The 116,909-nt window shown below is 41.5% G+C and overlaps 3 protein-coding genes and 1 long non-coding RNA gene across 6 annotated transcripts; 1 reads left to right on the plus strand and 3 right to left on the minus strand.

Annotated features, from left to right (window-relative positions):
• Positions 1–2,141: 2,141 nt before the first annotated feature.
• DYNLT1 (dynein light chain Tctex-type 1) lies at positions 2,142–7,627 on the minus strand. The gene is made up of 5 exons (XM_065834539.2): positions 7,482–7,627; positions 4,455–4,496; positions 3,150–3,273; positions 2,860–2,937; positions 2,142–2,565 (listed from the first exon to the last, which is right to left on the minus strand). The coding sequence occupies exons 1-5, from the start codon at positions 7,506–7,508 to the stop codon at positions 2,495–2,497; spliced, it is 342 nt and encodes a 113-aa protein (XP_065690611.1). The 5' UTR covers positions 7,509–7,627; the 3' UTR covers positions 2,142–2,494.
• A 2,622-nt stretch (positions 7,628–10,249) lies between these two features.
• On the plus strand, positions 10,250–43,758 carry SYTL3 (synaptotagmin like 3). The gene is made up of 16 exons (XM_065833683.2): positions 10,250–10,406; positions 13,720–14,268; positions 15,705–15,920; positions 18,503–18,567; positions 21,247–21,298; positions 22,632–22,698; positions 23,666–23,738; positions 27,070–27,194; positions 30,633–30,776; positions 33,481–33,659; positions 35,866–35,968; positions 38,073–38,243; positions 38,463–38,562; positions 39,711–39,819; positions 40,718–40,923; positions 42,200–43,758. Exons 2-16 carry the CDS (start codon positions 14,159–14,161, stop codon positions 42,325–42,327), a joined length of 1,848 nt encoding a protein of 615 aa, XP_065689755.2. The 5' UTR covers positions 10,250–10,406; positions 13,720–14,158; the 3' UTR covers positions 42,328–43,758.
• EZR (ezrin) lies at positions 43,087–81,156 on the minus strand. Of its 2 annotated transcripts, none has more exons than XM_065833681.2 (14): positions 81,051–81,156; positions 80,728–80,815; positions 62,333–62,416; positions 57,711–57,806; positions 56,621–56,895; positions 55,717–55,800; positions 54,934–55,080; positions 51,672–51,768; positions 48,373–48,536; positions 47,329–47,459; positions 46,474–46,634; positions 46,074–46,166; positions 44,882–45,133; positions 43,087–44,543 (listed from the first exon to the last, which is right to left on the minus strand). In XM_065833681.2, exons 2-14 carry the CDS (start codon positions 80,737–80,739, stop codon positions 44,379–44,381), a joined length of 1,761 nt encoding a protein of 586 aa, XP_065689753.1. In that variant the 5' UTR covers positions 80,740–80,815; positions 81,051–81,156; the 3' UTR covers positions 43,087–44,378. The 2 variants fall into 2 exon arrangements, with proteins under 2 accessions (XP_065689753.1, XP_065689752.1); XM_065833680.2 differs by having other exon boundaries at positions 80,961–81,094.
• A 10,081-nt stretch (positions 81,157–91,237) lies between these two features.
• On the minus strand, positions 91,238–97,894 carry LOC139827576 (uncharacterized). 2 transcript variants are annotated; one of them, XR_011738365.1, is made up of 3 exons: positions 97,689–97,894; positions 96,448–96,597; positions 91,238–93,663 (listed from the first exon to the last, which is right to left on the minus strand). It is a non-coding gene; the product is annotated as an uncharacterized lncRNA (long non-coding RNA). The 2 variants fall into 2 exon arrangements; XR_011738364.1 differs by having other exon boundaries at positions 97,526–97,894.
• Between the last annotated feature and the right edge of the window lie 19,015 nt (positions 97,895–116,909).

Here is a 116,909-nt window from a genome sequence, read left to right on the forward strand (position 1 = left end):
TACCTTCCTGAATACTCCAGCCCATGGCTTGTGCTAATTTTTTTTTTACAGCCAACTAATTACCTAGAAAAAGGCCTCTGAAACCTTGTCACCCTAATGCTTTATTTGGCACTGAGCTGGCCAGCAGTATTTGAAAAAGGTGATTAAAACTAAGGTGTTTGAAGAGAAGAATTAAAATGTAAAACTCAAAACTGCACAACATCAACACTGTAATATGCAATGGTTAATAACATTTTACAGAAAAGCCCTACGTTAATTCACAGGAGGGGAGACCAACACCCAGAAAAACAACACCCCCAAAACCCCACAACTCCTAAACCCCTTTCTGTAACCCTGAAACTGTTACATCAGAAGCACTGGTTATTACTCAACATGTAAAACAATCCATGAACCTATACCCACCTTTCTGCAGCACAACTTCTGTTTTAATGCAACAGGGTCTTTTCCTCCCTTACAGCTTTCACACTGACAAGCAGCTCAAACATTTCTTTCTCCAGTTCAGCACATGCATGAACCAACAGACAGCAAAAACCCCCAAGGGATGTGCTAGCCTTAATATGAACAAAGGACAAGCAATGTTCAAATAGCTTGAGCAAGAAGCTTAGTGTTTCTAAAAGTAAATACTCAAAGTGCAGGAAACTTTCTCTTCTACACAAATAATTAGCTAAGTAGGTACTACACTACCAGCAGCATTCTGGCATGCTGATGTAAAGAAGATAAAGCATCCAGTCATCCAAATTAAAAATTTCCTTAGCAATTCAGAGATCAAAGATTTATTCTCATGATGACAAGTTTCTCTCTCACCCTGATGACTATTTCAGGCACTTCAGGCACTTTATTGAGCCTGTCTTGTTTTAATATTTTCTTTTTACAGGTGTTGCATCGTTTCTGACACTGAACACTCAGCATTCTGTTTCTGTCAAACCCAGGCTAAAACTCTCTCTGCTACAGAAATCAGTCTCGGGTATATAATCCACAGTATATACATGCAGTATAGCCCTGCAGCACTCACCAAGACATTTGCTAGAATAAAGAAGTGGCTTGTAGTGAAGATGTTTTTATAGACACGTTTTGAAACTGGTATGCTGGCAGAAATACATAAGCCTTACAGCTAAATTAAAAGTCTCAAATGTACCAAGCCCAACCCTGCTGATAAAGACAACTTTTTTGCCCTACCGACAGCAGAAATGGATAGGAAGGAAGAGGGTTGAAGCCTGGCTTAACACAGGGTTTTCTTCAGTCTGAATAAGCCGAGTTATCACAGAGAACACACCTATGTGCGCTATGAAAAATAAATCCTCTACTGTTATGTTCCAGTATTACATCTTCGCAGTTCACAGAAACATACTGTTGTATCAGCAGTCATCTCCTCCTAGACAGCTTTAGTTGAGAGCCAGATTCTGAAAATATTTGACAAGGCTTCATAAATCTAAGCAAATGCAGGTCACTCTGACTTTAGCCCATACTTGCTTTGTAACTCATCCATTCAAACTTCACTAGCAGTGAGCTACTGCTTACAGAAGCAGCACAGCAGTTCAGAGAGGCAGTCAAAGTCACAGCATGCTCCTATTTCTTTAATTAGGTGACAAATAAAATCTTATCCAAGCCTGTGCTGAAAACTTGTTTTGCTTGCTATTCCTCTGAAACTTGACTCGAGAAGGCAGAGACTTACTGACATGTTATTTAGTCATGTCGCCTTGAGGCAATTTTTTCCCCCCTTCCAGAAAAGATCATGTTTCACTATCACAACTCATCACACTCACCATCAGCAAAATCAATGTAGAAGTCAGCAGCTAACATGTAATTGGTCACAGTAGTGAATGATGACCCATGTATATCTTGCCCAGAGCTTATAGAATGTGAAAAACTTCTCATCTGTCTTTGTTCAATGACAACTGCTATTTTTGTTATCATTCCATGCCCTAAATACCACACAGATTAAACAGGTCCCAAAAATGCAGACACATTACTTTCTGATAAACATCATATCACTTTCTTGCAATTTTGAGGTGACTTTGGCAAAATTACAGAAGTGCTTTGTATTCTGGTATCTACCTCAGCTACTTCAGAGAGAATAAAAGAACTGGAATTTTTTTTTTTTAATAACAAAACAGTTAAGTTTAAATAAGTCACACCAATGGTTATGAATTTCAATAATTTAATGCTAACCCAAAGTACAAAGTGTGAAAGTCAGTGTCTCATTTATATTGGTCTTAAAAAAGAAATCCAGAGAAAGTGTTTACACTGCAGCAGATTTCAGTATTAGCACCTTGAAGTGAAGGTCTTGAAGTGTTAAGACAGTATGACAACACTGGTATGACGCTAAAAGTACAAACATAAACCATGTAACAGCATGTTTTCACCTTTCTAGGTTTGAAAAAAGTTACTTTAAAAGTACATTAAAAACAGAAGTTGTTCAGTGTATTCACAGTCTGAGCAGAGACGGAATCAAGTGCTGGAGTAGAAAAGAGAAAGGTGAATGATTCCAAGGCAATTATATTGCAAGTCCAAAGGCACTGACAATACAGTACATAGTCTTATTCTCCCATCTCACAGTGCAGGTTCCTACAAATACAAAAAAGGGTTTCAGAGACAGAAGAAACTTAGTCATTAAATGCATGCCCCTATATGCATGTTTGTAATTGTTCACATTAAGAATCTTAAGAATAAAGCTTTCACAACAGCTAAGCACTCCATGTATAGCAAAGTTAGCATCGCAACCAAGTGGCAAAAATACCAAACTGTATGCTATTACTCCAAAACAATAGCATTTGGAAAAAAAGAAAAGTACGCTGCCTAGTCTTAAGGGGACTAGCATTAGAGTTGCAAGCTAAAAAATCCAACAGTTGTGCTCCTTACCATCACTGGAGTTGTCCCAGAAGCAAGAGCTTGCTGTATGTAGCCCAGCACCATTCTTCTGCATAATCACACAGGTCACTGTTAGTAGAGAAGCTTTTATTAATTTATCACTAGCATTTAACATATAGCTACATTTTTGCTTAGCATAGTACATACATACACACATATGCATATAAACATGTTTATGAGTAGTTTACAGACATGGTTCTTGCTAAGATCTTCCCCCACCCACTATCCATCACTGTACTTGCCTGTGCCAGCTTTAACAAAATAGAGAAAGTTGAGCTCACCAATATACTTGAAAGGCTTCCCCAGCTTTGTGAGTTGGTTTAGCGTTTGTTCCACCACACTGGTTGTCCACTGGTTCACTTTGCTGTGCTGGTAGGCGTTGCCACCTATTGCACTTTCTATGGCCTATTTGGCAACAAACACGTAAAATAAGTTGCACTGTTGTCAATCTACCAGGCACTCATTAACCTACTCCAACATGGAACACTGAATATGAGACCCCATACCCACAGAAAAAATCCTACATACTGCCTGGCCATACTGATTGTTTGAAGTGTTTTCAATTATTAAAAAAATTGCAGGTTAGAAATTGAACCATGGAGAAATTATAATACATTCTATCCTCTTTTCATTTCGTGATATTTTGATTATTTGCAATTCCTATTCCAATGTCCTGAAGCCAGAGTTATGAAAAAGGTCTTGCATTTAAACAATCTTGAAGAGACTGAAAAAATGTGCACAACAACAGCTCACTCACACACATTCTTCTATGGAAATAAACTTCTGATTTTTCAGCAGAATAATTTTTAGGAAACAAAACCCCAAATAAAAATCAAAAGACCCAGGTAGTTGCTGGTTACTAATAGAGCAGACGCCTTCAGCCAAATAATCCATTTTACTTACAAGAATAGTTTCCGCTTTGAAAAACAAACAAAAGTACAGTAAAGCTGCATGGTTTTCATTGATCTATTTTTTCCTCAGAGAAATTATTTTAAAAAATAATCACAAAATTATTTCAGATTCAGAAGAGACAGGAGCATGTATTAAAGCATGTGTATTCAGTTTACAAAATCTGACCAAAACAGTTGTTTTGCAACAAGAGAAAGACTGTACTAGTCTGCTCTACAAGAGGAATCCTGGACACAAAAACCAAATCCTTATGGGAATTTTCTAAACAGGACATTAATGTTTCTTAGCAACAAGAACAGTTCGATCATTTCAAACAAACATGAACTCATCTTGGAAGAAAAGCATCTTAAAAGAACACAGTAACATGCATATGCAGACGGCCTATAAAAACCCCTGTATGTTACTGAAACATAAAATCTCTCTCTAATTCTAACAGGGATACAATGCAACCAAGAGGAACATACGAAATTATTTTAATTATCTTTTGGATTTGTAATACATATCACAACTAAAGCTAGGTATCATTTCCATTTAAAATATGTAATTGGTTACACTTTGACAGCATCCTATCTAGAAATCTATAACCTATCAGCTATTGGATTTGCCTGAATGCCTTTTAGCACACAGCATACAACATACTATACTTTCACACCAACAAAACTAAAATATTAGTTTACCTCTTTAATGATGGCACTGACTTCATCAACAACAAAGGTAGTCTAGAAAAAAAAGTAGAATTTTAAATAATCAGTGGACACATTCTTACGTTTACAGAGTTCAGTTTTTGTTAACAACGTGCACTAGGAGCTTAATTTATGCCTTCCAGAGTCCTTACCGTCAGAAGATACTGAATCTTCCTTTGCTTGCTCATACATACTCTGGCTCCCTGAACCCAGTCAAGTTAACATTCTTAGCAATGTAATGAAAACTAACAGATGAACTAATATTAGCTGGCCCTTTGAGCCAAAGTTTTAAAATTTTAACTTCAGAGTATTTTAAAGTAGTATGTATAGCAGTTCTGTACATATATATTCTCATTTTACAATAAGCATTAATGTCTGCGATTCACGGTGGGGTTGCAGAGAGAACCTCAGTGTGCAGGCACAGCTTACAGTTAATCAGAAATGACATCTCCAGGGCACTGATGCGGGCAAAACACCAATTCACAGCTCAAGAAAAAGCTGTTAGGCCAATTTCAGCCAGGGATAAGAAGGAAACTGTCCCTTGGAAACCCAAAGGCAGTTTTAGTTCTGTCTAGCTCACTGAACTCCTCACCACCTTCAGCCTTCTCTTGGGGCCTGGGGAGAAGAGAGTAAGCATGTGGAATGGGGACAGATAAAGCCCCAATATTTTACTAATCTTAAAACTACTACCCAGTTTTTGTATGGTTAGTTGGCTTCCCTGTTTCAGGCCCTCAGCTATTGCTACCTCCATATAAGGTGATACAACCAGCCGCCCAAAGAGGGGGGTCCTGCTGGGCAACAGCCGGGTTGACACCACACTCATACTGCTGGTACTGCACAGCCTCACCACACAAATCAGAGGGGACAAATCGGGCACAAGATGTGCAAATAACAGCAAACGTGTTAATTTCAGAAGACTGAATAATGACTTCAAAATTAACCTCATCAAGCCTATGTTGACTGAGTTGTCACTGGGAGGTCTCTCAGCTTCTCCAGCTGGCAAAGACAGATACCAGGACAATTCGGGTGTACAAGCAGGACATGGTTACACCTGCTCAGGAGAATCTCAACACCGTGTTCATAAACCTTTGGTCAGAAGTTGAATGGTCTGTCAGGTTCAATGACACACAACATTCAGAGACACATGAGCAGCTGAGTGTTCTCCCCAGTGAAAAAAACAGCACGCCACAGGAGACACACAGGCAATGCATTTTCTGTAACTGCTCAGATGCACTTACTTCCTCACACACTTCACCATTTTTTAAAAACTTCTATGTGCTGTAGCAAACTGGCTTTTATTTTCAGCTTTGATTTAATTTTTCATTTTTTTACTTTAATTTTAATATACCTAATTTCACAGTACTGAATATTACAAGTGCCTATGTCTAACATGTGCCACTGTATTTAACCAAATAAGAACTGTAATAATCAAAATATTCTTTCCCATAGAACATAAGAATACACGTGAGACATCCTAGCAGACATGATACTGTCAGGCAAGCTGATAAACCATATAGAGATTTTGCTTTACAAAGTCTAGCAGTCTGCTCAGAAACACCTTTTAGTGAGTACAAACACAGTTCACCAAAGTAAACTGAATTAAATCCAGCAAAATTCTCAAATGTATTTATATAATTAATTTGTACTGAAACAAGCAGGGAAGAGCCATAGACAGATTTGAGAATTTGGTTCTATAGTTGCTGTTACTTCCACCTTTTCCCTGTTTTGGGATGAGAGTGTGTATGTGCTTAGATGCACGACAAAACAGAACATAAAGTCCCCACATCCAGCTTTGTGTGCTGTAACTGAGTTGCCAAATAACACAAGAGTGCTCCACCCTTTAATAAGATAATATAAACACTTTTTGTATTATAAAATAAAGAGGGAAAAAATTAGAAGTTTTGTGATTTGTCTGAACTGTTCCTTGGACCCAAGGAAGGCAAGTGCAATGTTTCCACTACCTTGTTTAAAAGGGGACTTCCCAGGAAACAAATGCAAATTGCAAAGCAGCGTTTTTGAGTAATTCTGAAGACATTTTTGAAAACATACTTGAACACCATTCTTAAAGCTGTTAATTATAATTATTTTAAAAATATCTGTAACTGTATAACACATGCCAGGCCCAGCAATCAGGACAAGGCTTTTAGAATAGTACAAGCCTGACACACCTTTGCCTCTCACGGTGCTTTGCTATTGTCTGACCAAGTCACAGTGCAGCTGCTTAAGAACAAACCAGCAAATTGTCGCAGCTCTGAAAAACTGTCCCTCTGCAAGAGCAACATTCACTGGGTAGTCATTTAGTATGATAAAGAAAAAGACCTTCAATTTATCCAACTTTGTGTCTTTCGTTAAGGGATATAATGTCTCATCAGTGCACGTGTACCATGCAGACTATCTGCTTGAACTCTTCTTTCTACACAAAAACAGCTTATTCGCGTCTTTCACTGATCTAAGCCATAGTAGTAAACCGTCTATCACAGCACACTGCTTCATCCTGTCGCTAAAGCCAGAAACCATGATACCCCTCGAGCAATTTCTCTCTGTGATGTGCAGCAGCAGCTTTCGGGAGAGAAGCAGGCGTGGGGGTCAACGCCCAGAGCACACCCGACACGCAGACACGGGGCTGGCCCAATGACCCGGCCGGCACCCACATCAGTTCGCACGGCCAGAGGGACAGCGAGCTCCCGGGATGGGCTCCGGCCCGCCGGGCGGGCAGCAGCCCTGGGCAGCCGGGCGGCAGGAACAAAGGCTGGGCCCGTCTGCAGCCGTTGCTCAGGACGCGCGGCTCAGAGACGCCGCCAGCGCCCGGCGTCACCCCGAGCGAGGGTGGCAGGGGGTCGGCGCGATGGGGACCGGGAAGGCTCCCAAAACCCCAAGGCTCCCAAAACCCCCGGGCCCTTCCGGGGGAGATCGAGGGGTAGGGTCCGGGGCGGACAGGTATCGCCTAAGACCCTCCCGCAGCCTCCCGAAAGGAGAAGCCCCGAAGTTGTGTCCCTCCCTGCTCCCACCCCGGTGCGTTACCTCCTCCGCCGACTGGAAATCGTCCATGTTCCCGCTGGAGCCCCTCACGCCTCAACCGTCACCCCGGCGCCGCCCCCCACTCACCACGCGCCGACCGCCGCTCGCAGTGCGCCTGCGCTCCCGGCCCCCCGCCCGCCTCAGCCTGCGGCGCTCGGGGCGCGTGCGCAGTGCTGCCCGCAGGGTCCGGCCGCCGGGGCCGCGCGGTTCTCCACGCCTCGCGTGGGCTTCGTACAGCTAACAGTGCGCCTGCGCGCTCCTGAGCCGCCCCCCCGCCCCACGCACCCCCTCCCCTGGCCGCCCGCCGCTTTCCTAACGCCTGCGCAATGCGCTCGCCGCGCGCGTAGCAACGGGGAGTGCGGCGGTTGCTGCTGGGGTAGCTCGGCCCGCCCGGCGGCCGCCAAGATGGCGGGGTTGCCATAGTGACAGCGCGGCGGGGAGATGCCGCTCACGCCCCGGGGCCCGGAGTAGACAGAGAGGAAGCTACTTGTTATGGTTGTGTTTTTCACACAGATAGCTTGCCGCTTGTGGGCGGTGGGCGTGCCCGCAGAGAGGTGGATCCCAGAGGTCCTGCACTGGGAAGGAGCATCTGTATCTTGTTTCTGGAAACAGAGATTGAAAACAAGGCCTGAGTATGTCATGTATGCCCAGGAACTGAAGAATACATTAAAAGTCATGAACTATATGTGTATTGTTGCAGTTCTAAGCAGACCCTATTATTTTTAGCAGCCAGAATCAGAATCCAGACAATGAAATTAAAGGGCATGCTTTTCACACTTTATGGGTTTTTTGTGTGCAGCATTTGCACATTGCCCAGGCTGCTGATGATACCAACCTCTGAGAGACCATGTAAACAACAGAAGATGCTGTTCAAGTCCAGAGTGGCCTGGATGAACTGCAGAAATAGTCCAAGCCAAGAAGAAAATAATATATGGGGGCAAGCGCAAAGGCCTGCACTGAAGCAGGAACAACCAGCTCTGTAAATGCAGGCAGGGCAGGACCAGCTCACTCAGTAGTTGTTCCATAGACAAGAGAGTAGGGAGGTGTGTTAAGTACAATTTACCTCGATTTGTCATATGGTACTGTTAAAAATGAGTGTAAATGGACAAATAGCTTGCAGGATGTGGGGAACAGCATTCCCATTGCACTCTCTGCAATAAGGCCTCACAAGGAGCAAATACTGGTCCAGTTTTAGCTGCTGTATTTCAAGAAGTTTGAGGGAGTTGCAGCCTCAGGGCCTGGGTGCATGGACAGGCCTCAGCTGCCCTGGTCAGCCTCAGCATTGACCTCCACCCCTGTGCCCTCTGCTCCAGGCCTGCCTCTGGGCTGGACCTCAGCCCTACATTTTGGCCTTGTTCCCAGTCCCGCGTCAGGCCCTGCCTCTTGTTTCTCCTGAAGAAGACAACCATGACCCGTCACCTCACTTTCGGACTGTGGGCACTCTGCAGGCAGCACTTGTCCTGCCATCCCACTGGGATGTGGCAGCACTGCAGCTGGGTGCTGAGCTCGCCCTCAGCCCCACTTGGAGCCCTGTTCTCACTGGGACAAAACAGTGGGGACTGTGGGAAGGCTGAACAAGTGGTTCTTGTTTAGGCAAAAGAATAAAAGGTTATACCTTGGTTATATTCTTAGCATGTATAGAATACTACAGCAGTTTTCCAGGTACAAGGGTGAGAGGGAAAGTTACAATGAGTTAAAAGTGTGGCAATTAAGGCTTTGGTTAAGTACTAGGGGAAAGCTGGTGGTGGGGCTAAAGTTCCTCAGCCTGGATTTGTGGTAGTACTAATCCATCCTCAGGTTCTTTCTGGTCTTTCATTTAAAGTTTTGCCTAAAATGAAGGCCTAAATCATCCAAATATTATCTGATTAGCATTGTTCTATGCCCCACTAACAGTTGCTTTCTCTTCAGTGATGTGGTTGAAGGTGATTAAACTTGACATACGCAGGTGGAAATGTTTGAACCTATTTAACTTAATGAGGTTATAAAATTGCAGGCTCTTCAATTTTGCCATGTTAATATAATTGTAGTGCTTTGTTTAATTTTAATTAAAAGTAATAATTCTTGAAACACCCAAAACATTAATAAGGGCTTCTGCGTTGTAAATGCAGTTTATCTGGTAGAATCAGGAACAAGAAAGGAGACTGACCTGCAAAACCAGCCTCTCTTCTTTACCAGACTTTGAAAAAATTTGGAAGTAATTTTGGACTTCATTACTTACACTTGGTTCTGTAATAGACTAAATTGGGATATCCAATCCAAATGATGTTTTAACTTTTAATTGTTATCTGAGATCAGATTTCCAGTTGCGAGGTAAAATAATTTTATTCTTTTCACAGATGCATAAAAAAATGAATTATTTTGTACTTTGATCTATAGTAATTGCTTTGTCATTCAGACCTGAATATAAAACTATTTTGTTTCCAAGAAAGAACAGTTTACAATACAAACAGAGTTTTCTGTGTGAGTCCTGAGGGCGTTGAGGTTAGTAGTATTTTCACATCTATAGTATCAGAAAAAGAAATGATGTAGAACTCAAAGCCATTTCTCTTCCTGTGCATGGCTTGAAGACAGCATATTTTGATGGTATCTGTCAGCTTTTATAGTCTCTTGTGCTGAGTCTCTTATTGATGTTAGAAAAATGAGTAACTTCTCTTTGATTGCTTGTTGCTCTTGCTGGTAACAAAATCAGGGACTTGGCAAAAAGTGTTGTAACACTAGAGCTCTTCTTTGAGTGTGTTTGCTTTTGGCTGTTTTGGTGATGCTCCTCTGTATATACGTCAGTTTCATTTCGGTGCCCAAAGGAAGGAAAAGGGGAGGAGAACAGCCACCAGTTTTCTTTAAGAAAAGATAAATAAATAATAAGAGTGCTGCTCATCTCTTAAAAGCAGTTTATTTCCATACATATTTTCTTCAATGGCTGCTGAGAAGGTAAGGATGTTGTTTTAATCTATTCTACATGATATTGCACAGGAAGAGGCATTTTTTAAATGGTGGATGGTGTTTTTTAAACTGCAAGGATTTCGTGGAAAGACCACAACTGGAACTTAAGTGTTTGTGTTGGGTTTTGGGTGTTTTTTGTTTGTCTGTTTTAACTTTAGTTGCTCGGATGTTATTAAAATCACAAGACCTAACTTTGGTAAAATATTATCAAAGAACTTATAAGTAGTTTGCATGTGTGTGTGCAAGGATGTGGAAAATCAACTGTTGCAGCCAGGTAGTATAAAATAACACTTCCAGTTTTCTTAACTAAGAATAAATTTATGTGATTTGCCTCTGCAGAATAGAAAATAGCCACAAATTACAGTAGTTTTTGTGATGATTTTTACTTTGCACCTTCTTAATTGGGGTCCTAGCTACTGATGTATTACATCCATCTCCTGTGGTAATGGATGAAGTAATCCAGTGATCTCAAGTCAATGAAGGCTGTGACTTTAGAAGATTAGTTTATTTATACTTATTTAATTGTCATTATTTTGCTAATGCTTAAGGATTTGAAAGGAGACCAATAATACATTACATGCAAAATTGCTTTGAGAAAAAGCTTGATAAGTTAGGCATTTCTAAGTTCAAAAACTTAAAAAATAAGCTCTCTTTTGCAAACAATTTTGTCTTAGGTAGGACATAACTACATACCATTTTAGTCTGACATAAAAGAAAAAAGTGCGGTCTTCTGTGATTGCACTGCATGCATGCGAGTCTCCCTCTCCTAAGGCGTGTCCATGTTGGTCATCTCGTCTTCTTTATGATGGCTTTGAAACTTCAGATGATATTTTTCAAAAAGCTACTGATCTACCTGCTAGGTGCCTGACACTGGGTTATTTTAGATACATAGTTTAAAATAATGCTTGAACAAAATATTTTATGTGGCCTTTGTGCTGAAACGGGAGAAGTGTTATGGTATTTACTAAAGAGCTTGCTGTTGCTTTTGGTTTTGCATAGAACAAGCTTGGCTTTGAGGTTTGCTGACTGTAAAACAGCTAGCTGGCTTGATTCAGTGAGTAAACATGAAAGGAGGGCATCTGTGAAGGTTTTTGAGATTGTTTTTTCCTTTCAAGGAGGATCATTACTGAAAACACTACTTCTTCATTACTGCCAAAAATCTAACCTAATGCAGATAGCTTATGTGCTGGGAAAGCTCTTCTTTTGCAACAGTAGGGAGCTTTTCAGTCCAATTTGAACACATCTGCAAAATGATTACAAGCTCAAGTCTATTGTGGGGCACAAGGATTATCTCCCATTTTGGAGGATACAGTATTTTATTTCTTTTTAAAGCTACCTCATCATTAAGCTAGATTTTGAGCTGTCTTTGAATGTGCAAGAAAAAAAAAGACAAAACATTCTGAGCTTAAACTGAAGATTGGGAAAAAACCTCTGACCTGGAGATATCAAATAGCAACTACTGCTGTGCTTGCTTAACTTCAGATGTTGTTCTTAGTAACTGTTTTACAGTGGCATGTTCTTAATGGCTCTGTAAGACGCTCGCGTATTTTCCTTAAGATCACTCGAGTGGTTTTATTGGATCCATTTAATAATACCTATCATGAATTTGCTAGCCCTTACTGATGCTTCAGTGGGATTTTCTGATGATGTTGTAGTTATACTAACCTTTGAAAATCCTAGGAGTTTACAGAGAACATAAATTTTGCTGTAATGGGTGTTTTGGTATCCTGTATATTGCAGAGGTCACCGTATTTGTACTGACTGCTCTTTCAGATTGTATTGACTTAAGTGAAGTCGAAGACTCTGAACATGCTCAGCAGTTCTGGGAGGTATTATTGAGGTAGAAGATGAAAGCAGGTGAAGTATGCAGGGGCCTTTGAAAATGACACATTGTGTTAAAAAGTTGCTCAAGCTTTTTAGGTTTCAACTGAGTAATTTCCTGTGAAATTGCAGTTGGTAAGGAAATAAAATATGATTATGCCTATATCTGTCTCTTTTGTTTCCACAGGAAACCAAACTTCTTTTTTTTTTTTTCTCTTTGTTAACAGTGCTCTGTGAAATGCTTTGTCCTTTTGGTGTCTGTTGAAGGGTTTCATGAAAGATATAAAAGCATGGAATGCATATCATTTCCTGCTTTCTCTGTGTGAAATTAAGTAACTTAATTGAGGCAAGCTGTATATAAAGTAATTTCCTGCACTTACAAAAATACATTGTCTCTACATATCTGAAGTGCTGTTGTTGTGGTGGGTGCTTTTTTGTTTGTTTGGGGTTTTTGTTTATTTCAATTTAAACTTAAAACTCAAGATGTTTTAAAATAATGATCCAGCAATGTAGATAGTTGGTGAGCTTCTCAGCTCAGGTCCATCAGTGGAGCATCAGTAACTGCCCTGGGAAATCTTTACGCTTCTGTCCTAGTGTTTAGATGTTCTGCCTAGACCCTGACTATATGGATTTAGTTCAGATTAAGTTTGAAACACTTAACCAGTTTTTATATACACATCTTTGGTATTTGGTGTACCATTAGTGGAACTGTCTTACCATTCTTGCAATACACACTGGACAGTAGTATGTGTAATATGGTGTGTAAACTGAATTAGACTAAATACTAATATTCTTTCTCTGCTTCACTGTGAAGTATATTACAATTATTTTCTATTTTATTGTGAGTTTTACAAAAGTGAAGGTCACAGAATATATTCAAAATACAGTTGTGAGTCTGTTTTAATTAATTATATATGATTTGTACATTAACATCATTATTTTGGGGCAAAAATTGTTAGTGCACTGAGCTGGAAATAGTATGTATCTTAACTCTTTAGTGTTTGTGTGTATTAACAAAGATAATAGCATTATTGGATATTAAACTGTTTATCTCGACTCAACAGACACAGGCAGTTGATAGAAGTGACTCTTAGAGGGTGTCTTGCCCTCTTTTCTCTGAGGCTTGAGGAGATGTTTCGTCTTTTCAGTGAGATGAGATTAGAAAAGGGCATTTCTGTTTCAACTGGTATGACTTTTCCAGTCATGGGGCCTGTAAGCCTGTGTTCAAAACTGACTTTAGCTTCTTTATTGATTGTTTTATGTTAACTATACAAAGAATGTGAAGGTACATGGCCGAGTGTTAATGGGCAATATGGTGAGACTAACTGAAGAACAGAACTGTCTTGAAACCTCTCCTGTATCTAAATTAGTGTATGAAAGGTCTGACTGTAGCAAAATGTGGTCTTCACATGTTATTTTAAATGTCTCAAAGAAGTGAGGAGAAGGGATAATAACTCTTTTTTTTTTTTTTTTTTCCTAGGCCTGGAAATCCCAAATCTACAAGACCAAATAAAACAAACTGATCCCCCCAGTCCTTTTCATCATCTTTTTGAGAATTGTCCCACCATCTGGTGACAGTTAAAGCCCTATCTGAGATCTCGCTGCAAGCTCTCATCTCTTTTGAACCACTCTGAAGAAAAAGAAAAAAAAGTAGTTCTTTCATGTGAAAAAGACAAGACTGCTGTGACCTTGATAATAGTTCATAGCAGTCACACTTAAGTGATGACTTGTGTGAAGACAGACTGAGTTATTTTTCCCTTCAAGGGTATGACGGAGTGAAACATATTACCAATCAAGTAAGCGCGCAGGCACTTAGTAAATACTCAGACCACATTGTACTCTATAAACTAGTATCCATCATTCTGGGTGTAGTAGAACCATAAGACAGGAGCTTAAAAAATAAGCAAAGTTTGGAGAAAATGGCCTGTGAATTTAATCTAAACTTCCTTAAGGAATTGGAGCGAGAGGCTGTTCTACAAGTCCTGTACCGTGACCAGGTGGTGAGAAAAATAGAAGAGGAAAGAATAAGGTATCTGCTGTTCCTCTATTCCTGTATTTCTATTCTTTTTTTTGTTTGTTTTGTTTTCTTCTCAGAATTACTCTTCTTCCTCTTCATTGTGCTTCTAAATGTATTCCTTTTATCTACTTGTTGTTAGCATATGCCTTTTTTTGGTTTGGGAAAACTAAGGAGTATCCAAAGCCTCTTCAGTTTACCATACCGTTGACTAATCTACAGTAAAATGAGCAAATACTGTTCAGTGGATAATCTGCTTGAGGAATTTTATTTCTAACCTTCACAGAAAGTACAATAGGTGCCTGTGTTTGGTGGTTTTTGTTTGGTTTGGTTGTTGTTGGTTGGTTTTTTTTCCTATGAAAGCCTTATGGCATTCTCATTTTCCTGTGTATGCCTATGTAGTCCTGGTAACACAGAACATGTTCAGATCTTTGTCTGGCTTATTTAGCTTATGTTGTGCCATGACTGGAGTTAACAATTGGATACTGTGCACACTGTGCTGAATCCATCACTGTCCCTTCTCACATACAACAGGTAACAAGCACACCACATTGTCTTGGAGATCCTTACTAGTGTCAATAGGTGTCATCAGTTAGGAAAAGGATTCTATTTAATTCTTTCAGACTATGCAAGTATCTTAGTTGTGAAGGATATGGGATAATCCTCCAGCATTTATTTGCTTTATGTCAGAGCTAGGGCAAGGATTTCCTTGCAGCTTGTACCCTGCTTTATCACATTGCATTCCCATGTAAAACAGGATATTTATGTTGCTAAGTTAGAAATTTTTAGTCTCTTAAATGTAGAAACTTAAACTTTGTTTACAGCAAACATTTATGAAACTATTACCGAGCTATTAAATGATTGGGAAAAGTAAATAAAGGGTTATAAAGTCTGAATTGGTTAGAAATTCCCTAACAACTGTTGATGTTATAGCTAACAATTGAAAACATAGATCTTGATTACTGGTATATGTAATGGAAGCAAAGTTCACGAAAGGGAGAGGTTTCAATATTTTGGTCTGTGGCTTTTATTTAACTTCCAGATGAGGCATTTGTTATGATTATTTTTACTTGATTGAATATTTGATTCTTGGTTAAATGTGATAAAAAACACCATCAAATGAAAGGGAGCACCATTTAGTCTCGGGTTTTGTATCTGAATGCATAATCACTTGCGTGCACGATTTCGGTGCCCTGCCCTGAGTGTGCATGACTGACGTGAACAGAACCCCATTTATACTGGACTGTTACTCTGTCTGGATGTACAGTTGTGGTTGTATATACAGCCATAGTGCAAAAAAGCTGTGTGTAGAAACCTTCAGACAGTGCCCAGTTGAGATTAGACTTGAGGGATTAGTAATGATGTTGCACAACCAGAGTATTAGCTTGTGACTTACCTGGGGGTTTTGGTCTAATTACTTTTTGTTTGTTTGTTTTAACTGGGATGATTAGGAAACTGAAACTGCAGCTGCAGCAGCTTCGGTGGAAAGGGGCAAGAAATGCAAGCCATGAATACCGGGAGAAATCTTGTGCCCGCTGTCAGAAATCGCTTGGATTGTTGATAAACAGAGGTGCAGTATGCAATGGGTGCAGCCACCGAGTGTGCTCCGAATGCCGCATCTGCCTGAATCCCTGCCTTTGGAAATGCACCGTTTGTTATGCTCATGGGTAAGGAATTTTGATGGCTTGGATAAGTGCCAGTTTACACTGGTTATCCAGTGGATGCACTCTGGTTTTGTGTGTATCTGTTGCTTTAAACAATTAATGAAACAAAACCTCTGGCAGCTTGAAAAAGTTGGATGAAGTCCTGGTAGCAATGAGATTGGTGGGAATTTTGCATTATGCCTCGTGTAGTCAGGATTTCCCTTCCTGTATTTAGTAAAATGGATTCTCAAGGTAGTCCAGAGGTAGTGTGAAAAAGATGATAATGGCAAAGCATAGGAACAAGCGTTAGTTTCTGAACTTTAAATATAACTCTTTCCCCTGGCTCAATACTGAACCAGTGCATCATAACAAGTTACTGAAAGTAGTGTGTTTTGGTTTAGTATAGCCAGTCTTGACAATTTCCTAATCATTTTTTTGCCTCATCCTATGGGAACCTAGAATGATGAGTAAATTGAAGTAATATTTTATATAAATTTAAGAAGTAAAAAGTATTAATAACATTATCAGAAATAGTTTAAATGTGACCAGAAATCCAAATTTGTTTACATTGACTTAGTTGGTTTTTCTTTTGCTGTGTCACCTTGGTTTTGTTTTCCAGGAAACGGTCGTTACTGTATTGGTCCAATTTTTATATCGAAAAACTCCAGCACAGTCCCTCCTGTTCATCAGAATCTTGCTAAACCAAATGGTTTAGCTCTTTTTCCACCTTTGATGAAAAATAATATGTACACAAAGAAAGGTAGTTTTGAAAGTGAATCAGCAGCTGTGTAGGGTGATATATATCCCTGTATAAAGGGTGAGGATTTGGATGAAATTTTAATTTCTGCCAACACAAGACCAGTGCACCACTTCACTCTCTCTTAAGATGCCAAAATGAGATTTAAATAAGCCTGAGAAAGGCAAAGTAAGGTATTGGTCTTAAGGTAAATGAATTTCTACTATTAGTTTGAAGTAATTTTCTATATTTTGAAAGACACTATAAACTAACACTAAAAAGGTGTTCTCCAAATCCTCAGTTTATTTCACGATTTATACATAAAATAGGCAGGTTAGCTCCATCTATATGTGATACAAGCCAGTTACTAAATTTTGATGCATATATTTCACTATCTGTGCTTCACGCTACAAGCACTAAATGGAAAGGTTAAGAAATTATCTTTCCATATCCTCCTCTAGGTACCTCCCCCTTTTCCTCTTCTCTTAAATTGGTTTCCAGTTATTTGGTGGACAGAGTGGAAAACCCCTATAGAGTAGTTAGTTTTTAAGCTGCCTTGTATAGTGCGGCACACCCTTAATTATTTCATAAGCTTGTCCAGATATTTAGTGGTAAAACCATGAAGGTATTCTTTAAATGAATTAAAATACAATTTTATTCTTTCTTGAGGAAATTACTTTTTTTTTTTTTTCCTTGCTAATAGAAAGGAATTCTTCAGCTGTCATTAAAATTCTCTTTATGGCAAAGAGACAGCACATTTGATCTTGTTTAGTCGCTATGCAAAGTCTATTAAAATTAGTCAGACTCCTTCTGTTGCTTTCAGTGAGCTTTTACATCAAGGCTGCAAATGTCAAGAAGGGTGGGAGTGCAGCAGTGTGGTAAATGCTATTAGTGCCTTTTGTTTACCCCCGTGATGGAAAAATAGGACAACTAAGAAATGTAAGAGTTGATTTTCATGTCCTAAGCAGTCATAATTTTGAGTCTTGTTTACCACTATAGTATTTTTTTCCTGAAAAAAACATTAGCAGCAGCAGCACTACTGAGATTCTCTCCTAGACACTAGGGTCATGTTTGTAAGGAATATGCTTAAATGCCTCAGTGGAAGAGCTGAGGTAGGTGAATGTTTGTTGTTTACAAAATAGTAAATTTTAAAAGCTTTGTGGACTGGCAGAATGTGTATCTTTCACCTGGAAGAGGCATGTCTTATGTGAATTGAGTTGATATAGTGTGCTTTTTAAAGGACTCCTGTCTTCTAGGAGTCTAGAAAGAAAGGTATTGCTATGAAGGAGGTTAGTGTGTTTTACCTGATGAGGATATTTGTTTATTAGCTTTGTTCTCACACATTTGGTCATCATAGCTTAGCTTAATACTCCTGATGCCTGTGTATAATGTTGCCATCATTGATGTTAATCTCTGCAAAATAGAGATGGGCTATGAAGCCATCACAGCATCAGGGTTGTGGAGCTCAGTGCTTCCTGGTGGCCACCCCAAGTTCTGTGTGGGAACATGTCCTCTCACTGACTTGCCCTGCTTCTCAGACAGGGCTGCAGCTGCAAGCAGCGGTGTCAGCAAAAGTGCCTGGGGCTGTTACATGAGTTGAGTAGAAAGACTGGAGTTAGGCCCAGGACTCCCAGCTTTGGAGCAGTATGTCTTGCTTTCCATGGCCGTCCTACATAGCAAAAGGGAAAAAAATAAATAATGGAAGGGAACGATCCTTTGCAGCAAAATCAGCCAATAGAGTGAGCAGTCATGAAAGTTTAGTTTTATGGTAGGTTTAAGAAGGATTGTTGGATTGTTAAATGGTTATCAAACAATTGAAGAAACACACTTTGGAAAATGTTGATTCAACTGTCTTCTGCTTGTTTTTCAGAGATGTGAAAGTAAAGACCGGTGAATGGTTCTTTGAGGAGCGGGCAAAGAAATACCCAGGGGAAGGTAATTGCTGAAACACCATAAACTGCTGTGTAATGTGTAGTGTTCATCTAGGTGAAACACAGAATGTAGTCTGCCGCTATATTTAATGTTTCTTCCACTTGCTGAAATATTTGTCAGAAATTATCATACAGTGCATCTGTCTATACACTAAATAAAACGTGAACATGAACTAGCAGAATGTACTTAAAAGTATAATTTATTTTGAATTAATAATAAGAAAATTGCTGGCCATATCAATTTAAATTAATGGATGTGTAAAGCTTCTAAGAAATACAATGATGTGAAATAAATACAGACATGTTAAAATATATGTGAAGGAAGGAAATGATCTTGCATCCATTGCTTGTCCAAGTTAAAACTTCAATTGTTTTCACTGAGAAAGTTCTAAAGCTTAAGGAAATAACAGAATGGAATGAAAGAAAAAAAACAAAAACCAAAAACCAAAACCAAAGCCAAAGCCAAAAAACCCACAACATCTATAGCTATAAACAAACAGAGAGCTAAATGCCTACTGTTTCTTTACTTTCAGCCAGCTGCGCCATTGCCTTGCGTTTGGTCTTTTCAGTGCAATTAAATATACAAAACCTTAAAAGAAATTATAGAGGATGTGGATTGATTGCCCTATGGGGAATGTGTTTTACCAGCCAAGGGGCTGTTAGTCTTCAGTTTCACCTACAATGACTAATGAGATGGAGAGGATTTCCTTTCTCTTTCCTTCATGCCCCACTTCAGACCAGCAATTGTCTCACTTCATGCCTGACTGTAGCTAGATGTTAGTTTTAGTTTCACTTCCAGTATCTGCATCCTCTCCAGATTTAAGAATATCTGATAAAAAGGAAGGCACTGGACCTTAAATATCCCTTGGGAAACTTGAACAGGAAGTAGTTTATAAATGGAAGAACATAGGCAAATTTTGGGTAGTGAGTATTCATGAAATATAGCAGGTAGAATATTAAGAAACTGAGCTACAGTTCCTGCTAAAACAATTAATTTAGAATTCAAAAGATTTCACTGAATTCCATTCTAGCTAATAGAATTTCTAATTTTAAAGTATTTGTTGACAGATCTTTTAAAGCACAATCGTATTCTATAACCATTGTTAGTAATTTTCCCTCATATTCTTTCCAGTTAGTCTAAAGCTGGTATATTTAACAATCTCTCACAGTTACTGGAAAATGTTATGTTGTTCTCAGACACTGAATCTGATATTGCAAGGTATTGAATGTCCCTCTTCCCGGTAAAATAGATGTTCTCACCTTGCATTATCAAAGCTTTGCAGGCACATGAAGCATTTTGCTTAGTTAGTCTATTGTTAATATGGTTGAATGCACAAAGATCAAAGGATGTACAGAAGATAAGCCTGTAGGGAGAAATATATTTTGTTTAGTTCCTTTTGATTAGACCAACTAATTTAATTAAAGGGGTTTAAAAATGGCAAAATTTGAAAAACAGCCACCATTGTAGTTATGTATTCTTCAAGTCTGGAGAGACAGTGCCCTCTTTTGGTGTGAATATGTAACACAAGTGAAGTATTCACTAACTGAAAAAAATACATGTTACAGTGGAATTTTCTCATGTTGCAGAGTAAAAAAAAGTTACCTCAGTATGCTTCTTATTAATTTTGTTTAACTTTTACCTAAAGAATAAAAATCATATTTTCGTGGAAGTGATAGATTGCCTTTCCTGGCTAAAAAAATAATAAATAAATCTAAGAAGTAATTTAATACTGAAAAAAATCAAGATACCAAATATTACTTTTAGGAACAGAGCTTCAAGTCTGGAGTTCTGATTGAAATTTGTAACATCAGTAAGTTGATTATTGTTTCTACCACCACAGGGGTCTGCTACTTATATGTAAGTAATACATTATAATTAATGACATCTTCAGCAAAGCATGGATTACATGCAACTTTATGTATTAGCAATGATTAGTGATTAAAACCACCTCAGACATTTTCAGTTGGCCATTTGTTACATGCATTTAGTCTTCTTTCTGTTTGAAATCACTCAGGAACACACTACATACTTTTATGAGTTTTCATTGTTTGTGCCTGATGGAGAGCTTGCCTCTCGGTGTTCTTTACACCACGTGGCTGCTCACCTGAGGAACGTGACATGGTTGCTATTTCCCCAGAGGGATGGCCTTAGCAAAGGGGTTTGCTCATGTTTGTGAGCTTAGTCATGTGTTTTCATGATTGTTCAGGTCTCTAGTAGAAAAAGTGAAAAGAATTTTTCATAAGATGCAAGAGATGACCATGTGCCTGCTCATGTACACATTTTCAAGCTTTCTATAGTGTTTGAGTTCTATGGCTAAAGTGTGCTTCAGTGCTGTAGGCCCCTGCACCACGTGCCCCCTGGACCTCAGGAGGCTGAGGGCACTTAGCAACTTGTAGGAATGGGCCTGTTAGCAGCTGTACATGATTGTCCTCAGCATTTGTGAAGAGCTGGTGTCAACTGTGAGAGGGGAAGGTGGAGACACGATAGAGTTTGATACAGAAGAGACTCGTGTGTTGCTTGGCATGTACACTGGTATGTCAGGTGGAAGATGATTTCACTCCTGGCTTGTGTGTGCATCAGCTTTTGTAAATACAGGCCAGTTCCTGAAAAGGCACTGAGGCCTTAGTATCTGCTGTTGTTGCTAAATGACCTTTGGGTGTTTGTTTTGTTTCTCCTTCACAGGCAGATATGAAACAGTTGGTGCAAAGCTCTTGAAATCTTATCAGGAACTGAGGTAAGAGTCATAAAAGAACAAATCATCCTAGGACACTGAGAATTTGTATAGGTGATATATTCTATGTTATAAACCAGCCAGTAGTTTGTATTTTTTTTATTATGAAAAACAAATTCAATACTTTTGGAGTAGAGATGATAAAAACATAGAAAAAATACTATGTTTATCTCTCAGCAATCCATAGAAAGGGTCTCAAGTCCAAAAGAGAGTGCTGTTTAGAGTAATGGTTTCATATTTACGTGAAATGAAGGGGCGTGCAGTATTTTGGTTATATCTGCTTATATTTTTGGCATAACCACTTACACCATTATCTTTCAAATATACACACTACTTTTAAACGATCAGAGATGAGAATTATTTACTAGGTACAATAGCAATAGCATCATTATTTGCTCAAGGGGAGATATTGCTGGTTTGATAGCTTTAGGCTAAACAGTAGACAAGAAGCTCTGAATTTGGTAAGGCATATCTGCTGACCAAAACTCAAAACAAGTAAAAAATGTAGTTTACTCTGAATAAATACTTTGACTTGAGACCTAAGCATGACCATACCTAAGTTTTTACTAGTGATATATAATGTAATAACAGTATACTTAAATTATATTGTATAAAAGAAACTCTTTTACTTTTTTTTTGAAGTAAAATAATATACAAAGACATGGTCTCAATTTTATTATAATTATCTGTCAAGGCACAGCTGCATAAGACAGAAACTTACATTCAGCTAGATATGATCCTAACCAGTGCTGCATAAAGCCTTGCTTTTATCTAGGTGTGGTTAAAGTAGGAGAGAATTAAAAAGGAAGTTCGCTGGCTGCCTTTAGGGTCTGTGGTTGTGCCCTGATAACAGATTCAGTCAGAAAACTTTTTTTTTTTTTTTTTTTTAAACCAGGGCTCTTAACAACAGGTAAATGGCTGGAATGCTGTAAAAGGGCTCTAACAGCTCTGGGCCCAGGCAAGAAAGGATCTTTTTAGTATTGTAAATTACAGATGACTGTTTTCTGAAAACATCTCTGAAACAGGGACGGGGTGCGTTACACAGGAATTGTGTTTTAACACAGTCTTGGAAGGCTGTTCTAAAATAGGTCTTCATGATTGTCTTAAATGAATAATTCTGCCTCGAGCAGCCCAAGATTGAGAAGATAGAAAGGTAGTCCTAACTCTTACAGACAGTGAGCCTGTGCTGCAACTCTTAAAGACATGGGATCTCAACCCAGATTTTTAGATTGCAGGAAAGACAGGTAATAAAGGTACTGTGTACAAACATGGTTTATTTAGCCATCTCTTAGCATAATATATTAATTGTTACACTGTTTGTCTCTTAAATGTCTAGTAAAATTTCTGTTGTGCCTCCAACTCCGCCTCCTTTCACAGAATCTGCAGCAGGAAGCAACGTGATGGTAAATATACATATCTGCAAAATATGCAAATGCACGCACTTCTTAGACTGTCATTGATATGAAAAGGCCAGCCACAGAAATGCAGTGGACAGCAACTGCTGTAGCATTGTGTTAGAGTATAAATGCTGCCTTATGTTCAGTTGACTTTTTTTTTTTTTAATACTACATTAGGAGTAGGAGAGAAAAGTCAGAGTCTATAATGAGGGATGTTTTCAGTTAGTTTTTAGTTTGAGGCAAGTGATTAACCCTCTCTACTTGGCATTAGAACACTGCACCAGTTTTTTTGGTCCATCACTACAAGAAGGCTGGATTGAGATCTCCTGAGGTCCCCTCCAGAAGGATCCTGTGATCCTATGATATTCAATAGGCATTTATAAAGTGATTATTCCATGTGTTACTTTCATTACTGAGTGGAAAACAGTGAATTTGATGGTTGCCTTTGCAGTACAATTTCTAGTGGACAGAATAGTAGGACATGGCTCAGAACTCACTGAAATCACACTAACTTACTATTTCAGTTCATTTTGACCTGGGTCCTGAGGCCACGATTTTGAAGCCCATTGCAATTCTGTAAACATTCTAATATGGGCTTACCTGGAGTTTGATGAAAACTCTCTGACTGAGAGGCACAGGAGCGTCTGTACTGGTTAGGACTTTTCTACTTGAAGTGTTAAATACATCATAACAAATCAGTGATGTAATTAGTTGTATTTATGAAATTGCTATGTGATCTTCCTACAAGGCGTTCCACTTGTATATCAAAAGTATGGAACTGAAAAGATCATTTTCCATCTTCATACATTGGTGTGACAGTTTTCAAGCACATCAACATATTTGTCTACAGAGGTGAGCAAAGGGCTGCAGCCTTACCGTCTGGTTATTATGTGATCTGTAGATATGTGATCATGGCAACTTTAAAACAGCAAATATTTTGTGTTTTCTTACTCTTGACATCCCCCATTTGCAGGAACTCAGACAGTCGAAAAGTTTTAATAAATCTGTGGAAAACTTGTTTTTGTCTCTCACAACGCATATAAAAAGTAAGTAGCTTTCGCCACTTTGTCATTCTAGAGTAACGTAGTAAAACGTTTCAATTTTTTTGGCCAAAGTACCTGCCAAAAATAGTTATAAACAAAGGGTATTGACTAGTGTCTGAAGTGACTAATGCCAAGACTGAGCCAACCTGAAAAATAATACAATAAGTCTTATTCTCCTTCAGTATTCTGCTAGTTGTTTAACAAGCTGATGCTATCAACTCAGAATGCCTTTCATGTAAAGATGTGAAAAGACCGTATAATGTTATTTTTAAGTTTACTGGGTATTCAGATGCAGTATATTTCACTCATGTTAGTACAGTGTAATAACCACTTTCTACTGTAGTGATCTTTGTGTTATCTATCTGACTGAAACCCAGCTGACCATGTCGAAGTATTTATTATGTAATGGAAGTAGAGTTTTCATTCACTGGCAGTTTTCAAGAGAACTTCCCTCCTTCTTCGGAGTCTGTCTAGTTGTGGGGGTTTTTTTCAGTGCTTATTCTAAGAGCCAGCCAGTCCTAACAACTCTTCTTTCATTCGGATACTCCTGTACATTTGTGCTGCCTGCTGTTCTTTAGGGTGCAGACTGTGTATGTACCTCTAAGGTTAACTACGCTGAGGACAGACAGCCTGTGTGAAGAACAAATTAAAGGCATCAGTGACCAGAGGGAAACAACCTCTGAGCCTTATGAAGATTACAGGGGCTTTCACATTTTCATGTCTTTGAACAAACTTAGTGTTTTCTTACTAGCTGCATCTTAGACATCTGCAAATGTGACATTAGACGCAAATAGACTTGGCTCTAGTGCTTTTCTGCCTTTCCCTGTACATCTTGTCTTAGCTCTAATTTGGTCTTTCCTCTGACTTCTTCCACTCACCCTAAAGGCCTGTTCTCCTTTAAGTACACAAATTTATTGTTGTGCCCATTATTAAAGCTATGCAGGGACACAATGGCTGTCTGTCCTCAATGGGAGTGTAATGGATGGTGTAGGATATTTGTTACTGGAAGCAGAGAGCTGAGGTAGCACAGAACTGGATGCAAGGTGATTTAGTTAGTTTGAAGCCTGGTCATATCCCACAATTACTGGTAAAGACTCTCAGGACTAAAGCAAGCTAATTTAGTAGTTCACAGCTATCAAAAGGAAGGTCCTTCTCCCCCCATGTCTGTCTTCTCTCTGCTTCTGGCCTTATGGTGCCATTGTTGAACTTGAACTAGCACCAGTATTTCTGGACCCTTCCGGAAACTGATTTTACTAATTAAAAGGGCAGAACATTAACCTAGACAAAACATATAGATACTTTTCCACCAGTTTAGTGAGTTAAATAGGTGCAAGGTGGGATATATGTGTTGGAGCCTGTACAACAGAGGGTGCTGAGCCATGTGGCTGAGAGCCAGGGACTGAGGAGGGAGGAACAGTAGTTGCAGAGCGGGGATGGCAGCAAGTTGTCAGCTCAGTTCAGCTGTATGTTTAACCCAATTCAGGTGCTATCATCCTTAAAGCAGAACCTTTTAATCTGTGAGAAAATAACAGGCTGTTGCAATCACTGAAGTCAATAATTAAAAGTATAGGAAGTCTTACAGAGAGAAAGACTTGGGCCTCTGAAGAAAACAGCTCTTTCAAACAACGTGGCCTCTTAATGTAACTTGGTACTGTGCTGATAAATGCTTTTGGTCACGAGTATCTAAAGTTAGTATTCTATATCTTTTCTAGATAAAAATGTCCTGGTTTGAAGAGGTATTTAGTACAGCCAGCTCTTGTGTGTTGCAGTAAATAAACCTGGAAAACCTCATTGTGCTTCTGATTCTATCACTGGAGCCAGTGTGTGTGTGCATCTGACAGCAGCAGCAACAAAGGATTAGCACGTGTAGCACAATGCTGCTGTTGTGCAGCCTGCTCTGTATGCTGTTACCTCCTGTTGCAGTGTGGCTTGGCAGGAACAGGAGATTATAATCCAGTGGTTGCCATTTGGTGAATGTAAAATGAGTTGCTGGTTGTAGTTTTATTTGCAGTGCAAAATTGCCCTTGGCACTATAGATAGTGTTGGTCTTACTGACCATTTGGGTAGAGAAGTCAAAGGAGGAATAGATATGAAAACTGAACAATCTTTTTTTTTTTTTTTTCTCACAGTAACCTGTTCTGTAACCTGTTAGTTTTAAGAGTGTGAGGCAAGCTTGTGTTTCTGCTTCTACTGCTGGTCAAGCTACTCAGATTGTATCTATCCCATTAGATCTCTCACTCCAGTCTCTTTTATGATCTCTGATTTCACTGTGTGTTTTAAAAACCTGGTTTCATTTACAGTCAGAGATGACTTAATCGAGCCTGCCTGTGAATATGTCACATGATGCCTTAATGGTGTACACAGAGTACAGTAAACATCTGAGGACTGATTGCTGCTAGGAAAAAAACTAACCCAAGATAGCTTTAAAAATCACACTTAAGAGTGTCATTGTTTTTGAATATTGTCTGCTGTCTGAGGTTCCTCCACAGAGGCTCCCACTGTGGGAAAAATATTTATTTCTTCATGTACCACTTATAAGTTATTAATTCTTCATGAGAGACTACCTGGGATTTACAACAAAGTGTGCTGCTAAGCCTGCTAGTTTTCAGCTTCAAAAATCATGGGTGAGTGCTGCCCTTCCCTTTAAGTGAAGTCTGACTGTACCCCAAGGAATAAGGAGCAAAAAGTGGTGCACTAAATGTGTAATTGTCCTATAGATTTATTTGATAATAAACTAGATGTTACTGAAGTGCTAATTCAGTAAGGTACTTAATCATGGACATAAGCTTATCCATATGAGTAGTGTCATGAAGTCAATGAGGGCCACTCGTGTTCTTAAAGTTATAGGTGGTTCAGGGCCAGAGTATGTAACATCTCTCCTTTCATCCATATTTTGGATCAATTTCTAAAAACTTTCCAATACACTCTGCTTTCTAATTTCCATTGCTGTGTTGGTTCATGTTGTTATCATGATCTTGCTTTTATTCTGAATCAAACCAAACTGCTTTTTCAAATCAAGCTATATATAGGGTCTTTAGTAGCTACTTCTGTGAGGAAACTGTATTTGATAGCATAAAACAATTCCTTGCAGCAGCTATAATGATAGGAAACAAGGAGTTTAATTTCTAGTTGGAACAGCAGGAAAGGTTTAGTTAGGCAATATATAATTATATAGACTGGAATGAACACTTGCCCTCTCATCTCTTTCCTAATCTTAGGAGATCAATACTAAAATTGCAGAATGAAAGTTTGAAAGCTACATAATTGACCTATAAATCTACAGATTGCTTGCAATGTTTGTTATAGTGACTTCGGTCTTTTATTTTCACTTCAGAAATTTCCAAGTCCCAGAATGACATGGCTGACAGATGCCTCCTAACCACAGATCATGGGCAGAATGTGGAAAGAAGGAAGCAAAGGAGGAGCCAGTCTGACACTGCCATCAACATTACAAGCAGGGTATCCATATTATTATACACAGTCTGTAACCATGAGGGCTGTTTCAGGAATGGAACATATTTGCAAGAATAATGACTTACACAGTGGAATTTTACTTGTATTATATGAGCAGGGCTTAGCTGATGTTCGCTGACTGTGGCCAGAACTCTTATTCTTCAAAAGGTTTTTGACTGAGTCTGCACACTTGATTTCAGCCCAGAACTGAAATGTGAGACTGAGATTTTACAAAGAACCCCACAGAAGGAGGAAAAGGATGGGTCATTTTGCTCTCAGGCACTCACAGTCTCTTGAAGCTGATTGATGTCTGCTCTGTGTGACTGCTGGGCTACAGGGAAGTGCTCTGTCTCTTGTCCTGCTCCTCTTGCTACTGAATAGGACAAAGCTATGGCCATCCAAAACCCGTCCTGATGCTTTCTGAGGGCTTTTCAATTTGGCAAGGAGAAAATGTTGACTGCTGTTAGTTGCTGGGCAACTTCCTTTTTCCTTTTGCTTTGGTTACAGTCTCTAGCTTTCAGTATTTTCTTGAGAAGTTTGAGAAAAATCCAGTCATCAGTTTTTCCACAAATTGTGCATGGCTGAAGATGATGTCACAGATCTGCTTTAAAGTTACACTGACTGTTTTGTTTTGTACACTTTCACCTCTCAAATAACTGAACTTTGTCCATGTTCAGTTTTTCACATAGTGGGTACTTACTGAATCGCCTTATTCTTCATCTGAATGAGGTAAATGTGGTCTGCTAAGTGCCTGAATTAGATACTGAGAAAAGCTTTTGCTTTGGGCCAGACCTCATGGCAAATATTACTCACAGTTCCCTTGGTGCACTCTTTGCACTTTCCTCTCAAGCATTAGGTGGCGATAACTGGAAGAGACAGGATGTCAGAACACATGTGCTGGTGGTTTGAATTGGTCCAGCAAGGCCTGTGAACTCTGTGAAATTAGTTCTGGTGGTTTTATATGCAACTGTATTATAAATAAAATTGGTAACAGTTATTAACTACCCGAGTGCTGCTTCCATTGTGGCAAACCGCATTTCAGTGTTACTTTCTCTATTCCACTGGCAGAGCACCCCTCTTAATGCACCAAAAACATCAGAGTTGGAGATAATATGAATATTAGCTATGCTTCATTGCATGCTGATCATGCACAGCCTGTCATGTTTAAAAGATGGGTATATTTTCTCTGGCTTGGGAAATCTACTAGTAGGAGATTCCAGAGTATTTGTGTAGGGTTTTAATTGCCAGTTTAAAGATTGAGGACTTAATTTATGTCCACGATCTGCATTACAGATTTTGAAAGATAGATTTCAATGTTGTTTGTCTGTCAGAGCTCTGTTTCTCTGAATTAGGGAGCTTTTGTTTCATTCAAACCAGTTAGACTATATTTAAGCTAGAATTTTAGTTTTACTGGAGTTACTGCTGTCTTTTTCTTGTGAATGTTGTCTTTGCCATTTAGGTTTTTTAATATTGATGGAAATTTTACTTGTCTGCCTCTGCACTTACATGAGAGCTTTCTGTATCTTTACTGTGTTTTTAAAAATTATTAATCTCTGTCAATGCCGGTATTGCATCTTTCTTCAATTTATTTTTTGTTTTCCATCTTTGTTTTCATTAAATAAGGGTAGATGTTTGCATCCTTACTTGAACTATGACTTAAGCTTAGGGACAGAACCTGATTTAAATTACACTTGCAAAACAACTAATTACTCAAATTTGTAATAAAATATGATGTAGAAATCTTATTTGTTGTGATTTCCACCCCAGAAAGGACTTTCATTTTTGGAAAATGAATTGAAACAGGTGTGGTGTGGTGTTTTTGTTTTATTTTGTTTTCCCCTAGAAAGTGTGCATTTTTCTCTTAGGAATGACTGGGAAGTATTAACTGTAACTCTGCCATTTTGAATGTGCAGAGCACAAGACTGGGGCACCACTTCAGTCTCAAGAGCAAGATGTGTTTAAGTAAGTTTGCCAAATCTGTGGTATGGTTTGAGCTTGATTCCCTCAAATTGAAGTTGAAAGAGATCATATTTAACTTCAGTAATAGTGAATAATCAATCCAATGGCAAAAACTACCAGCCAGTGTAAAATCTGGCTTTAGAAAGTTTTCTAGGGGCTCTCACCATCAGAATCTTGAAGTTCATTAAAGTTCATATACCTGCCTCACTGGGGGAGCAGACAGTGTGTGCAAGCTCTGGGGGCTGGTTGTGGTGTGTGAGCAGCTGTGAGTAGCCCTTCCTGTGACAGCAGATCCAGGCTGCTGCCCGCGTTAGAGCTGGGCTACACATAACAATTTCTGTGTGTTGTAGTAACAGTGTACTGGTTTGGATTTTGCACATCCTGTTTTTTCAGAAGTAATCTCAATATATTGTCTCCTCTGTTGTCCTAATTCTTTACTGCTTTCTGCTGATGGTGCAGGAGGGGTTCCCAGGTCTATTAAATATATATTATCTGTTTCTTCTATGCAAATATGTCCCAATCTTTTAGTTGATTTGGTCACATTATATTCTTTCTAGTCTTTCAGGTAATCCCTGTTATACAGTTTTTTTGGAAGAAATTATTTTCTTATATCTTAACCCTGTAAAATTTCTTACCTTACTCTTTTCCTACCCACTGAGCTGTGAACATGCTTTTCATAGATTGTATTACTCAGAGGTAGTGGTGTGCCAGAATGAGCTAAAATCTATTTTCAGCATATTTCTAGCCATGTGTATTAGTCTTTTGGCACTTCATTCTATTAACTGTTCTTATTGGTAACAGAGGTGGCTGAAGGTAGATCTTGGGGTTTTTGCTATCATATATCTTAATTTTCCAAAATCATCAGGGTTTTCATGGGGAGATTGGAAAGGCAAATGGACTTAGTCAAAGCAAAGTCAAGAACACCTCCAAAATTTGAACTTTTTCTATAACCAAAGCTAAATAAGAACTTAAGAACTTGTGAGTCTCTTTCTCTTTTGAAGTATCTTTCAACATATGTTCTTTCTTGCATAGATAGACACAGGCATGTGTCATGCATATTGCAAAATACTCTTTTATTTTTTTTTTATTTCCTGAAGGCAAGATTTGTTTGTTGTTTTCTTGCAAAATTACTGTTTTGTTAAAGGCTAATTAGTATTAGGCCTTTTATTAGTATATTGCTACTTTGGTGTGTTATTAGTAGACTGCTGTTAGTAATTGCTATGGTAGTGATCCTTAGATTAGGTGATGGTATGTTGATTTTTAGAAAATTATTAATATAATGAATGTACTGCTGGCTGAGATGAGAGAGTTGTAAATCAACTTTTAAATTATTACATTGTCTTTGAAAGTGTACCACCTGTGTGATGTTGATCAGAGTGAATTATAGATATTTACTGATTTTTTTTTTTTTTTGATAGCATTCCTGAATGAATCAGGGCATTTTTCTTAAATTTTAAAAAAAAATATGTGCTGAATTTCTTATAGATGAAAAGTACACCCAGTCTTCAACAGCTCATTGCTGATGCCCAAACGGGTAGTGATAATCTGACCAAAAGGAACTGCAAGGAGGAAGAAGACATAATAACCAGTCCCACAAGTGATGCGGTTTTCTGTGATGGTGGAAAACGTGTAAGTTGAAGGGTGAAGCAAAACAGAACAGGTGCCTGATAGGGACAAATGTGCAAAATATAGGTGTAGTTTAGCTTACATTACAAAATTAAGGAAGAATTTTGAGTTTGTATCTGATGAAAGACTGGCTGCCTTCAACATGGTCCTCACAGTAACACTGTGTGAACTTTTTGCAGTATAAGCCAAATCAAATTAGTAATGGATAACTGATAGATGGATATACCCATTAGTAACGAATAATTGATAGATCATCTTCCTTTGAATTTTGAAAATGCAACTAACATTGTTTACATTTTATATTAGGGTTGGTATTGTAAACATGGTTCTTTCTAACCTAGCAGCTTGCTTTTTCTCTTAAAACTTCATTTAATTGAAAAGTTTTGTTATTCTGCAAGAACTGTTGTAATGGAAATGTTAGTGGAAATTCCAATGTCAGAATGTTAGTGAATGAAGAGGAAGCTGACAGTGATGGAAACCCAGGAAGCAGTTAATAGGTTTACGGAATGGCACTGAATCATCCTCTGATGGATGGCATTTTGAATACTGCAAATGAGAGAGAAGGAAGACAGTTATAAATGCGTTCAGCACATGCTTTAAGGTCTCTGTGATTAGCTGCAGAAGATGATTTCTATGTATTAGTGATGAGGTTAAGCAGGGTGAAGTGTCCAAAGAATCCATGACTGATATTGTAAAGAACAGAACTAAAATGACTTCTAGGGAATCAAAATTAAACCAGCCTGTTCACTTTGCAGAGGAGTTAAAACACACACAAGAACCCTGGTGCACTCCCATAGTTTACTGCACTGTGGAGTCTGAGGTGTTAAACTGACAAATGGATGACAGTTTTGGATGCTATTTGTGATTCTGATGACAATCTTTTGAACTGGTTTATAGACAGTCCAGGCTTAAAAGTGAAACATTTTCTATGGTCTTATAAAGTGGAAGGCCAAGTTTCATTAAACTTCCTTTTGTGGGTAAGTGTTGGATGTTGATGACTGCTCCATGGAAATGTATCTCCCAAAATACCAGGTGGCGTTGCTTCCAGCCATGCCAGCAGGAGTGCGATACATGGAGTCATTGCTAAATCCCTGTTCACTGAACCAAAGGGATGAGTGATTTCTACACTGAATGTATGTAACTCCTGATCAGGTGGGAGACATATATAGCAATATTCAGTCCACACATCATAATCAGAACATGTATCCAGCCTCTCTAAATAAATAAGAAGTTCTGTGGAATAAATATGAGGGACTTCTGCAGAACTGTTTTTAGGACATATGAGCCAAGATAAAAATCTCTTTGTATTCCTTTGTCATGAAGGATTTTGGTGGAAAATAAGCATTTGCTGGTCAGATGGATAAAAATATGTCAGTGAATGAAAGAGAAAAGCTGAACAAAACTGCAAGAGAGATTGATTACACTACTATGTGTCTCATGGAGGGGGCAAGGTTACATGCAACAAGTATCAGGTCAAAACAGTCCTAACACTTCTTGTGACTTCCTTTTGTCAAGTTTCTTTCTTACTTAGAGCTTGTAAGATAGAGGAGATAGCTTCTTTAATGAAGCTGTTGGTATGAATTTTAAAACGAGTATTTGGCAAGCTGTGCAAATTAATAAGAGCATCTGCATGGAAGAGAGATATGATGTTATAAATACTACTGTGCACTATTGGCTGCTGGGTTGTGCAATACAGAACCCCTTGGTTAACCAGTCCTATGTGGGTTGGTGTTTATTTATGGAGGGAGGAGTGATCTAACACAGATATCTTAACAATCTAGGGCAATGCTGCTGTGAGATTAATCATAACAACAGTTGTGTCTTCAGGATATATGCTATGTAAAAAGTTTCTAGGGCTCACCTTGCAGAACATAATTCTAAATGAACGGAGACTGAACTGTTTTGATTGAGTTGTTAATTTGTTAGAGTGAAGGCTAGGTAGCACCATAAAGTTACATGTGGTCTCTTCCTTCACTGCAGTTTGATGGCCTCTGTAAATGCTGTTCACAAATGTTGTTTCTCTATGTGGCTGCACAGCATCCAAACCTTTGCCCCATAGGTGCAAGTAGATGAAAGCAGAACAAAGTGGCTAAGGTGAGCTAGGAAACACCTTTTTTATGCACCAACATAGGACAACTGGCTGTCTTCCTATTTTAATCTTTCCTAAACTGCTGCAGTATGGAGCATGTCATTTTTACATGAAACTGGAGGATGTTGTAGAATATTTACTGGGTGTGTGAGGCTGCTTTTTTTCCCTTTAATACATGATAGAACCTAATGCCCCAATAGTGTTCCCTGCTATGACATATGTATTGAAAACAGTCTACTTCGATGTTTTGTATGTTCTTAGATTTCAGAGTTTTTTTCACTCTCTTCCTTTCAGGCACGTAGCCTGTTTTTCTCCTGGGAAGCCACATGGCAGTTTTATGTGGAGACAATTTCTAGATCTATAAGTTATCTAAGAAAGCATTTTCTTAGCCTAGAGAGCTTACTGAAGACAAAAAGGCAAAGCAGTAGAATTGCAATGACAGCCATAATTTTTAGAGCTGTTATGGAAGCAACAGAATTTTATACAGGTTACCTGAAATATTTGTGATTTGCAGTAGCTCTGCCAGCTTGTCCATAAAGATACTGACCTTTGAGGGAAATAAATGTTTTGTCCTGTTTGATGTGAAGCTACTTTTCTTAAATGTTTGTCTTTTCTTAGGGGAGTCTGTATAGCCTTAATAGCACTTGCACCGAATCTGGCAATTTTGGCAAGGCTAATGTCACAGGAGAAATAGAGTTTGCCATAAGATACGTCTCCAAACCTTGCATCTTAGAAATTTGTATCAAGGGATGCAGGAACCTGGCTTATGGAGAAGAGAAGAAGAAAAAGTGTAACCCGTAAGTATTTTGTACAGAAGAAGAAAAAAAGAAGGAAAATACTCTGTTTTAAAGATACTTATGTTTGTTGTTGTTGAAATTAATTGATATATGATAGTATGACATATTAGCACTTTCAGAACATTCAACATATATACCAGCCTTTTTTACATCTACACACTGCAAGACAAATAAGTTTCATGCCAGCATTTACTCCATTCTGACATTTTCTGCTAGTAACTGTCTCTTTCCCTGTGTGTGACCAGCCAGAGAAACCATCTGTGTTGCTCCTGAGTGCCTTGGGATCTCGAGAATAACTATTCAGATTTTAGCTCTCAAGTTGGGCCTGCAAAATTAATACAGAAGTGTCTAAAACATGAGATGTCATGTTCCTAATTCATCTACTGACTCACTGTGGGTCATTGAGTGATTGCTACACTACTGTGCTTCCATCTTCTGTAATAAGAATAGGCATTTCAGATACTGCAGCACATTTGAAAATCTAAAGCTGCTTAATAAGTATGTATTATTGTAGGAGAAAGAAACACCTTCTTCTGTGGATAAAATACGCCACAGAAGTTTTTGTCTGGATAGTTAAGGCTGGGTGATTTGTCTGCTTATTACTAAATGATCCTCCCTGACCATGCAGCAATCATTTGTAGAAAATCACTAGGTAGAATACCTAAGTACTGGTTCTTGCTCCTCCTGTCACACCGTGTTCGGGCACTTGAGTGACCACATTGGAATTGCAGAGTTGCAATCACCTTCACCCAGAGGGAAGATGGCTCTTGCACATCTTGCAGAGGACATTCATAAAGATGAATTTGGTGATGCAAGCAGCCTTGCTGGAACAGCAGCTCATGGAACAGGGCAGTTTTGGGGCACTTCAGAAGTGGGTTAATGTTCTTTAAGTCCCTGGCTAATTCAGCCAGGCAAAGAGCTGCAGGAAGCCTGAAAGGCAATGTGGGAACTGCTGTGTAGTGAACATTATGTTCTCTACTGGTATATATTTATATATTTCTGTTGGTTTCCAAGCCAACAGGAAAAGTGCAGTCAGTTTACTCATGTGACACACTTGCTGAAAAGCAGACTGTTTAAAACGTCTTGAACTATTCAGCTTGTTGACTGATTTGAGGTCTGGTTGGCTACTTTTTAATTAAATTGATCTGGAATGATAGAGCAAGGGGCTAAAACTTCTAGTACCTGAATATTTTTAAAAGTAGTTTTACCTATGGATAAGTTTGGAAAGAATAGGGAAGATGTGTAAATTCTGCACTGATGATAGGAGATACAGCTGACTTACCCCAGTAAGTTAATCAAGAGGCTGTTTTAAAATTGCTTTAAATCATAATATCTGAAATGTATTATAAAAGTACAGTTTAAAAATATTTAGTATTATGTTGACAATTACTCTGTTCCCTGCCAACCTGTGAGCAAGCACTGTCTATTGCTAACACTCTTTAGTTTTGAAGCCATAAGACAAATACAACCCATTGCACTCATGGTAAGGGGAATATATAAATATTAATGTTCACGTGACCTACACATGAGAAGCTTTGGGTAGGAGTCATTGGTGCTTGATGTTGGCCCAACTCAGCTTCCAGAAAATTTTTGTTGATTTTCATTGAATGAATGTTAAGGCAATTTTGAGCGCTTTAGAGAATTTCCCACTTTTCTCTTAGTGGCTGTTATAATGATTAGCATTTTTAAGAGTTATCAATGATTATGTATTATTTGTATGATTATACCTTTTTTGCTACATGGTACTTGATGTTGTAAAGATGAGATATTTTCTTCATGAACAAGCAGCAATGATCCTAAAGTTGAGTGAATTTTGGTTTTGAGCACATTATATACTGTGTGTTTTCATCATAAAGCTGCCACTACAACTGACAAGGTGACTTCCTTGGTTGCTGTTTTATTAGAGGCCAAGAGTAAGAAAACAAAATATTCCTATTCAGATCCTAATGCTTTTCCCAATTAGAACACGATTGAAACACATTAGCTGAATGATATACAGGGATCCTTCTAGTCTGTCTGCTTATATTAAGAAAGGATATAGATCACAATTTGCCATTTTATTGCTTGGAAAATGACAAAATCAATACAATTGTTTAAGAATTAAGAAAAAAAAGTCCTCTTATATAATTGATTTTTTCTTCTTAGTTTGATTTTTTTTTTTCCCCCTTCTGTTCACTTTCCGCATGTGCTTCTCTCTATCTACAAGATATGTTAAAGTTTATTTACTTCCTGATAAATCTCCTCGGAGTAAGCGGAAGACAGCTGTCAAAAAGAGCACAGTGGATCCAGAATACAATGAGACTTTGAAGGTACTGTTTGCAATTGCGTTCTGCTAAATGCGCTTTTCTATGGTAACATGTCCTTTTGCAATGTACAATCCTGCAATTTCAGAATCATCCTGATGGGGTAAATCTAGGAGTCACTGACAAGTATAATTTAAAAAATCAGGTTTTTCAGTCCAAACAAGAGAAAATGCTTTTGGAGTTAGAGTGGTAAATTGCAAACCATCAGAAGAGTCTGCCTTTGTCCATGAAAACACCCTTACTGAATTCCAGTATTATTTTGAGTTGTGACAAAAGCAAAGTATCTTTCATAGATGCTTTTTTTTTTTTTGGTACGTTCAGGAGCGGGGGTGTATTGCAGAGCAGTTAGTATTTTACACAAGTATCCCTTTTGGCTGACATACCCTTTGTCAGTGCCACTGGGAGTGGCTCTGCAGTTAGCTGAGTACTGACTGAATTCCACCACCTCTAAAACGTCGTCTGCTTCCTTTTCCCCATGCAACCGATCTCAGGCCATCTCTTTGTAGTGTCTGATTTCAAACATCAATAATCCTACCACAGAACAGTAGTTATTATTTTAATTCCTTAATGCCTTGCAGCATTGCTTCTTGAATCCTTGTACGAACTGTGTGTAGAAAATAGGAGCCATTTTTCTTACTTCAGACAATGAAATGCAAAGCTGAAGCTCAGTCCTGTCAGCTGGGACAGTTTGGGTTAGCTTGGTTGTTCCCAGCTTCAGTTTTGTACTCAGATCACTACAAACCCAATATTTTGTGTTTATTGGTGAGCTGCAATAGCACATAAGATGAGTTATTCACTAACATATTGTCTTGGAAGAAAAATGAACCAAAGTTAATGGAGGGACAAACTTGTGTTGTTGCTCCCTGAACTACACAAAAGTTTGTGTTATCCCATCTCTTGGTCTGTACGAATATCAAGAATTGGTAGTGAACGAAACAGGCAAAACGTTTGAAAAGACCATTGCCATAATTCTATTAACCACAACAAAAAGGTTTGTGATGTATGTAATTCTCATATATCCAGAAGTCTGCATATAGGGTTTAAGTTAGGAGAAAAAACAACCTGAAGTTGGAATAATTCATCCTAATTTTGTAGTCCCTTTTCAATGCCAGAGTCATGCAGAACTTAAAAAGGGGAGCGTGAGCCATGCCTGAGCTGACTGCATGAACACTGAAAGTAATTTAGTTAGAAATATTTTAAATTAGTTTAAATTATTAGTTCATCCAGAGTAGCAGAAATGGCCAAAGGAGCGTAGCGCCAGGGCAAGTTGACTACATCATGACACTGCAATCCAACTCAGTGGGATTTGGCTGCACGAATTAAGGCACCTGCGCTGAGGTAGCTGCATGTGTGAGAGGTGTGTGAGCGCTCTTGGGAATCACTGGGGGTGATTCAGGGTGGTTTGCCCCAGAGCCTACACCCAGCTTGTGTTTCAGCAGCCTAAATGTGTGCCTTCATCCATGGTATCACCTCCATTTCTCAGTCCAAGTGGGTGCAGGTCCCCTCTAGGCTGGGTATCATATTTACAAGTCTCATGTGGGTATATTAGGCACCCAGTACTCTCTCAAAGGGCTTTAACTATGTTTTGGGAGTGGATCAGGGCTTTAATTAGTGGTCAGCTGAGTTACTTCCTTGCCCCTACTGACTGCAGTGAGTAGATGTCCACTAACCAGAATGGAAGTTTTAGCACCTTCATTAGGTGTCTTGATCTTGAACTGACCTCCACGGCAGCCAAATCATGCTAGGAGTGTAAAACAGAAATACAAAATACAATTAATAACAGCAACAACAATACCCCCCGCCCCATCCAAACCAACCAGCCAAAAAGCCAAATGGTCCAGAATTATTTAAAGTTCTGAATGAATTATCCAAATCTTTAGCAAGGTAGGCCAAGGTATTCCTGGAATCTTGTTTCATCTTTGGATGAGGATTATTTAGTGTTTAAGTAGTGGGGTAATATGCAAATCACAAAGCACCTTCAGACAACATGGTTCTGTCTGTGTCCAGATGCCTTCAGCCGTGCCACGTCTGGCCTTCCTTTGAGGAGTCTGTGAGCATAGGCCTGCATTCATCCTGTATGTTGCTTTGTAAGTGCTGTTTATCTTTCTAGTACAAGATTGAATACTCACAGCTGGGAAGTCGGCAGCTTCAGATCTCTGTGTGGCATGCAGGAGCACTCAAATACAGGGTGTTTTTGGGGGAAGTGGTGATTCCACTGGCAACATGGAATTTCGAAGATAACTCGATGCAGTTTTTCAACTGGTACCAGCTCAAACCCAAGGTGATTCTTAGTTTTTGTGCTTAGTTGTATGTACAGAAGTATGTATTAATCATAATAGTGAAACCAATCAAAAAGATCACCCTTCTGAGATCATTGAGGGGAAAAATGCGGTCAATCCAGTCCACTAGTAAGACATGTTGCAAATGTAAACGAGCTGTGAGAATGATGTGGAATACAATGATTGCAGTATTGCAGATTTATGTATGTCCCTTTCTTCAGCTTGAAAAGCCTGAAGATGATCTTATCCAGTATAGTGGAGAACTCCTCGTGTCTGCAAGACTGTCAGTACCAGCCCAGTATAAAAAGGTCCAGTTTGAAGGTATGTGACATTTTAGCATACATTGGCTAGAAAAGAATTGAGATCAGTGAAGGACTGACAGTATGTCCATATAAAATTCCTTTATGGGGTTTTTAACAGCTACTGCAAATGGTGGTTTGTGGTGTATTGTATTTCAAATTAATTAAAATCCAGACATTTGCCAAGTTCATCTTTTTGTTCCTTTTAATGCAAACAAAAGCTGCACATTATAAAGGCAGCAGTATGATGCGCCCAGCTGTCTGGCAACCTTGTGCCTGTCATGTTGCCAGTAAACCTTATTCTGGAGGTGATGCAGCAGTTTTACTACCGAAGGAAGAGATTGCCAATTCAGGGGAAAAGTGGAAGGGAAATGGCTGCAAGGGTACCAGACCAGCACCTTTGGCTTCCTCCAGTGGCTTGATTTTAGAAAGAGTGTTTCACTTGGAAGATATTACATTCCAAATGTACAGTCAGGATTCAGTTTTTGGTTATGAAAGACTTGTGAGGTACGTTAAGTATTGCTGTAGCGTGTCAGAGCAAGTCTCTGCTGGTGGGATGAAATACACACTTTAGGTGGGAGGGACAGGACAACCTCATTTTCCTTACCTCCCTAGATCATGGTGAGGTATATAAAGGTTCAGAGCTCTACTAATGCTCTCTGTGTTCAGGACCATAGCAATAGGTACAGAGCACTAGAATGATGTAATTAGCTGTTGGCTTAATTTTGTTCCCTTTTTGTTTGCAAATGACCCCAAAGTTCCCAGCTTGCTTTCTTCCATTTTTTTTCTCTGTGCCTGCCTGTGCACTGGGTCTCTGCTCTTTGACAAGAGCTAAAATTGAGGAGTGCTATCACACTGTGGGTTTGGCTGTTTCTCCTGCTTCTGACTTTGTTTCAGAGAAATGCTCTGTGTTTACTTTTCACAAATACAACAGAAATCTGTGTTTCGAATCAGAATCACAAAGCAACCTGCTACTCATTGCTTTTTTTTTTTTTTAAGGCATCACACACCATACAAGCAGGTTAAAATCTTTAAAGTGATCCTAATACAGCACTATGAGTCCTTACCTCAGTAGTACTGCTTAGCCATGTTCCTACTTACTCATAGCAGCATCTTAAGCTATCAGCCGAACTAACTGGTTATTTCATGTGATGAATGCTCCTGTTTCAGGAAAGAAAGACCAAGGAGTTCCCAACTGCCAGCTTCAGGTTATGATATTTGGGGCAAAGAACTTGCCCATGCTGAGATCTACTGGAATGCCAAACTTATTTGTTAAAGGGTATGTATGAAACCTAACATTTCAACAGCAAATGTCCCTCACTTTCTGTAGAAAAGTATGTATTAACATGTTTTCATCAGAAGACTGGCATGTGAAAGTGGCATTGTCCACATTCTTAGTCAGATTTCCTTGTAATGGTGATATTTGAGTGTCTGCATAACAGCAGCACTCAGCAGGGTGGTAACGGGTCCCACTTGCTCTTTGAGTCCTGAATGGCACTTCGGAACTTACTGATGTCACTTAAAATAGTAAACTCTAGATTTTTAGTATCTGCTTTTAGATATTAGGATAGGGAAAAAAGGTAGTGCAAATCAAGAGGGTATTTTCATTCCTATTTTCAGTTATGCCTTTGCAGAATTGAATATCGCTTTGGATACATTAAAAAGGAAACTTTTATCCCCTTCATTCTACACATTTTAAAAGAGGAGGGGACTGAATTTTTCTTCAGTGCACTGATAGTTTGTATGTGGGATCATCTTACTTTTTTACTGTCAGATGCCATTGGGAGTAGGATACTGAGGTACACTTAGAACATCTCATAAAGCCATTTCATCTGCTGTGGAATGTCTGTTCAGTGAAAGGGGTGAGCATTTTATCTACTGAAAGGCAGGCTTGGGGCAGCATGGGATAACAGAATGGGGAGTAAAGACTTCCTCAGCAGTCAGTGACAGCGGAGGAAAAGCAGACCAGAAGAGTTTACTTATACCTACATTGAAGGCAGACAAGAAAAAGAGCAAGCCCCAAGATAAACACACGAGGACCATGTTCTGCCTTGCACTTGAGCTGAACTTTTTTGCTGTTTAAGGCAAACCAAAGGGCCCTCGTTGATTACTGCAAATGTTCCATTTTCTGGTTGAGAAATCAGTAACCTCACTGAACTCTCATTGTTTTGGGGAAGTTGTCTTATTCTTCCAGACCAAGTGGAGGTAAAGCGCAAGTCTCCTGTCCTGAAGAAAGAAGCCTGTCCCCAGTGGAAACACTTGTTTGTCTTTGATGGTGTTACCCCAGCTCAGCTACAGCAATCATGTCTACACTTGACTGTCTGGGACCAGTCAGCTTTCAGCTCAAGTGATCAGTTTCTAGGAGGAGCCAAGCTTGGTGCAAGTAAGTTATTTATCACTAAAAATTGAAGGTAATTTGGGAAAAAGTTCATTTACTTTACATTCTAAATAATAATATTTATACTGTTCTGTTTATTACCAGCTGTTATGTGCCTACACATACAGGTCCAGCCCCTGTCCTAAGCAACTTGCAATCTTTGGGCTTTGATCCTGCAAGGACTGATGCACATGTTTTAGTTCAAGTCTGTGCAGAAGCTCGAGGTTGTCAATGAGAACTTTCAGGAAAGTCATTTGGTAGTATGGTAACTTCTAGGGTCAGAGCCTGGCCATGCAAAAGACAGGCACAGAGAAGCTGGGTGGAGTCAACTCATCTAGAACTCTCTATGTATTTTTTAAGAATTCCTTGGGCTGTTTTCTACAACTACGCTAATTTTAAACACTTTCTCATCAAAAGGATGCACAAGATCTAACGATCTAGTAAACTCCAACCTTGCTTATATTTGTGCTTATTATTTTACATCCACAAATCAATGGGAGAGAAGGAAAGTGAAACTTGCTCAGAACCGGCTATTGCATGTCTGAGTTTTGGGCCCCATTCTAACATAACAGTGACCCCCCCCTTTCACAAGTCTGAGAAATTTCTGAGAAACCCTCTGCTCCTTGAATGGGCCTGGTTTAACTGGTAGTTGAGCAGGGAAATGGTGTAGCTTGAAAGCTGTCCGATGGAGTCTCTCACCCCGTCTTTGCTGAGTGTAAGCACTTTGTTTCAGTGTTTGAGACAAAAGGCTCAAAAAGACTGAGGCTCAGTCACTTCATTATGGTATCAATGTGCACTTTGGAGGAGTATTATCACTAGGAATAACTTGGTGCTGTGCAGGCTTCCTCAGGAGCTGCTTTTGATTGTCCTTCCCAACATTTTCCTTTTTTGCTAGAGCAGGGACTACCTGCTTCTGCGTGAAGACAACTATCCCAGCCCTAAGCCTAGTAAAGTGTTACAGTCACTGGAGATGAACTGAAGCAGGTGGTTTCGTGCCATGCTGCTGTATTTAGTGTGCATGCTTGCTCCTCTGCTTTTGGTCATACAACCAAAAACTTTCTTCGCTGCAGGCTGAGAGTGATCTTAGTTTAACAAAGTGTAAATAATGCTTCAAAAGTATAACTGCAATTTATTGCAATTAATCCCTTTGGAGATACAGAACAGCTGAAATTGCTATAAAAATGGGAAAAGCAGGTTGGTTGTTTCCTGGTCAACTGGGCCAGAAGTTGGGTAAGGCCAAGTGAAAAGTAACTCTGTGACCTTTCCTTTTGCTTTTTTGCAGAGGAATCATTTGGCTCTACAGACCTTGTTTCTCAGTCTGTGCTCCAATGGCAGGAGATGCTCCACAGCCCAAACACATGGATGGACTTTATGCTTGTACTGCATTCAAATAAGGAAAACTTTAAATGATGAGAGATCACTGCACAACTTTTCCTTCCCTGTGTGTAATGTTTTAAACTCAAATGGCACATACCTTTCAGGTCTGGGGGGAAGGTGCACTGCAACAGTACCTGCTCCATCTTTTGGGGAACAGACTTATACATTTCGAAGTGTGTGACATTCTGAAGGTTCTGTTTGTGAGAAGTTAAGGTTTTGTTACCTGGGTCTGTGGCTTAATGTATTGTTTCTTCAGGAGTGACAAACTCAGTTTGAAATGCTGACAAGGCAACACCAGCCAGATGATATGCAGTTTTTTCCCATTTCTGGGCACTGCAGAACAGTAATTTAATCCCAAGAATACCTCTTAGAGAAAATAACTGTTACCTTAAGAAAGTTAACATACTTTTGGTCCGATCGTGATTTTTTTTTTAATACATGTTCAGAGAGAATTGAAAACTAGCTTATCTTTAACTACTTGCTGCATGTGAGTGATGCTAACATGTCTGTGCTTCAGAATTATCTACAGTGCAACTTTTACTTCACATTACCCTAAAAACCTCTGGCCACATGCCTTGCAAATGTGAGCTGTATCGCAGTGCTTAAAACCCCTTAAAATGTGTAAATTCTTCCTCAGCAGGAGGAGTGAGGCACCTTTCCAGGTCAGTGTGGTTTTTAAGGATCTCTGTGTCTTGAACTCTTAAGTCCTTATGCTAAGCTCAGGAACTAAAAGTGCAGTAGCACACCTAATGCGAAATGTACCCTGCACAAGAAACACTTGACTCCAAGTCCTTTGTTACTTTGCAGATCTTTTATTTAGATATTTGCTGCTGCAAATTAAAAACCACACAAGATTCAACTCAAGTATCAAGCAGCATAGGTGTTGTAAATGGAAGAGAAGAGCTGACAACATAGTGTATCTCACTTTTTAACAGATTTTCAAGGAAAGGGGGAGATTAGTGGGGAAGGAATGGTCACAAAAATGCTCTCTGCTAGAGAGAATACAACTGTGATATAAACAAGCAGTCCCTTCATTTTTGGAGTCTGAAACTTTAAATCAAACATTTAAAAAAATTAGAAAATTTGTTAGAAAAATAGGCGCAGTAAAATTGTATATATTGGATCATGTGTACATATAACAATTTTTATTAAGTAAAAAATGATCTTTACAAATAATGCTTTAGAGCAAATAATCAGCTGCACTGTATCAGACTACAGTGTTGTTTAGGCATTTTTACAGATGCAAGTCTTATTAAATCTGAAAAGTAACAAAATATACAGAACAAAACTATTTCCCTTTAAACTAGTATTGCATGCACATATTGCATGTTTTGTGTGTATATATATATATAAATACTACACTATAACTGATCAGTAATGAAGCTGGAATGCAAACACAGTAGTGTATTAGATTCCAGAGTATTTGCCTAGTTGTTATGTGAGGAGGGTGTCAGTGTCCCCATGCCACACTTCTGAGCCATCACTGCAGAATTTCTCCAGGTGAGAACAGTAATCAGAAAAAGCCTAATTTCTACACAAAGTGGTTCTGAGGTGTTGTCAGTTCTTTTGTGTGTGGGGGTGGGGGGAAAACATGGGCATCTAGACCAAAGAAGAAAAATAGCGTATACAAGGTACTTGCAGATCTCCAGTTCAACAACCTGTCTTCTCAACTGCTGGACTTTATGATGTAACTAATAATACAAAGGCATATGGCACAAAATTCACCCACAGCTGCTTATTGTTAGACCAGGCTGAATCCAGCACCTGCACAGGACACGTATCTTCAACTAGAAGCACGGCCTATTAAAATTTGTCTTGCTTAAAAAGAGATATGACATAAGGCCTTTTGGCACTAGGCAAAGGCATGAGCAAGGTACCAGGATCAGTGGTATGATGAGTTTTTAACTACACCAAATCTAATAGAAGGTATGGAATAAAAGGGAGATTCAAACACCTCTGGGTTTAGAGAGCATTTGTTAAATGTCATACAGTGACCCCTCCTCAGGAAAAACAAACAAAAAACAAAACACCACAGCATTAAGATCTGCCTTTCCCACAGTCCTGCCTTCTTGTTATAAGCATCATTACATCGCCTCAAACTCATCAATTCTCTGCTTGGTGTTGCCTTGCCGGATCTGCCGCAGCGTCTTGTACTTGTCACGTCCCTGTCGCATGTTCTCCGAGTGGATAATATCATTGTGGGTCCTCTTATTTTCATCTCTAGCCTGGGCCAGCTCATCTGTCAGCGCCTGCAATACAAAAAACATTAAATACAGATTATAGAAGAGAAACTTTTGGCTCACGACGGCAGTGTTCTTTGGTGAGAGCTGATGGTTGTTAGATGACTGGCCAGATCAGTGATATGGATACAACACATGCTTTCCATAAACACTATAGGTGATGTAAGTAATCTCAACACCTGAGCAATGAGATTAATCCTTGTATACCTCATATTTAATTCAAAGTGCCTACAAGAAATGTAAACAAAGAGAAACTATCATGCTCTGTATGCTTAACCAAGTGGTTAAATGACCTGTTTTCCAGAAATGATTGTTTCAATTACTCTGCCTCCTCCCAACATCCTTACCATCAGTTGCCTCTGCACACGTTCATTCTTCTCCGCTTCTGTAATGCGTTTCTCCTCATTGCGGTCGTTCCTGATCCCCTCGCTGGAGAATTCTGCGCTGTAGGCAGAGTACTCAGATCCTTCATCTTGCAAGTTATCATGGACATGGTAGTTCACTGGCTCATAGACAGGCGGTGGGGGTGGAGGCGGAGCAGTCATTACCAGCTGTAGCTCCTCCTTTGTCTTTACCAGATCCTCCTGGGCTTCCTTGGCCTTTGGGAAAGAGTGAAAAAAAATATTTTCCTGCATTTCTTGCTTTGAACCAGCTTAATGAACACTTCAGTGCTTATCCTTCCCAGTTTTATCAATCTACTATGAAAAGCAAGAAAGAGGAATTAAATCCCTGCAGCTGACATGACTGTTACAGTCTTACACAGAACATCTTTTTTCTTTGCTACTGATGCTATAATCATCCACTGTGCAGTGTAGAGGGGATCTGAACAAAGAATATTCTTCCAGTAAAACACAGTCTAGGAAAAATAGTTCTGAGAGAAGCTACAGTTGTCTTTATCCTGTTCTCCATCTGAAGAGCTGTAGGCTGTAAATATGGGTTCCAAAGAGCAAGAACTCAGCTTCCCAAGTTGGCATTTTTAACGCAGTTATGCATGAGGCAGTCAGCTCCCTGGCTGCTTCAGTGGTCCTGCCCACCCCTGCAGCCTGCTGCGCTGCTTACAGGGCACTGGGAGCACCAGGAACTTTGGGCCTTGCATGGCTTAGTTTTGGTTTTAGTGCATCGAATTATTCAACTCTCTCCACCCAGGCACCAGGAAGCCACTAACAACAGGACACACTCCTCAAGACCAGGACCTGCAGTGCAGCTGCATTTGCAGTGCCTTGTCAACTGATACAATGTTTTCAGACATTACATCATGGATTAAATGCATCATTTATACTTGCACCCCTTGCCCTCCATGGCTCCAAGACAATGAGTACATTTTTAGGTCTTATAGAGGCTTCCACTTTGAATGGTGACTGAAGGCTTGCTGGAAGAAAGGTGTTTTGCAGGCATATTGCACACTCATTACAAGTCTGCCCTTCTCTACAGGTGTACAGATGTTTGTCTCCACATGTTCAGAGAAGTCATACAATGCTAAGCACCCCGGTACACTGCTCAAGTGTAGAATTGCAGAGTAGCTTTAAAGCAAATACTCACCCTGATTTGCCACTCTTCAACTTCACTCTCTTTACGCCTCTTTGCCTCTTCAAGAAGTGCAATCTTGGCTGTATACTCTGCAAGCTCTGTAGCCTGTTGAATAATAAAGCTCGAACTATAAGAACTCTTCAAAATAAAAAAACACAACAAAAAACCCCAAACACAACAACAAAACACTGCTGACTGAGAAAAGACCCAAGTGTTACACTCCACTGTAATAAAGACTGAATAGAAAATTAAGAACAAGTAGGTTGCTCATGACAGAAACCAGTGCCACAATGATGCTATCACAGGTCCTAGTACTTCACAGCACCGTTTTTCCCCGGAGAACAACGCTTTGCCTTACCAAAGGGCATAGTAACATGCCTGTATATCTGATCCTCAAAATCACTGGTCTTACCAGCTGCTCCTGGCTCTTTATCTGGTCCATAGTTTGTCTCTCCAGCTCTTCCTTGGCCTGTAGAGCAGCCAAGCGATCAGCTTCCAGGCGTTCTGCTTCCTGCTGGGCTCGTCGCCTTTCCTCCTCCAGCTGAATGGCTCTCTGGATCTGATCCGAGAGCTCTGGAAAAAGACAGTTCAATGCAGTTAGTCCACAAGCCTGGTCAAAGTGAAGGGTTAACTGCACAAGTCACGACAAGCGCTTGACTCCAGCCTGCAATATCCCTTCACTGTGCACCTCAAAGTAATTATTTGCATAATACATTAAGTAACTGAATTTAGAAGTAGTCAGGTGCTCATTATAATGAAATCTTCTGCAAGGTCTTTGCACTGAAATCTGTAACACTGACATGATTCTGCTGCCCTTAATTAACAGTTTACTGCAGGGACCAGATGTTGCTGTCTCCAGTGTGCTAATCTGTGCATTGAAACAGAAGCTTCTGTTTCACTGGAAAGATTTCTTCCCAAAGTACTATTTCTGTTAGGAGTAAAGTACAAAGTTCTTGAGAGCAGAACTCTTGCTCACTGCTGGAAGAGGCCACACAACTGAAACCCTCTTGGCAACAGAGGAAAGCAGAGTTTCTGCCCTTCAGTTCCCAAATATAATACAATCAGCAGATACTATGCTACTTTCATGCTTTGGATGATCTCAGCAGTGCATGTTCATGTCTGTATTTATCCACATAGGCAGATATTAGTACACCTTGCCAAGAGATCCCAGTGTCATCAGATTTAGGGTAGGTGTAGGCAGGGACACATATAACCCTTCTGTGGGGCACAATACACATGGTCTCGTCAGTCAGCACAAGTACTTTACCTTTCTCTGCTTTCTGAGTCTTCACCTCATATTCTTGTAGCCTCACCAGCAGCTCTTCCTTCTCCCTCAACATTTGCTCTTTCTCCCTCTCAATTGTCTCCCTCCTCTTCTTTTCATTTTCTAGTTGTTCCCTGTTAGAAACAGATTTCATGCTTGAAACTCACTTCCAGACCGAAACTACAGCCAGGAAAGCTGGCTGGGCATCTCTCCAAACAGTTCAATGGAAGTGACTGCCACAAAACCAGAGCCACAAAACAAATACATACAGTTTGTTCCTTCATCACTTCAGAATTTTTGCTAAGTTCTGGATATCCCCATTTCATAAAAGCATTTGTATTTTTGTTGCCCACCACGGAAATTTAGAACATCAACTAGCTAACAGATGCAGAGAGAGAAAACCAGGACCCTGTACCGCACAGCAGAGGAGATTTAATTTTGTTACTTCTGTCATAAGGAAAGTTGAATGGGGTATAAAAACAAGAACACTGAGGGAATGAAGACAAACAAGCCACAAATACAGGAGAAAACCAACACGATTTCTTGAATCATAAGCAACCTGCAGCCAGTGGCAGAAGTCCGATGGAATTGCTAATCCTTTTTCCTTGCCTGTAAGAGGTCTCCCAGTGCCCTCTTCTCTCTTTGCAGCATACACACATGCGCCCTGTGAAGGTACCTCCCTTAAACCCAACCATCCCATGGTCTAACACACAGATCAGGTTCTAAAACTCAAGAACCAGGAGAACCCCTCTCTAGCTGTGCACCACCACACAGGAGCCTGCGGCACCTTTGCTTGCACACTTCTCTTGCAACTCAGATGAGCAGGCCAGAGGCCGGAGACAGAGGAGTAACACAATCCTGCTGCCCTGTAAGCCAGAGCTCTGGGGCCACACACAGGCCTTGTGAACATGGGATGGCTCATACCTCACCTAAGCACAACCCACGTTACTGGCTGCTGCCTGGCAGGTACCACTGCCTGCTGAACCTCGGCAGTTTGGTGTCATTTATCTCTGCCACCCTGTCCCCGCTCTCCACAGTCACGCTCACCTTTCCAGTTTTTTCTGGTGCTTCTCCTCCCGGGCCTGGGCTTTCATCTGCTGCACCTCAATGGTGTCGGGCTTCCTGCGCCGCATATACAGTTCATGGTTGCCCATGCAGAGCTGCAGGATCCTCTTGTTAATTCTCAGACGGGGGGCATAAAACACAAAGTCCTAGAAGAGAGACACAGCACAGTCAGTTTTTCAAGCAGGCTTTCTCCTCTCCCAGCTAGCTGCAGACAGTTCATCTTGCCAAAGGCCATTTAAAGGTAGCAGCAGGGACTGCCAACATCATCTGAAGCCAAAACAATTGTTATTTATATTATCCATTTCAAGTCTACATAGAATTGACAAGTTACTCTATTTATTTTCTCTAAAAAATGCTTTTTCTAGAAGTCTCAAATATTTCCATTTAAAGGAAACTGTGGAGTTTGGAAATGTTGCAGAAGATTCTGGGTTGGCAGGCAACCATCTCGGCAACTCACAGACCACTGGTATTGAGTACTTGGTTTTTAAGTTTGCATGGGTTTATGACTGAAAGATAAAGCATGAAACTAAAAATGTACTGCAGATTATTTAAGTAACTTTGTAAAATTGCTTGATCTATTTGAATCAATATTTGAGGCACCATCTGTGTTTTTTCAGAGAAAGAAAAGAAATCCCCACCCATGCAGAAATACCTTCCAGTATCATTCTTTCATCTCCATGGCATTTCCTAGTTGAGTTGGCCTAGGCTGTTACAAAAGCATCAAATGAAAGCTATTTTATTTTCAACCACCAAATATACCAGTTATTTTGAACACTGGGTTGCAGGCAGTAAGAAAACACAAGATATTCCAAAATTTCTGGTTCTGCAAAAAGAACATCCCCAAATTTCTTATTGCCTGTGTTATAACCAAGGTTTTACAGAAACTACACATTGTGTTGGATCTTCTAGAAATCAGCCTGCTAAGAAAGGGATACAGAGGGCCAAGTTCATTACCTGACAATTTTTCTGAGTCCACAACCACACATATGTTTACAATGCAATCTGAACTTACACAGTGAAAAAACTCTGCATCTTTGTGCCTTTTTTGTGTATTATGTGGACAGTGACATGGGCAGTGGCCAAGCTGCCACATTACCACCATAAACCAGTTCCATTCCTCAGCACAACCCCCTGTGCAGTGCCTCGCTGTTAGCAAGAGGTGGAAATAAGGGCACACAGAAGCCCTACACTTTTGCACAGCAGCAGGGATCGTGTTTTAACTGCCTGAGCTCAGAAGCACAAGTTGTCGCTATCTCTGGAAAAAACTAGAGGTCATACTAGAAGCAATGATAAGCGCTCCAAGTACTATTAAGATGAATAGGAATATGCTGACAAAGACTCATTTTCTTCAGCGCATTTTCGTAATTTGCATTCTGAACTGCAAGAGACGCAATCAGCGTGGTGTGTTGTGCTCTCCCACCAAGTTCTGCCAGAGCCATTCTGAGCTGCACAAGTCCAGCACTGCCAGCTGTACCTTCAGCTATTCAGCCAGCCTCTTACTTCTGATAAGTGACTTTTAAAACAAGCAGTTTGGGTACATTATGATGACCAGGTCCTGTCTTGAGGCAAGGTTCACCTATGTGGAAGTAAATACTGAGGGCACGGACAGTGCACTTGCCTTTGTCATTTAAGGCCATGACCAAGGGACAAAACATTCATATAAGAAGATAAAAAAATTGCCCCCCTTTCCTCATCCCCAGCTGCCCCCTTGTTTCATAGAACTGGGAGCATCACAGCTTGATATCTGAAAGAAAACAAGCTGAAGATGTTGGAGTATGTGGGCAGACAGGCCTAAAAATTAAAAAGCTTATTCTGGGCAAGGTGCCCCAGGACTCTACCCATTACATTAGTGTCCACTTAAACATGAACACACAGAATCCTTCAAATTAAAGTGGAGCTTCCAACCCACATCTTGGGTGCACTCAGTATTTTGCTTTTGTTATAATACTTGCCTTTTAAAAAGGAGCCACAAGCATATGAAAAGGTCCAGACAACTTCCTGGATGCTCAGAATTAGTGTCCAGATAAATATTTCTTTTAGGCCTGGCTTTAAACGTAACACCACCCAGAGGCAAAAGGACAATTGAGGGAAGAAACGTAACTGAGTTTTTCAGTGTTAATGGCTTTCTGTATCAGCCTCTTGCAAGTCTCCCATTTCAAACTCAGATTTACTGTTGGGGAGTAGATGGAAAGATGCGACCCATAAACAGGATGTTAATAACTTTGTAATGCATACAACATGTCCAAGGGGTCTTTCTATTGGGAGGAGCATGCCTGACCAACCAGCTTTCTATACCTGAGGAGCTTTGTTGCTTTTCACTAACAGCATCACAAAAAGCAGCTCCTCTTCCCCTACACTCCAGGGTGTTAATCTGGAGGAAAGCCCTGCCACACACCATGTGAGTATCCTTTAAACCACTGGGAGGATCTTTTTCTCTTAAAGAGATTTATAAACCACCACTCTTTGCCAAAATCAAACTGCTCATTATTTCTGAGGACTGGACTTACCCACCAAGGCCAAGTACTGGGGTGGGGGAAGAGAAGGAGGCCTTTTTTAACTATTCCAATAGTTTCACAAGACTGACAAATGAGATCCACCTACACCAGTTATTCCACTTTTATGTTCTCCACAGGTCAAAGTAAGTTGCTAATTCTTCACTAAAATAAATCTGAAAACATGTTTGTAAGTATTGAGAAGCAACATTCACATTTCGGTTTGCCACAGAAATCATATCCTTGCCATTTACCCTGGTATTCAAGAAGGTCAATGAACACCATGGTCCTTAACTGGCTTCTGCTCTTTCAGTGACATGGAAGTGAGTAGTGAGTATTAAGATGTGAAGCCACATGTGTCTATGTAGTTTTGCAGCAGCATTTGAATGACTTTTATGACTTTTTTTTAAAATAACAACAACAACAAAGTTACCCATCTACCTCCATGCACTGAAAGAAATGGGGAGAGGACTAGTCTCAGTCTGTGACTACACAGAAGACTCACAGCTAGCAAAGAATCTCAGATTTAAGCATAAGGCTACCCAGAAAAAAGGACTCTGCTGTTGTAAAATCCTTGTCTTTCTCTACATTAGATACCAACATAAGCCCTTTATTTATGCTGCACAGAAAACCAGACAGCTCCAAATACACCCTACATATTAATACTAAAGCTCATTTTACATCTAGAAATCTGTAGCTTTCTCCTCTCCAAAGACTACTTTATTTTGAGATTAAACAGTATTAGTTGTTCATATGCAGCATTCAGGAATCCATTCTAGATATACTTACAGGTGCCTTCTTGTCAATAGGCTTTATAACAAACTTCTTGTCATTGAATGAGATGTTTCTGATTTCACTCCAGGGGAACCCAATCTTTGGAGTCAGTCTGGAAAGAAGGGAAATATTTTTAAGAGATGCTGCAATGAACATTTTCTTCCCCACATTGCTTCTAACACACAGACTCTGTGGGATGCAACACTTCACATGGCTATCCCAACAGAGAGAAGACAGCAGTTGAACCAAAACCCCACAGGGAGTAAATAGGGAAAGATGTCCAGTCACTTCCCTCATAGTCTCTTCTCATTGTGACCAGCCACCTGATGACCTCCGGCTCTGCAACAGGGATGGTTTCTACCAAAGCCACACACTCAGCTTTACCAAACACCTGTCTTTAGTTCATTTCTTTGAAATCATGACCTAAAACTTCCAGCATGAAGACTTCAGGCGTATGTGCTGTGCTTCCAGGAGGCTTCTTGTACATCACAGGAGGCATAAGCCAAAGTAACTCAGCTGTTCACCACACCTCCCCGCACCCACAGAGAACTCTACCCTGCTGCATTACAGCCAGCCCCGTCAGCTCTGTGCTGCCTTCACTACTAGAAGTGCTGGACAGGCACAAACACAGTTGGGAGAAGCAGATTTCTTGTCTTTTGTTTTCTCCCACAGATTAGAGGCAAGGCTGGCAACAAAGAGCCCTGTTCAGCCCATCCCACTGGTCATGAAGCAGAACTTTATATGTTGGTCATGCAAGAAGCTGTGCCACGTGGCTCTCTCCTACTGGAAAGCAGCCCTACGAAGCAAGGGCAAGAGTCAGACTCCCCACTCCTCCTCGCTGCTGAGGAGTTCAGGTCTGCTGCTTTGGCTAAAATTACTTCTTTAAGCTTCACTAATCACCTGAGATTTTCCTCTGCTTTAATTTCTCTGGACTCTTGCATATAAAAAGCATCAAGTTATTCATGAGATCAAATGTTTCTGAGCTATTCCAGTATTTCACCCTTACAAACCTGCCCAGCTCTGCAGTAAGTTCCAACATTACAAGGACTTGCATATTTGACTGTAACTAATTTATTTAATTCCCCCAACCAAATATTCCAATTTTTATGTTTAATATCACATTATTATTCTGTTATTCTTCTTTTAATAAGAGAGGGTATATTCTCTAGAGAAGGCAGCTCATGATGAAGAATTCTGTCTTAGATAAATGATAATACCAACAAGACATCATCTTGTTATTATCTAACCCCTCCAACATATGTGTCTCTGATGCACACTGAAGTGCTGATAATTATTTCTAGTAAATGGTTTGAAGACACAAGTATTTAATGTTTAGCACTGAGACAAGTGTATATCATCATGGTGAACTACTTGAGCTCTGTAAGAATCTTTTCTATGGAGTTCAATGGATAAGGAAAAAACTGGCAATTTTGGAAGAATGTGCCTCATTATCACAAAGATGGAAAGCTACTACATAGTATGATTTCGCTGGGCCCAAGCACACAACAAAAACCTTGATTAGTTTTAAATCAGACATCAAGAATTAACATCCTCTTCAGAACTCACCATCCCATAACCTTTAACTCAACTGCAAGATTATGCAACTGTGTGTGTGTGCGTATGTAGCATTAAGTAAAAACTGTAATGAAATTTGATTAGACTAAGATTAAGTAATTACTTCAGCCTCTATCATACTGTCTTAAGAGTTTCAACCCTAGATAACAGTTTCAACCCAGTATGACAGACAACTAAAATAATTCACTTATTAATAAATTCTATTGCAGGCTCTTCTTTTTACTGCATTTAAAAAAAAGACCTTGAAAATACCTCAAAGTGTGACACTGACAGACACTGTAGTATGGAGGCTTGCACAACTATAGCAGAGTCTCATTCTGCTCAGGTTGAACTTCAACAATGAAATGGTTGCTTTTTCACCTTTGCCCCAGTCCCCAAATTTTGCACGTACAAACCAGAGGTAAAGTACAAATTACCATTTTTCTAGTCCACATATCTGCTCAAAAGACTTAATTACATAGTAGCAAGAGTTACAGCAGAAACAAGCAATTTATTCCAGCTCTGTATTTGTTTTGCAAACGCTCTTGATAGCTCTTCAGAGTCAAGGGCTATATTCTGTCTGCTTCTGCAGCTCGAAAAACCTGTTTGTGTGACCATGGTTACATAGCAAGACCAGTCATTCAAGACTGAAGTATTACATGAGCGAAACTACTTTTCTTTCAAGTGACACTCCTTGTTTTATGGGTGACAGCACGTATTAGTGTTGCAGAAAAGACTGCATTTCTCTTTGTCATCTAAACAGAAGCCCCAGAGAGTTCCAGTTAATATTTGGGTTGCATTCAAAGCTTTTTGGAAGCAAAGATGTAGAACAGGTGAAATCCCCTCTGTATTACAATGATAGTCTGCTATAGATTAGTGATATGAAACCAAGACTTGGAGGAATGTAGGCAAAAAAAAAAAAAAGCAGCAGTCCAGACAGCAACCCTTCATCTAAAAAATATCTATTTTAACTCCTCTTCAATTCTTAAATTGTGGAGTATTAGAGAGGACTAGTAGGCTTAGACACAGCTGTTCTCATCTTCCTTTTATGTTTACTTATAGATCTAGTCTGTCATTTCCCACCTACTATCCAATTAATAATGGCTCTGCCTTTACCAGAAGGGCTGATTAAAACTATGCATACCTCAGCAAGGCCTCATTTCATTCCTTGTTCATGGTAACTATACAGATCAACTCCTCCCTGGGTTCTGGGTGTTATCTGGCTTCGGTTTCGTGTCCACCCCATAATCTGTCTTTTTTCAGAACTAGGCAGTTATACACCCATCTATCATTAACTTCAGGACAGCAATGGCCTTAGATGTCCAAACACACCACAGATATGTCAGCCTCTCTAGGTTCTTGTATTGTCTCCTCTGCTTGCATACCTGGCAACCTAACTCAAGGAACAGTTTGGTAAACTCTTTAGTTCAGGGTTCAGCTCTGCAACTGTGCAGGATTTACCAGATGGCACTGTATAACTGACATCCCTCTTCATATAGTAGGAAGCATTAGCAGGGCAGGCTACAAAAGAAAGGGAAGTAACGAAAGCATAAATGATATATTAACAAAAGCGTATTTCCTAGCACAGCTTCAACTATTGATTCAAAAGTGGAACACAAGCAAGTTCTAAACTTTGCCCTGATCCTGTAAATGAGAAATATCCCTCGGCTCCCACACTAGCCATCACTCTGGGAGATCAGAAGTGAAAAAAAAAAGGTCTTACTTATCATCCTTTTCATAGATGTTGAGTCCCAAGGCATCAACCCCCAGCCAAAGGTCAGTTCCTTTCTTATTCTTGATTTCAAAGTAGTTGATTCCATACATCTCAAGGTCTTGAGCTATCTTCAGATATTCCAGCATAGCATTCTCTCTGGTTGAGACAGGAAGGAGAGCAGACATTAGCTTCTCATTTATCTGATTACCTCAGAAAGCACAAAGTCCTCAAGAAAAACAAGTAACTTTTCCTAAACCAACATATCAAACACAAGAGTTAAAACAGAACATTCAACATTTGGGATTCACTTTAGGAGTTATGATATTACAACTATGAACACACACAGTACTCTCATTTACAAAGCCCTAGTATTTCCAGACAGGAAATTAGCAACATTCATCTCTTCCAGCACTCACCCTTGTCTCAAGGTACAGTCATTGGGAAAGGTTTAGTACCTGAACTTTCCTCATCTGCCAGTGCACATTTTTGAATGAACTTAAGGTTACATGCACACCTGTACTTTTTTTTTCCCGCTGAGAGTCATCACTGACACACTGTGCCTAGGTCCAGGATTTTCAGGAAGTCATCCAAGAGATTGTTCTCAGCACAAATGTGAAAATCCTATTGAGTTCTACCATGTGATTTGATGTTGGACTAGAAAATACACACCAAGAGTTCCCATACAGAGGTGAGTCTTGTAGTCTGTTTCAAAAGCCTTTTGCAGAACTGCAAGCTGAAGGTAATCAACCAGTGACAAAGTGACTGGCGTAGGGACCAATACAGAACACTTACTTGAGCATGCCACTGTGTTCAGCATGCCACACCTGGATCCGTTCTTCCCACTGCTCTCTGGAGAGTTTATGCTGGTCCATCACCCTACACAAAGAAAGAGAAATTAGCAAGGTTAGACTTTGTGCTCTGCAGCATCCATTGATGTCAATCTTTGCTACAGTCTCACTGAAAAATCAGTCCCACCCACAAAGCCTTACTGAAACCAAGACAAAGACACGACTCAGCCAGTGATGTACTCTGTGAAGCAAAGTAATTCATAATGAACAAAAAAATCTCTGCAACTCCTTTCTGGTCACTGACCAGAGATGCGAGAGCAGTAAGCAGAACACTGCAAAAGAATCACATACGTGCAGACACCAGAGGGTTAAATCAAAGCAAAAACTGGTGTCATTCCTGGAGTTATAAACCCTGCAGTGGCATCAGGAAGTGTAAACTGAAGCCATTTGCTTGATAACAGACACTTATCCTGTGTGGGGATGGACTACATAGCCTCAAGACATGCCACTAAGGATGCACAACCTAACCTTCTCCAGGGATGACACTTTCTTGACTGAATGCAGCTCTTATCTTCCTAAAAAGGAGACTGGTAACTGTCAGTTACCAGCATGGCAGCAATGTTTAGAAAAGAAAAGCTGATTTCAAAAGTATACTTCCTCTCCCTCACCAATCCAATCACAAAAACATACTCTAATATGACAGATAGAAATAAAGAATGAAAACACTCAAATGCATACAGTTCAACTAAATGAAAAAAAAAAATCATGCTTTCAATGAAACACTTTTTATTTAAGTACAATGCAAATTCTTGCCCTGTTAAAAAAAAAAAAAAAAACAAAACAACACAAAAAAACCCCATGAAAATCCCACCCAAAAAATGGGAGAATGCATCAACTAACTCCTTCACCTTTGGGGGATCAGACGCTCTGAATTTAGATATCCAGGCTTGTGCACATCTTTGTTGTAATCTCCAAATTTGGCCTGCACAGCATAGGAGCCAAGAAGCACAGCTGTTTCAGGAGGACAGTAGATCTCATCGCTGAGGATCCCTTCCTTCACCTGCAGGAAGAAGAGCTTCTGCGTGATGTCCTGGATCAGCTCCTCAGCCACATCCTCTGGGAAGAACTTGGCGCGGAATTTGAACTGGAGGGGATTCTCCTTTCTGATTTCTTGAGCAGAAACCTAAGGACAGATGCGACAACACAAATGAGCAGGGTTGCAAACAACAGAATATAATGCTGTTACACATTAAAAGGGACTTGGGGCATTTGCCTTAAGAGGCAAGTGACCGGTAACTCATTGCTGGCATTCCTTAATCATGGCTGCTACTGATACGAGAACAGAGGGGAGATGAATCATGTTTTCCAGCTGTGTCAGTAAAATCCTGCTTGCACAGCAAACCTTGGTCACTGGAGAATGATTTACCATCCTGTATCAGATGGCAAACCCATCCAGTATTGTATGTGTTCAACAGACAACAGCCCCTGACATTACACAGGGATGTCACTCACTGCCCCATCAAGGAAAACTGTTCATATCCTCAGAAGAATGGCAAGTCCACAAACAAGAACACAGAGGCACCTGCACTGTTACAACTGCCCAGCCTTGAAGTGACCCATCTTTCTGATTAGTGCAACAACTGATCCTGCACAAGCGGAGACTCAAACCATTACTAGCCAAGCTGTTCTTCCAAACACAGCAAGAACAGCTGCTTCGACCCAACAAAGTACTATATCAAGCTGCTGCTGTACATCTGACAAGTGCTATAAAGCTTCCTACAATTCACACAGAGAAAAAGGGCAAACTTCCACCATGCCACACCTCATCCAACCAGTTCTCATGGAGGTGACAAAGTTTTCTCTAAAAATAACCCCGGAGTTAAGAAAATTAACGAACAATCAGCAACACCTACAAGGTTTATAAAGTTGCAGCCAATAACACATCAGGAATCAGGGAAGCTTTAACCTTTGTTCAGCAGTTAGCCCAAAGTCTATTACCTTTTTATCAAGCTTCAGCCAAGTCTGGAATCCTTTGTTGTCCACATACTGAAGACCGAAGTACCACACTTCTCGTAAACCTATGGTTTTAACCACCTGCAACATAAAGGTCAGGAAAAAAATTCACTATAGGTAACAGTTGACTTGAGGCCCAGGTCTCCCCTCAAGTCCCACATCGCCAGCAGGTGCAGTTAACAGCATAAATGTACTCATCTGGCATACCTTAATTTCATATTGCAGACAAAGATATACAATTGTTGTAGTAGATGACAGCAATGGCATATTCTAAGCTACTTGTCCCGCCCAGTTCCTAGAAGATGATTCTGGGAACCTGGGAAACTGGGAGAGACAAATGGGGCAAGCGACAGAGCATCAACTGCTCAGCTAGTACCCTGGCAGCAGGTGGGGCTTCTGCTTGCTTCTGTCTACTGGCCCTTCTTAAGACTGTGCTTGACTAAGCGGACAAGTTATTTCCCTCACCAAAGCTGCTGGTGAGAGTCTGTAATGCTGTTAGTAATAACTACAACTAGTTAGCAGTACTAATGGCTCAAGTGCTGCTGCCTGCCAGTCACCAAAGTTTATTTCGCCAGAGAAAGCAGCTGAGGGATGCTTCACACAGCTGCTGCAGGAAGCTCCCTGGGAGGTTCTGAGATTTAAAACAAACTTCAAGTATTCTCAAGGGTATCTTTTTTTCAAACTCATGCAGAGATAGTTTTTGAAGGACAAAATATATTAATGGCCCAACATTAGGACAGATTTAATTTTATTTCATGTCATATATTATAAATACTAACCCCACAAAAGATCCAGAAACACCTTTGTTGACTGGATGGCACATTTACTAGTGAAAATAGTCCTGTTTGGACACGCTCCTTTTCCTCTGTGGAAGAGATAGCCTAACAATTTCCCAGCCTCCTCCTACTCTTGACTGCTTGTTCTTACAGCCCAGCAGTTTGCTGCCAGCTCATCTACCTATTAAGCTGTGCCCTAGACAGAGCTGACATCTGAAAAGATCCACTACACACATATCTGGATCGCTTCCTTCACATTATTTGCAGCATAGCCCCTCAAAAAGTGATGTGGGCCTCAGCATAAGGAGCCAAAATGAGTGGAAGGCTAGAGCTTTTTAAAACTACTTTGCAAGTTAGGAAAGCGTGACAGACTGGAGAAGGTGTAGTTACACAGGCTTCAACAGGTCTGAGATGTCAAACAAGGATCTGTTTCACCCTCCCCATTTACAGTATTGCTGCAGGCGCTCTGGCTGAAGAGCAAACTTGAGACAATTATTTTAGGATACTCAATTAGTTTTTGCTGTAATATCCCTTAGATTTTCTTCCTGGTGACCTAGAAGCCAGTAGTCTGTACCTGGAAGCCAGATCTTCCCCGTATTGGTAAGAGAGAAGGAAAAATGCACCATCCTGATTAACGTGCTGAGAATTACTGTTTGTGTGGCATTGTTGAGTAACAGGCAATCTGTAAAGCTTAGTGGTATAAGCAGACCAAGAAAATTGCATAGTAGTATGAAAAAATGTCACCAAGCAAACACAATTTTTAATGGTAAAGGGGTCAGTGCCTACTAGTTGAGGCACCAAGACAACTTCATAGCTAGACACGGTCTGTCTTAAGTAGGCTATGGTTTATATATTCTACTTCAGCAGCATCATAAGCAACTAGTTATAACTAACTAGAGTTTATGTTAAGACAAAACAACCCAACAAACAAACAAAGAAAACCAAACCCCACAAATTCTTTTAAAAAGAGCTGGGGTCTGCATATACTTCAGCCTTTACTTGACTAAAATTCTTTTTCCCTTCTCCCCCAGAGTGGGTTATTTCACCACAGAATAGACAAGTCTTCTAACAGCTACACATACTTTTAGAGTGGTCAGAACCAGACTTTACTCAATGTAGCAGAAAAGCAGGGGTATGTCGAGTGTGATACTTCCTGTTGCACAAATAAGTGTTGCAACTTTGGTAAAATACGATTGCATACATCAAGCAGTTATCATGCCATTATCTCTGAAGGTCCCGTACAACAGAAAAAATACGCTTCTCCTATAAATCAAGTCAGAAAGCTTGCAGAAGTCATGACCCCTCAAGTTTTTTTCCCAAAACCTCAAGGCAAGGACGGAGAAAGTAATTAAGCTAAACTTCACAATTTGACTATTTGCATTCCAGTATGAAGAACAAAGACATGAATGTTTTAGCCTGTATTCTGGGAGATGGTTTGTGAACTCTGCACAGGTCTGGCTTGAGTGGAGCTGAACTCAGTATTCACAGGTTTCCACTGTTTTCCCTTTTCTATAAAAGGGAGTTATAATTCAACTTACATGCAGGATACACTTGAACTATCAAAGCCTAAAGCACCAGGGCACTGACAGAGAAGTTTTGATTGCTGAGAGCAGGCCAATAAATCATCTTGTGGTTTTTAAAAATAGCCTGGTTCTTCAACGCCCTTTTCCTCCCAGAGTGGTTCTGCAGTTCAAGTTCAGCCACTCCCCATACCTGCAAAAACTTGTTGACTTCATATGCCTAATCTGAGTGTAAACTCCATCCAAGATAAGGGCCTAGTAAAAGGCTTGCACAGCAGAAGTGAAGATGTTAGAGCAGCTGCAGCTGAGCAGTCTTCACCCTTCCTGGTTCTGCACTGGACACTTATATCTTAGGTTTCTCTTGATAAGCAGAAGTGCACTCCAACAAGGTATGAACTACAGAAAAGAATTTTGTATCACAGGTTTTAAACCCGAGCTGTAGGATATAAGGAGCAAACCTTGATGAGGTGATATTCTATCCCTACAGTGCAATAAGTGCTGCAACAAGCAGAGTCTTCAGAAGTCCAGAAATACCTGGACAGCAAACTGGAAGTATCTTGGATCTGAAACATCTTGCCTCTTTCCACATTCTCAGGATTTTGTGCTTCTTGGCTGGAGGTCAAGAGAGTAATTTCTTTTCTGCTAGAGACATGATCCTGACTCTTAACAGATGTAAACATCAGTGAATGTACGGGGGAAAAAAAAAGTCCTTGTTGAATCCTTGTTGTAAGGAACATGGGATGTACTTAGATCAGTCAGTTTAAGGCACTGCTTTCAAAAACCTGGTTTTTAGTAATTTGGATTGCTGTACCCTCAGAGATGAAACCACTGTTCTCTGATTGGGGTTAAACTGGAAGAGACTGGGGGACGAAATTACCCTGATGCGAGGGTGATCAGCAGTGAATGAAGGTTCAAGCACCAAATGCAGGTTTCATACACACTTCACCATATTTCCAGTCAATGAATACTTGATGTTTATCCCATATCAGTAATAATCAAAAGGAATTAAAGTTATATTTAACAATAAACACAGTTCGTAGTACTAAATTCTGTACTGTGGAGTTTGGCAATTATGATGTTTTTGTCTCCTTTCACTATATCCAAGTTTGTTTGTTTGTTTTTTAAGTACTTCTGACTGGAAACGTGCATGATTGCCACAAGGCCTAGCAAGTTCTAGCTAACTCACTGAAATGAGAAATTACACCAAGAAAAACTTAGCAGGAATTAACATTGTTTAGCCAGTTCTGCTGACTTGAGTTAAAGCTCAACTGCCCTTTGCTATCAAGGCAAGCAAGGGACAGGGGAGAAGTGCAAAGGAATTGCCGTAACACTTTATAAACAGCTTAATACATGTAAATGAAGCCTGCACAGATCAGTTCTTAGTTTTCAGGGTTCCAGCGGGAATATCTAGAAGTTTTGGGTTGGTTTTGTGTGTTTTCCTTTTTATGTGTGGGGTTTTTTATTTGTTCGCTGTTTTTTGTTTTAAATTCCAGAACACTAAGTTCATTTTTTCTACTGAAATCTAGGTCTTGTTTCAGTTTTATAAGAGCAAACTACTCAAGAATAAAAATGTTTTACAAGTGGCCTTTGTTTATTTTAGTTGCCTTTATCTGACCTCTTTGTAGGTCCATTTCCAAACAGACCTGTATATTGTCAATGCAGTAGCAGGAAAAATAACAGAAGGGAAGGAACGTGTTGGCTACTCATGCCCTGGGAACATCCAGAGGCAGGCTGGAGAAGTCTCTATGCCATCCTGCTGCACGGGGGCTTCTTACAAGGCCTGCTCATAGAGTTGCTGCATGGAGGTCACAAACCTTTCTGGTTTTTCAGTGGTCTGGCAAACTTAAAACACCTGTGGCAAGTGGCTACCTCCAACTCAGCTCCTGAATGAGCACAGCTATGCCTACACCTTCATCAGCCATCTGAAGATTTGATTCTACAGAATTTTATGCACAGGGACAACTTTAGAATTTAAGAAATAAATAAGAGCTAAGTTGTGTTTCAAAGCAAGTGTGTAAAAAAAATATGCATCTCTATCTATGTTGTCCAGACATTTTAGATCCTATACTATGCTCCATCACCCAGCACTGCTAGGAAGACAAGTTTCACTGGAACATAATGTACCTGTGAGCATTTTTTGCTTATTTCTTTTACTATGATGGAATTTAAAGATCTTAGATTGAACCAGGGCCATTTGATTAGGAGGTGGAGAAAGAAAGAAAGATAGGTTTGGAATTCAGTCTTAAGAAAACACTGTAGTCTGAAATGTACTTCAAGTTTAAAAAAAAGCCCGTACCAACCCTTCACTGACCTGGTCAAACAGCTGTTTGCCTGTCGTGTTTGGCTGGATGGCAAACTCCAGCTCTGCATCCATGGTAACAACTCGAACATTGACCTAAGGAGAAAAACAAAAAGCATTGTTTAAAATCTACTGAAAGCTATTTCTTGGTCTTAACACAGTACTTCGTGTACAACACAGTCTCCATGCTTTGATGCATTACCGGAACCGCTATAATATACACACTTAAGCCCCAGTTAGATTTGTGTTATCACACCAGCAAACTTAATTGAGGTACTGACTTTGCTGTCTTATCCAGATTATTCTGTGGGGTTTCCTACTCAACACAGGATTGGATTGAGCTTCTGGTTAAACAAGAGGACATTTTTCAGTTGACCGTTTCCAGGCCTAAAATCCCGTGTAATAAGGGCTCCCACGAGCGCATGGCATAGCTGCCTGCAGGCCATCCCTTGGATTACGAACGACCCTAATGACTAAATTAAATTTAAGACTTATAATTTAACTTCCATTTATATTAAAGCTGGAATTAATCTGAGGTTTTAAAGGCAAAAGGTTGCAGATTATTCTCACAAAGCAATCAGCATTAAGCCAACACATGGTCGTTCTTCCCCTCCTAAAATCTACTCAGCACACAAAAACAGAGGTTACAGGCTGATATACCACAGGGCAAAAGTTCACTAAGACATTGCTGTTAGCGAAGAAACAATATAAGCAGATTTACTACAATAGCAGAAGTAGACTGCAAGACAGAGGTTACTATTTGTAGGCAAGAGTGTTTAATGACAGAAAAAGTATATTTAGCAGGTTATCTGGAGACAAAAGCAGTAACCAGGCTTGCAGGGAATAGCATAAGGACAATCAAAACAGTAAATCAAGAAAGGATTATCTCCCAACTGTTCCAACTACAAAAGACTATATTGCTTGCAATATTATGCTATGTCTCAAAAAAAAAAAAAGAAAACAAAACAAACCCCAAACCACAAAAACACCCTAACACCCTCCCACCCCCCAAAAAACCAAACCAAACAAAACACACACGGAAAAGACCAACAAACCACAACACAAAACAACAAACTACAAACAAAACAAATTAAAACCAAACTGGGATAATTGTGTAGTATAGTTCAACTAACAAGTTAGATTTGTAGTTTGGTATTTTAAAGGAAAAAGAAGAAAAAGTGGACACGTAAAGGCAAGGCTAGACAACAGGTAAACTACACACAGATAATTTCATGACATTTTCTGACATTTTCTAGCATTTTATAAAGGCTACAGAAAGCCAGAGGTAACAGACCAGCAGAGCCTGCTACAGCGGTGGTACTGGTGCCTAGTGCAGATACACCCATTTTAATAAACAAGAGGAAGGGGCAAAAGAGAAATAGAACTGGTGACTGCAAAATCTTGACACTGCAGCAGTTTCCAGCCACTTAATTACATGTATTTAAACTCTAGGGTAAATGTCAGGTAAAACAATGTTACAGTTAACACAGAACTGTGAATAATACAAGTTGCCTCAGTGAGTTTCAGTCAAATATAAGAAATTTTTGCATTCCTTTTTTAATGAGACATGAAAGCATCAAGTGTCTCAGCCTCTATAGAGTTGTTTCTTACTCCCACTTTTTCCCAGATGACAGAGGACCCTCCTATAGAAAGATGACTGAAGGCAGTTTCCAAGTCATGGAACCCCAGAACTAAACCAGAAAACACAACTGCTTAGATGTCCTGTCACTTTCAAGCTGCATTTCTAAAGCAGTGTCCTTTACATTGTGAATTTTTAAAATTCTTCTAAAAGTAACAAGAAAGAACAAGCAAGAAAGGTTTTCTAAAAGCTCCTCTTCCCAGCTGTAGCATTTGGGTTTCATAAGGAAGCACAGAAGTATGCTTAAGGCTTTCTTCCTGTGCCTTAAGAACCAAAGGTTTCTCAAACAATGTTTCCAGCATAGGGGAAATTCAGATACCAAATTCTCAGGAACAGCAAGACTGCAATTTGAAGATGTGACCTTAAAAAACTCCTGTTGCTTAATCCCTCTCAACAATAAATCCCTAATCATATTCTAATCCTTTTCTACCCTCTTCAAGAAAACATATGCTCATAATCCGCAGTTTTGTATTGTGCAAGTTATTTGTACTTCTGGCTGAAACAACACGGTGGGTATAAAATAAGTATCACTTTACAAGATAAAGAAGTTGGAAAGGATGTGCTTACCACTCCTTACCAGAAAACCTGCAGGATGTTGCAGAATTCCAGTTAGTACCAGTACACTCATCTTTTACTTTAACTCCTTAGTAGTTATTTGCTAGTAAGAAAAAAAAAAAAAGTAGGCTCTCTGTATTACTCCATCCCTGAAAGCCCTTCTGGATATAGTCCCCTTTCTAAAGGATCAGCTACAAAGATATTTAATACTATATCCATCTCCCTGCTACCTCTTTTAAGAATTATTTTAGTATTAAGACCAAAAAATGAAGTCATCTGCTTTCTACTTCAATCATTTAAAGCCATAAGCACATAGGAACATGACTGCTTGGTTATCCAAAATCTTTCAAGGACACTTGGGGCATGAGGTAAAGATTAAGTTCTGTGTTCTCAGGGGGCTGAACAACCAGCAGGATAGAGAGCAATCCCCTGCTGTGCCCTCAGTCGAGCTGCTAGCCACACGGCAGGCAGAGCTAGAAGGGACAAAGACTTTAGCAGGTGTCACTTCAATGAGTTGATGGCTGCCTGGAAAAATCCTTCAAGTCTCCTTCCTGCCATATTAAGTCCTCTTGCTTCTCATCTCCAAACCTTAGCCTTGATTTCAAGAAGAACATCGTGCTTTTAACAGTGTTTCTAAATGGATGTCCAGTGACCACTCCACACAAGCTTTTCGCCACAGAGAAGCTAGTAATGAAGCAGGCAAACAGAGCTTAACCCACTTGAAAACCTGGTTTAGACAGTGTGAAGAAATCTTTCTCTGTTAGGTTGTCAGAAGATAAGTTTGGCATTCATCTCTGACCACGTGGAACTCCCCTTGGCGCCAAGACAATTAAATCAAAACCTAAGGTGCTAACCAATTCAATATATTGTTGGGGAGGAAAACAGGGAATAACTCAGATTAACTTCTATTGGCAACAAAAAAGAGCAAGACAGTTAAGACAACTTTCACAAGTGAAGTCCTGCTTAGCGTGCGTAGGCAAGGCAGGTCATTTGTAAGATCCCTACCAAATCTGGCCAAATCCAAAAAGGAAGCAGTTTTTAATTGTTTCAGAACAGAAGTGCTTGGAGTGGGGAGAAGAACACACAGCTGTTATACAAGAAATAGGTTTTTAAATGCACATAACATGCCAAAAATCCTGGACTGTAATACGTAACTTCCTTCTCAATAGGCTGATGCCTTAACACTTCACGATTATACTTTCATGTCTGAGACTAAAGGACTTAATGACAAATAAGGCCTTAGGAGGTTTGTTCGTGTGTACAAAAACACTACAGAATGCAGAGTTTTAATCTTGCCATGTCTTAGGATGCATAAAATTGCTAACAAATTTGATCCAGAAGGGAAAAGAAGTGCTGTTGAAACGGCAATGCCTTTTACATTAAAAGGAAAAAAGAGAAACTTAAGACCTTACTACACTGAACAACTGAGCACTAATTCCACAACTTCAGACTGTTGGGGGTAGACTGTAACATGTCACCTACATTTCAAACTGCAACAAGACAGTGAAAACAAAAATGAAAGATGGACCTGAAGAGAACTTCACAATGTAGTTTAAATAATCATAACACTACAGAAAGCTCTTGTACTAGAAGTTACAGTAGGTAGAATGGGATCTTCCTTGCTTTAGCAGAGCCCTCAAGTGATGCATTTAGTATTACTTTTTTTGTTTAGACAACATCTCTTCTAATGTTAAGTCAGTAGATCAAACCATGGGACACTGCAGCCTTTTGGAGACCATGCATCTAAATCGGAAAATTAAAGTGCCATTTGAAAAACATTCAGAAAATATTGTCTCTTAACAAGGCAACACATTGCCAACCAGCTCAATTTCTCTGTGTAAGATCCAAGACCTAGACAAGGAACAAAATATGACTGCCTCTTCAATCCCTTCCTCTCATAAATGCAGTTTCCATGTGTGTTGGACACTATGCATGCACAGGTAGTATTTTTTTCTAAAGTCTGACTCTCGAGCTACAGCCTGTTGGTCCAGAATCTGTCCCTGTTTGCAGGCAACTTTGAAGTCGACCATCCACCTCCTGATATTTAACTGCTCCACTGTAAAACATCAGGTGGAAAAGAAAAAGGTCCACACAGACCTCACAGTAAGCCACCACGGATATTTTGCATGCTGATGCATGAAATCCAATACCCCTTAAGTTCGCTTGCATAATAAAACACTTCAGTGAAACTATGAAGTTGTGCAAGTCATCGAAAATACCATACAATTTATTTCCAGTGAATCCATAAGATAAAGGGCAGTAAATACCAACTTTTATCCATATACACAGACAAACTAGTACTTAAATTTTTGCATGTCATTATGCACCTCTAAATGCCTCAGACAATGCTCAGGAATGTTTTCTTCCTCTTTCCAAGGAGGGATAAAGACAAGAGCCTTTCAAATTGCAGGTTTACAAATGCTAGTAAAGTATCTTTCCAAGTGGTGGCAATTAGCCCTATGATAATGGAGAAGCCTAGATACGCATGCCTTCTTTCTTCAGTCACTGGATGTCTGGAAACCCCAGGCAAGCAGCTAGTACATGTCAGCAGATCAACCACATAGCACAGAACAAAAATGGGGTTTTGAAGTGCTGCACCTGCACAGCACATACTGTGAAAAACCACGTGCAGGCCTGTCAGGCTTCCTAGCACATACTCAAACTGTATAGCACATGGATGTGCTTGTGCTGAAGGAATAATCATAGCACAGTTTGGGTTGGAAGGGACCTTCCAAGGTCATCTAGTCCAACCCCCCTGCAATGAGCAGGAACATCTTCAACCAGATCAGGTAGCTGAGAGCCCCATCCAGCCTGGCCTGCAATGTCTCCAGGGATGGGGCATCTACCATCTCTCTTGGCAACCTGTGCCAGTGTTTCGCCACCCTCATTGTAAAAAATTTCCTCCTCATGTCTAGCCTGAATCTACCCTCTTTTAGTTTAAAACCACTACCCCTTGTCCTGTTGTAACAGGCCCTACTAAAAAGTCTGTCCCCATCTTTCTTATAGGCCCCTTTTAAGTACTGGGAGGCTGCAACAAGGTCTCCCCAGAGCCTTCTCTTCTTCAGTTTGAAAAACTCCAATATGGCAGTCTTAATACATAAGAGAAAGTAGTGGTATTAAGAATATTATTAAGAAAGTAATAGCGTTAAGCTTGCATTCTCACTTCTGCAGGTCCGTGCACTATTTTTATTCTTCCACCACACAAACAATAACTACTACTGTACTTGTAATACATAACTGAACAAGCTTTTTGCCCTGAGTTGCAATGCAACTGCATAAACAAAGTAATTTCATTTCAACCTTAGCAACCAGAACTGTTCATAGCTGTGTGGAGTGATTAGGCACCTGTTAACAGGAAAAGCAGCATCAGAAGGGCACTGAAAGTGCTCTCTATTTTTCCACTTTCCATGCATTACTGTTTTTTTGGTTCCAGGCCAAATAGCAAAAACTATTGTGCTAGTTGACGGATTAACTGTAGTCCCAGCTCCCGGAAACTGTTTTGGGAAAGTTTTCAATTTGAATTAAGGGGAACAAAACAAAACAACCCAAAATCTAGAGGCTCCAGAGCTCAGAGCTGACCTGCTAACACTTCAGCATCTGCACTTCTCTGTCCTCCACAAGTTACTGAAGGCAACAGGTTCACAGGTACAGAAGGCACAGTTCAGAGACTGTGGAGGGGAGATGACAACTCTGGGAAGGGAAGTAGCTTGAATAACACAAGAAACTGGAGAGATAAGTTCATTTTATTATATTATTCTTTAGTAACTATAAACAACAACATGTACATCTCAGCCAGTGTGCTGATTTGACTGAAAATGAGTTAATTTTCTTCATGCAGTTATAAACATTTTTTTTCCATAGCTAGTACAATCATTGTTTGAAGTTAGTTTGAGAACAAGAAGATAACACCCCAGCACAGAGTTAATGTTTTTAATTGCTCTCGTCTGAGAGCCAAGGATTTTTTAAGCACTCCATCCACAGGTGTGAGGTGGCTAGAAAGGGGGGCATAGATGGGGCAGAGCTTGACTGACATCCACACTGATCAATAAGAGGATTTCATCCCATTAGCATCATCCTTCATATTTAAAGAGAGTCGGCATCTTCCAGCTTCCTCTTCTCTTTGCTCTCTTTTTGTCACAGTCAGGATGGAGACCTGTTTGGGTGAGTCCTGTTTGGGAGTTTCTTTGGTTTGGCCTTTTGCCGTCCTGCCATTTTGCAGAGGCCTCTGGGCCTTTCTGCCTTTTTCTTTTCTTCTCTCTGTGGGATGGGCTGTTTAGTGCAGACAGAGTTTGTGAGGAATTGCATTGAGTATCTTTTATATTCTTTTTCTATTTTATATATATATATACATATATATATACATATATATATATATATATATATATTTACTAGTAGCATATGAGTACTTTGTTATTTTATTAAACTGTGTTTATCTCAATCCAAGTTTCTCCCTTTTCATTCTCTCCCCTATTTGGGGGGTGAGGGAGAGTGAGCAAGCAGCTATCACGGTTATATTGCTAGCTTGGATTAAACCACGACAGCTAGTCATTCGGTTTAGTTTTAGGTAGTTCAACAACGAACGGGGAGTTGGACTCTACGATCCTTATGGGTCCCTTCCAACTTGAGATATTCTATGATTCAATGTCAAGAACACAGCACTTGCAGCCAGTTCTGTTTCTTCTCTGACAGAATAACCTGCCTGATGGATCAAATCTCATCTAGTAACATATTTGATATGGTGCCATATGACCTAGGCTAGGTATACAACAAATATGAGCCATGTGAAATCACAACTGAATGACAAGCTGTGCACCTAAATCCTCCAAATGTCTCAAAGAAGGAGACAGTGTCATGAGTTTCGAGTCAACAATCAGTTCCATTCACTGCTGCAGGATTGCCAAAGCAAATCTCCCAGTTGGGCTCAGCATTTTCCTCTTGCTGGAGCAACTGCAGGGACACGTATTCTTACTTGTTCATGGCGGGTCAAGGCCTTGAAAGGGGGATGTGTGTGGTGGGGTGGAAGGAGTAAGAAAATGCACTGAAGTGTTCTCATGATCCCTGTAAGTCAGAGTGTACTTACAAGTCCACAAACAGCACCCAGTCAAGAACTAAAAAACTGTTTAGGAGAACTGGGGTAGAACTCAAAGATCTTAGTAGGTCTGAGAAATAGTGACAGGTGTTACACTTGGAGTAGTGACAATGGACAAGAGGCAGACAAAGACATGAACAAATTACAGGCTTGCAAACAATAGGCTACAGCAGGACTGTAGACAAGGATGTGGTCTATTATAATCCCCAGAAAAAACAATGTTTCCTGGTGTGATGCTATTGCATAGAAGGGGAAAAAAAAAAAAAAAAAAAAAAAATCACATTCTTGCGTGTATTTGTCAGCGGAAGCATTACAGGAGGTGACTGTTCTGTTCTGCTTGCCTGATGACTTGCCAGCTGGAATGCTGTCACCCAAATTTGAATGCTTCTTTTGGAAGGGAGCAAGTTAATCAAGGAAAGTGTACACTAATCTGGAGGTCAGGTGCTTTTGGATTCGTAGAGTTTTTGTTGTTGTTGTTTTGGTTTTGTTTCAAACTGGAGTTGATTTCTTAGCGTGGTACTGATCACTTCCAAATGGAAGTTGTATGAAACATGAAGGGTTTATAGAGAAGACAGCAACTTTTAAACCCACAATGAAGAAAACACTAAAAAGCCCTCTTATTTTGCAGGCTGGGTAACAGGAAAAGAAACAATAATTGCTGGAGTGGTAAGATATTGGGATACTACATAACCACTTCCATGTAGCCTGGAGACAACATAGGTTCAAGTCCTAGACAGTGCTACATTTTTATGATTTAAGGGATCTCTAAGAAGCTAAAATGAGAAGACAAATGACAAACCTACAATTTCTCTTCTGTGGGAAGGAGAATCTGATTTCTGTGACAGTGGGAAAGAGATGTACAGCACAACCCTGAAGAAAGCCTTTCAGTACCAACCACATGCTCCTCCCCTGCTCCCATGCCAGAATCCTTTCTGCACTCCCTTCCCAACACCGAGCATTTCAGAAGGGGCAGTGGCAGGACAGCAAAGCAGTCCTGAGCATTGCCTTCCACACTGCGCAGCACACAGTCTGCTGACATGGGAGAAAACAGCATCATCAGTTCACAAAACATGAATAGGGGCCAGCCTTGCTGGCATTCACTTGACTGACAAAGCAAGCCCATTGCATTGACTTAATCGGCTCAGTTTCTCAGCATACTGTCTTAAATCAAGGAGACCTGACTGTGAACTGAAGGATGTGTTCCATTTCAGATCTCATTGTGTTAAACATTGCTTCCTCATTGCAAATAAAGGGGAGCATTAAGTCACGTTCCACTGGAATTCCTTCGAGTCTGTGAAGCAGAAGTAGGTCCTACTGCACTTGCAACAGGTAAAATTAAGAGTTGAATAGGCAGGTCTTTGCTCCTTAAAACCTTCCTCACCTTCCCATGACAGGGGTAAATTCCACTGAGGGTAAGTACAGTTGTATATAATAATCTAGAAAGCTAGTAGTTGCTTCAAAATTGTCCAGCATAGTTGTTAGCCTTAACTACTAGACAACTTTAATGCAACTGCTTGTACAACCATTTGTTTTTCAGTAGCAATCCTCAGTATTTCAGGAGCAATAGCTATATCAGCTATACTTAACTGAAATGTCTTAAGTTTACTCTAGGCAACAGGAGCCCAAGTATTTGCTGCTCTCATGTAATGTGACTAAGCTTAACAACTTACGTGGAAGCTTTTCTGAAAAGAGAAGCAGTACTTTGAGGAGAAGCCAAGAATAATTTTGAAAAGAAATCTGAAAGCCAGATATGAAGCAGGGTGAGGGGGAGGCTCATGTGGGCAGGAAAACCTTGAATACCCAGGTCTGAGGAGTCATCCAGAAATTCCAGTTTTACCAAAGCAGGCTGAATTTTCAGAACAAACTTCCCCCTCCCCAACAGCATACACAAAGACATCACAAGTAAGCCAACTCGTTGAGTTTGCTTTTGCAGCCAGATCACTTGTCTCTTCTTCATGAGACAGCACAAAACCTTCCTTCTAGTCAAACATGAAAATAATCCCAGAACATAAATTCAAACATTTTCAGTTTATTTGTGCAGAAGAAGATGCCATACTAAATTACACTCCTATCTCAGTTCCCTTAACCAAAGCCTGATATATCTTCTGTCAGCATATAACTGCATAGCAGGCATCTGCGTGAAAAGCTGAGAAGCAGCCATGGCTGCAAATCAGTTCTTTATCTTTGGTCAAGCAATAATGCTGTGCGTGCCAGACCATGAAGATTTCACGCAGGTGTGGCAAGTGCATGTGACCCTGCTTCTCTGACGGCACTGGCTCCCAACTGACTAGACCTTGGTCAGACATCCAGTGTTCTCCACCCGTGGTCAGCTCTGTACAGCTAGTGTTAATCGCTCAGTGAAACAGTAAAACCAAGCAAGCACTCTTCTGAGACAAAAGACTTTTTCACCCACCAAAGTTTCACCCAACTCTTTCCTAACAAGCAAACTGCATCATTCTGCCTCGAGTTAGGAAAAAGTTGAAAAACTGAGAGACAAAGGCCTTTTAAAAATGTTAAAATCCAATTTTTAAGTCTAAAATTTCCTAGAGACAGCCCTGTGTTCTGGCAAGACATAAAGCAATGCAGTTTAAGCCTGAAAGGCCTCAGGATATTGCCTTTAAAAAAAAAGCCCTGTACACTTAGGGAGCCCAGATGTTTTTCATGCAAAACACTTGCTCTCACTTTCTTTGAAAGAGGTAGGAATGGTTTACTCTGAACACAGACGAGGTTAGGAAGTACCAGGAGGGTTTATGGTGTTCTGTTGAAATACATTAACATTCACTTTAAAGACTCTCTGATGCTGTATAGTACTCCATTAGCATTGCCGGAGTATCTGTGTACAAGCAGCAGTCTGTTCTTCAGAGAAGTAACACACAGCCAGTGACAGCAGGCTCAAGACAGCACTGCTGCTGGATGAGCCATTTGCCCTCAAAGGATGTCGGGATGGATTTAGGAACACAGGCTGCAGCAACAACAGATCTTTTGTACCTAAAATATAAATACAGAGGGAAGCTACAGGACACTGGATCAAACTCCTTCATACACAGGCTGTTTTATCATGACAGCTGTTCATCTAATTAAACATAATGAAGTTGCGAGACTAAGGCTTTAGACATGAAGTTTGAAGAAAGACCCCAAAGCAATCCTCAAATAAGCTTTATCTCAAGAAGTCACTCCGAGTCCACAATGAATCAGACAAACTTTTGTGGTATTTCATCAGAAACATCAGAATGGGGCCAAGTGCAGATAATAAAAAGGTTTAAGACCTCAAGGTTTACTCTATTTAAGAATCTTTTAAACAATTTAACATCTCCAATATTTATGTGAATTCGCTACATGAAGTAATATGATCTTTCTGCAATCCTCACAAGGGAAAACAAAATAAATTAGTATCTTATAATCTTGATCTAGAACACAAACACCATTTCAAACCTCTGTTTGGCTTTTTCATTCTGAAACAACAGGCACGCAACAATTTGTGCAGAAGCTGAACTTTGTAGTACCAAGGTACAACAAACAGGGGCAGGGTCTGAAGGCGTGAGTAACCAAAATAAAAAATATAATAGCCTCAGAGCTTCCCCTGAATCTATGCACCAATACTGGTTCCTTTTATTCCAAAGCTTATGCAGAGGCATAGCTTCTAGAGAGCAACTTGCATGGAAAACCCAGAGCCATTCTGAAGAGTTAAAAGCCTGACACAGACCCACCTAGAGACCAGGCAACAACACAGTGTGTCAGTGCAACGCTGCTGGAAGAGCAGCACGTTATCCTGGAGCAGGACAGGCTGTGTGAACAAAAGGAGACTCTATGACTTACTCTCTCACACGATTATGCCCTGAGAGTTTAAGGGGACCAAGAACCGAATGCTGGAGAAGTGTTCTCAACAACTGTATTCCTCTCAGATGGAGACATCACAGGATGCAAAGCACTATTTTCATGAGGTGTGAACTGAAAAAAAGCTCAAGGATGTTCAAAGGCATGGAATAATTTCCATGCAAGGATCAACTAAGCTGGTTGGGACTTCTCAGTTTGGAAGAAAATTAACTGAGGCTACAATGTAAGAGCACGTAAGTTACACAAAGAGCATGGACAAGGACCATGTGTTCATTGCTCTACCCATAGCATAATTACAGGGCATCCACACTCTAAACAAGAAAAACATTTTTTCAAATAGTGCTCTAGCAAGGAGTTTCGTAGATAACCTTCATATTGTTTGGAAAGTTATCTAGGACAGCCTCTGTTGAAGCATACTGTGGATGCTGGAGTTCACATGGTTTCAAGGGGAAACAGGACAAGTTCACAGAAATCCATTTAGTAACTCATTATGTAGGAACTTTCAACCTCCAATACCTCAGCAGCTCTGAGGAATGCAACAATGCATGTCTTTGAAATGCTCTTCCTCAGGCATCAGCTTTTGGCCAACATCGGAGCTATACACTTAGGCTACAGGGGCTTTCTGCCTGACCCAGCAAGGCCAGCGCTGTTCTTACAGAAGTCAAAGTGCAGAGGGAACATGAACTCCATTTACTTAAGGAAAAATGGCAGAGTAACAACTCACACAAGGCCCAGTAATTATGTAAGTTCTTTCTGTATTCTATATATGATTCCATTTGTCAAAGAGGGATTTACTGATTCAATACCCCACCCTTCTGTTTCACCTCTTCCACAATCAGGCTTTTCCATTTTACCTCATGGACTTCATTGGAATGTACCATGGGGCATTCATGAAATTTATGAGTGGGACTATGTGAGGTGATCACCTCTGATAGCTTGATATAATCTGATCTACGTCCAACACACTACAATGCTTACACTTCCCAACAAAGTACTTCAAACAGTATGCAACAGGTACTATTTGCTCCTAGATAAAGGTAGGTCATTGCAAGTCCTGGAATGTCACCTAAGCACGAAGAGATTGCTCTTGAGAAGTTATAGATCATACAGAAAAAATTATTGTGAGGGGGCAAAATAACCCTTCCAGAGCCCTAAAACAGCCTGTGGGCTTCTGAGATGAAACTCTTCACAGGCCCTTCTCTATAGAAGTGTGATGGCAAACAAATAAGCACCAGTGATTCCAAAAGTGTGCCCAGAGCACAGTGGGGGCTGAAAAAGTAACTTTCAAAAGTCTGACTGCATGGCTGTATCAGTTTTTAAAGGGGAAAACTATTCTCTCCCACACAAAGATCACCAAATATCAATTATGCAAATCCACCCACCAATTCACACCATATACTTTGTGCACCATGAACTTTCTATAATCGCTTATCTCTTACAAAGACAACAAGTTAAGCAAGCTAAGCTTTCACAATTAAATTGTATTCAGCTAAATGTTAAAGAATAACTTCAGCTCCCACAAAGAACTCTGAAGCCCAGATCTTACAGTACAAACTTTGAAGTCCTCTGCTGGACTGCACAGGTTAACTTCAGGCACCCCAATACAAATGTGAGATTCTTTATAATCTCTACAGCTTCAGGTAGGAGGCAGCTCACACAGCTGCTCTGTGCACCTGCAGAACAATGGTCTCTTGGTGTAATGGAGGAGCTGTAGACCCATTTCATAAGCCTGCTCAAGATTCATCAACTGAGTGTCCATCCACTCACATCCCCAGAGGAGCCTTTCTCACTCACATTCCAGGCTGAGGTTAGAACCACCACAGCAAACAAGGACATTTTAATGCAAAAATTAAGAGGAAGAGACCATGATAGCAATGCTTCTGAGCTTTACACAACAAAAATAAAGTGGGAGAGAGAAGCAAGTGCACAATAAACGTCTCTCAAACAGGGAAATTCCCTACTCCCTTCTTGAAGCTAGCAGAAGGCTACAGACCTTGTGTTGGGGTGGCAGGACAGGAAGTAGCCAAATACAAGTCCTTGGTCATCAAGCAACAATTTATCTCACTTACTCAATTACAAGATGAGAATCGTGCATTTTAACTCTTAGACCCAGGATTTTTATTTAACTGGCAGCTGAAAGTACCAGGTGCTCATCAGTTCCAGCTGAGCACACAGCTGCTACTCATGCTCTCTCAAAGATGACAGCAGATGCAGAGAAAGCAGACAACTTCTTCCCCACTACACAGTAGGAACTAAAAAGAGAAACAAAATCTCAATCTGAATAGATGAGCAGCATGGAGACAATAAGGTTAGCTGTTACACTGAGCTACACCGTGTTTCCAGCCTCACATAACAAGAATTTTCTCCTTTTTCTAGGGGAAAGGATCCCATACGCTGCTCAGTAAAAGCCAGAGACTTTGGTTGCTCCTGCAAAGAGCTATACTTCTCAGCTCACAGACTAAATGTTACCTAATGCTAAAACCAGGCTTCAAAGCAAGCACACAACACAGCTAAAATACATTACTTAACACAGTGTGCAGCGTGGTTCAGTGATCTTAGGCAGCATTGCCTTCCTTCAAGGTCAACTGAGTGATCATGGGATTTACAGTGTGCATAAAGCTCTTCAGACACTCTGTGCCAAACAAGAACAACTCTGATGTGGGAATCTTCAGTGGTCATCAAGAAGTCTTATTCTCAAAAAGTCCTGACATACCACAGCTTTTTTTTTTTGTGGACAGAAGACGTTCATGTGGGCGGAGGGAGGGAGGGAGGGAGAAGAACAGGAAGGCTTATCTCCCCCACTCTGCTCTTTAAGAAGGCTAAGAAATTATTTAAGTAGTGACTAACATAACAGTTAACACCCTTGATATTTCTGCAGCAGTTAATGTCCCAAAGCACACTGCCCTCAGAAATGCTTACTCAGCTCATGCAGTAATTCAGGTTTTTGGCAGAACCCTGAGCTCATTCTCTTTAAACGTTAGTCATCTATGAACTACTCCCTAAATTCACTATTAATAGAATCCTCCACCTTCCTTTTGCAGCTATGAGTGGGAGTTATCACATTTGGCAAATGGAAGCTCCCTTACATTTCCATTTTGCACCAGAGTATACACCTCCTGGTATCAAGTAAGTACACCAGACTATCTGATGTACTGTAATTGGTACTTACAAGGAAAGAATTAAGATTTTATTCCTGACCAAATCTATAGCTATTCATAAGCTAAGAGTTATTTTAATTAATTATGAGCACTTCAGGATATGAAAAAATATTTTTCAGTCCAGTTAGAGCAATCTACTGTGAAGAACCCAGAGATATACCTACTATGTGTAGTTAAAAGATATCCAGTCAATAATAAATTGGGAGAATCTGGCAACAATTAGTATTATTTTTATTTAGAAAAAAAATCCTGTCACTATACTTGGTGTCTCTTTGGCATGGCTTATCATAAACTTGTCGAATTTTAATACCATAATCTGTTCACAGACAGCTAAGAGTTCTGCAGATGACTTGCATGCTGCCTTCAAGTTCCTTTTCCAGAATTCATGTATATTAAACATCAAACATGTACGGAGGACTCGTCTAACGACTTAATGCCTAGCACACACTAGCACATAATTAACAACACAGGGCTGGGAAAACCTTTTGAGTCATCAGTTCCAATTCCCTACTCCTACAGACACCAGCATCAAGTTGTATCCTTGTCAAATTTTATCTTACGGGATGTTAGGTCTTGGAATAGTCTCCTAATAAAACCAACAGGGCGAAGGGTGGCAAGGGGGAAACCCCATCCACAAAAAAAAGTCCACCATGCTTAACTGCTTTGATGTTTAAAAGTCTCTTAAACTACAAGTTCTGCTTAAAGCGGTTCTTCCGTCTCTTTTGCATTTAAGCCCCTTACATTTTTTTAGCAAGTGAAGTGACTTTTTAAATTCTACCAGGCTCGGCTAGCCAAGTACCATCTTATCATGAGGTGGCTTTCTGCCTCTAGTCACCCCAAAACCCTTCTCTAAGTTCTGCTTTGAATTTGTGTCTCTTGGACACAGACACGTGCAAACTATATGCAAGGAAAGGCTTCATTTCTTGTAAAGCTTTAAGTCTCCCCCCTGCCCCAAGACGAAACAAACAAAAATAATCCACCTTTGATAAAGTAACAGAGAATGCTGGTAGGTCAGATCAAATTAACAGCTCTACAGACCAGAGATCATGTTTCCTTCTTCTCCTGTAAGCAATGTTCATTAGCCAACAACTGTGCTGCTCTAGCCACAATTTATTAGATTGGTTTGGTTTCCAAAAGGATATAATTCAGCTAAAGCACCATCCATTCCATGAGTCAAACAGAAATGAACTAGGAACATGCGTTTAGGAAAAATGCAGAGAGCACACAGACACTCCAGTAATGAAACGATGCAAGGCTGAGCAAATGAGTTTATTTAGTATTTCACGTGTTTTCAGATAGCACAGCAAGATTTGGACAAGATGACATCTCTTGCATTTCCTTACATAATAATTCATCACCTGTGAAGCCTAATGAACCACTGTACAGACAAGATGGAAATTATGTACCTGAACTGTTGATGAACTCTCAGCCATACCTTATGCACTGGGTACAGCAAGTTGGCTCACCTCTGAGAGATTTTGTTACTTTTTACCTGGCATTAAATTATAAATTAACACTTGCCTATATTAACAAATATATTTATTTCAGAATTATTTTCTGGACTGTTGCCAGAATTTATTTTAAGCAATGTAGACATGCATGTGATCAAACTAATTGTAAATAAATGCTGTCACAGAATTTGTAATACAATTGGCTTTCTAGCACTTCATTTTTATACTCAATTAAAATACAAAATCACTAATGTTCTAGTGTTAAAGGACTTCATATTTGTTTATTGTGAAATAATAAATCCAAAACACTATCTGTAAGGTTTGTGTGTGCTTGCATATTTTTGGTAAAACGAGCTTCATGTAAAGGTTTGACCTTAGAGGGCTTTGGGGGACAGTGGAGGGTGGTGCCAAAGTTTTGCTTTTGTTTACAGGGCAAGATAAGATGACAACTGATGATCAGTTTGTCAAACTTCACCCATAGCAGCATGAAGCCTGCCAGGCAATATCATATGTACTTATGCCAAGCAAACAAGACACATGCAAACAAGTGTAAGTAATAAATATTTAGTACCCATGTCAAATACTCATCAGAAACTAAAACTGCCTGTGTGTCCCCAGAGTTTATGTTATCATTCCTCACACATGCCAAAGGCTGCTATGGTGTTCATCCTGAGCACAGTTCTGCCTATGAAGTGACAGCTTTACATCCTCCCCCCTGCTCCCCACAAACTGACAGGAATCCTATTTAGCTGTATTAAGAACAAATGAGCTGGGTTGGGAAGGATCCAAATCCTGTCTCAGTCTGAAGCAGCCAGACCAAACAGTGTGTTTTATTAGAATAACAGCTGCAAAATTCCTCTTTTCCATTTACAGTAAGGTGGCAGTTAGCCCTACTGAACAACAGATTAAAAATAAGTGCTGATATTGTACAAACTATCAACACAGAGTCTTGTCCATAAATCCCAGACAGCACATCGCATCTCAGAAATCATGAGAGTGCAACTGTACTTCCCCACCGGAAGGTGGTTTACACCATCTACCTTTATTATTCACTGGCTAATTAGCCCAGAAACAAACAAAAATCACCATCTGTGAGGGATATATGAACATAGCCATGCCAGGTAAAAGGATTAATGTGACTTTTTTTTTTTTTTTTTTTTGTGGGAGAGATTAAAGAGTTTTTCCACACCTATCCATAGCTTCCAGTACGACTTAGTCTTAAACCAGGATTTCAGATTATTCTGACCAGGATATTTCAAGAAAGCACTCTGTAATTAGCAAATGGTTAACAAGGCAGAGAGAGATTTTTCACACGCAACCTTTTATATCCATGCTTGGTAAACTGTGTATTTTCTCTCCCACCTACAGACAGGTCTCGTACTGATGAAATACACCCAGAGAGACCAAAGACTTCACAGTTCTTAAAAAGATTGAGTGCATTTTTTTTTTGTAGGTTTACAGAAACGCAACATAACTTAAAAAAAAAAAAAAAGAAAGAAAAAAACCTGCATGCTTAAGTTAAACTAACTTCAATGTTATGGCGGTAAAACATCAATTGCTTATTACCATAAAGATAAGCTTGTTTACTCCCTATTTCACAGGGTATAGCTAATACTCATGTAAGTCCTTTACTGCACTGCATTTAAAAAAATATTGCCTCTACTGAAAATAGATAGCAACAATCTGTCCTGATTATGCTCTTCAGAGTTCAAAAGTGCATCTACTCCAAAGACTGCTCAAAGCTTTGCATTAGGCAGTTAGCTCCTCAAGGGAATTGTTCTTTCTAACTAGCAGAATAGTAGCAGATTTTAAAACCAAACAAGTGAAAAAGTCCCACTGGAAAATCGAGGGGAGGCAGTGCCAAGAAAAAAAAGGAGGGATGAAAAAGAGCCAAGTTTGAAGATAGACAAGTTTGCTCAATTAAAAAAAAATAGAAAAAGAAGAAATAGGTTGGATTTTTTAAATATATGACTGTTAAAGACTCCTGTGGAGAACTACATGAAAAGTTCCTGGCGTTTAGTTTTTAGATCATGAAGCAAGGGAAAAAGTTTCTCCTATGTTTACAGAGACATACAGGCTTCCTACAGATACATACACAGGCCATACAAATATCAAATGGAAGCCAATGCACTTTTACCATCTCTCGTAAGTGGGAGTGTCATAAAAACCTCTTAAGAGTTGCCCGGGAGGTCTGTATGTTTCCAGTATGGGAGTACTGGCAGAAGCAGCTGTAATCCACCGTTTAATCTCTCCCAGCACAGATCCGGGGGTGCGGAAGGCGAAGGGCACCCCCAGCCCGCCCACGGCCCCGCTCCCACCGCCCGGCCCTTCCAGCTCCGGCGCAACACCCGAAGCACACCCGCCGAGCCGCTCCAGCTATTCCTCCTGCTTAAAGTAGCCGCTTATTTGGTTCAGGAGCGTCTCCGTGAGCTAGGGGGTGCCCGCCGTTGCCTCCTCGTACCGCGGAGAACTCCCACCGTAAAGCCTCGTCCCAGTACACGGAGCTCGGGCTGTGACCACGGCGGGGACTCGTGCTCAGCCCCTCCATCGCGGAGGCGACAGGGCGCCGGGAAAAGCCCACGCCGCGGCACCAAGAGGTGCCCGCCCAGTCAGGCGCCCGAGCTCGGGCGAGCCCCAACACGGCCCCGCAGAGCGCTCTCCTCCCCCTGCGCCCCACTCACCGGCTTCGGCATTTTGAAGGCTGCTGGTGTTTCTCCTGCTCCCAAGACAAACGTTCATGCAGCGTCTGCCTCGCCTCAGCCAAGCGCCCTGTGAGGAGGAGGAGGAGGAGGAGGAGGAGGATGATGAGGAGGAAGGAGCCGCTCCCGGCCACAGCGGCAGCACAGCCCACGAGTGCGGCGCGGGCCGCCCGGCTGCGGTTAAGTACGCAGGTGGAGCCGCGGCGGTGACTCACCGCCGCCGGCCATTACCCGCCGCTCCCCCCGGCGCTTTCCAAGCGCGGGACCGGCCTCGCCCAGCCGCCGGGCACCCCCGCTGGCCTTACTTCGACGCCCCTGAGGCGCAGGGAGAACCCAGGTTCGGAGCCTCCACCCGCCTCGAGCCCAAGTAGGGTGAGAGGCGGGCAGGGCCGCCCGCGAACCGTCGGGCAACAGGTGCCGGTGGGCGGGGGCGGCGGCGGTGCACGCCGCCCCTGGTAACTCGCCGGGCACAGCCGAACCGCGGGGGGGTTTACTTGTGCCGCCTCTCCTCCGTGTCCCCCACCCACGGCCCCCTGCAGGGAGACCCTCACTCCGGGCGCCGAGCCCCGCCACCCTGCCCACCGCAACATGGCCGCCGGGCGAGCCCTGCCGCCACGCCCGCACCTGCCGCCAGCCGGCCGGGGGCCCAGCGGCGCCCAGCTGCAGGGCCCCGCCCGGTGCGGCCCGGCGGGGACGGCGTCTCCCAAGTCGGCAGATGGGTCGGGGAAGATGTTCAGCTTAGGGGAAGGCAAGGAGCCGGAGGGAGGGCTGCCATGCATGGGGCTCATCCAGTCCTCCTGCTGCCCCTGCCTCTGGCCCGGAGAACGAGTTACTGTTTCTTGTACTGGCACTGGTGCTTCTTGTGTTTATGGCTAGTAACAGTCGGTGAGTTTCTTGAAGTCCAAAGGTAGACAAAACACAGGATTGCTTTGTGTGTTAGAGCACATTTTCAGCAATGGCAGAAAGAGGGGAAAGTTTGGAAATCCACCGAATTTCAAAAACTAGAAAGCAAGACACACTTCAGTTGGCCTTGATCTTTCAAGACCAAAAAAGATAATGCAAGTAGTCTTAACAATTTCTAGGCATACAAAGACGACAAAGTCTGTGCCTACCCCTTGTTCCTTCTCCCTCTTCATTCATGAACACACTCCTACAGACAGAGTACCCGTCAGCTCCGTAGGAGCTGCTGGCCTCCCACAGAAGCTCGGTGCTCGGCTGGTTTTAAGAGCACGTTGTATTTACATAGTCATGGGCAACGGCCTGTAGGACGCAGCTCTTCCGCTGTGCCGGCAACGGCATGTGGTCGAGCTGTAAGACTAAGGAAATCCTGCTGCCTGTACCCACGCTGCTGTCTGCAACAGCCTCACTTCAGGCAGCTTCTGGCTGCTTGGTCAGAAAAGGCATAGGATGGGAGCAGGGAGGCAGAGAACAAGGCAAATAACAACCCACTAAATGGAAAACATATAGGGCAGGGGAGAGCCTGGGAAATATCAAGGGATGGTAACAAAAAGGCCAGCCCCAACAATACAGTTCCTGCACTGGAGAAGATCCAAATGGTGTCTTTCGCTCCCAGGGTCCCCTAGGCAGCAACTGGTAGTGCTTCGTTAAAATAAAAGAATCGTTACTGTGTCTGGTCTGTGAGAGAAAGGAGAGGGCAGCCAAATCGGAGGCTGAGAGAATTCACAGTTATATTCCCTTCCTGTTGCATAATCCTTGGGGATTAGAGAAGGCTTTACCATCAAAATTGAGCCATGGGTGTGGCAGTTTTCAACAGCAGGTGAGAAGAAATAGTCTAAGCTGAACAGCTTCCAAGAGAAGGGCCACGGGGTCAAACATATTTGGGAAAAATATATGTCCTCCATTTTCAGATGAAACAATTCCACTGAGATTTACTTGGATCAGGTTAATTTAACAAAAATACAATTTGTGAAGAGACTTTCTATGCTCTTCTGTAAACAATAGGTTTATGCTGGATTTCATGCCTTATTCAGTGGGATGATACTGGAGATGGACCAGATGGGATTATCACAGTGTTTTGGGTGGGCTCCCAAGCACAAGGCACAACTGTTCCAAGTAAGGAGTGCTTTAAGAACCCAGGTTTTGCAGCTCTTACTCAAAACCCTAAGTTGTATTCATGGATTTTTGGGGGGAGTAGAAAAGGATAGAGATGAGATATTTTCATTTCTTAGTCTGAAAATCCAGATTTTGGCTGTGATTGAAGAAAGAAAAGCCAAAACAAGTGTGTGTATCTGCATACACTAGAAACAGGGTATTGCACAGATCTAATGGGAAGCCCATTTCTATCCTGGGGGATTTTGATTTCCTAAATCCTTTCCTGTCCATAGCTCAGCATGGGCTCAGAGATCATGGTCATTTTTTTTAATACTTACCGTGGCTTCCTAACCACACAGACCTAGAGGCAAGAGGAATTTAGGTGACTAATAATTGTGGCAACATACAATCTTTAGGTTCCTGTTTGCCACAGGACAAAACCTTTTGCTATTCTCCCACAATCACCTGCAATACATGGGGAAAGGTAGATACCTCCATTGGTATCCATAACTACCAGCTTACACAACACCTCTCCACCCAAAACCAACCACCATGAACACACTGAGCTTACACAGGAAGAATTGTCTTCTCTGGAAGGAACCAGAACAACTACCAGCTTGGAGTATGTCGTCTCCTTCGTGGGCTTTCACCTTCTGCTAGGTGTGTTTTCAAACCCTTTTGCCTGCAGAGCACAGTGCCTTATTAAATGCTGGGTTAGGTGGGGCAGCAGATGTCTTTGCGACAGTACAAAACTCTCTTCTATAGCTGGGTTCCTGTGCTACTTAATGTTTCTCCTCAGCTTCCCCCTATAAGGATGGGAAGGTATATAATGCCAGCCCCTTCTTCACTGCTATACTGAACTCTACTCATCCATTGCAAATGCAGTACAACCGGGCTAGCTCCCCTCTCCTCCAGAGCGGGGATGAAACCCATCAGGCTTTCCTGAGAGTGTCCTGAATTTTGAAACATTGGCACCATGTGTAATACTGATAAGCATCGTCTAAGAATGCTTAAAGACCAAATCCCCTTTGGCATCTGGGCGAGGGAATATTGGAGCAGATATGAAATGGGCACATAGCAATCAACCCCCATGAAGACAGTCTGGGGCAGAAATACAAGTATATTAAAAACCAGCTACAAATGTAGAAGCTAGGGAAATTTTCACATGAAAAATCCGTGGAACTTGATTACTTCTAGATTTAGGCACTAGCTAAGAAAGAGAGCTTTTATAGCCACCCTAACTATGGCATTTTCAGTCAGACCTCACAATTGAGCATAAGACCCAAATGAAAATGAAGCCTTTAAGTTAGAGGATTAAGATCTGCTCTGATCCAGCATTTATTCTTAACATGCTTTTTTAAAAGGATAGCATTACTAACAATTTACAGGAATTACTAAGGCAGAGGAGGTGATTAAAGGTTCTCAATTGCTCAGCAGGTCAGTAGCAGAACCCAGTTTCTGTTTTCTTCTCTGTAACAGTTCCCAGACCTTAGTGACCCCTAACGACACTGTGTTAAGTCATCCTCATCAAGTTTTCCTGTTCTACTTTAATTGGTAATAACATTCCAACTTTATGTAAAACATTTATGAATTCCAAGTATGTACCACCATTTGCTCAAGCAACTCCTATAGCTATAAAGTGGCTTTTGCTTAACAGCCTTGATGCCAGCCAATTTTTCACCAGCAAAATACTTCCTGAGCTGGATCATCCTGGAACTGGGAAACATTGAATCTTGTCCCCTAAAAACACTACTCTTGACACTCACACAAAATCAATAGTCTTAACGAGAGGTAGATCTGAACTGCCTGTTTCTCCATAAAGCTCCATCCAGGTTTAGGATTTTTTTGGCAAGGTACAGCTGGAAGAGTTTTGCAGCATTTCTGATAATTTTTTTTGCAGTTTTGCTCCAGGGCTTTTTTACTAATTGGAAATATATAGTAGCTAACTCTGTCTTCACAACAACTCACAGACCGTGCATTTAGTGGAGCAGTTAAAAGAAAGAACATTCAGTATAACAGTTAAAGGAAAGGATGTCACGTTCTGAGCTGTGTTGTATAGATTTAATTAGATTTGCTCTCATCTAGGACAGTCAAGAGGGTGATTTTCTTTGTAAATTGGAAGAGCTGCAGGAGGAAAACGAACCATACGGTAGTATTGACAGTAGCTTCTTTTTCGTTGTCCATGACTGAATAGGCAGCTTATTCCCCACTGCACTTTCTGAAATTCTGGCATTATAATTCCTGAACTGTCAGACTTTAGGAAGAGTGGCCAAGGACCTGCAGAGTTCTAGTTCTGTCTGCACTGACAGCTGCTTCCCCACTGCCCACACTGAGCTTATTGAAAAGCCGACAAATTCAGGTCACAGTGGACCAGCAGTTCCCAACAAAGCACTGTTCACATTCTCTGGGTTTCTCTTGAAGGGGATATATGAGGTAAAAGAGCACAAAGCTTGTGCCTCATTTTCAGTTGTTCCTAAATGAGAAGCTGCTGCCAAGTTCAGTTTATTTGTTTGTTTGTTTGTTTGTTTGTTTATTTATTTATTTATTTATTTATTTATTTATTTATTTATTTATTTATTTATTTATTTATTTTCCCAATAAGCATGGGTTCCCACAAGTTCATTTTATTCTAACAAATGGTTAGGTGGGTTCATGCCTGGAAATAAACCTCATTAAATGATCCAGTGGTTACATGCTGGAAGACTTTTATCTTTGCATTTATTTTATTTTCCAACTGCACCCTGAAGTATTCCTTGGGATTAACTGACCTGATTGATCATTATGGAGCCCTATGGGGACATGCTATGTTATGGAGAAATGTATGTATAATGAAGTTTATGAAGGATTATTTTAAAATGTTATTAAAATGAAGGACTGTTTAAAAATGTGATTAAGAATAAAACAGAAGCAGACAAGACTTCAGGCTTTTATCTGGTTTGTTTTTACCCATCATATAAAGAGAGAAAAACTTAAAGGAAGATTGTGAATATGTTTCTGCTCCTCAGCAAAAATTCCAAAAAGTCCCAAGGCCAGTTTGCTTTCACTTCCTGTGAGAGTTGTTTCAACAACTCTAGTAACACATTCTTCATTCTTCCACAAGAAATTTTCACAGGGAGTGATGCAAAGTGTGCAATAAAATATTCTTTTGGACTGAAACAAAACATAATTTGGCATTTACATTTTGAGTATGCTGAGACTGAGAAATTATTTACAATGGATGTGGAAGGCAGGACATAGTGATAGGTAAAATATAGATAAAATATTACTCAAAGTAAAGGCAGGTTTAAACATATATGTCATCAGGGAAGGAAAATCTATGGTAATAATCTCTGGAACTGAAATCCACAATGAATTATTGATCTTACCAACAAAGATAAAAATAGAAAAAAGCACTGAGAGTTTTCTGAATCTATTGCAAAAAACCAATCATGTCACAAAGCATTGTTTAAAAATGTATAAAATGACAAATGAAGTTCAAGACATACTGAATTTGTGGAGATTATACCACACGTGTAAATCCAGACCTGTTTGTCCAAGACTCAAAGCAAATGGAAACCAGGGGCAACACAGCTTTTACGTTTCAAAATGAAATAATGATCTTAATGTGTATGATAAGAAAGGAAAGAGGAAGGGAGTTCCCCTGGTTAAGTAATCTCTATTCCACCTTGATATCTTCCTTTGTGCTTTTTTATTTGGAGTCTGATTAAAAGTAGAGCTGAGTGCCATATACTGTAAATACCCTCTGCAAATCTGAACTCTCTATGAGGACCAGCTCTTTTAGTTTTTGGTGGGGTTTTTTATTTGTTTGTTTTTAATCTAGCTAGAGATGTATAAAGACAGTGTTGACAAAAACAGCAGGTCAAATAATGTTAACTAACTTAGTTCATGTGGTTCACAAATGGAGCACAGATGTGCAGTCAGAGCAGGTGTGAAGAGTAAGGAAGGTGGAGGCAAAATAAATGCCCACTGCTTAATGGAGGGAAAAATAATTCATCAGTCTGTGTACAGGAGATTTTTTACTCCAAGTTGTTTTATGATTATACATACTGCTGACATGTGTATTGCTTTCACTGTGGGAATGAGGCTGTAAGAGTTCAAATATACAAATAATAAGCTATTTCAACTTAAACAAGAGTGCCAAAATTCAGAATTTCAGGGCTAAAATAAGAGTGCAGAGTTCAATGTACAATTAAGGGACATAGAGTACATTTTATTTTCCTGTGATATGATGCTGACTCACACCTTTTGAGATCAGAAGGACCACATTGTTTGACTTTCAGCATAAACTAAGCAGTTGAGTTTCGCCTGCTGATTCTCAAATCATGTCTGTAACATTAGAAAGGCCTTAAATCCCAGTCCCAAGACTGAAGGGTAGTGATTCTACCTCCTGTTTCTCTTCATGGCAGGAGCTCTTTCAGTGTCAGTTGTGAAAACTGTTTGCATTGACTGATACCTGTATTTCTCATTCAATTTCAGAAGATGCACTATCTATAATGCAATTTGCAGTTAAATACTGAGACAGGATAAAACATCCAGCATGGCTCTTGCCTCTGCTAAGTCAGCAATATAAACTGCATTACTGTACAGTTTGGTGCCAGCTATCAAAATAGAAGACAATTCTCTCTTATTTACCCCAACTGAAAAAGAAAGAATTGCTGGATGCAGAGGGTGACTAGGTAAAGTTTGGAAGGTCCCAAGTATCACTTTACCCTGTTTTTCCACTCAGGACTGTCTCTTTCAGATTATCTTCCCATATTTTGCCTAGCTTTATGTAAGTATTCTATGCAACAAGGGCTCTCTCCCCCTGTGAACATTAGAGATCAGGTTTATTTCGTAGTATAAGGCTGGTTAGCCTTAACAGCTGCATCCAATAGCAAGAGAAACAGAAAATACGTAATACTGGCACTGCTGTTTATTACTGATCATACATGAGCCCTCCTACTCTGCATCACTTGCTTCTGCTGTAGACAAGAACATTTCCAAGTACCATTAGGAGCAAAAAGTTATGTCTGCTCCATTCAAGTTGCAACTGTCCAGTGGCAGAGCAGGCTGCACATAGAACTCCAAGTGCTGAATTAGGAGAGAATATACAGTGGAGACTTCTCTTGCAGATAAAGGACGTTAATTTTGACCTTAGAATATAATGAGTAAGATACTAAGCTAGAGTCTGAAGTGCAAGAATCCACCTATCTCTTGGGAAATCCTCTGTTTGCTCTGTGATAACACAATAATGCTGGAAACAGGCAGGCACTGATAAAGATGCAGTACCACATACAAGGCAGGTATAAGCAGGGTGACATTGCTAAACAAAGCAGAACACTGCCTACTTTCACCAGACTTTAATTTTAACTCTAATATTTTGCAAGGGCTTACCTGGAACTGTACCTCAAGTAAATATTCATTCATGAGAAAAAGCTATTTGTGTTTCATAGCAAACAGCTCATACACAATTTACAAATGCCTACATATATCCTTAATTAGTTTTCAACAACCCTGCTGAAGACTGAGGGCAAGCTAAATCCATTTTATGTCAAGGCTGCAGATACACAGTCATCTTATCTAATCAGCCACAGCTGCCTTAAAGCCAGTAACTCAGAAACAAAGAGGCTACCAAACCAAATAACTTCTGTGAGGCCTTGCTGGAAGAGAAGGGGATTGGGTTGAATACTGCTCACCTGCTACACTGAGGCATGCAGGCAAGCCGAAACAAAGGGAGTTTTCAGTGCTTCCCAATGACACACCTAGTTTGTGAAGTAATTGCCTCTGACGCATGACACTAAAGATAAATAGCAAGTCTTGTAGCATGTTGGCTAGCAACTCCTCAAAACACTTGGGAAAATAATATCATCATGCTACCTTTAAAATAGCAGGTGAATTTCACCTGTTTGCAGCAGGTAGCTCAGGACGTAGGTGCTAATTCAGTACCATTTGAGCCTTCAAAATAGAGCTGAAGTGCTGCCTCAGAGGTAACCAGGACTTCACACATCTTTATTTGCTTCTAGGCAGAACATGGTTCAGCTCGGTGTTACACTTACTTAGTAAGCTTATTATGATTTAAAGGTGGTATGATGAATTCTTTGCTCTCTTTTAATATAAGACAAATAAAAGATGAGAGGGAGAAATCAATAACATGTAACCATATGATCTCCTTCTGTGCTACGGTTTCATCTGCATGACCTCTCCCCAACTGCAACCAACGCCTATGTAGCCAGATCTGTTGGTCCACTGTTTTGACATTCAAGGGCTTACAGTGTGGGAGGAGAAGGGTGAGGTGCTGCTGGACTCCAGAAGTGGGGTGCTGTGTCCCTTCACCTGGTATCAGTTGAAGGTGAGGATCTGGTGACACTGGAGCCAGTGGTTCATGAGCTAATTGTTCAGTAGGTTTAATTGTCTTGAAGCAGTAATAACATTGTTCTTGCAGCAATCAGACGTGAAGTAGTTTCTGTATCAAATAAGTTTGTCTTGTTTTTCCCAACTATGTCATTTGGCCTTATGGACTTGGCTTTGGGTGGTTTAGCACAAACACATGTCCATCAGAGACCTTCATATACTTGGCTTGGATTATCTCCAAAGCCAGCCCCAGCTTCAGCCTGGATCTGAGAGAGACCATGTCACAATTTAAGGCAAGGTGGCAATAACAGACCAGGAGCACAAGAGCTGGAGACACCTTGTAGATGGCCTGAACCACACTGCCCCTAAGACATGCTATGCTGTTAAGTGTAGCATTTTCCTATGAGAAAGTGGGTTGCACTGCTTTGTTCTCCCTGACTGTGATCTGCTTGCCAGGGCAGATGGAGAGTGAGGTGAAAGTCCAACATTAGCTATGTCCTTCTTTTGTGGAGCTCGGTTTTAAGGCCAAATGCTGTGAACAGAGATGCTTTTACGATAAGGGCTTCACATAGGCCATACCAGGCAACATGGCCTGTTTTTGACACAGTGTGTAGAAGCCCAGTTGACCCAGTCATGGCCTCAGTTAAGCGTGTCTGAGCACTTAGGGCTGAGAGCCACGAGTGTCTTCTCACCCACTGTCTGTGGAGAAGCTGGTCATTGAGGCCTGTTTGTGAAAGCTCACGAGAAGGGCTCAGCCCATGCCATTGCAGCCATGACAGGCCAGGCCTGCGGGGCTGTGTCCCTGCCCAGCCCCCTCACGGCTGCTCTGCCAGGCAGGACAGCTGCACAGAGTGGGAAAACAGGGAGTCCTGGCCACTGGCCCAGCTTCCCTTCACCCGCCCGGCACTGTGTGGCAGAAAAATGCCAAAAGGGCCTTAGAGACAACAACAAAACAGGGTGTGCGTCTGCAGCTGATTGGCAGGGTGAGGTAACAGCCCGACGCTTGCACAGAAAGGCAGCAGCTCACAGGCAGGGACCCTCTGTGGAGGAGATGTGCCTGGGGGGTGCTCAGGGGCATCCCAGAGAGCTGCACCTGAGGTGCTCCCAGAAAGCAACATGGACAAGCCTCACGAGTGCTTCACCCATGCTATTTCTCTCTGGGCGTAACCGTCTCGAGCAACGCAGCATTTTTTCCAGCTGCGTTCTAATTGATTGCAACTCTCCTGATCCATGTAGGAGGGTGTCCCATAAGCAATGCCACAGCAAGGAATGATTTTTTACAGTGTTATCTTTCCTTGTATCTAAATGTGCTCATTCCCTGCATTGCTCTCTATATCTTCCACCCTGTCACTTGAAATAACTGCTCACTCATCACTGTAGTGGGTTTAGCCGTGCTGTACAAATCCAGAGAGATAAGGAACTATATTCCTTAGATAGCAGCACATACTCTTGCACAAAGTTCTTTCTTGTCTCAGAGTTCAGTCTGTACCCTTATTTAAAAAAAAAAAAAAAGAATGTAACAAAAAACCCCTCTTCACAGGAATTACCTTAAAATGCAGCATGCAATTCATTAGTGCAGGTCTTCTGAAAGAGTAGTGTTGTTTCAAGTAAGATTATGGCCACCATTTTCCCCATGGTTGCCAATGTGCAGTATTTGAAACCATCCATTTTTTTCTGTGTTTCAAGCAGCAATTAAGTATTGTGTTTCGAATGCCACCACACAGCAAAGGTGAGTAAATAATGGCTTAAATAAGAAGTAAGTTTTGTTTGCTTTTGCAGGTGTTAAATTTCAGCAGGACAATCTAACTCAAACAAAGCCCTAAACAAAAGTTACTGAAATTCGTGACTGACAACCTGAGTTTCATGTTAGACAAGGCAGATAATCAAAATTATCTTTCCTGGCTCTAAAATGTCTAACCACTGATTTTTACCATGGCTGTAAAATTCTGAGAGTGAGTTTTTTAATTTAGGGTGTAACATTTTTGTTTAAAGTTTTAATGCATGGGAAAAACAAAAACAACTGCAGCAACTCCATGTAGTTAAACTATTTATTTCTGTAATAAGTATCCTTATAAAAAAAAAAAAAAAAAAAAGAACAACCTTCCCTTGAGAAGAAATGCAATGCTACATATCTGGTATCCAGATGGATTCAAACTCACATCCTGTAAGCAGTCTCAGAACTTTAGGAAAAAGGTAACACAAAGGTAACTGAGTCATTTTTAGACCCAATAATTAATTTTGTGGAACCCACTCACAGGAAACTCAGGTGCAGGAAACCCTGCTTGTAGAGAAGAGAATGAAAGCAGCAAGTTGTTTCAATGCAAACTACTGATGCTTGTAAGTGAGCCCCTTCCCCCAGGACTCAAGCTTGCAATCCTGCCCCAATATCAAAGCCCTTCAGGGTCAAGACAGTGGGACCAGGCCTGTAGTTGAGAGGTTTAGTGAAGAAAATTCCATGACTTCACTATGACAGGCTCCCATTGTAATTCTTAATTGGTTACTTTAGATTACTCTCTCAACCAGCCCTTGTTAATGTGAAATGATAACCTTGAACTGTGTTTATGGTTTAAGTATTATCCAAAGACCTGCACGCAGCATACAGGGACAAAGTCAGAAACTATTTTGCACTTGTGTGAGGTCAGAATCAGGGTGATTCTGTCAGCCTGATCAGAGATGCACAGTAATTCAGTTGTTTATGGGCCTTATCAAACATTAGATTAAGAGTTCGTGCGTTTAGAAATAGAGCTTACTGGCCTGATTCTTCTACTTTTAGCCACAGTGCTATTACCTGATTTCTTGTGCAGTCTTACTTAAACAAGAGTAGAGGTGGAAGAGGTGAGTTCTATGTTCTTTAGAAAATTTGAGATTACATGAATGGAACACATTAGTGGTTCTGCAATTATAAAAATCTGAGTAATTAGGGGAAAGTTGAAGCAGTCCTGGTCAGAACAGCTGTCCTGTTAGTTTTCAGCTGAAGCTAAAAGTCTATGTGTGTTGTTTGTCCTGGAGACAGAGGAGAAATCCTTCAAAATAGCAGATTCCATTTAGTCTGATCTTTAACATAATGATTCTCAGGTTTCTGTTGTATTTTTTTGCAATGTATTCTGTAACATTATACACATTCTATATATGTGTGTTCTGTATATACATTAATTATATCTGGCTTTGACATGCACAGACTCCTCTTGCTCCTTTAGGAAGACCAGTGAGATGGCATTTGGTGGCACTGCTCAAGTGATCGAGGTCAGACAGATTTGGCTCATATCACACAAGTAGAGAGAGGGTAAATAGGAATCTACTCTTTGAACTATTGAAGTATCTTCTTTACTCCTCCTTCTAGGATTATTATTTACACGAGATTTCCAGCTTGGACCTATAGCCCTCAGCACCCATGTGCTGCTTCCTAGAGCCCTCAAAGCCTGTCTGTTCTGCTCTGCTCAGCAATTCCTTTTGCATCCTCCAACCTAAAGCTGCTTTTCCAATACTTGTTTACCCAGTGCCTGCTGTTTCCTTTCACAGCCTGTCAATAGGGCCCCTTCAAGCCACACCATTGTTCAGCTCCTCTTGAGTCTCCTCGCTCCTCTTTGAGCCTTCACTCCTCACCCCAGCTGGGATCTGGGGAGGTGGCTGCACCAAGGGCCCTGGTTCTCCCCCAAGGTGAGGAAGGAGAGGAGAGCACGATGGGGCGAGGAGTGGGGTGATCCATGTTGTTCGCAGTAAGGAAGTAAGGTGTGGCTCATCCTGAATTTGCCTGAAACACTCTTATCAAAGGACAGCCGGCAACCAGGAAGAAGGTTTATCAGGTGACTGTTCCTTGGAATTGCCCATCCAGGCCCTACAACGAAGGCTGGGCCTTATGGGATTAAGAGTTTTGTTCTGTTTAATGTGGTTGATGAAAAAACTGCCCATAAACAGGATGAGCTGGTTCCAAGTGTTCTGGACTGAGAAGAGATTCCTGTGGGAAACACAAGGACCTTCAGTGGAGCATGTGTACGGGGCAGTACACACGGGATGGAAAGGGCCTGCTACAGCAGCCAGTAAGCACTATATTATCCTAATAGCAAAACAAGTTGGTTTTACTATCTTCATGTCTTATTTTTAATTAATTATTAATAATCAGTTACTACAGCAGTGAGCAGAATGTACCCACAGGTCTATCCATAAAGGAAGTAATTTACTGCCTGCTTTACAATAGTGCTATGTAAACACTTGAGTTGCATTAAGTACCGCATTTCTATGGGAGTAGTGGCACATTTGGGTGAGCAAACACAACCCTTCGGAGAAAACCAAGCACTTTTGGTCCAGCCCCAGCCTGCACTGCTACCAGCCTGTGACAGTGGGAAAATAAATCAATGTTGTTAATGAAAAAATCGAGGAACCAAAAATGATCCCAACATGCTCTTTAAAACTTAGTGTTTCTATTATTTCCACAGGACTTCTGCTTCATGCGGCTTGAAACAGCATTAGAGAGGCCCCAGCCTTACTCCAAAAGTCTCATGGATTTCAGTCAGCCAGGAGCAGGCCTAGGATGGGCACCTGAAACCAAAAGGGTTCATGATTACTTCCCAGCATCTGAGTGATTTCTTATAAGCACCTTAAAATACTCTTCAAATATTAGAATTCTTTCTAAATATATAATTGTACAACCCCAGTATTGTCCTATCTGCCTGTGTTTGAGAGGCAGATTTTCCCGTGTTCTTGTTCCCTAAATCACAGACCAGGATTCAAGCGACATTATTCAATTGTTTTTTTTTTTCACGGATGTAAGTAACACTGTTTCTCACACTCCAGTTTCACTGCTGAACAGAAAATGGAACTCAGCCAGGCAGAGACTCAGATCTGCAAGACCCTCCTCAGATTTGCAGTTTTTTCTTTGCCTTAAAGCACATATGTGAACTGTTTGTGCCTCATTGTGAGGCTACTGACTGCAGTTCATCCTTGAAAACAGCATCCTCCAGAATTCAGCAAAATTACAATTCCTGTTTAACCCTGTATATATACTTAGGAGCCTGACTGAACTGGAGCCTGAAAGAAGCACAGGTCCAGCAGGCATTCCTGTAGCTGCTCAGGAATAATAGCTGACTAATCTGCACAGGGTGAGCTGATGGACAACTTCTAATGGCTTCTTCATCCTTAACATTTTTAGAACAATTTCAATAGGTGTCTGTACATCGTAAGTCACTGTGGCATACATACTGCCCTGTTTTCCTGCAGGCACAGGAGCTTTGAATTTTTATTCTCCACCCTCCCACATTCCCGTGCAATTCCTTTCCTTAATGAGCACACACACCAAATGACCTCTGTGTTCCCTTCTGTAAAATTGTGCGCTGTTCCCCTGAACTCTGGAGCTCACATTTTCATGATGCAATTATTTTCCTGTGCAGCAACAGTTGCAACAAGACTGGTTTTGCAAACAGATTTTCAGCCTCTCATTAGGTTGATGAGAATTTGGTCAGCCTGGTAAGAAATCTTTTGCATGTGGTAAATTAATTTTACTTAAGTACCCCTTTACCGTAGTCTTTTAAAAGAGCCTTCTGAATGCAAAGGCAGACACTACTGCTCAGTCTACACTTCCCTGTGCTTTACTAAGTGTTTACTAATGAGGCAGGTATAATCTGCAATTGATCATGCAATTGATCATGAAAATGTGTTAACAACTGAAACCTAAAATGAACATCTTGCATGACCATAACATCATTCCCATACTTTTCTCGATTACAAGCTGTTCCTTAATAATTACAGTTCATTCTTTGTCATTCTGGAATCTCAGAAAACTCTGAGCAGTGTACTACCCTGGTGACCAAGGCACTGGCAAGGCAGAAACTGGATCTATGTAATTCTTTACTCATGGATCCTTCTTCCCCCACAGTAGATGAGATTCAGTGAGTGCAAAACTTCACTGACATTTTTGATGATGCCTTTCATTTGCGGTGGTGGCAAAACTGCTCATCTCAGTAACCTACAATTATTACATTTAAGTGATAAAACCCACATGAATCAACACCTCCACTAACAATGCAGTTTCACTCTTCTAATGTTGGGGAAATACTTGCATTTTACTTTTGGCACAGGTTCTGATTTAATTCCCAGTTAAGTCAAGGGCAGCCTGGACAATCAGTTTGCTTCAGGGACAGGGGATAAACCCAGCAGTCAAGGTTTATTCTCCAAATATTAGCAGAAGTGCTCTGCTTATCAGGTAGTTGATATTGTTAGCTTGAAGGCAAGAAAATCTTTGCATCCAAATAGAAGCTTTTGAGAGATCCTAGTTGACAGATAGATTTATAAATTGATAATACAGTCTTGAATTTCTTCTTAAACTTTGGTTAATTAAAGCATTTGGGAAGTGTGGATCTTTCCAAAACCACTTATTGAGGAACAATACTGAAATGATCTTGCCTACTCAGGAACCTTACTGTCAATGAACTTTGATTTTTCAGTCATTGTAAACTGTCTTTAAATTAGGATGATTATAAAACTAGAATATAGTTTTATTTTTGTTTGGATAAAGCAAAGCAAGACATATGACATGGACTAAGCTAACCAGACATGAGGCAGATCTATACTAAAACTGCAAACTTTACTTTCTTCTCCTTCCTAAACTTTTTCCCCAGTAAACACATTTTTGCAGTGGGCTTTATAAAAAATTCCATGAATCTTCATGCACCGAGGGCACATTCTTGAATATACTTAAATTCTTGAAAAGACTCTCATAGGCTTCAATGGACTTGTAATCAAGCTCTGAATGTTACAGGCAAGAGACTAACAAAATTTCATTTTCTACATATGATCAAGAGTGATGCAAGCACCCAGCTCTGTGAAATGCTGTGTAAAACTTTATGGTACGCTGCTGTATACAGCTTGACAGTGGTATAGATGTGACAGCCTAGGAACTGCTATAGTATAGAACAGGGCAATTCCTGAGTTAACTGGCTTCTGGAAGAAGACTTTCTTTTAATGAATTAGCGGGCAGCATATGCTGGGAGGAATGCATTTCTCTGCCTTTCTTTCAACAGTGCTTCATATGTAAATACACATAAACCATGATACACCTCTAAATATATGTCTCAAAGATGTATCACCAGGATTGCTCTTGAGAAACTACAAAGCATTATCAGGCAACTAGTAGCATAATCTTCAAACAATTCAATACTTCTGAGAATAATTTTTAAGCTGTAAGTGCTGAAATCCTACAACAGAGTTGGACAAACAGAAACAGCTTCTGCAAAGTTTATGTATTGCACTCCACTTGCCAAAAATGTGGTCCAAATCAGGAAACGGTGTGAACTAAACCAGTCAAAGTCCAACTAATTAATATTTTACCATAGCTGTCAGCAGACAAGACTGTAAAAAGTCTTTCTTCCTTGTCTGTGTGCTTAGCATGTGGTGGGCCAACCACCTGGCAGGAGCTGTCCACCAGTGTCTTGGCTCAGACTCCAGATTAACGCAGATCTTGCCTGCACAGACAAATTCCTGTGGGAGACGAAGGGTTTACACAAATTAGTATTTCAAGGACACACCAATATGTTGCTGCATTTCCAACTTGCCTGTCTGTCTGAAGATGCACTGGCTGTAGAAAACTGGGGATTTCCCTCAACATCCACCTCCACATGGCTTGACTTCTGCATCATCCTCCTGAGAGCTACATGCAAGAACTGCAAGGATGATGATTTCTGCTACACTTAAAGGAGGCAATTAGCACTGTTTGTTCAGTCTCATGCTACATTTGCTAAGCTAATACTTGCAATTGCACCTTTCTCAAAGTGCTGTTTTAGTTGAACACAGTTTGGTGATCCAGAGAAACATCCACACCCATGTAAGAACACCAAGCAACAGGACCTTGACACCACTGTTGAGCTCTTTAACCACATGAAATGGCAATCTGGTCTTCCATCTTTCCCAATAGAGTTTTCCAACTTTAATCTCAGGTGCATGCTGGTGTACCAGCAGGCCTACTGGAGACATGAGGGCTGCAGCATACATCCCAACCATAATCACAAACTGTTTCTATAAACAGAGCATGACAGTTTTTATGGGCCAGGTGTTCTGAGGGTTATTTGTGAGTGGCACCGAGTCCTGGATACATATTTAGCCCATTCATAAAATGTTCACAAAGCCCTTGTGTTATATGCCAAAAAAAAAAATCCACAGGGACCTGATCCATTGGGCTCTGGGTCATTCTGTCACAGAGGAGTGGGAATGTAAGGATGCTCTTATCTAGAGACCAAAATCAGTAAAGCCAAAATAAGGTTCCACATCTCGAGATGGACACAACCAGGCCACTTCCTGCAGGTTCATTTCACTTGTGTCAGGGGTATGTGGAGGTATCATTGCATGCTATCGGACCTCAACCAACACCTAAGCCACCTGTGACCGCTGCAGATGGTGCCTCCCACCTCACCTCTCCTGAGGTTCATGCCTAAGCCCAGCTGCTCTTGAAAACCTTTCATCCCCTTCGCTGCTGCAAGGACACGGACAGACATGCCACAGTAGCACCACGGGGTGTTCTCCCTTTCTGCATTGAAGGCTAAGGACGAAACCGCTGAAATACGTCGCTGACCAACCTGCCCACAGAGACTTGGCAATTCCACCCTCAGGCGCTGCCTCCCCTCAGCCCCACCGCCATTTTGAGCTGGAAGCTGAACGGCCCACAGGTGGCAGAGAGCCTCGGGGCAGTGACAACCCGTGTCTCCCACACCTCCAGTTGGAAAGGAAACCACAGCCTTTCCCCGCAGCACGCTGAGAGAACGGCCCCCCCTGCGGAGACCGTCCCCCCGGCCCGGGCCTAAGCGCCCTGCGCATGCGCGCTGGTGCCGCACCCCGGCCGCCCCCCGTGTCACCCAGGGGAAGGCGGGGAGAGCTGGGACTTCGCCCTGGGAGAGCCGGTGTCGTCACAGGGGAGGCGGCCAATGAGCGGACGCGATTAAAATAGCGCACTATAAATAGCAGCTCCCGGGCAGCCATTGATGCAGGTGCGGGGGTGGTGCGGTGGAGTAGTGGATACACTCCCCGAAATGCTTCTCGTTCTCTTCTACCCTCCCCAGCTCGCCGTCATGGCCACCGTCCTATGTCCTGAGGAGCTTGCTGGGCGGCGCCGGAGGGGGGCACGTCCCCCTCCCTCGGGAGTGGCCCTGGGACAGGGCGTTGACACCCTCGGGGCCTTAGTGCCTGCACTCGTCCCTTCATCTCCCTTCAAGGACTTGGTGACTCTTCCTGCTGGTTTTAGTTGGTTTCTTCTTTTAAAGTGTGTGCTCCTTCTCTCTCTGAAGCAACTGAGGGTGGTCCGTGTCATGCCACTGTGAAAAACCACTGTTTCTGGCAGTCACAGCTTGTGCCTGGTCTTAAAATGATATCGGTTTAAGATTGGAGACTGGCTGCTAGCAGCAGAGGAAGTGGAGTGATAAACCTTCTCGTGTTGGCCTATATTCTTCCGTCTTTCCTCCATTAGTCTGAACCAGGATGCAACAGAAAATGCTTTCAGGGGTATTACAGGGCGTGGCCCTTTCTGTGTGAGATACTGCTGGAAAGATGCAGGCCTATCCTGCTTGGGGTTTACTGTTCAGGCCTCCCAGTCCTATTCAGGCTTGCATAAACCCATATCCAACAGTGGAGAAACATAAGGTGAGGTTTTCTTTTCATCCCTTTGCCCTTTGGGAAAGATGGGGATGTATCATATGAAAGTGAGTAGAGGAGAACTGTATTAAAACGTGACTGATAATGAAAGTAAATGGTCTGCCATTTGAAGATTTTTTTGCTTTATTTTTAATATATGATGAAGAAAATGTTAATATGCTGAGTTCCTGGCTGTGCTCAATACTACAAGTACTAGAATTGCAGTGGATCACTTAGATGTGTTCCTGCTTGCTCAAACTGTACTGGTTTTCTGGAAATATACGCCAGTTCTTGGTCTGTGCTGTGCAGTTGTGTCACACATGTGTTCTCAGCATACTAATCACATATACTGCATATATCAGATAAAGTATCTGCTGTAGGATCATCAGGGTGGTTTGTGTGTGGTTTTTTTTTTTTTTTTTTGGTGAGAACTTGTTAACATAATAAAGAGTATGCATTTGCTATTTGGAAAGATATCATGCAGTGTATTTTATATAATTATATATACAGATACTTTCACACAGCTGATGAATTATCTGAAGTGTATTCTCTGTTTTTTACGAAGTTGCCCCTGTATTCAAGGAAAAGTATTTACTGAAATGCTTAATATAGCAGCTGGAGGGGAAGAAGAATAATCAAATGGAATTATGAGGTGGCAGGTTCAGAAGAAGGCACCTCCTCACACAAAACGCAATTAAATCTTGGAACTCATTGCAACAGGATGTTGGGAATGTCAGAAATTCAAAAAGCAATTAGGCATGATCATGGAAGAAAAATCTGTGCAGGGACGTTCAACACAAACATCTCTGATTCAGGAACTCTTTGAGGTGCAAATCTGCATCCTGTGGATGTGTTTTGGGGAGCAGCCTCCCCTCTTTTCCTTCTATCATTGAGTGATTCCTGTTGGCAGCTCTAGGTGATGGAGTCCAGGACTAGACTGGAATTGCTGCTGTTCTGACCCAGCACAGTCATCTCTATGTTTAACTGTCATTTCCTGCAATGTGCTGTGGGGTTTTTTTTTGTTTGTTTGTTTGTTTTATTTTCTTTATTTTTCCTATAGTCTTTAATCAACCATCAAACCCAACAATTCTTGCAATAAACATTTGTGATACCTAAATGTTTCCTTATGCTCTAAACATCTCTGTTCTTTCTTGCCTGTTACTTTGACTGGGGTCTGGATGATTATTTTGCTGTGTGTTTGCATAAAGCTGAGCGCTGGTCTGTGCCTGTATTTCCTATACAATTATTTGATATAAATATTAATAATCTGTATGTCTGAAGAGAACCACATGCCAGAAAGTTTGCTGCTCATATAAACATCCCAAGTAAGAGACAATGGAGCTCTCTCTGTTTCTGATTTGCTGACAGAATTACCCAGATGTGCTACTTGTGAAATACCAGCAATACCTGCCTGCAGAGTTAAAAATTCCATGATCCACATCTGCAACGCTCGTGTTTATTACCTAAGAGCATGGGACTTGACCTTGCAAACCCGCTGATGCCGAAGGCTGACATGAATAGTGAGATGTCAGCGTAGCAGAACAGGCATGGGGGGCTGCTTGGTGCCAGCCAGAGGTGTTCCCCAGCTCTACACCCATGTGTGGTGGTGCCTTCAGCAGAGAGGATGGGGTGTCTCCAAGGGGGGTGAAGGGGTTGAGAACCATGAGCTTACAGCAGGCTCTGAAGCTGGAAATGAAGTCAGCTGGGCTCAGTCCTCAGCTTTTTCCTTGTTATCAGAGAGATACAGTTGCCTTTGTGTGACACTGACAGCTCCTGTTCCCACCTTGCTGCCAGAGGGAGATGGGCTGATATACACATTTCCTATTGAAGAGGAAGTTGTCCATATACATGTTTTCTTTCCACAGACAAGCCTGATTTTAGTGGTCAGGAATGGAAGTGCCCAGAGATCACATGGGGAGTGGGAGTATGATCATCCCATTGTACAAGATGGGGACAGACTTTTTAGCAGGGCCTTTTAAAACAGGACAAGTGGTAATGGTTTTAAACTAAAAGAGGGTAGATTGAGACTAGACATGAGGAAGAAATTTTTCACAATGAAGGTGGTGAAACACTGGCACAGGTTGCCCAGAGAGGTGGTAGATGCCCCATCCCTGGAAACATTCAAGGCCAGGCTGGACAGGGCTCTGAGCAACCTGATCTAGTTGAAGATGTCCCTGCTCATGGCAGGGGGGTTGCACTAGATGACCTTTGAAGGTCCCTTCCAACCCAAACTATTCAATATTGAACAATATTCAGCATAGATCTTCTGAAAAAGCCCCGATTCCTCTCCTGCCACTATAGTTTGTCATACTTATTTTAAACACAATGGAAATCCAGTGTGTCAGACCTAGGGCATGAGGGATGACCCAGGGAGAAGACCCTTCCCCTAAGGAGCTGTGAAGAGAGGAAGGGTATGTGATTCTTCTGAGGAGCATCCTTGCCTGTACCTGTCTGATGAATGCTTCAGTGCAAATGGAAGGAAATGCAGGAGAACCTGCCCAAACACTGATCACTCTACTAGCAAGATGCGCTCTCTGGGTCAGTGCATGGCAACTTTTGTTGGCATGGGAGCAAGACAGGATTTTTTGTAAATTCTGGTGCTATCGCTATCTTTAAGTTATGGCGAACTTAAATAATTCCCACTCAGCCAGAGGACCATGACTGCCTGGCTGACTATAGAGCACAGTAATGTCCTTCCACCAGCAGAGAGTCACTTGCAAAAGGTGCCTCAGGGATGGCCGCTGTAATATTTTTCTTTTAAACTTGGGTACACCTTATCCATGTGAAGAAATACTTTTCATCAAATAAGCATTCCTGGTGCTCACACTGCTGTTATCATTAAACAAATATTGTATTTAGGGAGTATGGAAACAGGTTCATGAGGTTTTTTTTACCAAATACAGCCATTAGCTGTTGACAAAAGAGCACAGATTGCACCATACTTCAGGGCTAAAATAATTGGTTCCCGTATTCCAATATATTCTGCAAATTTATTGTGAGATAATTTTTACAGTGTAGTATTATCTTCATTGCACATTTGTTTTCTTAAATGCAGACTGTAAATTGTAGATATGATTTACAGCTTTGGATTGTATTTGCAAATTCTAATGAAGTAAATATCTAAATGTAACTTCTGAAGTAACTTTCCCTAAGTTACTTACTTATATCAGGTGGAGGGTGAAATCCCAAGCAGCATACACTAAAACACCTTAGGCTGACCTTCCAGTCTCTTGAAAATTTTATACCGTAAACAAACAAAGAAACAAATTCTTCGCATTCTGCTTTTAAAAAAATGTTGTTATGAAATCAGGAACATGTCTTTCTAGATATGACTAGACCTGATTTCTTTTCTATAGTTGTGTACTGTTTACATCACTTCAAGTAAGCAAGGACACAGACTTCCTGAACAGCACTTTTTATGTTATGTGGAAATGAAATATGATATATTAGCTTTGAAATTTCTCTTAAACATGTTTTTGATCCCTCATAAGGCAATATTCCTGAATGATTGCAATGGATACAATTAATTAATTTTTCTTGTAGCAATTTAAGAATAAAAATAAAGTCATTGCCAATTTAAATACATCAATCCATCACTCTCCAACTAAATTTTCCAGCTAATAAAGCACAAAGCAGAAGTGGCAGAAATTGAAATCTTCCAGTTGACCACTTCTCTCTTGAGCAGTTTCCAAAACAAATATTTAAATCAGCATTTGGATGCTTGAATCTTTTCACAAATATCTACAGGAATCCTCTTAGTGATGCTAAATCTCTAGTAAAGATATGACAAGATATCTAGTAATGAGTAATCCCTAAACCTGACATATAACATTTCAGTAAAGAATCTAAAACATTTACAGTTCTCACAAGCCATATCCTAATGTCCTTTTTTATTTATTTTAATCCAGATAAAGTTAGACATAATGAGACTGATTATACGGAGTCATGACAGGAATCTCCACCCTTGTGGAAATAAAACCAATGTGAAATCTTGGTCCCATTGACTTCAATACCTAAACCAAATTTTCACTGCCAACCTTTGACTTCTGTCTTGTGTGTCATCAAAAGAAACTGAGCAATTGTTCTCAAATACTAACAGGCAGGTGTGGTGAGCATGAATAACTTTTATTTCAGATAACATATATTTGGATACTTTTAGGAATTAATGATAAATGAAAAATACAGCATGGTGTGTTGAATTATTGTGACTTAAAAAACAGAGGAGTTTACAGAGGAATATTCCAGCTTTAGAAAGTGTCTGTGGTCTGCTAGCCTAATTTTAACCTGAAACTATCCAACTGCAGACAGTTTAACAAATTCAAATCTACTGTCCTCAGACCACTGAGTAGATTGGGTGGTGGCTACATCTCATTACTTCTTGTTTTCAACTACTTACAGAGAGATGTAAATATCTGACACTTTCCAAGGGAGATTTTCTATGTAAGCAGTAGCTGCCCTGATTGTCACTAGATGTCCTAGCCCAGGATGGAGGGAAGGCAGGGTCTGCCTGGGAACCGACATGTACAGGTGGTTCAGCAAAAAGTCTGGATGTCCCTTTCAGGGGTATGAGATGTGGAGCAGGTTCTTGTCTCTTCAGGTGTCATTCCCCACATCCCACTCTCAGACTGGGATCTGGCCTGCTGGGTTAGCACACATGGCAGGTAACTCTCCGAACCTGAAGAGCCTCAGGAACAGCAGCCATTGCTTCGTTGCCTGCTGAGATGCCTGTGAGAGGCTGTCGGAACAGAAGAGGCAAAAGCGACGATAGCTTTCCTGTCAGGCATTTCCTGGCACCCTGCTGGGCCCCCAGCCCAGCCTGGCCAGGTCTGTCCCTTCTGCCTACCCTGGACAAGGGGGTGAGGGCAGCTGCTGGCATCCCCTCTGTATCAGCCACATCAAGCCTCATGATGGTCTTTATAGGATGAGCCTAATCCTCTGTGTCCTGCTACAACCATTTTGGTACAAGTCAGAAAGCAGAACTTTATTACCATTTCAGGTTTTTGATTTTGACCTGCTGCTATGGAAAACATGTTTTTTGGTACCTCACCAGGTTGCATCAGTAAGCCTGACACTGGTCTCCTGGTGGCTCCCACAGCTATATGTTTAGGGAAGCCTATCTACCCTACCCTAAGCCTATCTCCATCCAACCGACGGAGATTCCGGCAAAAATATTACACAACCCGAAATGCATGATAAGCATGAACAATGCTAGGAAGGGCTTTACACTGAATAAGCTCCACATGATAAATACGAAATTGATGTCTGCAGTGTCAACCACCCGTGGCCATGGTGCAAACAGTGGACAATAGGTGGGTGTGCAAGCCTGCCTTTGAAGGAATACTTTAATCGCAGGTAAATGCACTTTACTTTAGTGGTATCAGTGACATCTAGTGGTAATAGACAGTAAATCAGTTTAAATCTTGAAGGCTATGTATGAGTTTAAACGTCTAATCCCAATTGAAGTATTTAACAAAGTTATGTTTCCCAAAGTGTATTTCTTTCTGACATAACCATATAATGACCGTGCTCCATGCATGGAGCAAGGACTAACCAGAAGACTGCCTGTACACAGCATGGTGTTTTTTGGTGGTGGGAAACACTGGAACCAAGAAAGCCACCGAAGTATTTGGTGTGTCTGAAAAGCAGTTGACGAACACCTGTTCTTTATTTTATTACTGTCAGCTACAGATAGCCTTTGTAAATATTCCAAACCCTATAGCCCTTCCAAATCAGTGAACATGGCAACAATTAAACTCCCAATTTGAAATACATAACTTGAATAATGTGACAAATTAAAAAGACCACCAGTGAAGGCGGAGGGGCTTAACACAAAGTCGCACAGAACAGTGGTGCTGCAAAAAGCTATATTATTAATTGAGGCATTGTTTTTTTGCACAAAAAGAAGGATTTGTCATCAATGTGAGGGAGTTTAGTGCCATGGCTACCAAAATGGTTGGGGCTGGAGCACTTGTCCTGTGCTGGGAGGCTGAGGGACCAGGGCTTGTTCAGCTGGGGCAGAGAAGGCTGCAGTGGAACCTGACAGCAGCTCCCCAGCGCCTCTGAGGGGGTCAGGACAACAAAAGAGCCGACGTCTTCCCAGCAGTGCATGGCAAGAGGATGAGAGACAATGGTCACGAGTTGAAACAAGAGAGGTTCAGTTTGGGTTGAGGAATCCCTTTCTCACCTTGCGGTCAGTCAGGTGGTGCATCAGGTCGCTCAAAGCAGCTGTGCAGTGTCTGTCCTTGGAGGTTTTCAAGACCCAGCTGGATAAAGCCCTGAGCTAAGTGATGTGTGGGCTGAAGTGAGACAGCACACACCCTAACACAGCCACTGTTTTGACGGTGCTTGAGGATCTACACCTCTCCTTTTTGTACTTGCATGGCCACATGTCCTCCTCTCTCTTCTTGGGTGAAGAACAGAGAAGATTTACTGTCTGGAAAAGAATCTTCATGACATCTATGTACACCTTTCGTGCTGCTCTTCTGAATGTAGCTCTACAAAGCAAAAGATGCAGGACTTTGTTGTGATTTTTAAACCTGACAATTCAGTAAGGCAAACAATATCCAAGAAATGAACAGTAAAATGACTATTGTGAAGCCAAAACCAAAAGTCAATGCTCTAAACATACACCAGGCATCTGTGCATGCTCTGATGCCATGTTCTCTGTAAACTCTGCTGCTCTTCTTGAATATGGCTCCCAAAAGGACGTTTCACTCTACAGACTTTTGAAGCCAGTGTTTGGACCTTTAAGTTTCAGCTCACCTTGGAGAATAAACAGCTCACAGAGGAGTTTGCTTTGATAAGACAAGTGCAAAAAGGACACAGATAGCATAACAGCTATGCTGAAAATGTGTCTTTCTTTTCATAACCTGTTCATCCTAAGAAGCAGTGGAAAAACAGAGACCTCTGGATCTGTTAGTTTGAAGAATGGTGCTCTGTTTTGAGCCCTGCCAGAAAGGTCCTTGAGGCATCAGCACATCTGTAGCAGAATGTGCTTGAGGCAGATGTTTAACATTGGGATTTAATTTTGTTTTTTGAGTATTGTCATTTTGAGCTTCTGGGAAGTGTTCCTGTAGAAAAACAGTACAGTAACATATTGAATTATCTGCAACTCTCTTTATTTCCACAGATGTATTCCCATATTAAATTTAAGGATTTGGCCCAGCAGCCCCAGTTTATGAAATTCCTCACAGTTGATTCTCATACCTGTGGAGCTGTTTATGTGCTCTGGTGACTGCTCAGCCGAGGCACAGACAGGCAAGGCAATGTCCTCCCCAAATATTTTTGAGCAGTTGTTTATGAGAAACTGCACTGATGCTGTCACCTGCACACAGATGCTGCAAACTAGTTATCTGCCTCAGTACAAAAGAGACACCATCAGCCACAGCTTTGGCCTTGCTATCCAGAGCACCCATGGGTGGCAATGCTCACCGGGTGCCTCTTGCTCTCTGTTGCAAAGTATTCAAGAGCTGTGATACAACTGAGGGACACCCCAGATGTCTAGCGGTGCTGTTTTGTTCAGCTTTTGCCATGGCAGTGGGATTCCTATGGTTGGCTTTGACCTGCCCCGAAGGGGGCGGCTGCTTGGTGAATTCTACAAACCTTGTCATTCATCTCCTTCTGCACTTCCAGCGGGAGCGTGTTGTCCACCTCTGGGCTCAGCATATTTGGTTCAACACAGATGGTCAGATTGCTGGAGTCCATCCTGTTGGTCTTGGCATTTTGGCTGATGTGGTGGAGCAGAGACAGCAAGTGCTTGAGCAACACAAGGTTTGGTCTTGGTGGTTTGTCAGCCACCCTGTGTGAACACAAAAGAAATGTGACATTAATTCATGGTGCAGCAGCCACACTTCTTTATTTGATCAAGTGTCAATTGAACTCAGACAGATGATGCTTCCTCCAGAAAGTGGCATATGTGTGCGTTATTCATTGCTTAGCAGAAGTATCATTCAGAAATCCCCAGCAGCAGCTGAACTTGCGTTTAACTATAGGATCTTGAATTACAAGGTCTTGACTGAAAGGCAAGCATTACAGCAGTCAATGTCCTTGAGTAGATGAGATGACATCAGGAGATGTCACTGGAGGCTTCCCGAAGCACGTGAAAGCCTATGGTTGTGCTGTGCAGCGCTGAGCACTCCAGTCAGCCTCCACATCTGCCCTTTCTAAAGAGAGAGCCAGGGCTGTGATCTCCACGTGCCCAACTCCACCAGCAGATGTGAAGGCTCCTTGTCAGTGCCTGTCCAATAGCACAGTGACTACATTAGCTGAGACACTGCAACCTCTCTCCTCTTCCTACACTGCTCATTTTGTAGGGCAATCTCAGATACCCTCAGGAAGTGCTGCTGCTAGAGCCCTCTAACACCAAACTCATGGAGCAAGAGCAAGCTGGTATAAATGACAGGCTTTTAAGTGAGATTTCCCATTTCAAGAACTGTCACTGGCCCCTACCAGCCTCTCTATCACATTGGGCTGGTTGCAAGTCTTTCTGGTTACAGAACTTATTCTTTCAATTCTTCAATTTTTTCCTGCTTGCTTGGTCAGAGGAGCTCACTTTCAAGCCCAGTGCAAGCAGGGCACATATTTGCTTTTTCCCAGGGCTCACACAGGGCTGGGGATGGCTCTGCAGCCCAGGAACCATCAGGATCCCCTAAGATGCAACTGAGTGTGAGGGATGAGGGTGGGAAAAGAGGGTCCCTGAGAGGGTTATGAGGGACTCAGAGACACATGGCTAAATCAGGGCTGTGCAGTCATTGCCAGGTGAACCTGGGGAATGAGAATATGGAGAAGGCCAGCGACATTCTCTCCAAAAAGCCTATGGGCTGCCGCTGCTGAATGCTTAGTGTAAAAGTGGTTCAGACTCTCAAGATGCTTTTGAAAAACACACTCTGTGTTTGTGGTTGTTTCACCCATCCGCTCCGGAGTTGAGATGACACAGAAATGAAGGTGGGTCTGGGCCTCTGGACGGGCTGCTGCACCCCAGGGCATGGGGGCTGACACATGGCTGCTGTCTGCACATGGGTCTGCACAGCCAGGGCTTGGGCACTACAAAGTACCTGACCTCTGCTCTGCCAGCTGTGTTTTTTTGAGCATTGAGGAAAAATGCAGTTCTGGATGTGCCAGCTGGATGGAAATGGCTTTGTCTTTGTGTTTGATAGGAAGCTGTCCACCCCTGTGGGTGATCTCCCCACCCCCCACTGGGCCCCTCCTGACGCTGACCCCTCCAATTTCACTCTGCACCCATGGCGGGCCCAGGGGCAGCCCCTGGGATTTGCAGCTCCTGGTCCCTGCTCAGAACCACAGCAGCATCTCCTGAGGGTGTGTGTGGGTGCAAGGGGGAGCCGAAAGGGGACAGTGGGAGACAGTGCTGCAGGCACTAGAGGGCAGGACAGGCCACAGCAATCGGGCCACAGGGACACCTAGAAACACTGACGTCACATGTTGCACATTTCACACCCTACTCTAGTGACACCCTGCACTAGTGACAGCCATCTGGACTTCCCTCCTCTGATAGACCCCAAAGGTGTTGACCTTTTGCAAAGTCTAGTCATACCCATAACATGAGGAACGAACACTTGGGGTCACCCTACACAGTACACACTAAGATCACAGAATCACAGTGTTGCAGGCCTCTAAAAATCACTTAGTCGAACACCCTTCCGTGTCCACATGTCCCTTGCTTAGTTCGTGCTAAGGGCTTTCTAACTGCAGCTGGTGAGTACTACCATCTCCCAGCCCTGGGCTAAACCATTTCAAAAAGTTCATCTGAACTGTTTCAGCTTGTTCTTTGAATGAGACTGGAGGAAAAATACATTTCCTTGCCTATATTCGAGCATTTTTTCAAGTGTTCCAGTAAGTAACCCTTGTCACCTCCTTGCTATGGGAGCCATATTTTGGTGTTTTAGCTTTGCACCACCATCATGAGGTTCCTCAACTGGGAGGTGGGAGAAATGGTGCAGCACAACTCCAGCACACTTTGTGAGAGTGAAGCAGAAGCTTTAACACAGAGATAGGCAGGATGCTGGACTTCTGCTTTGGGTTTTGTGGTTCTCATGGAAATTCTTCTCCAATTTTCAGGAGGAAGAAGGAAGTGGCAGAATCAAACCACTGAAAACCAGAAGGTATTCTCTGGAGCAGATCCTTCAAAAAGTTTATATCCCACATGGGCTTCAAACTACCTGGTAAAATTTTCAGAAGAGCTCAGGCTTGGAAATTATGTCCAGGGACACTGTCCACATGGAAAGCCAGTCCCATAGCTCACTGGAAATGACAGGACACCCCCTTCTTGCTACTGCTTTACATCTGAAATTTAATACGCAGACACAAACCCAAACTGCATGTAGAACAGGATGTATAAAACAAAATGAAACACTGAACAACCACCTGAAAAATGCATGCTGTGCCTTGAAAAACACAGATTACTGTGGGCTCATTACCCATCCCATGTTTACACACTACATTAACCTCATTTAGTTTGCAGTCCCGGAGGTGCAGCTGGTGATTCTTCTCCTCCAGCACCTCTGGCGATGTTCCCAAGAGCAGAGATCCCAGCACAGACCCTCACACTGCTCCTGCCCCAGGCCTGGCTAAGTAACTGCCTACATAAAGGACTAATATTTTCTCCTCATGGAGACCTGGAAGGAGCACTCAGCAAACCTTCAGCTCTACATTATGTGGTGTACTTGTAGCAATGTTTCCAGAAAGAACATATTCCACTGTCTCTTTGCTCAGGATCCACCAGCAATTCCTCTGGTGCTCCTTGGCGTAAAGGGACAAAGCCTAAAGGGCTTTCCCTGTGTCTCTCAGGACTCCATTCAACACCATCAGAGGAGCATGGTTGAGACAGGGACTCAAACCACATCTGGGAGCGCCATGGTTGAGATAGGGACCCAAACCCCAACTACAGTAATTGCCCTAGTCGTCAAAAAGAAGCACTGGATGCGCAGCTCGACAGGTCCATACCATTGATGAGTGCAGGAGGAGGAAGGGTCTGATCAGGAAGATGGTCCTTCAACAAGGAATCTCATCCCACAACCCCTGATGCCTTTTTCACTCCAGACCATGAGTATGGACTCTTCTGCAGGCAGCTCTTGCCATTCAGGGCTGGGGACAAGAAAAATATGCAGATGTACCTCTTTTCCAAAGTGTACAACCCCTTCAAGATACATTTCCTGAGCAGGTGTCGTGAAATGTCCTGGCCTGTGCAGACCCACAGCGTTTGCAATGCCTGACATAGCAGCTTGGGATATGGTTCATGACATACCCCTACCTTGTCAGCTGACACAAACAGAAACATCCATCTGGGGATGATGTGAACTCCAGGCTTGGAAATAAACCCCAGGAGAGTTCCTCAATGACCAATGGATCACTGAACAAACCAACCCAGGCGCAGGTTGCCTCACCTGTACTGCACGCTGCCAGCCGTCAGCACTGCAGCCAGCATTTCCCCCAGGCACAAGGCTTTCCTGTGGCCCAGCGCAAGAGTCAAGTGCTCTCTGGTGCTAAATCTCTGCCCAAGTAGGGACCCACTGGGCTGCACAGGAGCACACACAACCCCCTGGTCACACACACACGTGAAGCAAGACATTCATTCACTGTGGGGTCCCCGCCACAGGTTCAGCAGATCAAAATTCCCAGCCCTCTCATCCAATCTGCAGAGCTTCACACAGCAAACAACACACAAATGAGAAGCTGCACAACGTTTTTGATGAAAGCTCAGGGAAAGGAGGATTATGGTGTTTGTCTTCCCAAACCACTGTTACGCGTGCTGAGGTCCTGCTTCCAAGGGAGTGGCTGGACATCTGCCTGCTGATGGGAAGTCATGAATTAATTCCTCTTTCTGCTTTACTTGCCCACACACCTTTTGCTTGTCTTATTAAACTGTCTTAATCTCAACCACAAGAGGTTTTTTTCATCTTATTTTCCCCACTGTCTTGCTGAGGAGGGGGAGTGCAAAAGCATCTGGGTGGGCTTCTGGCAGCCAACCATGATCAACCCACTAGTCCTTTGTATTGCTGCCCAAAGTGGGGCATGAGATACCAACAGTTTTGAATCTGGACATACTATAGCTGTGATAGCAGTTAATTGGCAGGCTTCTGCATGGGTCATGGGCCTGACTTGATATATCATGTAATGGAACCTAGGGCTTACCAGTGGTGCATTTCAGCTCCTGCTCATTGCTGCACTGCTTATCTCTGTGTTTAGCTACGCCTGGGAACATTCTGATAAAAGCAGTGGCCATGCACTTGGCGCTGGCACAGGTATTGTTCCTGTGCCGAGAGGGCTGATTGCACCTCCCTCTTCACCCCCAGGACTGTGGTCACCTTTGTTGCATGGGATCCCTAGGTCCTCACACATCCTTTTGTAAGGTGCTTAGTTGATGTCTTGGTCTTTTTCTCATTTATGTTGAACCAGGTTTTGTTCTGATGTTAAGAGGAAACAGTTTGTCACTGAGGTGACAAGGAAACGTGCCTTTAGGGTGTGTGTGGGGATTTGGGCAGGTGCCTGGGGTGGTTATCACCTCCAATAGCTCGGGATCTTACACCTCTACAGGTGTGCTGTCCTACTGAATTGGTGCATTATTTGGTATATACCCCAGTGAAATCTAGCAGCTCTTAGCACTGTGCTGGGGTTTTCCCCATGTCCCTCAGGCCTCCATTCAGCACCATCAGAGGAGCATGGTTGAGACAGGGACCCAAAACACATCTGGGAGCACCATGGTTGATACAGGGACCCAGACCCCAACTACAGTAATTGCCCTAGTCGTCAAAAAGAAGCACTGGATGTGGAGCTTGAGGAAGAATCTGATCAGGAAGCTGGTCCTTCAACAAGGAAGCAAGAGGAAGAAGTGAGAGAAGTTACCCCAGAGGTGGAAACTACCTGGTCTCTAACCTTGGGCAAACTTTGAAATATGCAGAAAGATTACAACCACCAGTCAGGCAAGCAGATTGCTGCCACTACTGCAGAAGAATGCATCCAGTATTCCAGAGAATTAGCAGTGCTGGAAGTCTTCTATAGCGACCTGGACAACAAACAGATATCCAAAGATTCAAATGATGTCCTGTGTACATAAACCATGTGGAGAAGGGTGGTCTGAAGTGTATCAGCATCATATTCCAACCATCATTGGCATCATATTCCAACTTGTCCCCATAGGCCAGTGTCTCAGCTGTCAGGGGCACCCTGCAGAGCCAGCTCCGCTCCAGCCGGAGGGGAAGGGAGCCCAGGCACACACTGCCTGGCAGTCTCTGGTTCTTCTCGCATGAACAGGGGAAGAACATGAGGAAGTGGGATGGTGAGCCCACCTCAAAGTTAGGAGCTCATGTACTCAAACTGAGGTATAGAAGAGGGCTGAGTGCTTTCCTTGATTTTGGTGAAGGGACTTCTGGTCTGACATTGCAGAGGTCTCCAACTAAGAATAGAGGGTGTCTGCCTTTGGCCAGGAGGAGGAGAGGGACGACCACGGTTACTGGACTGTGTACATTCAATGGCCTGGTGAATTGGATCCAGAGAAGTATAAAGCTTTGGTGGACACTGATGCACAGTGTACCATTAGGGTATGTCAGGGAGGAACCCATCTGGATTTCTGGAGTGGCAGGGGGATCCCAACAGCTGTCTGTATTGGAGGCTGAGGGGAGCAGAACGGTGGACAAGTGGCAAAAGCACCCCACTGTGACCATTCCAGAGGCCCCATGTATCCTAGGCATACACTGCTTCAGGAGAGGGCACTTCAGTGACCCAAAATGGTACTGATGGGCTTTTGGTGTAGCTGCCATGGTTACAGAGAAGGTTAAACAGCTGCCTACATTACCCAGCCTCTTGGAGGAGCCCTGTGCTCTGGGGTTATTGTGTGTCAAAGAACAGCAGGTGCTGTTTGCTACCATGATGATGCACCAAAGGCAACATCACACTGAGACTCCCTGGTTCTTATCTATGATCTGATTCACTGATTGGAGAGCCAAGGAGTGATCGGCAGGACTCGGACAGCCTTTGATAGTTCCATACAGCCAGTGTGAAAGTCTGATGGACTGTGGAAGCCAACAGTGGACTGTCATGGGCTGAACAAAGTCAAGCCACTGCTGAGTGCTGCAGTACCAGACATGCTGGACTCCAGCATGGACTAGAGTCCAAGGCAGCCAAGTTGTATGCTACAACTGAGATTGCCAAGTGCACGCCACAGTTTGGTTTCACATAAAGAGTTGCCTGATGCACTTATAATTGACTATACCAGGGCTGGAAGCACAGTCCTATCATTTGTCATACATTGATTCAGACAGCACTGGAACCCTAAACATCTGCAGTACATCAACAATATAATCATGTGGAGCAACACAGCAGAGGAAGTACCTGGGAAAGGGAAAAGGATAATCCAGATCTTTCTGAAAGCTGGATTCAACAGTAAAGAAAAAAAAAAAAAAGAAGGTAAACTCAAAGGACCTGCACAAGAGATCCAGTTCTTGGGAATAAAATGGCAGGCTGGACATTGTCACATCACTATGTGTGTGATCATTAAGATAACAACTGTGCCCTTTCCAGCTAGCAACGAAAAAACACAATTTTTTCTAGGTGGTGTTGTTTCTGGGGAACGCATATTCTGGGTTACAGTCAGCATGTGAGTTCTCTTTATCTAGTGTCCTGAAAAAGAGCGATTTTGAGTGGGGCCCTGAGCAACAACAGGCTCTTGAGCAAATCAGCCAGGAGATAGCTTACATGGTAGCTTTTGAGTCCATCTGTGCAGTACCAGCCATGTAAAACGTGCTCTACACTTCAGTCAGGGAGCATGGCCTCACCTGGAGTCTCTGGCAGAAATCACCAGGAAAAACCTGAGGTCTACCTCCAGGATTTTGGAGCTGGGAGTATTGAGGATCTGAAGACCACTGTATCCCAACTGCAAAAGAGATACTAGCAGTATATGAGGGAGTTCGAGCCACTTCAGAAGTTGTTGGCATAGAAACACAGCTCCTCTAGGCACCATGATTGCATGCGTGGCGCTGGATGTTCAAAGGAAGCATAACACAATCGATGCTACATGCACTAAGTGGATAATGTCAATCATGCAACAGGCTTGAATAAGGAGCCTCAGCCACCCAGGAATCCTACAACAGATCATGGGCTGGCCAGAAGGCAGAGATTTCAGAGCATTGCCCCAGGAGGTGACCCCTGCCTAGGAAGCACCACCATATGAGTTATCATAAATCGAAAGGCAGCATGCTCTGTTTACCAGCAGATCTTCTTGTGTTGTAAGAAGCCATCAAAAGTGGAAAGCTGCTGTGTGGAGTCCATGACATGACAAGTTGTTGAAGCCGTTGAAGGAGAAGGCAAGTCAAGTCAACTTGCAGAAGTGAAAGCCATCCAGCTGGCTCTTAAGGTTGCTGAAAGAGAAAAGCAGCCAGTACTCTACACTGACTCATGGGTGATGGCAAATACCCTCTGGGGCTGGTTAGAGCAAGAGAAGACCAGCTGCCAGGACAGAGGTAAACCTATTTGGATTGCTGCATTGTGGTATGAGGGGATTTCAGGAATGAGAAGCAGATGGAGCGGGATGGTAAGAGGATACCTAGATGTACTAGATAATGTGGGAGATGAGCAAAACACAAATGGTATGGAATAAGGAATGGAGATTGTGCTGGGTCTGGCTGGGATGAAGTTAGAAAGTTAACTTTCCCTGTCACAGCCTTTGTGGTGCTGTGCTTTGTGTCTGGGGCTAAGAAGAGTGTTCACCACGCTGCCACTGAACAGTGCTCACACGGTGTCAAGGGTCTCCCTCTCTCTCTCTCTCTCTCTTCCCTGCACCCCCAAAATTGAGTATGCTGGGTGTGGGCAAGGGGCTGGGAGGTGACACAGACAGGACAGCTGACTCCAGCTGACCAAAGGCGTATTCCCTACCACGCGACGTTGTGCTTAGCAATAAAAACTCAGGGCAAAAAGGAGGAAAGGGGGATGTTCGCGGTTATGGTGCTTGTCTTCCCAAACTGCTGTTAGGTGTGCTGAGGTCCTGCTTCCAAGGGAGTGGCTGGACATCTGCCTGCTGATGGTCAGGAATGAATTCCTCTTTTTGCTTTACTTGCCCATGCTGCTTTTGCTTTTATTATTAAACTATCTTTGTCTCAACCCACAAGAGGTTTTTTTAAATCTTATTTTTCCCCCATCTTGCTGAGGAGGGGGAGTGAGAAAGAATCTGGGTGGGCTTCTGGCAGCCAGCCAAGTTTAACTCACCACACTCGTATGTGTAAGTACTCACAGGCTTCGTACAAATGTTTATATACCTGAACATACATGTGTACTCTCTGCGAGCTAATTCACCTAGTAACAGCAGGCAAAAACTGAGTCAGCTTTTCAGATGGTAAAAGTAAATTTGAAATAAATTTTGGGTTGGATAATTGCTATCAGTTCCTTGAACTAATTATTATTATTACTGTATTGTGTAGAGTTCCTGAGGGGGGTCAGAGTGAGCAATGTTGTCTGAATGTCAGTGAAATGCTGCCCCTGCCCCAAGGAGAACACAGGTGGTGGTGCAGGTCCTGCACTGTTCAGGTGGTCGGAGCAGTGCCGGTGGGGACACCCGAGGGGGAACTGGCAGCAGAAGTGATGGCAGCAGAGCCGGGATCTCCGTATGTACAAGACGTGGCAGATGGAGTGCAAAAGGAAACGGGCTGGCTGGCAGCAGGCACTTCAGTAATGAAGAGTCACAGGAGCTTGCAGACCCCTTTCTGCTCTTACTGGGCTATGTTCCAGAGTGTGTTTTCACTTTTTTTTTCCTTAAATATCTGCAAATGAAAGCCTGCTAAGCTCTTGGATAAGTGTCTCTTTAACTTCTCAGTCTCTTATGAATTTCAAATAACAATTTTTTATTATCTTAATTGGTGACTGCCTGTTTTAATTAGGCATCACAGTGAATCTTACACTGCTGACATGTATGAGGCTTTGTGCAGAGCAAAATGTGGGGGTTTTTAGCATAAACACCAGAAGAAACATGAATTGTCAGAAATAACATGACCGTGTTAGCAATTCTGATTTTAATTTTCAACTTTTCACCATAGTCTTCAGTTACCACTTTCTGAAATTATCCAATATTTTATATGCATATATATCTGATATTTTATATTTTTTATTTTGTATTCTTCCCTTCACAGTGATCTGGAAAACATTTCTGATCAAAACAACAACAGACAGAAAGCAATGGTCAGTCTCACTTCTCCGAAGGTCTCAAGCCATGATTTCATCTGCCAAACTCTAGCTAATATCAAATACGAATATGTAAATGCAAAATTAATCACTCCTGATCATGTTGTCTGGGAACATATTGCAGCTTCCACAAAAGCTGGCGGGCATTCATGTCCTGAGGGGCTTAACTGAGCCTTCACAATAGTTGCACTGATGACGCCAAACCTCGTGTAACTTCCCCCTTGATTTTTGCAGGCTGCCAGAGGATGTCACAGAGGGAGTTTTATTAATATTTTATACAAGAGATGTGCTCAGCTGCAAAGCTGAAGAAATACAAAAGGAAAAAACCCAAACAAATCGTAAAGCTCCCAGAACTCATGGGGTCACACAGAACCAGGAAAGGGAGGGTGATATCGGCAGAGCAAGGTGACTGGTTTGCAGCAGCCAGCTGTATGCAAGCATGGGCAGAGCCACTGTGATTAGGTGCTGCTTCTGTGGGAGACTATATCTATCTGTCCTTTTTGTCATTTTGAAAGGTACCATATTTTGCTGCTTTTTTTTTTTTTCCTAAGAAGTGCATTGTGAAGTGTCAGGGACATGAGAATTCATCTCCCCCCTTCTCAAAGACAAACTGGTGCTCTTATTAACCAGCCCACATTTGACAGGACACTTACTTGTCCTCCATATGGGAAAGAACTAAGCTTTTTCCCAGGTAAAATACCATATCTGGACTGCAAGAGATAGTGTCCCATCTGGAGGCAATTCATCATTATCTGGAACAAACTTATATCCAGCTGCCAAGCAGCACAGGTCAGTGATAGCAGGTCACTTGCAAAATGTGATGTTTAAGTACAGGCAAGTCTACAGAAGAAACACCCCACTTTGAACGGATGCTTGAGTCACTTTGATTTCAATAAGAAGATGGAGCATGTTGGTTAGTAGAAAGTCAACCCCAGTTGCTCAAGAGCCCTGTGCAATTCTTATTCCTGTTAAAAGGGTGATTTCCCAAACCT

The sequence above is a fragment of the Patagioenas fasciata genome, chromosome 3 (assembly GCF_037038585.1).
Source record: "Patagioenas fasciata isolate bPatFas1 chromosome 3, bPatFas1.hap1, whole genome shotgun sequence".
NCBI lineage: Eukaryota > Metazoa > Chordata > Aves > Columbiformes > Columbidae > Patagioenas > Patagioenas fasciata.

Bases quoted from the DNA above. Each gene is read 5' to 3' on its own strand.
- DYNLT1 (XM_065834539.2), bottom strand. From the start codon at position 7,508: ATGGACGATTTCCAGTCGGCGGAGGAG. The intron at 4,497-7,481 runs GTAACGCACCGG...TTTTTTTTCTAG, and splicing joins ATTTCCAGTCGGCGGAGGAG to ACTACCTTTGTTGTTGATGA. The intron at 3,274-4,454 runs GTAAACTAATAT...GTTGCCAAATAG, and splicing joins TCAGTGCCATCATTAAAGAG to GCCATAGAAAGTGCAATAGG.
- SYTL3 (XM_065833683.2), top strand. From the start codon at position 14,159: ATGGCCTGTGAATTTAATCTAAACTTCCTTAAGGAATTGGAGCGAGAG. The intron at 38,244-38,462 runs GTGATTCTTAGT...CCCTTTCTTCAG, and splicing joins GGTACCAGCTCAAACCCAAG to CTTGAAAAGCCTGAAGATGA. The intron at 39,820-40,717 runs GTATGTATGAAA...GTTTTGGGGAAG, and splicing joins CCAAACTTATTTGTTAAAGG to TTGTCTTATTCTTCCAGACC.
- EZR (XM_065833681.2), bottom strand. The intron at 55,081-55,716 runs GTAAGTGTTCTG...TGTCTCAACCAG, and splicing joins GAACACAGTGGCATGCTCAA to AGAGAATGCTATGCTGGAAT. The intron at 46,635-47,328 runs GTAAAGTACTTG...GTCTTTTTCCAG, and splicing joins GACTCAGAAAGCAGAGAAAG to AGCTCTCGGATCAGATCCAG.